Source organism: Haemaphysalis longicornis, unplaced genomic scaffold (assembly GCF_048455015.1).
Source record: "Haemaphysalis longicornis isolate Haplotype H1 unplaced genomic scaffold, Haemaphysalis longicornis Haplotype H1 scaffold_2, whole genome shotgun sequence".
Taxonomy (NCBI): Eukaryota; Metazoa; Arthropoda; class Arachnida; order Ixodida; family Ixodidae; genus Haemaphysalis; species Haemaphysalis longicornis.
Window position 1 is genome coordinate 109,610,810 of NW_027526295.1, and position 144,179 is coordinate 109,754,988.

At 48.7% G+C, this 144,179-nt stretch overlaps 4 protein-coding genes across 7 annotated transcripts in view; 1 reads left to right on the forward strand and 3 right to left on the reverse strand.

Moving 5' to 3' along the window:
* Nucleotides 1-45,380: 45,380 nt before the first annotated feature.
* LOC144169108 (uncharacterized) lies at nt 45,381-88,690 on the forward strand. 4 transcript variants are annotated; one of them, XM_077698128.1, is made up of 14 exons: nt 45,381-46,098; nt 52,556-52,709; nt 54,742-55,472; nt 57,588-57,861; nt 59,209-59,627; nt 66,039-66,388; nt 68,185-68,307; nt 69,350-69,436; nt 73,684-74,013; nt 76,397-76,639; nt 77,427-77,453; nt 79,291-79,389; nt 81,277-81,395; nt 84,289-88,690. In XM_077698128.1, the coding sequence occupies exons 1-13, from the start codon at nt 45,824-45,826 to the stop codon at nt 81,369-81,371; spliced, it is 3,207 nt and encodes a 1,068-aa protein (XP_077554254.1). In that variant the 5' UTR covers nt 45,381-45,823; the 3' UTR covers nt 81,372-81,395; nt 84,289-88,690. The 4 variants fall into 4 exon arrangements, with proteins under 4 accessions (XP_077554254.1, XP_077554255.1, XP_077554256.1 ...); XM_077698129.1 differs by lacking the exon at nt 79,291-79,389; XM_077698130.1 differs by lacking the exon at nt 68,185-68,307.
* Nucleotides 88,691-106,909: 18,219 nt separating this feature from the next.
* On the reverse strand, nt 106,910-109,376 carry LOC144168220 (uncharacterized). Its single transcript, XM_077697252.1, has 2 exons — nt 109,245-109,376; nt 106,910-107,437 (listed from the first exon to the last, which is right to left on the reverse strand). The coding sequence occupies exons 1-2, from the start codon at nt 109,374-109,376 to the stop codon at nt 106,910-106,912; spliced, it is 660 nt and encodes a 219-aa protein (XP_077553378.1).
* A 12,366-nt stretch (nt 109,377-121,742) lies between these two features.
* Nucleotides 121,743-141,531, reverse strand: LOC144169111 (insulin-like growth factor-binding protein-related protein 1). The gene is made up of 3 exons (XM_077698133.1): nt 140,944-141,531; nt 123,396-123,539; nt 121,743-122,763 (listed from the first exon to the last, which is right to left on the reverse strand). Exons 1-3 carry the CDS (start codon nt 141,377-141,379, stop codon nt 122,591-122,593), a joined length of 753 nt encoding a protein of 250 aa, XP_077554259.1. The 5' UTR covers nt 141,380-141,531; the 3' UTR covers nt 121,743-122,590.
* A 1,850-nt stretch (nt 141,532-143,381) lies between these two features.
* Nucleotides 143,382-144,179, reverse strand: part of LOC144169109 (uncharacterized) — a 1,889-nt gene continuing 1,091 nt past the window's right edge. The window contains exon 2 of the mRNA XM_077698132.1: nt 143,382-144,179. This exon is cut by the window's right edge and continues 699 nt beyond it. Within this exon, the coding sequence (XP_077554258.1) occupies nt 143,872-144,179 (308 nt within the window). The 3' untranslated portion in view covers nt 143,382-143,871.

A 144,179-nucleotide genomic window follows, 5' to 3' on the forward strand; every position in this document is an offset into this window, starting at 1 on the left:
CGTGAAACTCGAAATCACTTCATGTGCCACACGAAGTGCGAATCTGAAGAGAACCTAGCCAAGATCGACACAGGGTTCAACTAGCGTAAAAACGTTTCAGGATAATTTGTTCTAGTTCCGGTATTTGTAGCATGGAATAGACGCAGTTAGAGTGTAGTCCGCTCTCCATGCCTTTGCTGCAGTCCTTATGCTCAGAAGTACAGGTTTACAGGAGCATCCTATCCCTGGTTGTACCAGGCGAGACAGCAGGTGGGAAGAGGTGACGTGCACTAAGATGTCAACATGTAGTGCAACGAGCAGGTTTCTAAATCCCTACAAAGCACCTTTGAACGACATACTCGGCCCGAGATTTGAACTTGCTGCGCGAAGGCGCGTGTAATCCTGATTTCGTTGAAAAAAAAACATTTTTGTTTCGTCCCTCTTTTTCACATGTCCCGAAGTCTTGCTTACGGGGCTCTAGTGGGTTTCTGCTGTGTCCCCATAAGCATTCTTATTTATTGCCACCACTACCACTACTTGCGATCATCGGGTGTTGCGGACGCATGACCAAGAGTGTTATGCATCGTTCAGGAAAGCTACACAGTTTACGAAGCCTACATGGGAAACCTGCATTTTTCTGGAAAACTACATAGTTTACGAAACCTACATGGGAAACCTTCATTGTTCTGGAAACCTACCTAGCTTAGGAAACCTACATGAAAAACCTGTGTTGTTCTGGACACCTATAATACGGCAGTCAAAAGTGGCTCTTTGTCAATGTCACTTAGAACCTTACTCGCGCTCAGCTTCAGATGTTACAGGGACGCTGTCGACCGCCGCAGTGGAACTTGTAGGCTTGGCTGCAGCTCCGCCTAGGGTGGTTGGGGAGGGAAGCAGTTCGCTGCTCTTTCGCGGGGAGAGCGACGTGGGCGGTATTCTCTGCAAGAGAAGAAAGAAAGCATAATATTCATCATCATCATCATCACTATCATTCACCAATTGATCACTACTGCAGGACAATGAATACAAACCAGTCCTTTACATTGTCGCTCAAATCCATTCTTAGCCTCCGAGCTGATTTCCTACTTCTGCTGTTGTCTGTTCAGTGTTTGACGAAGGCATCTACCAAAGATTTCCACAACGCCTTGCGGGTGCTAGCTCCGCAGTTGATTCCTCCCATTAATATAGTTTCCAGAGGCGGCCTGCCTGGATCACGTTACCGGGAAATTAATGCGTTCCTTTCTTATAGGAACTGGGCGCCTGGACGGGTGGCGCAACCCCTCGGCGCTCCCCTCGTTACTGGAATGAGCCAGTGCATTACACGACGCCACCTCCCGTTTTTTTGGCGTGTGTGATTCGGTGCTTTGAAAGTTTTGGTAGTGTTGTGAGTGGATATGTGCGGTGAAATGAAGTCTAGAAAGATGTGCTGGGTTCTTAGATGGAAAAAAACTCCCACCTCCCCTCGCGGGAACCCCTGTGTAGATGCGACGCATAGGGGGTTCACGTTCCAGCGTTGGACAGTGGAGGAACGGCGGTGGAATAACGGTGAGGGGACGCGCCGGCGCCAGTGCGTCTGCCGCGGCTATGACGCAACACAATCCAACATAATCCACTTTAATCCAATCCATTCCAATCCAATCCAACCCAACCCAAGCCAAACCAATCCACTGGAATCCAATCCAATGCCCCTCGCGAGAGAGGGGCATCGGAGAGGAGAGAAGGTGAGCGGCGGAGAGCGCAGCTCGCGCGGCGAGGAGAATGGCGGAGGGGCGGACGGCGACGACAACGCCGACGACGCCGGATTCAGGGACAAGGCGAGTGAATGAGATGCAGTCGCATCTCATAACGGCTACGTAAACTTGCCGGACGCTCCTAAAGTTGGCTATGGGCTACAGACATGCGAGCTTTTTGCAGCGACCTACGCTTGGCTCCAACTGTTCTGAGTACAAATAAAACTACTATTATTAGATGCGACGCTCAGAGCATCTCTTGTCGGCGGCCCTGTCCTTCCTGCGTGCCTCCGTTGTTGTCCGCAGCCACTCTCCCGCTCTCCTCTCCGATAGCGAACACTCTAGGGGCATTGGATTGGATTCGATTGGCTTGGCTTGGCTTGACTTGGATTGGATTGGACTGGATTTGAATTGGATTGGATTATAATGGATTGTGTTGGATTGTGCTGCTTCATAGCCGCGGCCGACGCACTGGCGCTGGCGCGTGCCCAGGTGAGAGCGTGTGCGGCCCAGCGCACTCTCACTCCGCCAGTGGGCGGCGCTGCGCGCGGTGCTGCGCATGTGCAGTACTTTCTCTCTCTCTCCGCGGTCTCCTCTCCTTCGGGCGCGCTGCGCATATAACCGGTGTGTCGCTCTCCGGCGGCCTTTCGGTCGACGGTTGCTCTCCGCTTGCGCTTGAACCCCCCTCAGCGTCGCATCACACCAGGGTTCCCGCGAGGGGAAGTGGGCGTAATTTTTAGCATTCAATTCTTCTTAAATGCAATTACGACTACGAAAACCTATTTGACTATTTGAAGTTTCTAATTTGGGGAATGGGCTACATTAACATGAGCGCTTGTTGCAGCGCTCTAGGTGATCTGAGCTTATTATTATTAGTATTCATTCTACCACTTGAAACTATTTTCACTGCGTTTAGTGACTACGGATTCCACGTCAGCCTTCACGCTGTGATACCTCGATACGTGTGCTTTAAAGAGAAAGGCACTTAGGTACGAGAACGATTACTGTATGACCACGGAAACTTCGTGGCAGTTTATCCTTTCTTTCTGTAACCCTGAGCTTTGTGCCTTCGGTTTTTGTGGGCGACACTGTGACATCATGAGAACCTGAGAGCAGAAGCAGAACTCCCACTTTTGTAGTGGTCATTTTATCAAGAGCCAAAGTTGGTCAACCACCCAACAGCCCAAGCTACAAGCCATACCCCCCCTCTCCCCGTTTTACCACCTCCGTGGAATAAAGGCTGGCACCGACAGTTAAAAATGTGGCAGTTTGAACTGGAGCTTGTGGTTTTTTTATGCTTAACTATTCTGTATTGATTGCCTAAAAAATCGTGTAAGCCTCGTCAAGACACCAAGAACGCGCGAGTAGTTGCCTCAAATAAGGGTGCATCAGCCCGAGTCCTCGAGCACAGATGCATTTCCGACATGCTAGAAGCGGTTAGAATGTAGAGAGGGCTGCATTGAAGTGCAAAATTAAACAGCAGAATCATCCTGCCCCCTTTTAACGACGGCGATGGTTGATGCGAAGGTTTTTCGTGCGAAATCGAAGGGGAAATGATCAAACTCAATGAAGCTGCGATCAAAAGGCCAAACTGCATACTGGTCAAATTCAAAGCTCAACTAGTCAAAGTTTCAATCCAGAAGGCACCCAATGAAACCTAAAGGAGAAAGCTTTGCTGTAAACCATCATTATCGTTAGGCGGAAGAGTGCATGAGTGCATGAATGCAAGTGGCACCTTGTAAACCGACTGCAGCATTCACCTCTGAAACAGAGTACAGGTTTTCGGAACCCTCCTGTCTCTCGTCCTTCAGCCACGCACGAATTGGTTCTTGAAAAACCATTAACCAACTATCCAACAACCATTGCAATTTCTGTGAAGCAATGCATTTCCACGACAAGCCATAACTTTCTACTATCATGCGGTATTTATTCCGCAAACGATTCCTGCTGATTGTGGTTAGCACATTTATGTTAAATTAAACACGTTTATACCGTAGTTCATGAAGTTGCGGAAGCGTCGTCCATCACAATCTTAGAAATCTTAGAAGCCACCCCTAACTTTGTCTTTTGCTTGTGCAAGACGCCGTTTAGTCATCAACTGCCAAAGGTCAGCTCCGCAGTATTCCTGGATCGGCTGCACACACCGGCTTCCCAGGAGCATTTAGCTGCATTATATTCCTCGATAATGCATGCAGGCATGAAAAATTGCACGGAGGAATGGACTTTCACTTCCGTCTTGACTTCCAGCTTGACGCATTGAGCGTCATCTGCTATTTGTAGTTACTGAGTATAGGAGTAAATTCACACACATGGCATTCCTCCTAAAGGTGCCCTCCACTCTCAAGATTTAACGATCTGAAAAAAGTTCGTGTGGTCATGTACGCTTCCTAAGCCGCATCGCAGCAGAACGACAGAAAGCCACGCACAACAACGCTGCGCCGACCGCCACAGCCATTCCACTGACGAGCGGTTCGTCACGGGCGGCGCTGTTCGGTGAAGTGACGGTTGCGCCATACAACGGCCGCCCGGTCCCTATACCCATGTGACCGTATGGTCCCTATAAATATCTGTTACAGTTTCGCTCCGCGTTTAAAGTAGCAGTTCAGGCTTCTCCGCTTTTCGTTTAGATGAAGACCGGATGTCCACAACGACTTCGGAATGGCAAAGGCGTCGCGCTGCTGTATACAAGTTTTATCGCAGCTATGGCGATAGCATAATTTATGCTGGAGAGAAACACAAAGAAGCGTCTGTGTTCAGAAAACTTTCACGCACGACACTCAACCTCAAAGTCAGTGTATTGGTCTGCAGCCTTCCCATTTACGCTAAATATTGATTTGGAAAAAGCCAATTTGCCCTTTTCTGATTCCTGGCAATCACAGTCACGTGTTCGTTTACACTTAGTTTAGCTATTTTCGCAAATGAATTGCGCCAAACCTTGCACGTCTACGATTTCTCTGTGTCTCTATTTGTCATTCCTGAATCAATCTAAGCAGTTCACGTTCGGTCCAGGACTCCTTTGTGAAAGTAAATTTTACGGGACGAAAATAGAGAGTTGCTCTGGAGCAGTTATGGACAGTGCAGGTTGGGAAATTGATGAAATCGTTATCTTTAGTTGATGGTGCATTGTATTTCGTGAGAGGGAGAGTTTCTCTCGTCTCAAGGTACACTGAAGCATGCCCAGCAGAGCTGACAGAGCTGTGCTTGCCATTTTTTTTTTTTTAATTAGAAAGCTTGTTTATGTTGGGATCCGCAGTTGCTATGCTTAACCTCTCCGCTGGAAAAATCGCTGCCGGGAAGCGCACTTGGGCGCAAAAAATGTCATTTATTGCCTCCAATAGAAACTCGACTTCTTTCAGCACTACCCACACGTTCAGAGTAAAGATGCGTCGCTCAGGAGCGATACGGATCTTTTTTGAGCCGCTCTTTTTGAAGAGCGGGTGAGCCGTGGCTCAGTAAATGTAAGCGACGGTTCTTATGGAGGGAGGAAGCCCCTCCTCGCCCGCTCAGTGATCCGTGTCGAACGGGGCGAGCAACAGCAAACCTATGGTGCCAACCATGAAGGAAGAAAGCCAACTGCCCCAAGAGCCGAAGAGCCGGGTTAAGTGAGCCCGTTCTTTGTTGCAAATTGTGCGCCATCTATTACAATCGCGAGAAAGCAACTGCCCTTCTGTGCAAGGTGGGGCTAATTTTTTTAATTTCTCCGTCGCCTCCTGTCGTGTGAGCAGACAGTCCGAGTCAGGAGAGCCGGATCTCTTGAGCCGTTCTTTGGCTCTTCCACTCAGTTACTGAGCCGAAGAGCCGGATCTTCTAAGCCGCTATTTGAGAACGACGGTTGAGAGACTGCGGCGGCAGCGGTTCCCGGCTCACGGCGGTTTGTTGGCAAAGTGTCTACCCAAACAACGGCCGCCCAACGGCTCCCCGCGTGATCAGAAAATCGTGCTCAACCAGGTGGCTCTATCGTGTCACCACGTTCCGGTAGAGTTAGTAGAGGCGTAGCGGCGGACACAGCCGGGTTTTGTGTACAACTTTCGCGTCATCTATTATCAGTGCCAAAACGCGGAGCCGTCTTACTTGGAATAAACTGAGCAAGGTGTTGTTCATAAACCGCAACTTACATTTTATGCATTAAAATTAGATCCTTATACCGTGTTTTAGATAATCATTTTTTCTGGGGTCACAACTCTCTAGCAAAGAGCATGTTCGCGAGCTAATAAAGTTGACAAAACATTTACATTTCTTTCTTTATATATCGACCGAGAGAGATATACAAACACCGCCGACACATAAAAGCCTTTGTGATGACGTTGAAGACAATTCTTTCCTCTACAAATACACCGCATGCTGTGACAAAAGAAAGGTTCCCATAACAAGGAAATGATCCCGCCCCTGAATGAAGCAATAATTTAGATTATGCTTAGCACAGGTCAATGAACCGCTCAGCCGTTCAAATGAACCGGTTCACTTCAGTGAACCGACCCATTCTGAACTCCTCACTGAAGTGATCCGTTTTGCCCACCTCTAATCTGGCGCGATTAAAAATCCGACTGCAGCCAACAAGTTATGCACGCAGAAAGATCCTCACCTTCCCCGATTGATGACGCCGCCGGTTAGTGGTCCGCGTGCGGGGCTCTTGTTGCCCGGTAGCTTGTTCCGCCTTGTCCACCGTCGATGACGCCGCAGCCGAGCTCCTTGTGACAGGAATCGCACTGGGGCGGCGCCGAACCCGGCTGCTGCTGCGGTGACGAGCGGTGGACACCGATGGGTCCTCGTTTGGCAGGTCGGGGTGGGCATAGGCCGCGTCGAGGCGCGATTGTGTGGCAGGTGACGCCTGGGCAGCTTCACCGGGCACCCGAATGGAAAGCCGCCTGCCGCTTGACTGCCGTCTGCCTTTGGGCGTCGTAGGGTGTCCCTCGCTCTCCCGTGGCATCGTGGATGAAGGCAGCAGAAGCAGGAGAACAGGTACCCCTCAACACCGGCTGTAGGCGCAGTGCGAAGTAACAGCTTCGGCGTCCGTGTCCGCTGCTGGTTGGAGATTACGCTGCGCACGGGGCTAGAGGCACGTGGTGTGTCGCGGTAGAGCAAACTGGGCCGCCGATGCTAGAAAGCCAAGTCGGTAAGAACAGATGCGGAAGGCACCTCTCGGTTGAAGCAAGCCGTACGAGCGAGAAACAGAGGTTCGTCTTCTTCTTTCTTCACGAGCTGCCTCGTGCCTGGCACGCCCTTGTTCTTTTTGATGCGCGCCGTGTCCTGCTAGAAGCTGGAGGGGTATTGGCCATAAAAAGTTGCTTGGAAGATTTCCCATGTTGCTGTACTAAGCTCTCGGCCCGTTTTAAACATGAATGCGTCGACTGCCATGTTTTGACTGCTCGAGCACTGATGAGTGCCGCCTGAAGATTGATGACAAATGGGAAATTAATACTTCCTCCACCCTTTCCTTCATGATCTGTCACGCAGTACCACCCAGGGCGAGCTTGTTATGTCGGTAGTCAACCTGCGCTTCAATGATAGCGGCTGAACGGTGACAATAAGGATGGCTCCAGCTTCTAGCATTTCCCGTACCTCTTACAGGGACGGTACTTAGCAGCACAGGCGGCCCTTATATGTCTCTCTCTCCGCTTTCGTTTTTTGCCTCTTGGCGCTAATTGCATTGACTCGCATATTTCCTGCTACACCCTCTGTTGTTGTTCCATAGGCTATGAGACATACCCAATCAGGGGATCGGCGAAAACTGAGAGGTTGCAGAAGAAAAAAAGTGTTTCATCTAATTACGGGGCACTGTATAATAATATTTCACAATGTTGGAAGGTATTTTGGGTTTTAAATGAGGAAAGAAATTACTGAAAAATTTAAAGTTAGTGCTAATAATGCAGATTAAAATGAGAATGGGTTAGCTTTTTTAATAAAGCTCATGAGGGCAGAGCAAACATCCCGGCTGCTGAACCCTGTCATAAGTCCCAAATAAAAGTAATGCCGGCACTGTCAAGGCAAACCCACGGCTGCAAAGCGGCACTTCCAGGAGCTGGTATCTGAGTCTCGATATGTCGATATGATATTAGGTAATGGTCGACTGATTTCCCTTTGTTGCAGTAACTACACTGAGGTGTTGGAGCCAGACGGGACCTAGGAGGGTACAGGTGGGGGTACTCGAGAACAAAAACCAGTTAGTATAACCTCTACGTTGCGCGATGGGCACCACTCAGATATCCAGGAGAACTTAAGGTGGTAGAAATATCTCAAGGACAATAAAACTGTTTCATTTTTCCCTTGTATACTTAGAATCCTGATATATCTACAAGCAACCGTCATAAAAGACGTTGGCGGAACGACATCTGCGACCGGCCCACAGAGCGCTATTCTTGTGATAGAATCAGCGGCTTCATTTGAAGAGATATCCCTCATGTCCAGGTGCCTATAGAAGGTGAATTTCTATCAGATGAGGTGGAAGGAGCGGTTTAAACGAGCGTTTGAGAGGGGTGTATTTAGGAGCAGTAAGAGCTAAGCAGATTGAAAGCAAATCTGAAATTGTAAATAGGAACAAAATTGAGGCATCCAATTTATGTAGCGCCAAGGCGATTGCCAAAAATTCATCATTGACTATAGGGACAAAGTCTACCAGACGGACTTAAAAGGACCGATTGAGGGAGGGGAAAACTATACCTACTCCTGAATTCATCGCTATTAGATGCTCCTGTATAAATTACAGGTACTGGCTGCATGGAGGCCAAAAGCTCTTGTAGGAGGCCATCGAGTATACACGGATGCAAGTGTTGGGCATTTTTGGGGAAGATGTTGCGGAAGTTTACAGAGACGAAACTTCTCCTACTAAGGAGGGGATTCACCCTATTGATTTGAACACCTAACAGGGAGTTAAGACTGTATTAACGGACTTTGCGAGCAGTCTGACCTGGGCCGCTTGTGCGTAAAAAAAATTCCCCGCATTTCCCCGAGGGGAAGAATGTGAAAGTGCGAATGCACGAGCTGATTTTGCGCGGTTCGGTAATGTTCGCGAAAGAGAGATCACACACACACACACAACTACAAAGAAAGAAAGATGCATTTATTCACAGACACCTATTTGTGTTGTCGTTGTACTTGATTGCTAGAGCGGATCTCAGCTTTGAAATTTCGTGTCAGTACTCCTTTAAGCGGGTGCATTAGCCCTTCTCACGCCCGATTCCTGGCCAATCCCCCACGTGGGTATGTGCCATGTCAGCGGCCAGGCAGCGCGCGCCCATCTCCCCCCGTTGCTAAGGAAGACGAGGAGCGCGCGCACCCGCGGCTGTTGCTATGCGGACTACGGCGGCGGACGATTCAGGCTCGCTCAAGAAGTGCATTCGCACTTAAAACGCGCCTGCCTCAGCGATGAAAACAGACTGCAGCCTGTTAACTCCATAGGTCAGTCAAAGCAAAACGCCAACGCCCGCACAGCGGACGCAGCGGAAAAGCTCAACGACCCGATTGCGCTGATGGCGCAATCGGGTAGACGTCGGCTTCATTACGCGGGGACCCAGATGTGATTCCGACCACGGGAAGCACTTCTTTCTGGTTTCATCGACATCATTATCATCACTATCACCATGATGTGCACTCCTACCGTCTAAAGTTCGCTCTCCTTGAGTTCGTTGTTGTTACGACACCGCCATCAGTGGGACCAAGAAAGCGTTGCTTTAAAAGAAAAGAAACCGTTGCTAAAATCAAAAACGCAAATATAAGGACTTTTTTCACTTGTGTACATTATCGCACTTGCAACTGTATTCTGGAGGCGAAGTATGAATATGAACTATCGGCACTCTTATTTTAAATCCAGTAATAGCCCTAAAAAAGTTAACCACCCACTGCTCCTCTTTGTTGATGTACAGGCATATGTTTATGCAGATGATATTGCATTTTTCTTTTCTTCGCAGGATATCAATTCCCTGTTCCATTCTCTTTAGTCATATCTGAACGCCGTGGAAATAAGTGTGGACACTTTGAAATTTTCCTTAAATAATAAGTGTGCCATTCTCGTGTTCCCCCTTACAGACTCAATATCGATTAAAGTCAGAGCTCTTGCCTTTGGTGAAGCTTGAACGAGAAGCATTGCGCTGCTGCTTAGGACTGCCCGGTTACGTCCCGATTCGGGTGTTGTATTTAGAAGACAGAGTCCAAACGCTGAACTCCAGGATCAAATACCCAACAGTCAATGCATTCGCAAAGTTGCTTGAGTCCCCGCAGGCAAGACCACAGGCTGTTTCCTCAAGCATGGAATGTCGTTTTTTGGTTCCTATTATTCTAGTCTGCGGCGCACACAGGTCATTTTTGCCAATTCGTTGCTTACTGAATTAAACACCACCCTCATTTCAGTTCCCGCCTTGCAGTTACCATCCACAGTAGTAAGGATTTCGTTGGATAAACTTTCCCCGAAAAATTATGTTTCCCCTATTAACGTAATAATTAACATTCTCCTGGCTCACCAGTCTGAATACCCACCCCACGAGGTCATTGCAACAGACGCTTCGAAAAAAGATGAGGAGGTTGGGGTTGGTATTTTCTCTCCTGAATTGAATTGGCCTTTTTCATTGCGATTGCCTTATTTCATCCCCATTTTTTACGCAGAATTTCTTGCCCTTCTTCTTGCAATCCTGAAACTTGATTCGGCGCATTTTTTTGTGATGTTACTTACGGACTCCCTGTCAGTGTGCACTGCTCTCTCCTCAGAAACGTTAAATCGTATTCCTAAAACTTTTTATTCCCGCGTCCCCATTCACGTGAGAGAGATACGGCTTGTTTCGTTTCCAGGCCACTTCGGGTTAATCCTCAATGAAACTGCTGACATGTCACTAAAACAGCATTGGTGATACCGATTGTAGAGGTGCTTCCCCCGTTTGCTTGCGTGCTGCTGGCACGTTATCACCAATACCTGCTGACTCGGATGCCTCTGATGACGGGCTGTACACGTTTCCTTAACTTGACGATCTAAGGTTCCGCTGGAAAAGAGGTATCTGCCAAACTCGCTTGTGCGAAGTATCGCTGACTTCTTTTCGCTGTGGTGTGCCTCCACTTAATCAGTAGCTATCACGGGCAGATCTGACAACCGCCCCCTTGTGCCACTTTTGTCACGAATTTGAAACCTAACAACATTTCTTCCTTTTTTGCCGCTGATTTTCTAATCAGCGGACAAGGCTTCTGGAGGCTCCCTTGCGACGTCTTGGACGGCCATTGACTGTAACAGTGCTTTTGTCGTTTTGGGGAACTAAGCTGGGCCAATGCTACAGGGACGTGTGCAATGCCATCCACTTTTTCATTTCGGAGACAGCTCGTCTGCCGTGCTAAAATATTCCTATTAGGCTGACTTTTGCCTAGTATTTCTACTCTCCTTTTCGTTGTTTTCTCTTGTTTTTCTCTTTTTTTCTTGAATTATAATAAATTCTTTCTTCTGCTCCCTTATTTTGTCTCGTATTGTAATCAATGGAATCTCCCAAGTGGGTATGCGCCATTTTTTGGGCCACCATACCACCACCACGTCCGATAGAGGCCTCACGCATATGTCCTTTCCTCGGCTGGTGAAACGTGCGGAGAAGGCACCAAGCTCCAACGGGATCCTGAAATGAGGAATCCGACCACGTGCTCCCCCACCCCCTTTTTTTTGCAAAATAAAGTTTACTCTCTCTATCTCTCTCTCTCTCTCTGTCCTTGCCGACTCGACTTTCTGCCATCGACGGCCCCATCACATGCAGCTAGCTTTCAGCCCAGCGAAATTTCCAGCCAGCAGTGGACACGGGGCCCAAGCTCTCCCTCCAAACTGCTTTTACAGCAGGCGTAGAGCACCAGTCCTACTCCTGTTCCTGCTCCTTTCGTCCACGGTGCCACGGCAAAGCGAGGAAAACCCTGCGACGCCGAACGAGAGTAGGTAGTCCAGCGGCGAGCGGCTGTCCATCCGAGCTGCCCAGGCGCCCACATCATCTGCCACACAGTCGAGTCCCAACGCGACACCAACCTCCTTAACGAGGACCCAACGGCGCCCACAAGCCGTTAACGCTGCAGCAGCCGGGTTCGGCGCCGCGACAAGGTGGTTCCTCGCTCAAGGAGCATATCCGCGAAGTCACCGACGACAAATCCGGCGAGACATGCGACTGGGCAACAGGAGACCAGGACGCTGACCAATACCCATCCGAATCGTCCATCAGGGCAGGTTGGGATTTATTTATTTATTTATTTATTTATTTATTTATTTATTTATTTATTTATTTACTTATTTTGCAAGACTCGGACACGGGAGACTTGAAGGACGCGTTTAATCACGACGGAGCCTCGCCGAGAGGTCGTTGCAAAAAGCGATGGTGGCGAAGGCGCGAGGATGGAAGACGAAGAATATGGTGTGGTGCTCGCGTGCGCTACACTGATGATGAGTTCCTACGTGGGATTGACCATTCGAGTAACAGTTATAAAACAACGATGACGCCAGTGCCCACAATTTATTTATTTATTTATTGGTTTTTCATTTATTTACAGGTTACCGCTAGCTTGGATGCCAGGCTTTGAGCAGGTGTGGATGATACAAAAGGGAGAGAGAAAAAACGGGATAACATACTAGCATAAATGTACACTTATATGAGTACAACGCTTTCAGCGAAAAAATAAACTTCACAAGTATAATCGGTTAGGTAAGAAATACACAAGAAGAATATATCGCGCTGAATTCAACACGGCACGAATAAATGATAAGGCACCATTGGATTGGACATCAGCAGATGACAGGTCACATTTATGGCACGTACAGGGAAAAATGAATTCTGAAAAATGTTTGCTTTGCATAAAAATTCAGCGACTTTCATTGAACTTCGAACGAGTTCGGTTGCGAATGGCTGGCTGGATGTATTTTTTTTTTACTTGCTGTATAACTATAGACTTCATACGGACAAGTATGAAGTCTATAGTTATACAGCAAGTAAAAAAAATTAGTTGATCATGATAACGTCGTACCTCAAGGCTTTCCAAACCAGCACTGCGGAGAAGGCTCGTAGGAGACGTTATCCAGCAGTATGAATTACAAACAAATGGAGCGTTTTTTTTTTGTATGCCCTCAAGCTTATTGGTATAAAAATAAGTTGTCTGAGTCCCAGATGTATAAAGCATATTCTAATAGTGGTCTGATATAAGTTTTCCAAGCTAGCAGTTTGGTATTCTGGGACGCATTTGGGTAGCATTCTCCTTAAGTGGCTTTACCAAAAAATATCGATGCTAGTTATAAGAAAAGCGCCTAGGTTTAATCGAGCTGCGGGTAATGGCAAGGAGTGGCGAAGTGCGATTGACAAACGCTTGTCGGTGAGGTTTTGTTAATAAGCTGTGTTCCATACGATTCGCGCGGGGTTATAACGGCCAATGAAACATTTCAACGATTTAAAATATTTCAATGATTTGAAGCGCGTCAACACTAAGACAAACATTAGTGAAAATAGCAAACGTTGACCCCCAGCGTAATGAATATGTGTATGCATAACAGACGAGAAAAACGCATTAGTTGCTGATGACAGCCACTGCAAATTTAAAACGCTCGCTACAGCTAACCGTCTTGATGTTATATTTTACATGCGGTACGTAATTGCCTTGAGCCCCAAAGCTGTGACAATGCTGCAACTGCTGTGAAACTCGGATAACTCGGATGCATTTCCCGGTCCCGGTCGTCTAGCAACACTAACTTGAAGAGTTCATAGCCAAGCAACACCCAATTTGGTTTCGCCTATGCTGGAAAATATGGTCTGTTTCCCCATCCTGACACTGACACAGACGACCGCTGTCAGATACGATGTCTAGAGCACATAACATATGCAGCGACCACTAAGAATATAATTAGTTTGCGCTAATTTGTGCGGAAACAAATGAGTTGTCCACCCAGCTACAAGTCTCAACTAGGCGAAGAGTTTATTGTTCTTTACGAGAAAAAAACCATGGTAGTGATGCGCTACTTAGAATCGAACTGGGCGATATCCCCTGCCATTAGCAAAGCGCAAAGCGCCAATTGCGTTCACTCTGTCTTGCACGCCGTGCAAGACAGCATGAACGCAATTGGCGCTTTGCGCTTTGCTAACGGCAGGGGATATCGCTCAGTTCGATTCTACGTAGAGGCTTCGCGTCCGTGTGCAGTTTGAGTTCGTTATGTTACCGAGCAGCACTGTCTGTTCAAAATTTTGTGTGGTTCTCCGCAGTACTTTAGTTCAACTCCAGGAAAACAACCGCTAGAAGCAGTGGAATGGGACGCTTATTCACAGTGACAAGATGCACAATTTCTAATCCAAAGAAGTTAAGGTGACATCTACGTCTGGGTCTTAAGATGTAAGACGCGGTAGCGTTAATTCGACTCCCAGGGAGCGTTTTCGAACGCAGTTTCTGTATTTGCGATCTATCCTTCACAAGCAGTGAAGGTCAGCGAAAAGAAAACCACTATTAGCGACGGTTTTTATTCGCCGTGGGCCAGGAAATACGATGGCCCTGAGCGCTTCTGTTGCTTGAGATGTGAGCTTGAAAGGCCGCGGCTGCGGTGTGTTGGTCAGTTTGAGCAAGAAGGTATCCATGCCAGTGCTTCAAGGTGTTTATTATATTGTGTGTATGCCGGACCGAACCTGTTCACCTCTTGCGACGAGAGAGAGAGAGAGAGAGAGAGAGAGAGGGAGAGAAAGAAAGAAAGAGAGGGAGTGAAAATCTTTGCTGCAGAAGAAATAGTTGCAGTTCAGGAAAATGATTTTTAAGGTACGCTGCGCTTGCTGTAAACACAGAAACGGGCACGGGAAAAAACGTAGACTTTCACGAGAAGACGGCGCACTAACAAATGATTTATTCCGAAAAATACAAAAAGATATATAATATAGAAAACACAGAATGCAACACCGAATTCTGGATAAATGGGGAGGGCAAGTCAGAAGGGTGAAATATACAGATAAAAAGAGATACAAAGATAGCGGCGGTAGAAGCGGGTCCATGTGCAGTCGTTAGAAAGATGTTTCTAAAAACTTAATCTCACGCTGGGTGAGCGCAATCGAAGGGGTCCTCACGCATTCACCCTCACGTCCTGAAATCATTAAAAACGCTTCGTAAATTTCCCGGGACATTTTATCTCAAGCGCGAAACAAAATGTTGGTTTTGTCACTTGCACCTCGCACGGTGTGCCGCAATATTTCCCACTTTGCTGACTTGTTGGCAGGCATACATCTGTTCACGCAGTCTTTCGTTAATACATCGGCCTGATTGTCCGATATAGAAACGACCGCAAGACAAAGGTATCTTATATACAACACCCTGCGCGTAATTCACAAAGTTTCGCACGTGCCGAAGCTTGCATGTTGCCTTAGATGGTCCCGTTTCTTTTCTTAACTGCGAAGCCTTACAAAGGCCACCGAGCTTTAAATGTGCATAGAAAACAACTGGTACTTTATGCTCTCCCCCGAATCTTTTTAACCCATGGGAAACGCCGTGAACGTATTGCAGGACGGCAGGTCGAATGCGTGCTTTCACACACCTGCTACTTCTCCAATTTTTCTTTTGACAACAGTTCTCAGGGCTTTTTCTGCAACAGAAACTACCAACTCGTTTCGGTAACCACTTTGCTAAATCTAACAGAGTTGGGGGAAATCCCCAAGGTGGAGTAAGTTTAGTAAGTTTCTGCGAAGGATAGTTTGACATCCACCTGAATGATGTCAATCGGCTACAAAGGAAAGCTATACAGCTTCCTCAGACACTTCGCAGTTGAAGAAAAATTTGTCGGGGTGCAGGATTCGAACCCGGGACCCCCGCTTAACCGGAGCAGCCGCTCTACCAACTGAGCTAACCAGGAGGCTAGTCGTTTGTAACTTACTTCTTCTTGGGGATTGCCCCTAAATCTGTTCGATTAACACCTGTCCATTACTTCGAGTTGATCAATTCGCTCTCGCGCTACAAACGGATAGCCTCCTGGTTAGCTCAGTTGGTAGAGCGACTACTCCGGGTAAGCGGTGGTCCCGGCTTCGAATCCTGGACTAGGACGAGATTTTCTTCAACTGCGAAGTGTCTGAGGAAGCGTATACAGCTTTCCTTTGTAGCCGATTGGCTGCATTCAGGTGGATGTCAAACTTTCTTTCGCAGAAACTTACTCCACCTTGGGGATGTCCCCTAAATCTGTTCGATTAACACATAGGTGTCAGATGCTTGTGTTGGTTTATCATCCACAGAGTTTGCGAGTCTTCGGCATAAAAACCCTTTTGAAGCAAAGGGGAAAATCGGATTTCAAGGCGTAGGATGAGCAGGCGTTCTTAGTGGTTTTCTTTGAGGAGAGTGGGGTATTCGTGGTCGCATGGAGCATATGTGAGCTCGCGTGCCTCTGGGTCGGTGCCTCGTTCTCTTCCAGGCCCTTGTGTCTGGGTGTCCACGAGACGTTATTTTGCTGAATTGTGGAAGGGAGTTGTCCAGGTGTCCAGGAGACGTTAATTTGCTGAATTTAGGAAGGGAGTATCTTACCGAAGACTGCAGAAAACACTCGAATGCACGTTGAGAATCTGTAACGATGTTTACGCTTCTATTCGATTATTTTAATTGTTGGATTGCCAAGGGGATGTCTTCAACTTTCAGTTATTTGATCCTGTACCTAGAAGAGCCATGTACATAGGAGGCCTAAATTTTGAACTATAACAATTTCTGCGTCGCAGTGCTTTCGTCGATTCCGGAGTCGGTGTATAAAGTGGTCTCATAATTTTCGAACTTTCCTCAAATGAACTTGATCCTACCATATCGCCTGATTTGTTTTTGGATGCATGTTAATAATACAAGAGAGTTATTATGCGGTGTCCCTGGATTGGTGACATGTGTATCATGGCGTGCAGTCTTTTTTTTAGAAGATTAGCCTGTCTTTCATACGAAGCCGGTCCCTACTTTGTTTTCCCAGCTCTTCTCTTGGGGCTAGGAAAGTAATTTTTCTGATTTCTTCAAAAGCGTTATGAAGACGAAATTTGAGGGCCTATTTATCGACATCAACGTCACCATCCTATTTAGGCCGACTGCAGGAAGAAGGCCTCTCCCAATGACCTTCACTGCTCTTGTCCTGCGCTGCCCGACTCCATTCTTTGCCTCCGAATGTTGTTATTTCATCCCTCCATCGACTAAATGGCCTTCTCCTTCTAGATCCGTCGCCTGCTATCCATTCTGTTCCCGCCCTGTTCTGTCTATAGTCAATTTATATCATGGTGAAAATTTCGAGGTTGAGGACTGCTATATATGCTGTCCTGATGATGGCGTTTCTTTGATTTTCTTCGGTGCGGGTAATATCTAGCTCATGATCAGTGGCTCAGTGAGCCTCACTGTTTCTTCTTCACACGTGATCTTCTCTTGGTTAGGTATAGTGTGGCAATTGGTTACATGTTTTCTCTTTTTTCGTGAATATGAGTTCAGCTGTGCCGGTTGACTGTAGAGGCACCAGCATTCATACGTGAGTGTTCTCTGGGAGGACATCGTTACCTGTTGTACGATGATTTTTAATTTTGCCGCATGGTACCCTACGTCGTTTGCCAAACGGAGCTTGTAAAGGAGACGAAAGGACGAGAATATTTAACAGTAGCTTGAAAATTTATGTGATTAGACCATATATACTGGGTTTTCGTAGCTTATCCCTCCATCAAGTCCTTGGCTGACCCCTGTTGCATTACGCTTTGTACTCTGGGGAGGGGGGAATTGGGAGGGGGAACGGGATAAATTTGGTGGGAAAAGGGTGTAGTTAGCAAGCACTCGATAAACGTGGCTTGAGATCTTTGGGAGAGACCTTTGTCCTAGGGTGGGTACAAGCAGGCTGATGATGTTGATGATGGCTGGGTTTTATTTCACTTCGTTTCTGCTGGTGATCAGTGCTCCCCGGATTGCTGATAGGCTGGCGTTAATCTTTGGCCCCTGTTTTAGTTGTCTGACCCAATGTTGGTGCCGGAAACAAACGTGGGTGGCTCAGCGGGTAAGGCACTGCTCTGGTGAGCCCAGGGACGCGGGTTCAATTCCCGACCGCGGAAGCCGTTTTCCTGGTGAAGGCAGAAAACTTAAACACCCGCGTGTCGATATTTCGTCACACTTTAAATATCTCCAGGAAGTCGAAATTATTCCGCAGCCTTCCACTACGCCGTGCCCCGTATCCCTGGTGTAGCTTCGGCAAGTGAACTACCAAAAATCAGTATTTTTTTATCTCCTGGTGGAAAGACGCTTTGGTTTGATGGAGTCAATTGCGGGCACTGCTGGCGAACGTGTCTGCCGAGTATGCTATCACCGGCTGGGTGGTGAACGAGAGAGAGAGAGAGAGAGAGAGAGAGAGAGAGAGAGAGAGAGAGAGAGAGAGACTTTATTAAAACCAAAGGTGGTTCAAAGAACCCAACTATTGGTCGTCTTCAGCGATTGCTGAATTCAGCTCCAGTGTGTTTTTTATGTACTTCCCTAGAGCCAACTGTTCCTCAAAAGTGGAGGCAAGAGTCAGCCAGCTTGGGTCAATGGGATATGGTAGTTGCGTCGGTTTGTGTAAGTAAGGAATGCTGGGAATAGTGTAGGGACATTCCCATAGGATATGTTGCTGATTGGGATACCCGGCCATTACAGTGATTGCAGGCTGGTGGTTCTTGTGCCCTTCCTTTAGAGAAAAGATATCGTCTAGCTGGGGTGCATGTCGTGTTAGTCTGTGCTTGTCTCAATAATACTGATTGCTGCCTGTCTAGGTTAGGGTGAGGTGGAGGTAGTTCTCTTCTGTTAAGTTTAAGGTCTCTTAGTGTATTGTTCATAATGCCACGACAATTGGACGTCTCGAACTTGTGTGCGCAGGCGCAGCACCTGCTGAAAATCCGAGTCCTTTGTTTCTTTTCCGCCGCGGTATCATTGTCCTCCTTTCCACGCTTCAGTTGCCCCTTAGCCGTATTCCAGATTCAGGCCAGCCCTCAAGTCCTGCTGCCTCAGTCACAGCTTCCTGGTGGCAGCAGTGACGTATTTCTGTGGACGCTCGATGAGAGCACGGCTGATAGCGGACCGCTAGCGGCCACGGGCAAATCGAAAATGAGGCAATAACGCTACCACGTTAAAATCGGGAAATGGTAATAGTTTGCTGTTGAACTGCGTTCTATGTTCTCTTCAAAATTTCCTCCAACATGTGCAGTCGCATCCTCGTTTGTGAAAGCAAACTCAAATCCAACACTATTTTGGATCTTGGAACACTACGGCACGCCTCAGCGCCTACGTTGCGCTGAGGCGTATCAATCAATCAATCAATCAATCAATCAATCAACGATTTGGCATAGAACACGCAATTGTTATAAGGTAATTCTGATAACGAAGAGACAAAGGAAAACTTTACTGCGCAGACACACACTGCCACCAGTCTCTAGAACACACGCTTCCATCAAAACCTGTTCGGCTGATAAAAACCTGTTCAAAAACGCTCTTCACATGCACGGAAGTATAACTGGCAACTGTGAGACGTAATGCTTGAACAATTTGTATGATATCATTGTATATAAGAAAATTGGTAGAGTTGCACCCGCTAGTACTCATCTAAGATCACGTTAATTTCTTAATCGCAGTCTCTCCTGCGCTTATTATTCGTGTCTGTTCTTGTTGTCGGGTAATTAAATTGCGTTAGGCAGATGAAAAGTGACGTTTTCAATGCGGAGCATTTCTTAGGCTCGCCTGGTCCTGCGTCGTTGATAGCGGCGCCGTCCACACGCTCACTGCGCATGCGCAACTCTCCTCCTTACCCCCGCAGCTCCGCGATACTACACTATAAAAAAAAATAGTTAGCGGCGCCCGGTTTCGATCCCACGACTCTCTGGCCGGAACGGGAGGTACGCAGTGCTCTTCCCACTACGCTTCAAATCCGGGACAGGAGCAAGTGCTACGAACGCGCCTTATGTCCTTGACTCATTCAAACTACGTCAAGAAGCTACTGACACAACGAAGGCACGCGAAGCTGAACGTCAACGGAAACGAAGAACTGAAAACTTTAGAGGGGGATGCTGACTTTTCCGTGGAAAATCTGTGGCGGGAAGCGCCACGCGCCTTGCACCTCGACCAGCCCCGTCCGCAGCGCCTCTTATGCTGATTGTGGCAGGATGCCCCTAGGGATTGACCAACCAAAGAATCCATCACGAGATAGGTTCGCGTTCAGCGACCGTCGTCATCTTCCCGTAGGGGAACCGCCGAAGAAGAAGAACGAGAAGACAAAGCTGCGAAGAGGAGGGCCTGTACATTGCTCTCAGCCGGTGCACCTATGTCAACAACCTTTACCTCACCAAAGCTGACGAAGACTACCGATTCTACCACAGAGACAACATCGACAAGAACATGATGGACGAGTTTCGGCGCCTCGAGAACCACCGCCTACTCACCGTAACACAACAGCACTTGCGTGCCTTTGCCACTGGTGTGGACCCGGACGCGTAATTCCCTCTGGTGCTAGTAAAAACCAGATCACTCAACATAACGGCAACACAATGGAACCACACGGAACCGCCACGATGCTTCACATCCTCATCAGGGTTCCCCACGAGAAGATGGTGTAATTTTTTTTTATTCAGTAGTATCTGCTCTCAAGCATTTTGTTTTTCGTGCCTCCTTAACTATAGGCGACTCTATCACAAGCCACAGTGGCGAATGAACACTAAAGTGAGCAGTGCACTTGTTAAATTAGGCCAATGGATGACCATTACTCCAGCAGTTTATTGGGACAATTAAACAGCTATGTGAAAATGCAGCCACATTTGTGTAATCAAAAGAATAAAATTTTTGCTCTTCCTGTTGCATATAAGGTCGCGCATGTTTTGAAATTATTGGCGTTTATGTAAAACTGTATGGTGCCTAAATTTTTGGACGCTTGAGGCGTAATTATCTTACCTATCTATTTTTGGTGTCCAAAACTCGCTTTTTTAATGCTTAAAAATCCGACCTCTACTCACGATTGCTAAATTTCCCAGGTCTTAACCATTGCCACAAGCCGAAAAGGCCAAATAGCAGCGCTGTGAGCTTGCATGGTCGCAATCTTCCTGGTCGCCACCCTGCTTTCTCTGCATCATCTTCGGTCGCTGCCACACGGGGAAGATAAGTGACAGACCGAGGACTGCCAGCTCCCCAACCACCTCCTGCGGCAAGTCATCAGTACGAATTTTGACCCTTGCGAAGACTTCCACGCGTACGTGTGTTCCCGCCGGCTACCGTCCAACGAGTACCAACCAGGTGAAGTGGTTGATGGCCCAGCTGCTCTTTTCCTGGTTCGGTGGCATCAAAATTAGCCTTTATGAAGGAACAAAAAAGCTTCTGGCAGGGAGAAAGGCGTGCACTATGTACGACCGCTGCATGGACAGCGGCTCGCGGTACGGTTCCAACGTGCCCGCATTCCTCGACATGCTTCGTAAGATCGGACTGCGCTGTCCGGGTTAACCACTTCCTGAAATTATCGCTCTCGTCCTACTCATCAGTATGGACATCAACGGCATGGCGCTCGTTGGGTTCACTGCCAGAGTTACAAGAGGTTTATACTTGGAAAGGCGCATTTTGCGGATAGCCCCTGGTCCTCATACCGGTGCACTATATTGCCATAACCTTACCTTAAGGCAAGGGCACGCCTACGATCGCTATTGGGGGGCGTTTCAAACCGTCCTGTTCGGCAACACCCCGACTGCTAGGAGTAGTCTTGAGACTGAGGATGTGGCTGCCATAGAGGATGACATTGTAACACGGCTAGACGAAGTGCTCCACTTGACCCGCCTGATCGACTCCTTAACCACTGGTGGCCAGCAGGTCTCCTTTCTTATTGTTTTATTACAAAATCAGCGTACAAGGCAAGACAGGCCCCTGAGTCATTTTCATGGGTGCGGGTAGCTGAATATAGTTCTGTGCACCGAGGCTAGTGGTTCGACCAATTCTGACCAAATCATCCACCTCAATATCGCAAATGCGATTCTGCAATCAAAAGTTGGTAGTATCAAATTACCTGGCATTCAGGTTAGCAGCTGCAAAGCCCAACTGCCTGGATCAGTAACCTTCGGACAACTTGGCGCTCAACTTTGCACCTCATAACCCGTCTATCCTATAAATACGGCGGCTCACACTAGGAAGCTTTTCCTAAGCTTGCGCTTTCCGTTGCGCACGGCCGAATCTCTTACGGATTTCTCGTATATGCATTCCGTCCCTAGTATCTCAGTAAATTCGCCATATTGAACAGACACTTATTAACAGCACGTACAATAACTTTAACACGACGCACTATAGTTGATGACAGGGTAAGAGTGCAGCAGGAGCTCCGCCCACAAGCGTTGTGTGGCCGCTGCCTTACTCTCCGCGGTTAGAAAAAATAGTTCGTTATATTGTAGCTGTTTATAGCAATGATTACTAGTATGAGCAGCTGACAGTATAACCATGTGATTATTAAGTCGTTTATATATGTTTCATTGCCAAGAATGAATAATTTTCACAGGAAAAAGAAAAAACTCGTCCTGATTGAGAACTGGCTAAGGAGAAAAAAAATTACTCACTCAAACAAAGGTTGGTACAAACTATTCCTGGTGTATTTTGTGTTTAACTGAAGGCTATCTGTGATTGTTTCACTATTAGACATAATAAATATACATATAAACAACGCGCATTCCATTTTTTAGTCTGAATAGTTCGAATTTCGATCACTGCACGTCGCTTAGCCGTCGTCTGCGTTAAGGTCCCTGAAAGAACTAAGGTAGCGCCAACTGCTCCCTCCTTCTCCGCTGCCCTCCTCTTTTTTCTCTACCCTCACCCGCGGCGCCGCCGTCCCTTTAACTCCGCGGCGGGGCCGCCATATTTGTTGGCCACTTGAGAGCAGACGCCCTCGCTACGCTTCAGGGCGCTCGCTGCAGTTTGCTCTTGTTTTCGCGCCGAAATCGCTCTTTGGTAGCATTTATAGGATTTCTAGAGCCCCGTTTTACCAACACGCACTGAGTGATAGTGTTTTGTTTTATATTTTTGTCTACAAGGGGATATTTGCGGGGCGGATGCCGCTGGCGCATACGCACAGCGCGGTTTTTGTTTACGTGTGCGGCATTCTGTAACACCTCAGGATAGCTCGTGAATGCGAAAGGATCGAGCGTGGACATTTCAAACTGCTCTGTTACGGTAGTTCCGTTCTTGCATTCGCGTGACTGTGGTCGTGCAATCACTGCACAGAGGTCTTGCGCACGGTTCGCGGCACTAGTATACAGTGCGCTTCATTCGCAAATGCCGTAGTTCGAGCGCTGCGCTGGCGTCCTTGCACTCGCCTTTCTTGCGATAATTGTGTATCCTCAGCGGCGTTCACTCTGCGCCCGCTTTTACTAACGACCTACAGCCTACCTTAATTCCGCGCAGTTTAGAGTGCTTTGCCGTTTTTGTAGAAATGTTTCCTTCACCTTCATGTCGTTATAGGCTGCTGTGAGTAGACTAAAACATACACATGCTGTTGTGCGTGTGTGCACGTACAGCGACGTGAAAAGCCCCTGCTTCCCCGACTTCGCAGCCGGATACACTAAACTACACTCGCGGCCGTACGTTCATGTGCGAACCTAGTGAAAAACGCAGACTTGTAATTCTGGGAATACGCGCCAGAGAAGACTGCGATCAATCGATCGGGTAAACTGAAATTACAGATTTGTGGCCTCTTATTTCTCATACGAACCAGAGATCGAGTCCCTCTAGGTACAAATTATGTAACTAGTTACTGCAGTTAATTAGTCATGCAATACGTTTTTTTCACCGGGCGCGGTCGTTTACAGCCGTTATTAATGGAGGCGCCTGGACAGAATTGTTTTGTGCTGGGATATATTCTGGCAGATTTGTACATTGCACTAACACAGGGATACACCCGAAAGAAATTCGAAAGAGGACCAATGTCACGATGATTATCAAGAGAAAACAATAAATCACAAAAATGAATTGGTGCCAGCAAATAGATATTTTATTGGAACAAACGTCCGTAATGACGTCGTGCAGGTGGCTTGTGCTGCTGACGTGGCTTCCCGTGAGAAAAAATGTTGGGAGTGGCATTTGGGTTTAGTTTTTTTAACGCCAAGCTTCTCCAATATCCGTTGCTCAAATTGATCCGTGAAATAATCCTATTGAGAAGGGAAAAAAAATGTCGCCACCGAGTTTGAGATGCGCCACAAACACTCCGCAAATATAGGCAATAATGCATTGCAGAAGGGAGTTAGTGGCTGTTCTACCGTAGCATGGTCAAATTCGTGTTCGCGCATCTGCTTAGTGCCGCGTCCGCTCAACTCGCTACACTAAACCCGTTTAGCAAGCGCTTTGCTGGACAAAAATACGTCTGCTGAAAATAATATAGTCGCCCAGTGTGTTTTGGTTCAAATCGCAATGACTGGATACGCTGCGCCATTGACTACTAAGATGAAGTAAGCGCGCACACTGCAAATGTACGGCATCACGTGTAATGCAAACGTAAGTCGTAATTAACGTTCCTCTGTGCATACACGGAAGGAAGGGCGTACAGCCGTTACCGTGCGAATATGCATTTGAAGTGCTAATTCAGACATGCGCGAATTTAATAAAGCGATAACAGAAATTGCGCATCAAACGTACGTCAACGGCGCGGTCACTATATTAGCTGACCTTAAATTGTTTTACCTAGCCGCAATTTTTTTTTTCTCGCAACAGCCTCAATTTGCGCCGCACCGACCAAGCCCATATTACGCAGCAAATCACTCCGATGTCATAACAACGGGATTATAATACCACCCGGGTAGCTAACACACAAAACATGACTTCACGCCAAAAAGAGCGTACACGCACTCGGAACGCACACGATACATGGTCAGACGCAAGCTGCCGTCGGCCAAAACAAGCATGAATTCAGGTGAACAATTCTCGCGTCACGAAAACCTTACGACAACTGACTGAACATGCTACGCCGCTGATATTGATGCTGGAAGTTAAGCGCGCACATGACAAATACACGGCCTCTTATCCAAACCAAAGCTTACGACGGGACGAACTCGGCGCTGCGCGCAATGCGTATACCCAGAACAAAGCGTGGACGACGGTCGCGAAGGGAATACGCATTTCTTCGTAAGTGACCGCTCAAGCTCGCGCAGAATTTAACAGAGCAAGAACAAGCATTCAGAAACTTACCTCGCAAAATAGTGATGGTAGCGTCGGCCTGAAGTATGCCCGTTCAAATCTATGCAACCAAACTTTTCTCCTTTCTGCGTCGCGTTTCCCGGACGGAATAACGAAGTCTTGTGCCCTGCCTGACGATATTCGCGCTGCCTAAGGCACAACACATCGACACCGAGAAGCAACCTAAAACGACACCGGTGCGACATTTTTTCGAAATGAGCAGCTAATTCTTACTTTGCTATTAGCTGGCGCCTACGATAAAGCCGGTACTGAAGCACGGTGGCGACGGTGACTCGGAAGCCAGCAATGGCGTCGCAGCGGCGGCGTTGCGCAATGTCCCAGCCGGCGAGGCATCGGCGAGGCGACCCGGCGGCGGAGCAAAAAAAACAAAACCACGTGACTTTTCCCTTGGCCAATGGCGCGCGGAGTTCGCCGACGAAAAAGAAAATGGCAAAAAACGAAGTAAGAGAGGAGCGCGGGCGAGGGCGAAAGGCGGCGAGATCTAAAGATGGCGCTACCTTAGTAATTTTAGGGACCTTAGTCCATAGGCCGGCAAAACAGAAAGAACTCAATCAAACTCAATCACATTTTTTTTTATTTACGCTGTACTCAATCAAACTCAGACTCAAAAAGTTCGTCTGTTCCCAAAATCACTCGTACTCACTCATCAAATACTCATTTGTAATCGTACTCACTTGTACTCAAACTCATTTGTCCTCACGACTATTCGTACTCAATCTGTACTCATGAGTACAGATTCAGTACTCATGAGTACTCACTCTGTACTCATGAGTACTCAATGAGTACTACTACTCATGAGTACTACTCATGAGTACTACTCATTCTGCACTCGCGAATACTACTCATTCTGCACTCACGAGTACAATCATTCTGCACTCATGAGTACTACTCATTCTGCACTCATGAGTACTCAATCAGTACTCATGAGTACTCAATTTGTATTACTCACGAATACTCAACTTATCTGCACTGTTAGCTAGGTCGTAGCTCGAATGAAAGACTAAGTAGAAAAAATAAATTGTTTAATTGATTAGAAAAACACAGGTTACATATAAATCAGGACAGAGGAAGAAAACGTCTGCCGCGGTGCACTGTCGTTGGGCGACTTACTGTCCGAAGGCAAGTACAGTGTACATGTGAGAAAGCGAAACGGAACGTAAGCACTCGCGTTGCACCTGGCGTCTCGTCTTGTTCTCAGGCCGGGTCGGGCTCAGGGGAGCTCGGGGCTTGTCGGTGCGGCCGTGGCCGTAAACTGCGTTTTGCTGCGTGTCTTCGGGTGGCAGCTTTTGTCGTCCGTTTTCGTTTCCGGGCGCGCTGATACGTATCCTAACCGTGCTCTGAATCCGAAATGCGCCTGCCCCCAGACCATAGGTCGGCAAAACAGAAAGAACTCACTCAAACTCAATCACAATTTTTTTCATTCACGCTGTACTCAATCAAACTCAGACTCAAAAAGCTGGTCTGTTCACAAAATCACTCGTACTCACTCATCAAATACTCATTTGTAATCATACTCACTTGTACTCAAACTCATTTGTCCTCACGAGTATTCGTACTCAATCTGTACTCATGAGTACTCACCCAGTACTCATGAGTACTCAATCTGTACTCATGAGTACTACTCATTCTGCAATCATGAGTACTACTCATTCTGCAATCATGAGTACTACTCATTCTGCAATCACGAGTACTACTCATTCTGCAATCATGAGTACTACTCATTATGCACTCATAGTACTCAATCTGTACTCATGAGTACTTAATTTGTATTACTCGCGAATAATCAACTTATCTGCACTGTTAGCTAGGTCGTATCTCGAATGAAAGACTAAATAGAAAAAAATAAAATGTTTAATTGATTAGAAAAACACAGGATCGGGCTCAGGGGAGCTCGGGGCTTGTCGGTGCGGCCGTGGCCGTAAACTGCTGTTTTCTGCGTGTCTTCGGGTGGCAGCTTTTGTCGTCCGTTTTCGTTTCCAGGCGCGCTGATACTCTCCTAATCGTGCTCCAAATCAGAATTGTGCCTTCCCCCAGGCACAATGAAGCGTTTCTGTAGATTAACGTCCGTTCGTATCGAGATCACTGTCCGCTTATTCACAGATGCTCGATGCTGGCGTTTGTTTTTTGTTGTTCCGGATACTAGAAACTTCATTAGGAGGGTGTTCGTCTCATTGAGCTTCGGTGAATTTCAAATCTGCTTTCTTTTATTGTGTGTGTGCCATGGGATTCACTTCGTCAAACCTGAACTTGACAGTGTTTACGGCGTTGCGTTAGTCGCGCCGCTTCCGTCGGCGATTGTGTTCGTGTAACTCGTCGCGTGCTTGATGCATGTGGGGGCGTAGACGTCCGGTGGCGAGCTGCGCTGTGTAGGGATGGCATAGTTCGGCGTGTTGAGGACGTTGCTTGAATTGACGTGTGCGTTGCGTATGATGCGGGAGCCGATTGGCTTTTCGTTTAGTGTGCGGTAGCGGGGCGTTTTCGTAGGGTGGCATGGCTGATCGGTCAAAGTCATTGCGGCTCCGTGCTCGCAGTTGCCGTGGTTGTTTCGGAAGTGAAACCATTGTGGTGGGGAAGCGGGGGTAGTTCGTGCCGTCCGTTCGGTCCCACATTCCTTGGCGTCGCAAGCGTGACTTCATTGTTAGGGCATTCGATGCCTTCGTCTGGATCGGGTTCATTCGTTGTCGTTTTTGTTGTGTCCGTGTCGTCGCTCAAGCCCTCGTCTTTTGCCCGTTGTTTCGAGAATGCTATAATCGCTATCTCTCCCATACAAGCAGGCTCCGTTCGTCCCGAGTCCGCTTGCTCGCGGTTGCGTCCTCTTGTACGAAATAGTGTTTATCGTGTGAGTCTCGGTCGGAGCGCGGATGCCGGGGATCTTGTTCGTTCTGGCTCGGACATGCCGCATGCGCTGGCCGTGTCGTTGCTCGTCGACGGACCTACCTGCACGAGTGTGATGTCGTTCGTCCGCTGGACTCGGGCTCAAGCAGCGGGTGTCGGAGAGCTCGTACGTTCCGGTAGGGTTGAACCGCGTGCGCTGGGTCTTTTGTTGCTTGTGGCCACGTGATTTCTGAGGTTGTAACATTCGCTGGCCAAGTCGGGATAGCAGCAGCGCGAGCGGAGGATGTCGCGAATAGCAGTTTCTTCTGTGTGTGCTGGCTTGGTGGCGTTCCATGCGCTGTGCATTTCGTTCGCCGTGGTCAGCTCGACTGGTTCAAGTTGGATGTCGTTCGTCACCTCTGGTGCGTTTCGTGCGCTGTGCGCCTCGTTTTATCTAGGACACTCCCCTATAATTGGTGTGCGGTCGTTCGGCACGTATGGTGCATTTCGGGCGCCGTGCGTCTTGCTCGCTTGTCGGGGCCATATCTAAAAATCCGGATGCGATGTCGTTGGCTGCGTGGACCGGCGCCGGGACAGCACGAAAGAGGAACGGGCGAAAGAGGAACGGACGACACTGCAATACCTCGCGCTACTCAGCGCGAAGTTGCAAGTTTCACGGCGCAACCGCCACAAGTACTCCCTCCCTGATGTGTTTACGTCTTGGCTAACGCTTGCGTGTTCGCCGATCCACACGGCGGACCAAAACGATTATTTGGACCGCGGTCCGCGCATCCCGTGATAAGACGTCACCAGTTCGCGCGCCGCCGTTGGACCGCGCAGGACCGCGGCCTTCGCGGTCCAAATATTCGCCGAGGCTTTTCGGCCCGAAGTCTCGACGGCGGACCACGACATCATAACAGCGGCCGCGTCGCGTGGGCGGAGCCGCATCCAGTTGCGCCAATAGAGAATAGCGCGGGCAGCGCGGCTGTTTCGAAGCGCTCGAAGGAGCCTGTCAATCACCCGCGGTTGGATAAGCAACGGGCTAGGCTTACAATCGCGACGCATACTTCATTCGCGCTTTTTCTTGAGTCCTGACTCTTACTAGTGCGATGTTAGCTATGATTATCACTTTGTTTCACGCATGTGGACCTCAATTTAGGGAAGAGTTCGGTTCCAGCGAGCGGTGACGAGCCGTATGCAGCCCGGATCGCCCCGCCGTCGCCGCTCGTCGTGTCGCCTTCATGCGAACGACGGCGGCGGCTGCGTGAGCACGCCCGCCCGGCTTGCATGCGGGTGGCCGTTATTGTGGGGATGAAAGGTTTCGTGCAGGCTCGTGCTTTACAACATGTTGTCGAGGCCAAACGGCGCCTGTGTTCACCCTTCTGGCTTGTGAGTTCAGACGGTCGGCCATTCGCAGACCGCTCAGCCGGCCCGCCGTGTGGATGCGCTCTGCTTTGGATCGGACCGCGGCGGACCGTGACGTCTCATCACGTGACCGATTGGACGGCGGACTCGGTCCGTCGTGTGTCCGGGACGCAGGGAAAGGCGTCAGGGTGGCGCGTCGCTTCTTTCTTTCTTTCCAGGGATGCTATCACGGTGCCAGGAAAGGAGCTGAGGGCAACAGGCAATGGGATGCCTCTCATTGGTCGATGGCGTGGGTTAACCGAGGTCAGCAAAACAAACAAACAAAAAAGCGGATTTTTCGCCGCCTTGTGCCACCGGTTGCACACTCTTTCTTTGTACTTTCACGCTCGCGCTCCCGGTGCCGGCGCGCCAACGAGGCGGCTCAGCGAAGAGGGAAAAAAAAATCGCCCTTCAGATGCATTTCTGACTCCGTGCTCTGGTGTTTTTTTTTTCTTAGTTTCATGACGTACAGTTCCCGTAATAGCTCGAAAGCGCGGCAACGTTTAGTCGTTGTGTGCTCCATTGTACATATAAATAATGCACTGTCGACGCCCGTAGCGTCAGAAAGCGCACGGCTGTTAGCCAAGCTTGTATGGCTACGGTTCCGTGTATAATTCATGTCTGTAAATAAGAACTCCCGAGACTCCATGTGTCTTCGAAGCGCGCGGGGTTGTAGCCTGAGACTTTCACTTTCATATCACTTTCGTATTTATGTCTGGGTTCAAATATCCCTGTTTTATTTTTGTTGAACAAAGCTGATAAATAGGAAGCATGGTACCAGCTTTAGTAGCGAGGGAATATTTTGCCAATATGAAGCCCTCGATTAAGGATTCTTTTAACTTTTGGCCGAGCGGCTGAATCGCGGGGCAGTTGGCCAGTTGTAGAGAGGGCACATTATGTACATAAAGCTACTTAACGGTGACCCCAGTAGCTCCCATGTATACAGCGGGGCGTGATATTAAGTTGCAATAATAAATTATCTTTATGACAGACACAGACAGACAGACTGACAGGCCAACATTGTCCCGCTCAAGTGGCCAAAGAAAGGCTATCGTCTTTAAAACCAGCTGGAAAGAGACGCTGCCGCCACTGTTCCGCATTCAACGAACATTGCGCAACCGTACCCCTCGCAAGCGCCGCCAGCCCGCAATGTAACAGATAAACAGAAAGACGAAAACCGGCTACCGCGCGAAAAGCCAAAGAGGGAAGTCCCCCCGCGAGAAAGGGACAGGACAGGGGCGCTACGCGTCGTTGTGTCTATTTCCGTTAACAGCACGGTCAAAACCCCCACGGGTCTGACCTTAATCACTTATTTTTGTGTGCGTGTGTGTGCGGTTAACCAGAGCGCCCGACACAAATTTGCTGCACCTGGCGACACGGCGACGGTGGGCCCGATTCGCGCCTCGGTCAAACAGCTCGCGGCAGACGTGCCGCGACTTGGCGGCACACAGCGCCGCCGAGTCTACTCTCCTTTTCCCATCGAGACGGCCGCACCAAATCATGCCTGGGACGACCGGCCCGAAAAAGACATGCAGCAAGTAGACCCTGGAGACGGCGCCGCTGAGTAGCCTTCCCTTTCTTGTCGTGGCTCGGCTGACGCAATCCCTTCGCTTTCAAACTGCGGCAAGTGATAGTCCTGATTGGAAAGATTCGAACTGCACGCGGCTGCGGCGGAACCCCGGGGGATAAAACCAGCCCTGAAGCAGCGGCTGTGCAGGGGCATTTCATTGGAGGCACTGAGTTGAGAAGTGCTATCGCCTTTGTGCGAGCCATGTAACACTCTTGCTACCTTTGTATATAGTGTATATAAATGCAGCTTAAAATCGCTGTCGGCTCGACAACTTCATCGCTCTGCTCTGCGCCGCGTCGATGACGGACTGAGCAGGGCAACGTCGCAACAGTGGTGACTGAGCAGGAATGGCCCAGTCCAAACAGTGTGCGTGTGTGTTCGGGGGGGGGGGGGGGGGGAGGGGGGGCGTGGAGGGGGTATCGCTCGCAGTCGAGGGCCGCAGGGCACCCAGTTGCTGCCGGTGCTTGGCAGCCGTTCCAGCAGTGTTGAACTGCGCTGCCGTGCTTCGTGCACTCGAGAACAAAGTTTGCAGACGCGTTTTTTGGAGGCGTGATAGCTTGCACTGACGTCACTGTATTGCCGTGTTGGTTGGTTGGTTGCACCGTGGAAATCTGCAGCTCTTATCTCGAGCAGTGCGGATGAAGCTGGCAGCGATCGATCAAAAAAAGCGGTGGCGTCGTTATGTGCAATCCACATGTTTTACGAGATGTCCCAGCGTCTGGCGTTGGCGTTCATCACTTCAAAACGATTCCTTCACGAGGCCTCCCACAGTGCGAGCTTAAACTCGACAGTAGCTGCTAGCGAGGGGTGTGCGCCCGCCTGTAAACAGTAGTGAAGGGTAGGGGAATAACAACCACCGAAATTCATCATCATCGTCAGCGTCATCATTACACGGTGGCATAAACGAGAAGCGGCGAATGGGGTTGCCACTCGAAAGTAAAGCCATTCGAAAGCAAAACGCTCCTCCAGCGGCAAGATGCCAGAGCTCTGCGACAAAATATGTGAGGCTAAACAAGGCGTCTCACGCGTTCAACTGGATATTATGATGTCCGATTCACAACTCACAAACGTACTTAGGTGTACCCGGATATTTTATTTCCATTGCTGGGGCAAATTCCAGCGCCGCGGTTGCACGGTGGGGCTGTATGCTCACTTGTAAATGGCACTACACGAGACCATATTACTAGCGAACCTGAGCAAAATGTTTCAAAACGGGAACCTAATAAAACCATATGAGCGCACGTACATCAGCCAAATTGTCGCTTCAATACACACAGCGAAATGGTGCGGACAATTTCGGTGAGACAAACGTTACAAACCACGTAGTCGGTTTGACGCGAGTTACGTAAACTAACTGCGACTGTTGAAATGAGCGGTTCGGTTCACTAAACGACTACACAGCGCGACATGCGTCTACGGAAACTTCTGAAAACCGAAAAAGAGGGATTTCAGTACGCCTAATGCGTCCATTGTTAGCAGCCTCCACCACCTCTCCCCTAAAACAACTGGAAGGGAGCACGCGCAATGAAGCCGCCATGCGTTCACAGGCCGCGTCAACAAAAATAACTGCGGCAGTCAACAAGTGCCGTAGAAGAGCAACTGCGGCCGCGTTTCCCGCCGGGCCCTCACCCCCTCGTTTTTCCCTCTTCACCGTGACCCCTTTGCAAGCGACCGCCGCGAAACGCTTACAGCACCAAACATGGACCGGGAAAGGGGGGAGGTGCAGTTTTCGTTGTCTAATTTTGACATCCTTGACAGTTAAGCTGCACAGCGGCACTGCTAATGTTTGCGACTCGTACACGCGCGTCCAAACTCGAGCTCGTGATAAAACTTGCTTGCAGTACTGTACTCACGAGTGCACATAATCAAGAGTGCAAGCGGTCGCAAAACCAGTATTCATGAGTATTGTACTCATGAGTACTGTGTACTCATGAGTACTATGTACTCATGAGTACTGTGTATTCACGAATACTGTGTACTTATGTACTCATGAGTACTATGTACTCATGAGTACCTGTGTACTCATGAGTACTCATACTCATTAGTACTCAAACTCGTGAGTACTCATACTCATGAATGCTGTACTCATGAGTACTCATACTCATGAGTAGTGTACTCATGAGTACTGTACTCACGAGTAGTTGACTTACCCCTGTACTCACTCGTCATCATACTCACTTTTTTTTTCTGGGTGTGTACTCACTCATCATCGTACTCACTCGTGAGTTTGAGTACAAATGAGTACAAATGAGTGTACTCACGAGTGAGTACGCCGACCTATGCCTTAGTCTGCGTGGAGAAACATATTATAATGGTCGTCTTTATATTTGGTCGGGCTCGTCGCAGTGCGACTATTTCTTCACTTCGCGTGTGCACTCATTGTCAATAAATGTAGTCGGTACAATATCTTCCACAGCGATCATCACCGTTAATCAAGGCTCGTAAACGCAGGGTGAAAGAAAGGGGTGGTTCGTCGACGCAATGGCTGGATGCAGTGAACGGACTGTGTAAGCCCACGGTGAAAAGGAAACCAGCGGCAAAAATTCATCGGTGCCTTTGAGAAATCGGTGGCGATATCAACGGGCCACGTATTGTTCTATGCGACCGTTTCGAACGTAGTGACGCCCTGCAAACACCTATCGCGACGACGCACGCTAACGGTGGAGGTCGCGATGCCGCATAAGGTGTCCTGCCTTGCAAAATCAGCTGTAGGTGCGAGGAAACAAGCGGTATTTTATTCCACCTAAACGAGACGACAACGCCGTATGGCGCGAGCAGAGAATTGCGGGATGTGAAACATTAGAAGTTCAATCATTTCTACTTCACGAGACACGCGAGTGGCAAGACGCTCTACGAAAGTTGGTTAGATTGACAGTATACGGTGTCATGCTTTCAATCCAGGCGGCGATTTCCGAGGTGTTTACCGGCGATGTAATAAAACAGCTGCCGCCGTTTCTTTAGTGTCATATCACCGCCCCGCATTTTACTGTGGAGTGATAGGAAAGAGAACCCTGACTGGCGGCGAAAATTGATAGAAAATCACCCTTAAGCACAAGCAGCCGCCTAAAAAATTACTGTTGCGAGCATTTATCGAAAAAATGAATAGTGATCTACAAATGCATCTTTCCGAAGTTATACTTTCCAAGTTGTGCTACATTAAACTTTCATTGGCTTTACACTGATATGCAGCAGCCTACCATAAAGACAATTTTTATTGCTGATGATGCTTTTGAAATATCATGCATAATGAAAATATTTCGGTCAACATGTAGTTCCTTTGCAGCCATGTCAAGCTTTTGTGGAAGCATTTTCATTTCTGATAATCTTCCCGAAGCCAATAATCTTCCCCTAGGTGCACCAAACAGTGACGTCGAACCCTGACTGCCTCCCACGAAACTTGAACGAACGGCTATACAAGTGCATTCAATTCTTACTGCACCTATTTGGACAACTACATTCAACAGGCCCCAATAATATGAGTATGAACATGAGATCTAAGTGTCTTATTTAAAAATGTGCCGACATCTCCATGCAAGCATTTCCATTTTGTCCACTTCTGCCACCGATCAGAGCATTGAACTGGAAGAGGGAGAAAAAATTTTAATTCTCACTGCCTCTTGTCAAGGTGTCATGGGCTGCTGCAACAGCATTTTCTATTCTTACCACACTTTCCAGAAAGCAGCAGCAAAGTGGAACCCTGAAAGCCAGACATTGAATTCATTTTGATTTCCTGCGCCTGTGTTTTCAATGCCTGATGCAGCTCTAAAGCCAAAAGCAACATTGTGTGCGTGAGAAGCAGCGACTTCACAGCGTGAAGGTGTGGCGTGAATTCATTCTAACGTTCTACATCAGCATTTTCAACTCTCACCACAACTTCATGGCCAGAAGTTACAATGTGTGCGTGAGAGAAGCAGCAAATTCATAGACTGAAAGTGTGGCATGACTTTATGCTAACGTACTAATGTAAGTGTCTTCAACGCTCACCACAACTTCACGGCTAGAAGCTACAACGTGTGAGTGAGCAGCACTGACATCACAGCCGAATGGTCAGGTATAAACCCATGCCAACGTACTACATAAGCATATTGAAATTTCACAGCAACTTCATGGCCAGAAGCTACAATGTGTGCATAAAAAGCAGCGACATAACACACTGAAGGCCTGGCATAAACACGTACCAACGTATTTTATTAGCGCTTTCACTTCTTACCATAATTTTGTAGTCTGAAGCAACAGTTCAACCTTGCGAAGGAGTTACATAGTATCTTGAAGAAGCGACGTAAAACCATTGCGACCTGCTGAGCAAGTTTTTCCAATTTTTGCTGCGTCTGTTCAGCTGGAAGCAACATGGTGTGCTCAAAAAGCAGCGACATGACTCTCTGACGGCCTAAGTTAAACCATTTTGATATGCCGCATCGCTGTTTTCTCTTGCAGCTGTATAACCAGAAGAACAGTGCATGCTTGAAAAGTATGAACATAGCATTCTCAAGGGGTGACATAACCCATTTCTACCTGACACACGAACGAGTATTTGCAATTATTACTGCAGCTCTTCAACCTGAACCATCTTGAGTCACTGTTTGAATGCTCTCCAAGTCTTGTCACAGTTGCTGGAACAATAAAAGCATCTAAAAGTGGGAAGGGGTGTTGAATCTAATTAAAAGTATGTTCCATGAAAAGACGCTCAAACTTATCCTCCACTCTGTAAAACAACAACGGTATATCATGACAGAGACACTGGAAATCTGAATGTCTGCCAATACACTATGTAACCCCTTTGTTCAAACCTAAACTGCACAAGCACCAGAATGCAGTCATTAAACTGGAGCCATCACTACGACACAGCTGCAAGAGACATTTTTATTACTCATAAAGCCCATCACATAAACTTTGCATGAAGATAAATGGAAAATAAACTGTTGGTACATTCCTACGAAATGCATTCAGCTATTCCAAAACAACTTTAACAGCTCACGACACTTCTGAGAAATTCCACACTCCACACAAAGGGGCCTCAGTCCACGCATAGTCAGTTCTCTAATGCCAGTTTGCGTAGCGATGGGAACATACGCACCATAAGCTTAGCAGGTATAATAAAAAGCTAAGCGAATGTCTATTTTTGGCAATGTATAAACAAATACGGGGTCATATCGCGGGCCCACACACAGCGCGGTTCAAAATCCAGCAATCATACAGTTTCGATGTTTATTTACCCCTCTTATACCTTTCCAATGCTACTGACGATTGCGACCAACCGATGACATTCAAGAAACGAAACGCCACCACATTTGATTACCTCAACCATACTTGGACTCGTGCTTACTTTTGTATGTGCGATAATATAACTATTGGCATGAACAACGTCATAGGCACCCGTCTCTCCCAGAAAAGAAGGTTTATACTGATTTCCGTAAAGCTACGCAGTCTCGGATAATTGAGCACGATTGTTTAATTATTCCCAAGTTTCTGCAATAATACTTTAATCATACCTGTTTAGGCCAGGGAAAAAGGACACGCCGCTGCTCTGTTCGTACCCCGTCAAGCTAAACGAATGCGCGAATCAGTAAGGCAAGGTACCTTACATTGTAAGATTTGGCAATCGCCTTAATAACGTGTAAGGCTGTAGGAGCGGCTGTATCCCGCCAAAAATCACGCCACACACGTTTGCCCAATCCGCGGCGGGCCAGACGGACACCACGTAGGCCTGCGCTCGATATCGGGCGCAGCCTATACGATCACAGCAACAAATAAAAACGCTTGCAACTTGTCACCGCTACTGCCGCAGACGAAAGCAAATCGTATTATTTCCTCACAGACGTTGCGTTACACCGACACAATTTCCACAATCACACCAGCAACAGATGCAGCTGACTCACGGCACCATCAACTTCGCTATATGTTGTATGGCAAAATGAACCGCTTATTAATTACACTTATTCTTATTATTGGTCATAACAATTGAGCCTGTGTACAATATAGTATTTGGAGATGTGTGAAAGATCATGGGTGCATTGTGTGTGTGACCAGGCTGTCATCCATTTTGCCCACCTTTTCTCGGTTGCAATGCCGGATTTCAGCCTACCGAGTCGAGCAGTGCTTTCACATTTATAGGGCACCGCAATGGAACACCAGACATCAGGGCCTAAATTCTCTAAAATCATGGCTGTAATTTTTATGCAATGTGGCATTAATTTACACGTTTTCCTTGGTTAGGGAATTTTGTGGAGGAGCAGGAGAATGAGGGTGCATTGTTCTGCCTGTCATTTTAAGGTCGAGTAGACGTGCACAGTAGCAAGACGTACTGTGCGATTTCTACAATCTTCCACTTCTCTGCGAAACTCCCAACCAAGGAACACATGCATTTGTGCACCAATACCGCATCACTTCAAAATGACGACCATTATTTTAGAGAACCCGGTGTCAGTTCAGCCACAGTCAGAGGCAGATAGCTGCTTAACATAAATGCACCAATTGAAAGAATCTCTCCTATTACCCACTCAAAGACCAGAGGGCCCTGAACTCGGGCAACTGCAGCGTACGGTCAATCGAACTAAGATGGTCACTCGTTGCCCATAGCTTCTTCTCCCACACCAAATTCCTCTATTGCTTCAATAAAAGTTTAGAACACCCCGTCTGCATGTCTAATATTTGCCCCCTAGAAATATATAGCTGCCCTTTATCTCTAAAGTCCCAGCTAAAGTGATGGTCACCATGCTGCAATGAGAAACTGAAGCCTGTTCTGAGCAGCTGTGCGGTCCCTCCAGTTGTTTATAACGCACACCACACTTTTTCAGCATGCAAAGTTGAAAGGAAGGAATGCCCCAAGGACAAAATTCCACCTCTGCTGAAAAATCTCACCTCAAAGATATTTTTAAAACACTCAGTAGCTTCTTGTGAATGAATTAATTGAGGGTGCCGAATTAGCTGTTTTTCAAAAAACCAGCCACAACGATGGCCCTCGTGCCTTCGCTGAAGCAAACGTCGACAGGGACAGCATGCATATGAAGAAAATTCAACCATGGCTAAGAACAGCAGTCTAATGAATTTATATATATGCCTTACACAAGAAAACGAAAATCTGTAAAGGGGAAAAAAATTACGAGCGGCCATACCCAAAATGTTCAGCTAAACCACCTGAGCTGTCCAAGCAACAGGGTCAGAAACACCGATCTTTCACCTAAAATGTACAGGCATGCAGGGAACAATACGAGTATTTAACGGAAGAAAATGAGCAGGTCAACTAGTGGAAAAGCTCTGGCAAGTTGATCATTGCATACCTGCCAGATTTGCCAGGATGGCACTAGGGAGATCTTCCCGGGGGGCTGAGGAAGGCGGGGGGGGGGGGGGTAGTAGCAACAGAATGGGTACCTTTACACACATTTTTTTTATTTACTTACAAGATAGCAGGAAATGAACTGTTTCTTCGCCCAAACTACCAACAAGGTACACCACTTAAATGTTCGACGTTGCTAACGCCGCCCTTTTCAGAAAGTCCTGGAAATAGTACTGCAAGCGCAATACAAAACAGCAGGAACTGAACTGTTTTGGTATTTCGTCTAAACTAACAACAAGCTACACCACTGGAGACTTGCTAAACCTTCAGAACGGCCATGCTTGTGTGTAAATGAAAGTTGCGGCGGCGCTGCGTTTCTATAAACAGTAAACTAACAATGGGACGAACAGGTTCACTGTCTGCGCATGGCCGACTACGCTTTTTAAGCACTTCACTCATAACGATGCCAAATGGTGTCGGGTTGGATTGTCAGGTATACCTCCAGCGCATTGTGGCCATACTGGGAAAAGGATTAAGCCGAAAACAGGCGCGTTTTCGGGAGATTTTTGTTTCGGTCATACAATCGTACAAAACCATGAAAATTCGGGAGTCTCCCGGAAAATTCGGGAAACCTGTCAGGTATGTCTTTGTGTCGGTAGGTGGGAGGGGCAGAAAATCAAACACTTTCTAAAGGTACAGCAGGCATGCCCGCAAAATTTCTTAAGGATACGTCAGACATACCCAGCTTTCTCGCTCAAAATTCCGACCTCTCAGGAACCTAGCAAAACCACTTCACGAAAGTAATATTGGGCATAAAGTAAGTCAACGTGAAGATGAAAACAGTAAAATAATTTTCCAGGATTCTGAATATTTTTTGTGTAATTCGCTGTCAAATCTTACTCCCCATGCATTTCTTTGGGATAGTTTCCATGGCTTATAAACATAGTCGCACAATGTGCAAGACCCTGTGCACAAAGCAAGTTTTCACCACCAATATTAGCTGCGCAAAAAATTGAACATTTCGCTAAAAAACTACAAATTAATCACTGTTGAAAGGACTGCCATGAGCGGGAAAGCTGCACGCAAAATTTTTCAAAGGTAGTTTGAAGCACTACGTTGAATTCGGATGGATTCGAATCTTCACAAGTTTTCCTTTAGTGTGTGCATGCCCATGGATAGCGTTTTTTAATAGCTATACTTAATGCCCGCTTTACAATTCACGTAGTGCGAGCAGTCGGTCTTGATTTTTACAGAACTGGCCAAACCGCTATTGCTCACTGAAGCTAAGGCTGACGTAGCCGTCGCAAGAGTTACGTCCAATCATTTGTTTTTATTAATAACAGTGGCTCAGGCTAGCTAGTGAATGGAAGCGGTTTGGCCAGTTGGGTAAAATCATGGCAGACAGCCCTTGCTTTGTATTGTGAAATGGGCTTACGGTAGCAGCTTGGAGTTCCACCCGAATTAAGCCAGAGTTAGCCCAATCGTCAGTAATAACAATGATTAATAATTAACAGGGACTCTCGCTAGTCAGTAAGGAGACTCATTTTGGCAGTTTGAGTGAATATCAAGGAAAACTGCTGTTGCTTCATGTTGTGAAGTGGGAATGCGGTAGAGGTTTGGAGTTCCATTTGAACTGAGCTAGAGTTAGTCCAATCATTTTTACCGTTGAACCTCATTATAATGAACACTGATATAGCAAATTATCTATATAATGAACTAAATACAAACTTTGGTTGGTCACGCATCATTTCAGTGCCGAAAAGTGGAACTGCAAGAGCTGCACGCGATATCGGCTGTAATGAAGAAAAAACTCCCGCCGCGCAGACTGTAGAAGTAGAAAAGGCCCTTTTGTGCGTGGTCACTGCGGAAACCTTTATCCTGTTCGGTGCTATGAAAAGCCCCCATACAAAGATCACGTCCTTCAAATAAACAATAACGCAGGCCTGTTCTGTCAAATGATCTTTGACCTGTTGGAATTTCACGTTCTCATGATTGGGTCCATTTAGTTTGAAATGCCACAAGGATACAGCTAAGGATGAAGTCGTTTACAGTGAGTTCAAAGCCTAGAATAATGCGTTTTTGTGACTAGGATTTTTCCACTAGCCAGATTACCGATTCGTTAGAGCCAAGTTTTACCTCTACCATTACAATGCCTATCGGGTACAATACACTCATTTGCTGCCACGAAACTACTTTGTTATAATGAGGTTCGACTGTAATTATTAGTATTGAATAATAATTAGCAGTGATTATGTGTCAGCGCACCGAAAGGGCTTCGCCAGTTGAGTAAAAGCAAGAAAGACTGCTCCCACAATGAGTTGCGTTTCCCCTAGACAGAACATTACTGACAGCTGGCGTTCTGTCTGGACAGAACTGTATGGAAAGCATCGAACTGTACAAGATGATCACGTTGCATTAGAACAATCATGACCAGGCCGGTGTCTCAAGTGGCTTAAAGCTCCTGGATCAGCTCGCTAAGGTGGCAAACAATTAGTGGTTGATAATCGAAGAGGTAGAGCAGTCCAGTGTGCCAACACAAATTTAAAAAATTTGACAATACGTCCGCTGTATCGCTGAGCAATTTTGCGGGTACGTCTGAGTACCTTTAGATACAGCAAAAATTAAACGGAGTGATAATAGAGGACGCTAATCAGTGCAAACAGCATTCAGTGCTGTGCTTATGCGCATATTTGCCGATCAGACCACAGGTACAGTTTTGAGAGGACAGGGGAAGGGCGCTTGTCTAGGGTCCCATCCTGCAGAGCTATCAAAAAGTCTGTTTTCACGCAACAATCTACAGTTATAATACTGCCCTCTAATGAGAAATATACAGGGTGTTTCAGAGAACAGTTTATATGTTGCAACACCCTGCAACATACATCAAAGGGTTGCACCACACATGAACAAAAAAAGCTTTCAGCAAAACCACTCCCATTACCTTACACATTTTGCACTAATGTCACATTTCAGTAATATATGCTGCTGAACTAGATGGTGCATATCGCCTGATAAAAAACACGACACAAAAACGATAACATTTCAGATCACAACAACCATGATGAGATCACATTTCACATTAGTTAAGAAACGGGCCAGGCAACAGGACCACTAGGCACTTTTGAACGTGCCACGAGGATGAAGGCCAGACCAACGTTTATAACGTTGGGCCAGACATCAGTATGCTCGAAACGCTCGAAAGTGGCCATTTTAAGTTGTTTTTTTTACTTCCTTTTTTTTTTACTGTCTCACTTGCCTCCAATCCAATGCCAACGACGCATTTTTAGGAGGCGTTGACATAACTTGCGTAGGCAGCCGATTTGCCCACCGCGTCAAACTGGCACATGCGCGGAGAAAACGACACTCCCTGGGCACATAACACGAACGCACACTTGAGACCAAAACTCTATGCTTGAGACGACGCAAACCTTCGTGGGACAACAAACATCGGTACCGTTCGCCGTCGTCACAAATTCACCCGCCAAACTCAGACAGATCTCTGAGCACTGCTTGAATGTATCATAAGTAGCGTTGCAATACAGTCACAAAGGCGCCGATACAATTAACTAATACTTACACGTTGAGGGCCAACTACAAATAATTATTCTTTTCCTCTCTGTAGCACCTGTAGCAGCACAAACACGAGGCCTCCCACATTTCCACAGAGTCGTCAGCTGGTCGGCTGACTGAACAGTGAACTGGCTGGACGTGTATTCCTCCTCTCCCTTTCACTTGCGTGCGAACTAGAAATAAAAATTGTTGGCACGCGGCGTTGGAACTAAAAACAAAAATTGTTCCCACGCGGCGTGCCAACTAAACATAAAAATTGTTCCCACGGGGCGTGCGAATAGCGACACCCCGTTGCCCGCGCGGAAGTGCCTGCTCGCCGGCGGTGGCATCGGCGGTACGGCTTTGTCGGCAGCTGCTTTAGCGACGTTTTTTTGGGCCTGTTTTGGGGCAGCTTCGCGTCCATTGCGCGGAGCCTTCGCACGGCTTGATTAAGTTGTATGACAACACCTCCAGGGTAACCCGCACCCGACGGAATTAGGTGGCCGTACGGCAAACATACGTTAGGGATTGGTTTGCAAGGCGGGAAAACAAAATGTACAAACCACATACAGACATCTGGCAGCTAGAGAAACGCCACCTTTTTCACACTGCTTGCCACGAATGGGACTCAGTTTTCTAAATTGGTGATTACCGATTTGGTTGTGTTTTAAGAGGTACTACAAAAGGCGAATGTAGCGTGGCGATTATAAACGTTTCCTCAGCTTTCTTGCCATTGTCAAACTTACTAAACAAACTAGTTTAAATGGGTATAAATGGGAATCACTAAGTTCACATGCCGAATTGTTTCGATTTCTGCGCTTGTGTCGCGCGGTGGTGAAGCCCCAAGCTAGCACATCAGGATGGCTATAGGTACCGCTGTCTCACCCTTCGAAAGACGTTCCTCTCCGTTTTCTCTCACTTCCGACTCACGGCCAGCCCCCGGGGATTCCAGGTAACACCTGGCAGAATCTCTGGTTTCACTCTTCGTAGAGCCACGTGTGTGAATTCAAAAGACGTCACATGGACAATCTCGTGGGTGTCGTTTGAAGCTTTGCTTACCAAGCACCTTCACAGCGTGGATTGGAGCCATTTTTTTACTCCTGTGCGGTCGCCGCAGTCTTGGCCGATCTCCCTAAGGTGGTATGCTTGGCTTAATTGGCAAACGTACGCAGGGGACGGCTGGCCGGTCGCCGCAAGGCAGGCACACACGGGCGCTAGGAATTCTCTTTGTTTTTAAACTGCCGGGCGGCCGCCCAAATCTTGACCAATCTCTTTGAGTGGGCATGCTTGGCTTGACAAACGTGCGCTGGGGACGCTGGGCGGTCGTCGCGAGTCATGCACACATGAGCGCTAGGCATTTTCTTGGTTTTGTTAACTATTGGGCGGTCGCCGCGTGGCCCGTGATCACGTGCGTGCACTGGGCAATATCTTAGCATTTTCAACTGCATGCGGGACCGGGGAGACTTGTCCGTTTTCAAACGGGTCGCTGAGGTGAGGGAGCTTGGAAACATAGGCACCGGCTGAGGCCCACCGCTGAGACTCCAACCCCTTGGCTGCTGGGCCTCCCGCAAGGGGCCGAGCAGAATAAAAGTTTTTTTTTCTCTCTCTCTCTCCTCCATGGACTCGCGTAGGGATCCGGGCAAAGTCTGGAGGGTCTTCCGGACCCTGCCTGCAGTCACCAACCGGCGCCCTCTGCTGGCCTCCGCCATTTCCTTGAACATTCGCGAGGAGGCCTTGGCAGAGCGGCTAGCCGACAGTTCACCCCGGCTCCACCTACCGCTGCGGCCCAGCTGCACGTGTTGCCGGTGGCCCCCCAGGGCCCTCAAGTGGTGGCCATTTGCAGTGGCGACATCACACTCCGGGAGCTTCAGGCCGCCCTGGATCGATGCCCCAAGCGGCGGAGCACCACTGTCATTGACGCGGTGACGTACCAGATGCTTCGAAACCTGTACGTCACCCAGCTGTAGCCGCTTCTGCAACTTGTGAACTGGGTGTGGAGGGAGGCAGCCTTCCACCTACTTGGAGAGTGGCACTTGTCAGGCCGATGCTGAACGTCGGTAAGCCGCCCACAGCGGGGAAGCTAATGGAGAACACGATCCTGGCCCGCCTCCAGTGGGTTGCTGATTGTTGGGGCGTCTTCAAGGAGCAGCAAAGTGGCTTCACGCGCCACCGCTGCACTGCTGACTCCCTGGAAGATGAGGTGTCTATGCTGGAGCAGGCCCGCCATGACAGGCGCCTTGCTCCTGCTGGACATGACATCGGCCTTCGACTCCGTCCCCCCACGGCCATCGTGGAGGCCCTGGACATCATGAGCGTTTTGGGGATCCAACCTCCGGAGTTACGTGAGGGCGTTCCTGACTAACCGTACCCTACGAGTCAAAGTGGGCCGAGCAACCAGCAGCCCACGAGACGTCAGCTCTGGGGTTCCCCAGGGGAGTATGCTCAGCTCATTCCTCTTCAACCTTGTCCTGGCTCCACTCCAGGACTACATCCCAGCTGGGCTTGCATTCCTAGTGGGGGTGGCAATCTATGGCCCAGTTCTTTTATCTTCCCTGCACTCTTAATGAATCACCACCACCACCACCACCACCACCACACTATGCATTGGAAACGCAAAAGTTATAAAATACCCGCCGCGGTGGCTCAGTGGCTAAGGCGTTGCGCTGCTGAGCACGGGGTCGCGGGTTCGATTCCCGGCCGCGGCGGCCGCTTTTCTGATGGAGGCGAAAAGCAAAAACGCCCGTGTGTACGAGATTTCGGCGCACGTTAAAGATCCCCAGGTGGTCAAAATTAATCCGGAGCCCTCCACTACGGCGCGCCTCATCGCCTGCGTTGCGTCGGCGCATTAAACCCTACAATCAATCAATCAAAAGTTATAAAATGGTACGGGTCTTCCGCGTGACATTTGAGTGTGATGGCACGTCAGTATAGAACTGGTGCACACCAGCGGCACAGAACTGACACTAGGGAATATGTGGCGTGTGCCAGTGTGGTTGCTGAGAGACATAACGTGGCCTTGTGGTAGTGTATCCATATTACAAGTAGCCATGAGACGTCCTTCCCGCAGCAGCTCTCTCAGCCATGGAGCTGATCTCAATGGCGGGATCTGGAAAGCAACCAGCGTCAACCACTGCCCGGGTGACTGAGGAGGAGTACATAGAGGTGGCAAATCAAGGTTATGGGTGCATTCAAACGCGATATGCCTAGTGTTTCTGGCTGTACACAGAATTCGCACTAGGCTTCATGTCGATTTGCTAACGTCACGTGCACCATACCAGTAGACGTGCACCAAACCAGTAGACGTAGTGAGTAAACGTGAATTTCAAGCTTTTTTTATTTTTAAAAGCAGAGTCGAAGCTTAAGAAAATAATTAGAAAATGAATAACTGCAGCATAAAACAAGTAGAGCCCGACGAAAGGAGGAAAATCTTCATGAGGAAACGTTATTCCGCAATACCGTTAGGATCAGAGTTACTCAATATAGACAGTTGCGAAACTCCGCTTCAGAATCCGGGCGGCGCTAGCCCCCCCACTCCGTGGAAGCTGAGGGGCAAGTCGACGCGCGCGGCACCTAGGAGATAAAAACAGAACTTAGCTAAACTATTATTATTCAAAATTCTTCTGTAAAATAAAGATTGCTTTTTAAATTAAAGCACAATAATTACGTAAAATTTACTTGTGTTTTTTGCGGCTTTTCTTTTTATGACTTACGGCAGCCGCCGCAAGCACTTGAGTACTGCTTCAACGTCCTGCCGACAGACGACAGGCTAGTCAACTTGCCCCGTGCTTGCCCCGGCGCAGGGGGGGCAACCGAAGACCGGCTTTCGATACATGGGGCCTATGGGGAGTTTCGCAACTGTCTATATCCAGTAACTCTGGTTAGGATGACGCCATTATTTCTGGAACGTTTTCGTCCCCTGACGGGATCGTGCAACGCAATCTGGCAACATTGGAAATGGCGGTGCGCGTCTCACGATTTCTTCCGCCGCTTTTTGCCGCAATTTCGCGGATTGACTGAGGTTTTTGAGACCCGGGCGCCCAGCGTTTCTCTAAACAATGCTCAGGCACGGCTGCTATCCACAGAATCTCACCCAGCAGAATACTGTGTGTTAAATACAAGCATGGCGCCGGTGTTCAACGTGTAGAAAGGAGGCGGTTGTGTCTGCGTATCGATGCTTCGTGCCAGCTACGTCCGTGCTCTTTTGGTAACGAAGATTTACCGAGCTGGCCCTGTGATGACTGCGAATTGAAAACATACTACGTGTGTCCAAGCTTCGTCGATTCGTGCAGGTTGCTACATCGTTCAACGGGTAAGGCCGTGCTTGTGTGATCACGCGGACCTGTGCGATTGTGTACACGTCCGGCGTTGGCCGCGCAGCAATCCGAGCGCACGATGCGTGAGCTGAAGGTGGGCGACACGTTCGACTCGTTCGCCGAGTGGAAGAGCGCGCTGGACGAGTTCTGCAAGGCGACAGACCAGGGCTTCAAGGTGTACACCTCCAAGTCGGTCAAGAGCTACAACAAGAAGCTCGAGCAGAGCCGGCTCAAGTGCAAGACCAAGATGCCGCCCTTCGAGGGGGTGGACGAAAAGTGGCAGTTCACCCACGTCCACTACTGCTGCGTCCTGTCGAGGGGCAAGAGCAAGCCGCGAGAGGACCACAATGGGAAGTGAGTACGCACGTCTGTTTTTTTAATTACCTCCGCGGAACAGTTCTTGGGCAGTAGGAAACTGCTCTCGCAATGGAAATTATGCGATGGAGCAACTCCAGGGCAGTTCTGAGCAGTCCAGAACGACAAATAAAAGGTCTCTTTTATTTCCTGCTCAGAGCAGCTCTGAGCACCTCCAACCACCAGCCCAAAACTGCGCCCGCCGTAGACGTTCTATGGCGGGCAGATTCATCCTGGCAGAAGGCAAATAAAAATACGGAGCTGCTTGGAGCTGCTGAGAACTGCTTTGGGCAGACAAAAAAAAAGAGTGAAACCATGAATGGTTGCGCAAAGCGCGCGTAATTTGCGCCCTTCATCGGTCCTCCTGTACCGTTCATCCGCCGCCATTCTTTACATTGCGCTCGCGATGTTTACATTCATAGGCCGGGGCCGGCCTACGAAAGTAATCGTCGTGCAAATGGGTAAAGTGGTCGTCTAGTGCATTTGACGGGTTATCTTTGCTTTTGTCCAGACCTGGTTGTGACATAAAACTGTGCATATTTCAGGTCATAGCGTATTTCGTCCTACCCACATCTGGCGTGATGTCACATCGTATGCGCTGGGGCACGCGTGGGGCAGTGGCATGGGGTTTTTCAGGAAGTGCTGATGCTGGCATCATTACACCCCTGTCACGTAGCATATTTAGCAAAATTCAAAAACAAGCTCACTCACATGTAAGCGATTTTTGTGAGTGACTCGACAAGTGTTGTTCGTTAGTTTACAGCGGACTTGTAGTTCACTTGACGGAAACCTCTCGTTGCCTGCGCTACATAGTAATAACACTGCCAACAGGCTCCTCCACCTCTGTCACTTGCTTCTGGGTTGCTGCTGCCCACCATGCAGTGTGGGTGAAAGATCATTGCTTTCACCCACACTACTCGTGCACTGTGAAGTATTGACGTTTACTTATCATGTCATTCACAAACATCGCTTCATGTGGTTACCTCTCAATAGACATTTGCCTTTAAAGGCCAACTGCACTCCAATTCTCTCCAACGTAAAAATGATGCCGTTTAATAGTACACGTAAAAAACCTCAGGCCATCTCCACTTAACATGAATCCTGGTGAGGGGCGAAGCATGCAGCATAGCATGCTTTGGCGTTCTTGCCAACGGAGAAGAAACCGTTAGGGGCTTTTGCTGTAAAAGTCTCATGTCTTTGAAGCATGAGGGATGAACGAGTGTCCCGGTGTTTTTTTTAAAGCAAAGCTTTTTACCTCTACCCTCCAAGGGTTCTTTCGCGACCGTTGGTGTCACCAGAAAACTCCAGCGAACAAATAAAAGAATTTACTGGCACCGCCGGGAATCGAACCTGGATCTAATAGCCTAACAACGCGAGAGCCCGTTGTCTTACCGATTCAGCTACGAGCCCACGCGAACACGGGAAGACAAATGGTGTACTCACCAAGCACATCTACGGGTTTACCCCCTGCCTTCTCGCTGAATGCCACGTGAAAGCGTCACGTGGCCACTCACGCCCGTCTAGCGGCCCTGTGCGCACCTTGCTTATGTGTTAAGAGTTTCAAAAATTAAAGGAAGCTCACACCCATGCATGGCATCTCACTTCTAGTACGCCAATGTGCTAAAGCCTGTGGCCTCCAGTAATCACGTAAGAAATCAGTTCCTTGTCGCCCGCCCTCACGCCAAATCAAGGAATACATTCAAATACTCCTTGATAGCCAGGCCATCACTCCAAGCCCCAGCATCAAGATCCTGGGCCTAAATCTCGAGGCTAACACCAAGAGTGACGTCTCCTTGCAGCGCCTCAAAAACAGCATTAATCAAATCATACACATGATCTGGCGAGTTGCCACCAAGAAGCGAGGCCTAAAGGAATCCGGTACCTTTCGATTAATTGAAGCTTTTGCCCTCTCGAGAGTCACTTACGTCAACCCCTTGTCCTCGTCTCGACAAGGAAGACATAGAGATGCTTTATACAATGATTAGAAATGTAGTCGAGCAGGCCATTGGTCTTCTCATGAGTGCGTCCACACAGAGGCTGCTTAGCACGGGGCTCCACAACACGGTGGAAGAGCTGGCAGAGGGCCATCTTTCTAACCACAAGCTCCGACGGAGCAGAACTGCGGCGGGTCGCCGCATCCTTCACCAGATTGGCTGGGCAGCACAGAATGTCACTCTGCTTGATGTACTCCCAGACTCTTGGAGGCAAGAAATAAAGATGCTCTCTTTGCTTAGAAATATGAACCCCTCACACGACAAGGGTCGCCTACAAGCCCTGGCTCAAGCACTCAACACCACCCTCGGTGGGGATCATGCAGTTATCTACACAGACACCTCGAGAGTTGTCTACGCAAACATCGAGGGCAGCAATACGCCATCATCGTGGCTACCTCCAGAACCAACCTCCTTGCGTGTACCTCGCTTAGGACCCAAGAAATGACGGCAGCAGAAGAGGCAGCCATCACCTTGGCTCTCACTCAACCAGGGGTTTGGAGGGTAATCACCGATTCCCAGCAAGCCTACTGGAATTACCAGTCGGGTTGGGTGTATTGACCTGCAATGCGCGTGCTAAAAACACACTCCCCAAACGGTTCCATTCGGCTCATCTGGACACCCCCTCACGCTTCAATGAAGGGCGACAATACGCCCACCCAACAAGCCTGCGCGTTTACCTCCCGTGCTATGGAGCTGCACGAGGACAGTCACCTGCTTGTCACGTTCAGGGAGATAACCCAGCATTATCGCCTTCTGAGACAGACCGTACCTTCGCCGTACCCTGACCTTTCCAGAGAACAACAAACTACCCTACGGCTCATACAATTTGGGCTCCTTCCCACAGCCTACGCGTCTTCACTTAATGTATCCGAATCGCTACGACGCTGAATGTAAATTTTGCTCAGAATTAGAAACACTCCGACCCGTAATCGGGGTGTGCGACTTTAGCCGTGAGCACCCTCCTCTCTTTCCGTCAACTACCCAACAAGGGCAATAGGAGATGCTGCTGTCCAGGCCCTCTCTACCTACCCCGTTTCAGCGGGTGGACAGAACACAGGCCGCGCGGACTGCATATGGGCCCCACAGAAGAAGGAATCACTCCCTAGGGCTGCACTCTGGGCCGTTCAGAAATCTGAACAGAAGTATTTCTTCCTCCTCCTCCTTCTTCTCTGCCGCAAATCTCATCGCCTCCGTCCGCGGCGCAGAGACGGAGAAGTCAGATCGTCTAACACCGGGTTGGAGCTTACTTTTATTTTATAAAAAAAGTTTCCACTCTTGTGCTACACCAATACAACTCAACCAAACACCGTTCATGCATTATGCATTGATTTAACCTTACCAAGGATATGTCTTTCAAGTAATAAATGGTGTGGTTAAGTGCATTACACTTCTCTCTGGTTCTACTGTTTGTAGAGCGATGTGAGTGAATTTAAATGACGTCGCATGGGTAATCGTTATGGGTGCCGTTTACAGCTTTGCTTTCCAACCACATTCACAGGGTGGATTGGCGCGATTTTTTTAGTACGTGTTACGAAGCGTTGAAGGGCGAGGCGTAAATGAATGTCCCAGTGTTTTCTTAGTATGCGTTACATTCTAGCGCGAGGCATAAACGAGTGTCTTGGTGTTCTAGTACCGTGGATAAATAGACAAAGGTTACGACGGCGACATGAGACCGACAGCCCGAGCCCCTCAGGGGCTTCGCCCCTAAAAGAGTGTTAACTGCAAAACACTTCGTTTCGAACAGGAATGCAGGCAATGCAAACAGCTCAGGAAGAATGGCGTTTTCGGAACCGAAATTGAAAGAAACGACGGCCATTACTGGTGGCTGGACGTGACGTAGGTGATGGAACGGAAGCGGACGTGCCCGTGACGATGGCCACTCGCAGCAGCCTCCAAATGCACGTGGTAGCGTCGCGTTTCGCACTGTTAGTATAGAATTCTTCGACTAACATTTTGCGAAGGCTGATATAGTTAGGCGCAATTCCGACCTTGTGGAGCTATCAACAGAGAGCACATAGACTGTCGGCAATTATTTTTGGCCTTACATTACCCTCCGGAGTAACAATCCTTGTCATTGCGAGTAAGAAAGCAGGCTATTTGCTTGTATGATATCGAAAATCAGCTTTGGTTAGCCGGTGCCTTGGCTACCAGCCCCTTCTTTTTTTTTTTTTTTACGGGAATGAACCACACAAGGGCGGTGATCAATGATAAACTGTTTTGGCTGTGCATTTACAGGCAGATAGCTCTGTGAATATTTGTTCAGTAACTTTCACCGTGCTGCACATCGATGATTGAATTGTAAAATTGGTTTGCAACCGTGTGGTAGCTTCCAGAGCTAGATGAGGCACTGTAATGCGAAAAAGTTACCTATCTACTGCAGTTTGGCACTTTCACTGGGGACGTGTGCAGTTGATAACATTTTCATTTCAAGTAAACTAAATTTAACACTCTAAAAAAGTGAGTACACTATTTCTTTTTAATTTCAAGTAAACTAAATATAACACTCTAAAAAGTGAGTCCTTTATTTCTCGATGAAAGCAATAGTGTAATTTATCATTTAGCAGAGGTGCAGTTTTGTTAGCTTTTGCACTTTGCAAAGGTGATGGCCAATCTTTATGTGGATATATCTGTTAACATAAGCTGGGCTGGTCTTAGTTCACTTAATGAGTGAGGGGAAAGTAGCATAAATGTTTTTACCAGCATGTAAAGCAACTCAAAAGTTAGGTCGTCCAACTTATGAAAGTGTCGAAGGGGTGGAGGTGGTGTCGGGCCTGCCCAGATACAGCAAAATATTATTGCTCGCTGCAGTGCAAGTTGTCAAGGATTCATAAAAAAAAATTTGTGGCAGTTGCAATAGGAATGATACATAAACAGGCAAGTGTGCCTTTTGCGCTATTTTTATGAGTAAAAATATCATTTTAAGTAAAAAAAATTTTGCTAACTCCAGAACCAACTCAAGTGCGTGCATAGTTTGTTGGCTTCTGTAAAAATTGCGGGTATTGCTACCAATACGGTAAGCTTTAGAACATGTGATGCTGACGGCCGGTACAGTGCAGCGGTGTAGCAGACGAATCTCCAGCAAACGAATCCCTGCCCGTGCCAGTCGCCAAAAAAGTGTGAGCTTCACAGGACAAATTTCTCTTGTCTGTCACAGGCCATTCGGAACTTGTTTCGGCCACTCTCCGCCAGGCCCAAACGTCGTCTGCTGGGAGCTACTTTGAATGCTTGCAGTTATTGTACTAAGTTGGTATCAGGTTTAGAACTTGGCTGTAATGATTTTTACAGCATAAACAACTTATTCGGATCAGATTTGGGCAAAGAAAAATTTGAGTGCTGTTGGCCTTTAATGTCATAGGTTTGGCTCTATACGAGAATACCAAACTACATTCGATGCGAACGGCATTCGGTGGGGTTCTTTGATTTGCAGTTTCGGACTTTCCTTGGATAGTCCACAGGTAGTCCAAGGATTCTCCACGCCATATGAATATCTAGGGAAACCGAATGTCAAATTACTTCTCGAATAGGCCACGGTGAGGCCGAGACTATAAATCCAGTGATGCCCCAGTGATCAAATGAGTTCAAGAACTCATTTGCATTATCTTCCGAACTGAATGAGCAGCCTGGATAAGAAAGTTTAACAATACATTGAGAAGCGGCGCGTCTGAAAACTACCAGTAAATCTGTTCTTGCTTTTTTTTTTCTTGTGTGTTGTTTTTATGCAGGAAATTATGAGAGCACGGAAGCTATTGTAATTAGGTGTAAATGCGACAGCATTTCTTGTCGCTAAATGTGCGGCTCAATTTAGTGTTGTGGTGAAACGTTGCTCGGTTTAGTGCTGCTGTTTTAAGTTTCCTTATATAATGTTACTGCACGAGCAGTATTAAAAAATTGGTCGCAGCAGCGGCAGCTGCGAAAGAAATTGTATGGCACCATTTACTGCGTTTGGATGATTCGCGACATGATTTTTGTGCACCGGTGCACAGGTGTGCACTGAATTCAGTGATTGTAACAACAACAAAAAAAGAACGGAGTTAATATGGAATTATTTTTGTGTTTTCAACGAGACAAACAAACCTTGCTGATGTTGCTTTTGCTGTCTCGTTTGAGTACGAAAGGTGGTGAGGTCCCAGGGATATCGCGGTGATTTTTGTTTTACGATATGGCCAGGCACACCACTACCTGCACACCACTTTTTACCTGCACTCTACCCACGATGTACCCGTGAAGTCTGACACAATATTAAGTCCACTGGGAATGACATTGTTTCTAACAACTAAGGCACGATAACTTTTAACAGGTCCACCGATCCGGACACATCGAGTGTGACAGAAAATGTGAAAAAAGACATTGCATCTGAAACGTGGACAAAAAGAAGAGTGGACACACACGAGTGCTTCATTGCTGGTCCTGGACACAGGTGATGTTCATGTGCCTCACGTGCCACCTGACGTTGTTGCACGCAGGGTGTACAAGAAGTGCCCCGCTGGGGTGAGCATCAAGTACAACAAGCAGCAGGACAAGCTGGTGCTGATCAAGATGAATCTGGAGCACAACCACGAGGACCCCACCGAGGCACCCGACACCAACGCCGCCGACAGCACCAACGACCTCTCACAGGTGTGTGGAACGTGTGGCGGACGCCTGCTGTCCCTGAAGCACACGATGTGTCTGACCCTAAGCGATCTGGGTCTTACGGAGAAGTGAAATGTCAGAAGAGCGCTCAACTCTTTCCTTTCCTGCTGCGCTGTTAGCGACATCATCACAAGTACCACTTTTCCCAAATTTATGGTTAAATCTCTAGATTATGGTTAAAATGTACGTCAGGTGAGTTGTACAGACTTGGCTTGCCCTAGTGCCCATAACTGTGCCGGTGGGTGAGTCATGGTTCCGGATAGCAGTCGTCCAAAAAAGGGTGAACGTTTTTCATGGCTCGAACTATACTTAAAGGGTCCATACCAACAAAACACGTGTGGTTCATTCAAAAGATTGTCTCGATAGAATCATACTGACGCCACTTTTAATGTAAACTTTGCTCAAATAAGCTACCTAATTAGGAAGAAAGGGAATGACCATGCGACCCGCCAGTTCATTTCCCACAACAGAACCTGTGATGTCATATGCGACAGCTCTGCGATTGGCTGAGGCCAGCGAAAGGAAACGCAACTTAGCAGTGCTTATAAGCTTGCCGATCTAGTTATTTGCCGCTTACTTTTCGGACAAATTCTTTTTATAGCGATAAAAACGGTGGGGTAAACAGTGGGAGTTACGAAAGCAAACATAAAGGTACCTGTGCATACTGCTGTTGGTACTGCACGTACTGTGCTGTTTTAGCTGCACAGCACTGCGGCGCTTTGGGGTTGTCTCAGACGACACTGGTCGATTGGCGTAAGCGTCTTACGGGACCATATTTGTCGAGCGAGCACCATGTTTCATGAAACGATTATTTCCTACCTTAACTAAAACAAGCCAGGTGCAAATGCGATCAAAAACAAAGGCACAAAACTGCCACCCGCGGCATGGTGGTGCCATCTAGTGTCAGGTTCGGGACAATAATAATAAGAGAACGAAAAACTTTTGACGAGACTACGTTCTATTGCTCCAAACCACCCAAAATGAACACAACAGAAACAGATACAGTGATGAGAGAATAACAAAAGATGAGCGTGGCTAACTATTGGCAAAACGCTACAGTCCAAACAAAAGTAGAGAAACTACATGGTTTGTAACCGAAAATGGTCCACCGCACCTCACTTCCCGGTAGCACAGTCAGGGTGTGACTTCTCGTGGCTGGAGGTAGGACAACGCGCTCCGAGCTCCCATCGCTGAAGAGCCGACGCAGCTCTCTTGGAACGTCGCTGCCGATGTCCGACGAGACAACTGGCTTGCGGGAGAGGGCGTCAGGCGTTTCGTTGTGCAGGACCTCTTGGACGTGGCCCGGGTCAGGGCGCCCGGCCGCCAGCGTTCCGGTCTCGCTGCACTCTCTTCACCATCTTACTTGTAGAGGAGATGTCTTGGATTTTGTGCTGGTGGAGGACTTCTTGGGGCACGGCACGGGTCCGGTCGCCCGACCGCGGCGCATCCCGGTCTCGCTCCACTCTTCTCACTCTCTGGGTGTCCTTTTTCCACTTCTTCTCCCGCCAGCTGCTGTCGCTGGCCGCTTCCCATTGGCTGGTCGCCGGCGCAAGCTCGTGCCGTGGTCGCGAGCCTTCGGCGCCGTAGCCGGTGTCGATGACCTTCGCGCCGCGTGCCTTGCGTCTTCTTTGTTGTTGTCTTCTTTAGGCGTTTCTTGTGTTGTTGGTCTTACCTGTCATACGATTCCTTCGCATGACACTAGGTTGACTAACGGTAAACAAGGCTCCCCACCACATATGACATCATTGCAGACGTCCCAAAAACATGATTTGGCAGGAGAATCGGAATTTTAACATAAATTTATTAATTTCTCAGTGAAAAGAGCATCATTTGCTTCTGGAGAAGCGCTGGGGGCACCACAAAGCACAAAATCTTTCAAATAAAACAAACTTGTATTTCATCTACATGGTCCCTTCAACATGCATCCTCCTTTTAGCGTGGCTCAGGTCATCCGGTAAAATAAAGGGGAGGACACCTGAAAGGCCACCGTTTGCTTCCATCTTCCTTTCCCTTCCAGGAAGGCCTGACGGCTCTGCAAGACACGAGCCTGACCGAGCTGGACGCGGACGGGGAGCCGGCCGACATCGACATGGAGCCCGACGGCGGGCTCGAGCCGGGGGGCTCGAGCACGAGCGGCGAGGACAGCGAGGAGGACGAGGACGGCATGGACCCGCTGCACGCGGGCGTGGGCGAGGAGTTCCGGGCGCTGAGCGTGCGCCACGCGCGGCAGCTGCAGCTGACCCTGGGCGGCAGCGGGGGCAGCAACGGGGGCGGGGCCACGGACAGCTCGCTGCGCGAGGCCTCAGAGATCGCCTCGCTGCTGCGCGAGCTGGAGAAGCTGGAGGAGGCGGACGCGGACGCGGCCGTCTCGGTCATCGTGGGCGCCGGGGACGCGGTGACGGCGGTGTTCTTCCAGACGGGGGCCATGCGGCGCTCGCTGCGCCAGTTCCCCGAGCTGCTGCTGTTCGACAGCGGCTACGCGTTTGCGGCCATGGCGGGCCGCTTCTCGCTGGCCTCGTGGAGCGGCCACGACGCGGCGGGGCTGGGCTGCCCGTTCGCCTTTGCGCTGGTGACGCGGCCCGTGCGCCTGGTGGTGGGCCTGCTGATGAGCGTGTTCACCCAGGCCAACCCGGTGGCGTCGCAGGTGCGCCTGCTGCTGCTGGGCAAGGAGCAGCTGAAGCTGCAGGGGCTGCGCAACTTCTTCGACCAGGCCAGCACCACCCTGCTCTGCCACTACCACGTCATCCGGTCAGTGGGGGGGGCCGGGGACCGATTAAACGAGAGCCGCCTTCATAACAGAGCATAACGAAGCTGCGGTCACTGACCAAGTCAATTGAAAATAGTTGGCGTTTCGGATCCCATACGGAATCCTTGATCGCAGTGAGGTGAGGCAAGACGGCGTCGCGGTTTTCGTGCTTTCAAAATGTGACGTAACAATGGAGTGTAGATACTGGGCATGTTGCCCTCTGTCCTGTTGATGGCATCTGTTGATGTTGATCTGTTGTATCTGTTGATGGTAGCTGTTGTGCTGTTGATGTTGCCCTTTGTCCTGTTGGTGATTTTTTTCGATTGACGTGCTCAGTGATCGCAACTTTGTTACGAACTGACCACCTGGCCAGACGGGCTTCGTCGAACCCTCGACTAAGACCCGCCTCGTGTAATCGTTTTCCCACACATTCCTTATAGAGAGAAATGGTACTATGGGATGTTGTGCTTCGTTTGATAATAGACTATGGCAGTGCAAGTCCAGGCTTACTCATCCAAGAGGGTTGACCAGGCCCGTTTTGGCGCTTCCCCGTTATTGGGGAGGAAAAAGTGATGGCCAAAGGTTTAGTTTGTCCGAGGCTAAAACCATGAAAGGCACTTTAAAAGCACTTTCCCCTTGCACTCTAGCCACATTAAACCAGTTGTATTGGGGTAAGCCGGCTGGTGCCACAACGAAGGAAAATAAGTGCATTTTTGGCGGCAATTGAACACACTCAAATTGTGGTACATCCTGGCCCTAATTCATTTCAACACATTACAGAGAGTATATTTTGTGTGCACATTTGTTGGGGCACTTCTCGCTTTCAACGAGGCGTATTTTTATGTCTGTAAGTTCATTGAAGGGAGGTTCTGTTACATGTTCGAACTTCCGAATCCTCAGAAATACGTATTTGAAGTTTCCGAACAGTGCTGCCTGATTCAAGACAGAATCGAATACAGTTGTGCCTCCATGTAACAAGTTGTACAGTGGAACCCCGCCTATAGTATTTTCAGTGGACGAGAGGAAAAAAATGTAACAGCCACGAAAATGCAGCAGTTAGGAACCATAGAAAAATGAAAAAAAAAAAAAACAGTCTAGTTACAACTTAAAATTCTTCATTTATATATTATTTCATTTCGAGCCGTTAAAGAAATAGAGGATAGAAGCTTGCAGTTCACTCTAGAAGTGCGAGCCTGCTTAGCTTTTGGGTCAAAAAGCGTGGCATTCCCTTCTATCTCATCCCGCTTCAAGAGGACACTATTTTGTGCTGAGGGTGGTAGTTCGGGGTATTTAGCAATGTCGAGCGCTGGCTGCTCGTGTGCTGCTCTCAGAACGTTGAGCGCTTTTCCCCAAGGAAAAGTGTTTTCCGCTGTCGCAGCATCATCAGGAAATCACAAAAAATATAGCGCTCAGAGGGATTCGCGACCACTAGGGAGTGAGGCTAAAGTGTTTGTGATAAGCTTTCTCAGAAAACGATGGATGTTATGAGCATCTCCTTTATAATGGGGTGTACACCGATTAGCAACCAAGCTCTTCCTTTCCTAAAATGGGCATCTAGTGACAGCTCCTACCTACTCCTACTCTCATGTGGTTCCATGTAGCCAGCCCTGCTGTCAAGCCAATAGCGGTCGGCACTTGTTACTCCTGCTGTGTTCGGGTGCCAGATAGTGACGTATCGGGTGGGGAAGCATTTCCGGGATTGTCTGAGTACAATGTAGGAGCCAGGAAAACACAGCACTGGGGAACTTTATAGTGGGGTTCTGCTGTACTCGGAGCCAAAAATATTGCAAGATCATGCATTCCGTGAAACGAATGCTGCAATTTTGCTGTACAGTACAGTGTAATTAACCGCCCATTACAGAAATTCTGTTGTATGAGACCTTAGAAGAACTGCAGGTACTTAAAAAAACTGCAGATACTTCAATTTGTACCTCCTTCGTGCTAACTGAAGAGAAAAGGGGAGGCACCGCACGCTGCACTCGAAAACCGAGGGGACGAGTGCTGCACTGCCTGAATGAGTTCAGGGGGCGGAGTCGAGTCGAAGACTCCTGCAGCCTGTTCTTGCCGGGTTCCTTGCCCGCACCAACGGCTTCCTTCCCCCTACGCACCCACCACAGCTCCCTGCTGGGTAAGATGGACCAGGTGAAGATGCCCGCGCCGGAGCAGGCCCGCGTGTGCCGCACCCTGCGGGCCATGCTGGCGTGCCTGCACGAGCGCACCTACCTGGACAACCTGCGGAGGCTGGAGATGGGCGACACCCACTTTGCCCGGCACTTCCGCCGCGTCTGGCACCAGCAGCGGGACCTGTGGGCGGGATTCCGCCGGGGGGGCCTCGTGCCCTGGTGCGCGGGGGTCAACGACCGCGTAGAGGCCCTCGTCCAGTTCCAGCAGGTACGCCTTGGTCCTCTTCCTTGTCAGAAGGTCTGGCCGCGTGATGCTTGGTGCAACAAAGATTTCAACACCGTGTGGCCCCAGCACTGCTTCTTGAGTTTTGGTGCAAGGTTGAAGGAACCGTAAGAAGGAAATTAAACCTGTCAGAGTCCATGTTAGCGCATGGGTCAACAGGAGAAGCGCAGCATTATGTGAAAAACTTGAAGACACGTGAAGGAGTGGTCATGCCATGGCGGTAGCTGTCCAAGTTATTCCATGCGACAAAGTACAGGTCACCTATGCTGGTAGGCTAGGTGGAAACAATCGCAGGCGAAATAGAATGCTTGTCCCGCACAACAGGTGCTTATGGTACCGTGGTTGAACCCTGCTGCATACAATGAATCACTGCCTGAACAGAATACCAGACTGGCTAGCTAATTCTGCTAAGTCTGTTCTCTGTGTCCCAGGATAGGATGGCAATGGCCAGTTGTGGCCCTGACTTTGTGGAGGGGGCTGATGGACACGGCAGCGATGAGCCAGGAGTGTTACTGTAGTCAGACAAGTACATCGGCACGCCCTTTTCCTTGTCACACGGAGTGAGCCTGCCCACTTGACCTTGTGTGTTCATTTTAATTTTAACCCTTGCGTTGTCAAAATCACGCGCTGCACTACACCGATGTGTTCGAGAATGAGGGTGGTATCACCGGCAGAGCGCAAACTTTGGTGCCCCCGATGTGCTGTTTCAATGGCAACTTGTGAGCAATGTTATCGGTACTGTGAAGGAGGAGAGGAGGCAGTGCGCTGCAGCATGCCGGAATGCGGCTGCTTCACTCGGGGCTCTTGTCCAGCTTGGCTGCCAGCAGATACACTTCTCTCCTGGCCGGGTCCTGACGCGATGTCTACGCTCTGTATGTGCTGTGTAGTTCAAACTACAGACGTACACTACACTTTGTAGAAGCGGTTGGTTGACCCTTTACGAGAGCGTTTATGGAAGAATGCGTGGGCTATGCAACAAAGGCGTGCGGCTGAAATGTATGAGCAAAGGAAACACTAGTCAAAAATGCCATCATACAGGTTCAGCTCAAACCTTCAATCGCTGTCTGCCTCTGCAGTAAGAGAGAGTGCAGAAGGGGCAAAGATGGGGGAGGGGAGAACTAATGCTAACACATCACTTCGTTGAACTTCTGCTGATTGTCCTCAAAGTTTATTCGTCACGGCTTCTGGCGGTCTCCTGTAGACACACCCCTGCACTTCTGTGATGAGGGTGCTAAAGGGGCCAGTGCACTGTTGCCATAGTCATCGGATTGTTCTGTCCCTTTGTCCGCACCCCCCCTAGTACAGTGCCCTGACCGTCCCCTCCTTCCGCAGGCGGTGTGCAGCCAGTCGCGCAGCCTGTGCGAGGCGGTGTGCAACCTGGCGTACGGGGCACACGGGGTGCTGGCCCAGACGACCACGGAGGCCATGCTGGACGAGATCCGCGAGTACCACGTGCAGCTGGTGGACTACGAGGCCCGCCTGATCGCCGCCTGCTGCGACTACGCTGCCGTCCACCTGCTCGTCCAGATCCGGCTGTCGCGCTCGCACAAGTTCTCCGTGCTGGCCTCAGGCTCCCGCCTGGTGGTGAACTCCATCGCAGGCAAGGGCACCCTGCCCGCCCAGGGGAACTCGTTCGCCTGCGACTGCGCCTTCCGCCAGACGTACCGGCTGCCCTGTGCCCACGCCTTTGTTGTGGCCCACGCACGCAACGTCGAGATCCCGCTCGAGGAGGTGGCCCAGCGCTGGCGCAGGTGGGTGCTGGTGTCCAGCCTTCCTTCCCTTGGTGTTGCTGTCCACAGCTTGTGCATGTGTTGTGGCGGTACGGTGGGTGTAAGTTATAGGGAATATGGGTGTAACGGTGGGTACAGTTCATGTAGGTGGGTACACGTACAGGTACAGTGAAACCCTTAAGTAGGGGTTACAGGGAATACGTGTGGTACTGTGGGTACAGTTCATTCATCCAGGTGGGTACAGTAGATTCATGTGGTGCGGTGAATACAGGTGGTACAGGTACAGGTACAGTGAAACCCCCATGACCCAAGGCAATGTCATGTGGAAAATTGTTTGTCCACCATGGGTAGTAGTAAATGCTAATGTTGTGTACTTCGGTTAAGGGGGGACGCGGCTTTCAACTTTAGAAAAATGACCAAAACATCGTTTTTTTTTTAAAGCCACATATTCGGCTTCTATGTTTCCTATTTTGTGCGTCTGCAAAGTTCTTCCGCTGAAAAGCATCGCAAAATGACATTAAAAAATAGTTTTGCCAGGCGCGGTGACAAACTATCAGTGCAAAAGGTGAAAAAACGGCAATTTTCGAAGCGCTGTATATCCGGAACGGTGCCACCGGGCGCGGCCATTTTGATATCGTTAGATCGGCCGAGCATTCGTTTTTCCGGTTCCGTTCGTCTCTTTTATCTTCGTTCATTCACAAATGCACGAACGGCACAAAATAAACGACGCACAAACGAAGCTAGAAATAGATTCTGAAGCGCTGTACGTCCTCCGGTTGGGGCGCGCTAAAACAACCTTCCTGATTGGGTGTCGCGGCGCAATGCAAGATGGCCGCCGCCTGAGTTGCGTAGCGTGGGCAGTTTGAGTTCATTTTTGCTGCTTCGCTCGGCCAAGTTTCTGTTCGGTCTGTGGTATTCAACACGGACATTATCGCGATGGGAAGGTCTGAGACATCGCCTGAGATCACGAGCCAGATTACGGGAAGTTGTGTGGCTCGAAAGGCGGAGGTCATCGAACGCTTCGTGGTGTGCGTGAATCTACCGTCGCCAGACCCCGGAGGGTGATGCGGTATGCGCGCTTGCGATAGCGGTTTGTGAAGTGAACTTTTAGTCGTATTTGCGATGTTTACACGCTTAGTTATTGCTATGTTTTGATTGTGGGCTCGCTAGCCTTGGGAAAGAAATGGTCGACGCGTCAAACGCTGCGGCGCGCACGGCATAGCCGACGCGCATTGGAGCATCACATGTCTGCGCAACCGGTTACTATTGAATGCTAGTAGTTGTAATTAATGCCTGCGACGTTAGATTTAATCTTAAAAGCGACCTGACAAGCCATATCAGGGATAATCAAAGTACGATATGTCGCGGTAAGCGTGCGCTGCGATGCGCGTGAGCCATATCGCCTTTCTTGTGCAACGTTTCCAGTGCACTTCTAATAATCATGCAAACAGGTTTGAGTTAGGAATATAGGAATAAAAATATGTTCTCTGCGTTAAAAATTTACCTTACTGTCGCAGTATTTCACAGAGATTTTTTTAGGGAAATTATTGATGCTAATGCATTAATCTATGGCTTAGGGCATACTGACTGTGCTGCGAGAAATATTGGATGCCTTGAACGTCAAAAGTAGTGAAAAAAAACCCCTTCCATCAAAGTTGGAGTTATGCACAATATTATACCAAGCTTCAAAGTAGCTCATTTGCGTCCTTGCGATATGCAAACTTTTGGCACTGAACACCTTCATGTATGAGTACTAAGTTGCTGCGCCAGGCAAAGTAATAAAACATAAAAGAAGCCAAAAATTTTCAAATTTAAGTAAAAAAAAATGCTTCACTTGTTGCCATGGGGACAACACTGCAAAGGGAAGTTGTCCAGTGCGATACAGCCAACCAGCTAACCTACTTTGCATTGAAAGCCCATTGAAAGCCATCTCCCCCTCCGTTTGGTCTGCTAACTGGGCTATGTACTGTTCATAGAGGTGCTGAAATTGATGTTTTGTGGAAAGGGAAAGGCTGTAAAAGCACTCCAATTTCAAGGCAAGGCCTTCCAGAAGCCCCATGTTCAAAAGGACATGAAAGGCTACAACCGTGACGACTTTTGATAAGTGAAACCTTTGTTGCAACTTCGGAAGCCGTTTTCTCAAAGCAGTTTTTTTTGCCACCTGTGTTGCTTGTTCCAGGGATATCTTCGTGACCGCTGGGTCTATTTTGATTCCGTTTCTTGCATTACATTCCTTGATGAACAGTTGAGGTCGTGACACTCTTGGTTTTCCAGATTTGTTTTTTTTTTTTTTTTTTGATTTTTTTATTCAAATAGTCGTTCACAGTCGACATGCCTGTTGCACATTAACCTCTAAAAAAATGAGAACTAAAAAACATTGGGTTGTAAAAAAAATTCTAAAACTGTCACGACCTTGTCCATTCATTTGGGAATGCAAAGCACTTCGTACAAGCTTTCTATCATGTTTTATAAGTCGCTCAAGCTCGGTACAAGCAGAACAGAAAGAAAATTTAATAAATAAAAAAGTTATCCAAAATTTATCTTGAAATTTTTATGGTGTTATCACAAAAGCATTTACAGTTGCTGTGGCAATTTTCATCAAAATCCACAAAGACATAAAAAAGTTGATTTTGAAAGCCACGTCCCCCCTTAAATGACAGCATGAAATGTTTAGCCTTTTTTGGGTTATGCCAAAGTGATCATAGCTGATGACTAGTAAGTGTGCAACTGCCTGAATTGCTGTGTGGTCAAATGTGAGAGCTGAGACCGGTGATTAATAGTGGGTGTGTACCTCAAACTGGTCGAAGATTGAAGTCGTGTCGATGTCACAATGCTGCTTTGCAAAGTGGTCAGGTTATGTATGTTACAAATGGGCAATTAATACTTCGGGCTTTGCAGAGATGCACTTTTGGTTGCAGTTGGTTGACAAGGCCTATGAGCTCTTTGTAAGCTTGCACCCACGTTTTGTACTAGAAGAAAGGAGGGCATTGTGTGGAAAAAGATTTTCATCACTCTATGAAAGTGCATACCGTCTCTATGACATGGCGTGTTGATGTGTCTAATGTTTAGCGGCCATTACTGGAAAGGCCACTAAAAAGTGATTTGAAGTTAATTTGTGCAATGTGGTTGGGCAGAAGAAGATAATTTTATGTCATCATCATCATCAGCCTGTCTACGCTCACTGCAAGGCCTCTCCCATAGATCTCCAATTATCCCAATCCTATGCTAACTACAACCGGTTTATCTCTGCAAACCTCCTGATCTCATCTGCCCACCTAACTTTCTGCCGCCCCCTGCCACGCTTGCCTTCTCTTGGGATCCACTCTGTTACCCTTAATGACCAACTTTTATCTTGCCTTCGCATTACATTCCCTGCCCACATCCATTTCTTCTTAATTTCTACTAGGGTAATATGTCCTTAACATGTGTTTGTTCTCTGACCCACTCCGCTCTCTTCTTGTCCCTTAACTCTTTTGTGACCACGGAGTAAATTGATCAATTTTTAGGGGTCCAAGAAAACACTTTTTTCTGCTGAAAGAATTGGATAGACACTAATTAAAGAAACACAAAATGCAGAATATTTAATGGCCTTTCCAACAACACCACTTTCTTAAATGTTTTTATATATCATCGCTGTGAAAAAAATATCAAAATCAAAATTGTTGTCAAGTTGTCGAAAAAATTTGATAAAAAAGGAGTTGTGTATATCAAACCACCGGTAGTAGAAAAAAATTAGAATATACATTTTGTAGGGGAATGTTTCAAAAACACGCCCTAGAAAAAATGTCAACTTGCCCGGAACAGTTTGTCAGATATAAAAAATTGTTAGCACGCGCAGTGGTCATGTCATGCGGTGAAGCCCAACCTCCAATTCAAAATGTGCATTTTTGGATGGTTTCCTGGAATAAATCTGGCGGTTTGACATTATCAGAGGCATCAATTTGCCCCACATAAAGTAAAAGCGTTTTGTCAATGACTGACTTTGCATTTACAGCGAGCACAATATTTGGAACGCCGTGGTTGATGCTTGTTGACGTTCACGGTCAGTTATCTCTCAAAACATAAAGTTGAGCTTTATTATCATCTTCTTACTCGCAATTGTAGCCTTGCTTGCAAAAATGAGGTACGATGCGCTAGAATCGTGCCCTGCAAACTTTGGCCAAGTAGCAGTTGCGCGATAAAAATGATCAGCGCAACGAGCCTCCTCCATTGTAGCGCCACCTAACATTTTTCAAATGAAACAGTACAAACTTATCCGAAACCTCGTCTGAATAGACAGTTCAACTAAGCAGCAACATTAGACACCCGGATATACCCTCATATGGAAACGAAACTGGAAGGCGAACAGCTGGCAGTGTAAGGCCGGTTTGAAGCGCTGTCCTTGGCGGAACAGATATCTGGCAACTGGGTGTGATCTTTTGACTTGTATCTGAAGTTCTTATTGCAGAAATCGGGTTACGGTGGGGGAAAATCAGGAGCGGTGTGCTTTGTTTGAGGATCAGTCGCGGATGCTCAAGGCACCATGACAGGTAGCCTTCAAGTTGGGTAACTGCGTAGTAGCGCTAAATATGAATTTCGCAATGCAGAAACGAAACCGAAACTGTTGTAAACTGTTTGCGAATGGTCCTGGGATAAGTAGAACTACCACAGAACTTAGAACAACGTGCGCAAAGGCCTGCCTAAAATCATAAAGTAGCTTTGCAAACAGGCACTGCTTGACATTTTAAGCCGATTTCTGGGCTTATTACTGTCAGAGTGCGAACCTGACGATTGAAAATCGTTTGCTGGTTCACCATTCATTCCCTGATAGCAAAAAACAAACGCTGGTGCAGAGTAATACGAGTGACACGCATTCTTCGTTGGTAGCAGTGATGCGCGATGACCACGCCCCTTTACCACACCCAGGTGATTCAAACACGTGTCAAAAATCACATTTCCGTTGCAAAAATGAAAACAAAACTGATTTTGAAAGGCCATTTTCTGATCTAACTCCAAACAGCTTTACTTGTTTGAGCAACGCGTGGAACGCTATGAAAAGGCGCTTGCAATGTATTGATCAAATTGAACGATTTTGAATAGGCGCGGTAGCGAAAGAGTTAATGTTACGCCTGTCATCTTCCGTTCCATTGATCGCTGATTCGTCCTCAGTTTAAGTTGAAAGTACTTTGTAAGTACTATTCGGTGATTTTTATCTAGCATTTAACAAAACAGAAAGATAATTGTGCAGCTGCACAAACTAAACAATGCCATTTGACTCAAAACACCCAAAACGAAACATCAATACCCTGCAGGTAGAAAGAATCCTGTGCATCACATCCTTGACTTTTTCTTTATTTCTCTTTTTTATGATTGGCAGGTGTCATATTATTGGAGCAACAATGTTTTTGTCAAAGTTGTTTGTCAAGCCCAAAAAAGGCAGAGCCTGGAGAGAGAAGGTTAGCAGGTGGGATGGAGTATGACTTGTCACTGGTTGGCTGACAGGAAAGACAGGAGGTTAGTGCGTGAAGGTGGGGAAGATGACAAGCAAAGGTGACAGCAGGTCGACTGATGGTTGGGGAGGAGAGAAAGGAGGTGTACGACATTGATCACTTAACTCTTGTAATGGGAAGCCCTAGAAGAGCCAAGGCTTTCTCAACTGGCTGTCAGCTGTGTATCCCAATCATTGCCATGAGAGAACACTTGACATACACAGTGCAATTGCCTAGCAATTTTCTGTACATTATTTGGTCTCCTTTATTCTCCTGTGCAAAGCTGTTCAGAAGAGTTTATGGGAAGTCCGAAACGGCCCCTGCAACAGGAATTCTATGATCAGATAAAACATGGAGCTGCCCTGGCGCAGTTCTGATTGGTCCAAAATGGGAAATAAAAGACGCCTCTTGTTTTAAGTGCAGAGCACTTTAGGGTCATGCCTTATCGTCGTAGCTCGCTCACTGGACCCAAATAGAGCCACACGGCGTTCTGTCGTCGCGGCGTAACCCAGAGGCTTTGAAAGCCAAGCAGTTTATATAGTCATGAGCATTCGAAACTCGTGGACCGCTGGCGCTTGTCATACATCTCCCCGTTGTTTAGCCCGAAGAAAGATGCAGTAACATTTGAGGCAAAATATACTTAATTAACTGGCAGCCCCCCGCGTTCATTTAGTTAGGAACGCTCGCTGAGTTGGTTTTTTAAGCGAAAAAAGTGGCAGTGCAACGCCGGCACGTGGGGGAGGAAAAGCAAGCACAAAAAGAACAGGACTCCCACTACTGCAGTTTCAGGCAGGGGGTGCGCGAGCACTGCGGAGGAAGGAAATTTGAATTGCATCGGGTGGTAGCAGTGAGTGGATAATGACGCTACAGCCCATTATGGTGAATAACTTTCCCTGCACTTCCGTCAGCTTTGACATTGAGTGGAACGGCTTTAATTCTCATCTTTCTATCACGCCGTTGCCAGGTGTGGCCCGTTCCCGATCGACCTGACGGCGGGTGGCGGTGTCGCCGCGGGTGCTGGAGGGGCGGGTGCAGAAGAGGCGGGTGCAGCCGAGGGCCAGCGGGAGTACCAGGAGCGGCTGTCGCGGGTGCGGGATGTGTCGGAGGCCCTGTGCCAGGTGGCCGCCCACAGCGCCCCCGAGGGCTGGCAGCACATGCAGGCCGTGCTCACGCAGCTGTACCGCACCTGGGCGAGGGACCCCTCCGCCCGCGTCACCCTCGCCCTCCAGGATGGCACCCCGCTGCCCACCAGCCCCCCACCCACGGCACCCACGCCCACCACCTTGGCCAACACCGCCCACGGAGGGGGAGCAGGTGAGGAGGGGCAGGAAGCATTGCCCGGCTGTGATTTTAACTGGCGTAGTCTTCTTCAAAAAGACAACAGGTGGACCATCCTTTTGACGAAGTAGCTACCAATGGAAAAACAACAACAACGTAGTTGACAATTGGAGGGATGGACTGAGAAAACTTTGGGGCAGAGAATGTACTTGGGAAGCTTGGAATAGAAGTGCGTGGAAGTCGTTGAGAGAGGCCTTCGTCCAGCAGTAGACACCAGCAAGTGCGTAGTGATGGTAGCGGCGATTGTCCTGTTGCCAGAACAGTCGCACTTCTCTGGTCATCTTTTTTCATGTGTGAAGCGCGGTTCTTAACACGCAAGTATTCATGTTCCATGCAAGGTGTAAGCGTCTGATAGCAGTGCTGTGGTTTTCCAGTAAGATGGCTTAGTGAAGGGGCTGTTGATGGAAAGCAAAGCTGGCAGTGGCAGCCTTGTTCTGGTCAGGGAGGGAGCAGTTGTAGATGGAAATCCTTCTCTCTTTTTTTTTCCCAAGGACCACACCAAGGACAGCACAACTTCCTAAAGTACATCATCACACCATTGTCTTTCAGACCCAAAGTAAACCTTTTTCCGGCATCTGAAAGGTTGTGCCATTACACTGCTACATCAACCAAAACTGCATTACAGTGATACTCATGTGCCGCCCTCCCCCTGTATAACTTTTCTGGTTTAAGTAAATTAGAACACTGAATTTTTTGGTGACCTTGTCATATCAGTTGTGCATGTGGGAAAGCATATAAATTTTCAACACTTTCTTTTTGTTTCTTTCAGTTTAAAACAACGTTCTAGTACCTCACTCGATATTTGAATTGTTTTGGCTACCGTGCAAAACAACTTTACTTGATTTGAGCTCAAATATCACCATTTGTTGGCCAATGCATTTCCCATCCACCTGTCTACCCAGGTACTTCGCCTGGTCACTTATGTGTAAACTGGATAGCGCACCGCCCTTCTGCAATTGTGCAAGCATCCAGTTTTGCTATTGTCAAACAGGAACATTATTAAAGACCAACTGCTAAAGTTAACCTCTGCACAAAATTTCACGGCAAAAAGGGCACCAGTTTGGCCCCACCAGCAGAACCTTGCATTCTGCAGTGCTGGGCTAAGTTTTGCTGAAACCTCAGGAGCCCTAGAGTTGGCTGAGGAACTTGTGTAAATATCTAAAGCCACAAATAGGGAAATTCTCTTTTGTAGGGCCTTGGGTATGTATCAAAATCCATTGCCAGAAAGTTGGCCCAGCAAATAAATGTAGTGATTAGCGATCAATCAACACATGCAAAGGCTTAACATGGTCGAATTACTTGGAGCGCATCCCAAAAATGAGTGTGCGAAAATTGCAAAAGGACACAAGAAGCAACTCTGAAGCTAAACGGCTTTGAAAAAGAAGACATACAGTTTGTTTTTGTCCTTTTAACTTTGGGATAGAATAAAAGCTTTCATAAGTCATGGCTTAAACTGAGGACTGCTGCTAGTACCTCTGAAAATCACTGTGACAACTGAGCTAAGCGGGGAGATGACTTCAAGTCCTGTGAAAGCTCATCGATCAACCTCTTCGAATGACAGTCAGGAGCAAGCCGTTCATGAGGAAAGAACCTTCAATGTGGGGCAAGAGCGGAGGCGATACTTGTTCCAACCACAGGGCAGCACGCCTCTCTTGGGGCGGACTTTATTGCGTGTGATCTTCGCGTAAGGTTGCTGGCGAGTTGGCCCAGTATGATGCGCCACATCCATCCGTCCCTTCCCCCTCCCTCCGATCTCGTTTGCCTGGGGGCAGCGATGGCATGCGGCGGGGCCAAGGGAGGGCAGCAGCAGGCGATGCTGCCCAAGGAAGAGCTGCTCGATGCCATGGACGAGTTCGATCTCGCCAACAAGGACACCAGCAACATGGCCTCCTCCGGTGAGGCATGCACGGCACACTCCCACCCCCGCTGCCTCCCTCCGTGTCTTGTACAAAGGAATGTCGAATGTGTGCGGCCCTTCCCCCTAGACGCAGCACATGGAAAACCAGGAATGTTTTGTGATCCTAAACAGGTGCTCTGAACATGATGCATTGCTCCTTTCACCTGGAATGTAATGGGTGGCTGTTACCTGCAATGGCAGAGATTCATTTGGTCTTGGTCGTCAAAGGATTATTGTCACCCACGAGGGAATGGAGTTTCATTCCGTGGCAGAGCGACTCGAGTGCCGCTCCAGTTGGTCTTGGTGAGCTGCTTCGTGCACTGTGTGAGCTGTCACCCTTGAAGCATTCGTTGGATTAGTTGGAGACAGCATGCGAGAGCTGACGTAATGTCGTGAGGGCGTTTACCGCTCTTCTGTTATACAACGGTGTTATTTGGAGGCAGCACTCGAGAGCCGATGTAATGTCACGGGGTCATTTAGCACTCTTTTGTTATACAATGGTGCGTTCACATGTTGTGACCGTTGTCATTAATGGAACCGAGTGCTTGAATTAAGCTCAAAAGTGCACACGCAGATTACTTGCGAAAAACTCGCGTCCCTCACTGAGGGAATTGCTCATTGCGAAGGCGACAAGAAAGTAGCGGGGGGATGGAAGTACTTCGATTGAATCAAAGGAAAGGCGGGAAAGTGTTTTATGCAAGTCTTCAACCACTGCCACTCAAAACAAAGAGTGCTGCATTTTCCCCAGCACTATTGCACTGCGTCAAATTGACGGAAATGTAAAGAATTCGGAAAACAGGCTCACACCATACTGTATGTCACAAGTCCGGAACACCTGCCTCGTCTTTCTGACAATTCTGGATTCAGGAGGTGCATTCCTTCACTTTTCCTGCGAACTCGTTCCCATCGAAAACCTCCGAAGTTGCTGCGTACTTTCTTCGTCGTGTGAAGAATGCGGCTGCTGTTTTCATCCCTGTACGGGATGGGCAGGGCTGATGGCTTATCCCTTCCCCCCCTCCCCCCGCTGTTCCCCGTCCTAGGCCTAGAAGACAACCACCACGGTGCCATGCTGTCGGATGACGACGCTGACATGCCCCGAGACAGCGTCAAGAGCAACGTGTTTGCCGGTACGTTGCCTGGGGGTGCACACGCTCAAAGACAAAAGACCCATGACTTGGAAAGATTTGCGTGAACCAGTCAATCAACATCACATCGAGGCTGAGAAGGGAATTAGTTCTTCACCTGATTAGTCGACTGGCCTCCGAGTGTGCCGATTGAAATGGCACTTGTTATTGAAACAGCAAGCTTGTAAACCTAGACCAGTTGCCTCCAATTAGATGCATATAGGCCTTTCATGTTGCATGAAGGAACATACAAAACCCGCAAGGTTCTAATTTCTTTAGCAGGCCTGTTTCTCTGGTATCCTTTCTTTCTCTTCTGATACAATAGTGAGAACTTTGCCAGACATTAGCGTAAGTACAAAACAATAAAGGATGCCAATCTCCGATCAGCTGAACATTATAAGATCTCAGAATCACAACCATTTAATAGGCACGTCTTAAGAGGCCGTGACGATCCTCCTACAGGCCACTAACAGGAAAAGGAGGAAGAATAGAGATGTGATGGCAAAAGGATGATGAAAAACACAATATTTATCGATTTGATGATGCACTGACATAATGAACACAGCCCCCAGATTCGGCCAGAAAAATGTGCTGGCAAATATGCTTCACACACTAATTGCCTTTTACGTTTTGAAGCAGCTGCTACTTTTAAAGAGATCCTGCAGCACTTACCACCGAGTATCCGGAATGTATTTTGGAGTAAAGTCTACTGTACCAGCAATCCCCTCTTGCAAGAATGACAAATCCATTATCACCAGAGCTACACGAGGATAAAAATAACGCATGATTCTTCTTTTGTCAACGTCTGACTACGCGACAAAGGCTGTGCACTCTTTCGCGGAGAAGGGGGCAGCTCTTGATGTTCTCTTCGGCAGCCTTTGACATATCACAGGCTGGAAAGTTTTCGCTTTTCCTCTGCAATGTAGGGTAGCCTATCTCCAGTGTGCTTTGGGATTGAGCAGGCGCTGGTGCCTGTAGATGTTTTTGAAGCAGTAGACGCTTGGTTTCAAGTGGTCTGGTTGAAAGTGAAGTGTTGAGTTCGTCACTGCAACTCTGCATACTCTCAAAACAAAACAAAAAAAAAACTTCAAAACTGACCATACAGGTACAGGCATAGAAGGAGTTAGTGCACAGCGCCGACGATAGTGTATCGTCACTGGAAACGCGAGAAATAAATGATGACATCGACCAGCAACAGCCAGTAGGACAGCCACCACGTACAGTAATCCCTCGTTATAACGAAGTCAGCAGAACGGCAAAAAATTCTGTTATAAGCGACCACTCAATAAAACTAAAGTAGTTGAGCTTTTATTGCGCTGCGAGGAATCAAAACACAATGTATTCAGTGAAGCAAAGCTTTATTCAGGTGCAAGAAAGGCAGTGAGCTTTGGATGTTTCATGTTCTTGCCGGGCGCGAGCAATCCCCGCTCCAATTTGACCAAGCAGTGACTGGCGTCCGAACGCCTCGCAGACTGCAGAGCGAATGGGGAGGGGAAGGCAGTGACCACTTTTATAGGGGGGGGGGGCATCATGGAACGCTACGAGAGTTTCACGCAGGAAAGCGCCGCAAATTCCGCTGTTCAAATCTGAGGGTGTGTTTGTTGAGCTCAAAAAACAATTAACTGGCAGCTCATTGTTGGTACATAGCGCGATTATGAAAACTGACCGGTTTCGCACTAAGGGATTTGCATGATTACTGGGCTTTCTTTTCTTTTTTTTCTTTTTTTTTTTAAGGTGTGCAGCTGTGAAATTTGCAAAACAAGAGTTTTTGGGTGCCCCGCATCTCGACGACACTTCTAATTCTACGCTTAAAGTGTCAGTGTTCGTGCACTGTCGCGTCCACGCCGTTGACCAATGTATAGGAGCAAATTTCAGTCACCCTACCACGCATTTGTACCATTCGTCTAAAGTCGGATGGTGCAAATTGAGCGTGACCGGCTTGAGAAAATCGCCGAGGAAACACGAGCTTGTTAACCCGCCATATTGACCCCCTGACTCGCCGCTGGGTCACCACCACTCGGCGACGCCTCCGCTTGCCACTTCGCCCTAAGCGGGTCCAGCTCTTCGTGCGCTTTGAGTAATGCGGCCTAAAATGCATGCGTTTGGGTTGGGACCAGAAAAAATTTCAAATAAACCGATATTTCGAATAAAGTGATTTCGTTGTAACGAGGGATTACTGTATTAAAGTGATGTATAATGAGGAAAATTGAAGAGAGCGCGGTTGGTTTTTCTGCAACTTTCACGGATGTTTGAGAGTTTACCTTTTCACCTGCGTGTGTAATATTTGGCTGAGGTACTCCCGGCAGCGTGATCCAAATGTCACGCAGTGTAATTTGCACTGCTCAAAGAGTGCTACAGGGTCCATTTAAAACTTAAAAGCCTTTGCCGCCAGCTCTGTTCAGCTCAGTTCTTGGTATGATATTGCCTTCAGCGGGTCGCACTAACTGGCAATAGTGGCTAAGGCTTTGCTGTATCAAGCATGAAGTGGCTTTGTTGATTCACAGCTGTGATGGCTGTATATTGTTTTCTATGGAGCTGTTTTTTACTCACTTTTTTTTTTGCATGGAGACAAAAAAATACTCTAGTGCACACAAAATTTCATTGCTCGTCAAATGTGCCCTTGTGGTTTAAAATTATTTATATCCATACTGTGGCATGCCCCACGCAGCTTCAACACTAAAAAAAACCTGCAATTCGAACAATTTTGGGAATATATTGATGCAACATTGCTTGTCCTGTGAATGTTGACAATGAGCGTTTGGCACAGATTACAGTACTGCGCATGTGTGAAAACTGCAGACGCAGTGAAAAAGATCTCCACTTCTGGGTTTTGTGTGTGCAAAGTATTTTCTTAATTTTCAAGAGTGAGTGAAAAGTTTGAGGGCCATTGATGCTGGGATGTTACATTTTATTATTCTACAATATTTTCGTTAAGCCCTGCAATATTGACGAGTGGTACAATTGTTATTTTCAGAAACAAGGTGAATGTTATTTTATTTAAAAGATATTAAATAATAAATTTTTTACTTTGCTAAGGTTCTCCTTTGTAATAAGAAAGAATGTAAATCGATGAAATTACCGTAGTCACGAAAATATTGAGCTGCGGCAGCTCATACTTCGGTGCAGTACACAGCCATGTTGGACAGGGTTTGATAAGGTTATGTTTTTCAACTGAGCAGAAAAAAATCGCACCAGGAGCTATGTAATGGAGCCCAAACATGTGCAAGAGTAGAAGGCATGACCTTGATTTCGAGGGGAGGAATGAATGAATGTAGCTACGAAAATCCATTGACATTTTGTAGAAGAGTATGTTTACCATACTAAATATGGCACTGGTGGGTAGTGCAGAACTATGAAGGAAAAATAACTGCTTCTGCTGTGTGGAAATTCAAAAGTAAGGTCGCCCGAGGTAGCATTGATGGGAATGGTGGAATGCTTGCAGCCGTTGGGGATGGCTGGCGTGCAATGGGAGTGAAGACTGCCTAAAAAAAATAGTGCACATGAATTTCCGGGCTGATGATGGTCACCTTCACTGGAGCATCATTTGGCCACAGAATGAAAACAGTTCAGTGGGCTAATCATAAGGGGTAGTGATGGCTATCCCAGAAATCAGTGATGGTCACGAAAGATTCTAGTCAAGGTAGCATTAACCGCATCCCTGTAAGGAGGAAAGAGCTTACAAGGGAATTCCTTGTTACCACCCATTCTATATACTCTATGCCGTGACACCAGTGAAGTGTGCAGGGTGAAGGGGCAGGGCGTATCAGACTATGGCGGTGTAGATGACAGACGAACAGACAGAAACACCTCGGCACAGCTAGTGAAAGAAACACTACTGCATAATTTAAGAAAGCAGTGTGAAACAAGCAAAAAATAGTCATGTTTGGCCGTAACTGAAACAAGCAGAAAATAGTCTTGTTTGGCCGTAACTGAAACAAGCAGAAAATAGTCATGTTTGGCCGTAACTGAAACAAGCAGAAAATAGTCATTTTTGGCCGTAATTGAAACAAGCAGAAGATAGTCATGCTTGGCCGTAACTGAAACAAGCAGGAAATAGTCATTTTTGGCCGTAATTGAAACAAGCAGAGGATAGTCATGCTTGGTCGTAACTGAAACAAGCAGGAAATAGTCATTTTTGGCCGTAACTGAAACAAGCAGAAGATAGTCGTGTTTGGCCGTAACTTGGTCCCTGTTCGTTGACATCAAGCGAGCGTTGAGAAAGGAGTTCATCACAGCCTTTTGCTACCCAGGCACCCAGCTGGAGAAGTCCGAGCCACCCTGCTCCCCCGGTGGACTGCTGGGGGATGCGCATCACCACCACCACGTTCACCACCACCACGTCCACCACCACCATGTCCACCACCAAGCCGGGGAGGGCGGGGACAGCGTGGCGTCGTCCACCCTGGAAGGCATCAAGATGCCGGACGATGCCGTCTTCGGCTTCTCGGGGGGCATCTTCAAGGATGACGCCCAGGGGGAGGAGGACGCCCACCAGGGAGGGGACGACAGCAGCAGCAACCCCCACCACCAGCACTGCGTCTCCACAGGGGCCGGCACGGCGTCCACCACCAGTGCACCCGGTGAGGGCAGAGCAGCAGTTTTTATTTTTAACAGTGGATCTTTTATAGGTCGATTGATTTCGTCCGTCTGCTGTAGGTCGTGCGTCACACAGGGGTAGGAGAAGGTTCCCAGACCTGCTGCCGGCCTCACAGGAATCGGTTGCTAGAACCACCAATAGAGGGCACAGTGGTCTTGCAGGGGAGGGGGAGGGAAAGGAGCCTCCCACCACTGACATGTAGCTTGCGATTCCTTGGCATGGACCTTAGAATTTGTGTGGCAATGGCACTGCCTTTCTCGGCTGAGCGCCCGTTGATGTTTGAAGAGAACCACATCTTCGCTGTTCAGCAGATTTCACACTGGGTGGAACTGGTTTTATTTTTTTTATTTTTTATTCATATTCTCAACCCTCGCTGGAGGGTCATAACAAGGGGGCAGTGCAATAGCGAAAACAGACAGAAAACAGACAAATAGGAAATCACAAAGCAATGCACTCAACAAAACAGAATTGGCAGTAGTTAACCATGACTACAATAATCAACTTTGCCATGGAAAGTTCGCACATCGGTGCTACTAACAGTGTGGTGCTGTGAACGATTACATTGTTCTATAGCATCCAGAATAAATGACAACCGAAAAACATCAACGCAAGCCTTGAAAGGTTTAATGGGTGCTTGATAATTCAGTCTCTCGCTACGCTTACCTGGAAGGTGCATGCACACATCCTTAGAAACTTGTAATCATCGTCACTTGTTTGTGCAGTTCTGAAAAGTGGCGATAAGGCGGCCAGTTTCAGGAATATAAATGAAAGAATAAAAAATTTTGGCTGCATATTTGCATTCTTGGCTGCAAGTGTTGTCGAAAGGCTGTAGACTTCTGCTGCCCCTGCTACATAAGTGCCTCACCTTTTCCCCTCGCATTGCCTATACTCCTGCCATCCACTCTTGTTATTTTTATGTCGATTGTGATGGAAGGTTGTTCTAGGTTGTTCCAGGTTGTTCAATTCAATTCACTTTGCTTATGTTCACACAGGTGGCGCATCATTTGTTGGGACAGTGCATGTATTTTTCTTTACATTACGTTTTGTTCTGATTATAACAGCATGAGGTCAAGCTCTTTGTTTGCTTCTATCTCGCTGCCCTATGCCATTTTAAGCCATTTTAATGGGTAGTTTTATGTTATTTGCTATCCTAAAAACCTATGTAACATGAATTCCTAGTTAAAGACACCGGTAGTTTCGTTAGGATACTTTTTCCTCAAATATGCTTGAGGCTTCCTTTGTGGTGAATGACGTGGGCGTGTGCAAGCCGTGGCAGCAGTTTTAGTAGTTGGAGTGGTCTTGCCTACATGTGCTTCCTGTCGAAGCAATTTTTAGATGCGACGCCCAGAGCATCTCTTGTTGGCGGCCCTGTCCTTCCTGCGTGCGTCCGTTGTTGTCCGCGTGCGTCCGTTGTCCGCAGCCACTCTCTCGCGAGCGGCATTGGATTGGATTCGATTGGATTAAAGTGGATTGTGTTGGATTGTGTTGTGTCATAGCCGCGGCACTCTCTCTCTCCGCGGTCTCCTCTCCTTCGGGTGTGCTCCGCATATAACCGGTGTGCCGCGCATATAACCGGTGTGCCGCTCTCCGGCGGCCTTTAGGTCGACGGTTGCTCTCCGCTTGCGCTTGAACCCCCTCAGCGTCACATCACACCAGGGTTCACGCGAGGGGAGGTGGGCGTAATTTTTTGGCCAGTAGTCAAATCAAGTGACAGACAGAGAGACAAAATTTTTTACATTCACATAGCCCAAGAAAGGCTATTGTTTTTATAGAAATTCATTCTGTTGCATTGTGCCTGATCACTTTTATTGGGATCATATCGCTGCTGAAATGATACCTTTAACCTTGACGCATTGTAGTACATTGTAACTTTTGTGTAAAGTTATCTTTTTGCGCGTTCGTATGCTGGGCTGAATTCTCAGTTTCAACTTGTTTTCTCTTCGCTTCTTTTTTTTTTACTGTTTTGATGATCATGAGTATTTTTTTTTAGTGCCTACGGTGATGTTAGTGTACATGTCTTAGTGTTGCCTATAGCCGCACATCACCTCCTTTTTTTTGCTCGTTCATTTTGCGTTGTTTCTTTTTTTTGGGGGTGGGAATCGGCTTGAATAAAAATGAACACAAAGGAAGAGGGAAATGCACGACACACTGCTGTCATGTATGTAGTCACAGTCGTGTGGCACCCCCTTCATTCGTGTTCATTTTTATTCAAGCCAATTGCCATCGAAAGTGTTGCCCCCTCCGAAGGTGCTTCCCCCTCCTGCCAAGGACCTTGTAAACAAATAAGTGAAACTTTGGAGGAGAGCTGTGGGTACTAAGCTGTGGGAACGCGTGCCCCCCTCGCTTCCCCCGTGTGCGTCGTGCAGTGTGCGAGGAGGCCAAGCTGTCGGAGGAAGTGTACCGGCTGCACTCGGGCGACCTGTCGTGCTTCACGGCCAGCATCGGAGGGGGCACCGCCGAGGGGGGCCACCAGGCCGGGGGAGAGGAGCAGCTGGGGGACCTGTTCGGCTACGGCTCCGACTTTGGCCCCCCGGGCCGGGGCCTGCAGGCCGAGGAAGGGCGCGACAGCCCCGTGCTGCTCAGCATCAAGGACGACGAGCTCAGCGACGGTACGCCTAGGGGGGGCAGCCTCTTCGCTTTCTGTGCCAGCTGTCACTGTCGGAGGCAGGCTGCAGTGATATCTACTGCACTTAGTAGAGTGCAGAAGTTTGTATTGCAGAAGGACGCGGCAAGTGTATACACATTGAGACCCTGTAGCTAGATAACAACTGAATGGTCACTCCAGCAACTACCAAATTTATTCAATTATGAGGCAGTCACGATTATAAGAGTAAAAAAAATCGCCACATATATATATATATATATATATATATAGTATTGCCACGGCTGGTAATGAGTGTGAACTTCGCTTCTGTAACTAAACAATTCTACTAGTAGTTTTGTTTATACCGTGACAATATATACACAGCTTAGAATATAAGGCGGGGTATGACTGAGACTACGGATTTTGGAAAAAAAAAACTCGCATTATATTCAAATAAATACGGTATTTTAAAACCAAGTGCCGTGTATGTCTTGTTGAGCATGTGCCAGTACAAAGCACATTATCCAATTCAATGTCAGGTATTTAAGGCCCACAATGCTAAGCCTTCAATGCTGCTACAATATTTTTTGCACTCTGTCTGTTTAAGTTTCGTTATTTCGTTTTCTTTTTTTTTCTTTTTTTTTTTTTTGTCGCATCAATCTCTAGCATGCATTACAAAAATGCACGTGTTCCTGTAAAGTTTGTCTAAAGCAAGAATATGTACAACATGCCTCAGTTCACTTTAGTGCCACCAGTGCTATTCCCACGGTGTTCAATTCTAAGTGCTTCCCTCTTCTTTGTTCAAACTTCAGGTTCCAAAGAAGTGGCACGCATCAAATGTAAGTTCGTTTCTTTTTCTGTGAATACACATCATTACATCAGAGCTTACTGTTTGTTTTAATGCCCTCAGAGCAGGAAAAGAGGATACCTTAAGCATTCTCCTATATAGGCGTTCGCCCAAGACAACTGTTACATCTCCCGAGAGTCACTCCAGGAAAGGAAAATGAACAAAAACGATGCGAACAAAAAAGAGGAGGTCACGTTCACCCTAGGTTGACATGTGCCAAGCATCATTGTGTTGTGTGCTTAGCGGTGTCATCTCTGTGCTTCTGCCAATGTTACACGGCATGAATCTTGTACACTTGTCCGGGGCGGCGTTTTCGGGAAGTCTGCCACAAGCTTGTGCAGCAAGTGTTCGAGTCCTACTCTCTCGACTCTTTCCTGATCTCTCCTCTGCTACTGTGCTTGCAAGTGGATGGGTCTCGGTCCCTTCTTCTTTCTCTTGCACCTGAAAGAACGGCACCCTGCGCAACCCTGGTTCTCTATCTTCTTTCTTCGGTACATCGCATTCCACACCCTGAAAAAAAAAAAATTAACTAATACCGGGCTTATTTATTGCCAAAGAAAAAGCACCAAGAAATGTATTCATAAATTTACACGACTTCCCTAAACCTGTGACGATGTGGTTACTGAACGGCAATGTGTGTGCGGGGAGCCATGTTATTGTGCAATGCTATGGTACCTGTGCTTCTGGCATTTCGTACATTTTGCACTTGCATTATTCAGTGTTAATCCAGTGCATAAGAGCAGGAACTTGGTACAGATTGTTGATAAAAACTTGGGGTTTAGCAAGTGCGTGCACTTGGAGACTTTAATGTCGCAAGTGGCTACAGCTGAAAGAGTCATTTTTAAAGCGAACCTTTCTATGTCTCACTAATGGAGTGTGATGCCGTCGCAAAATTCTTTGCAGGAAATCCAGCTTTACGCAATAAGGTTGCGCAAAACGTTAATGATGATAAGCAAAGGCAGGCCAAGTGCCTCAGAAGAAAAAAAAAAAACGCTTCCCATGGTCAGAATCGAGCCTGGGTCCCTCTCGTAAAGAAGCCAATCCGATTGCACCATTGACTTCGGACTTTGACTTTGACTCTGGTGGCGTAGGAGAAAGCTTCACGTTCTAACTATCTTCCTCTTAACAAAAGGGGGTTTTGAATTTAATTTAAAGTAATTTTATTGCATTACACCCCTGAGAAAACTGCTGAGAACCATCTTGTCATCATGTTTACAGTACACCAGTGCCTTTGCAAGCTTAGTGCACTGGGCATGACGGGAAAAGTTGCTGTATCAAGAGCAAATTCTTTAGTGATGTAGAAGGGTGAGTGGAGGATTCACATGGAGTGTCAGGCACAGGGAACCATGGTCGCAAAATATGGAGGCCTAAGCCCTGCCTTCTAAATAAGTGTTATTACAATTGCTGAGTACGTCGTAGCTAGTTTAGTACTGTGGCGTCCTGGAATGGATGTGGTAAATGTTATCCTGATCAGTGGGCGAATCGAAGGCACGAAAAACGTCTGAAGCACAGTGGGAAAGAAGCTCAGGTTGCTGTTGCAAAAAAGAAGAAAGCTCACCTCAAAAGCATTTCAAGATAGGCCTCTTGGGGTGCAGACAGCACCGTTTAGCGATAACCCTTCCAAACACGAGTTTGGGGCGACAGCCTAAACATCATAAGATGCTTGAGTTCAAGGGGGGAGCGTGTATGCTGGTAAAGTAGCCCCTACACTTGTAACCCCAACCCATCGATGACCCGGCAGCCAGCCTACGATGCGGGGATGCAGGGGTCAAAGTTCACCTGTGGGGTCGGAAGGAAGGCAGGGGCTGACGTGCTCTGCCCTTGCCCAGGGGACAATGAGGAGAGCTACAAGCTGCTGGACAGCATCATGGAGGCGGACGCCTCGGAGAAGCTCGACTGCGTGCCCGACGACATGATGGGGGCCGCCGGTGGGTTGCTGCTGCTGCTTCACACTAGTTGTTTGCTCCCCACCCCCACCACCACGCCCTTTCCTTATGGGGGCGTCGTTCTCGCTGCTAGACCAATGAAACCTATCCTGCTTCTCTTGTGTGCAAAGCTGCGGTTGACAATCCCTAGTGCTTAGGTGTGCTCAAAAAGAAAGAAAAAAAAAATATACCGAAGAATGAGCTATGCCAGAAATTTCGAGCTGTGGGCCTAGAGCTGATTGTACGTGACCTGTATTGAAGATACTTGGTACGACGTCAACATGGCAGCGAGCACAAACAGTACAGAAAAGTTGAAACGGCGCGAGATCACTTTGAAAGCCTAATTTGATAGCTGTTCCTCAGTGGAGGATGCGCACGCCACAAGTTGGCAACCTTGCTGAAGCTGGACGTGTACACCCAATGAACCAACCTCTAATTCTCTCACTCGGGGTCTCGGCCTTCCCTAAGGATTACAGGGGTTGTAGGAGGCTGCAAAGATGGGCGAGAAACCAGTGGAGGCGATCTCTTCTTTTCCTTTCCTTCTCTCTTTTCTCGTCTCCAACACCTCCTGTGTTGCCGCGTCTCTGTGTTGTGCTCGTGGAAAGCTGCCACCACCGCCAGCTGGGCCAGGTTGCACGGTCTTGCATGCTGTGGCCAAGCAGCAGTCTAGACCAAACGTAGCGTCTCTGTTCTTCCAGCTTGTGGCTGAACATTGCTTAGGTCGTCTTAGCTGCACTTCACAGGCAGCATGTGGCTTGTTGCAGGTCTGAGTGCACTGCACGGCTTTCTGGCCAAGCTTAACACTGTTTGTCACTTTGGCATTGTAGTCAATCAAGCTTGGGGTGAATTTGGAACACGTTTCGTGCCTGAAAACCCTGTTGGGTCGCTCTGAGGTGCTACATCTGTAGCTATGGATGCAGCTAGCAAGTCAACTCCAGGCTTGTGTATGCACGAACTGAGACACCCTGAGACAGCTTGCCTAAGGAGTTGCTAAAAAAGAACGTAAGAAATGCTGCACCTTACTTCTGACAGGTCTTTGCTGACTTGGAGAGAAAATGTTTACTGCCGAAGCAACCATTGAACATTGACTAGATGTCCTACACACGTTCATTCAGGCTGTATAGTGAACATATGTAGGACATTAGTTTAAGAGCTAATGGATGTCCCATGCACATGTAGCGCCTTCGTACATCCAGAGTACTATAATTCGCAGGTGTATATTGGGATGTGGCGCATTATGTTCATGCAAGAATGCACCTTACGCTGTCACACAGTAATTTGTAAACAGCAAAGATTATTTTAAAAGGCATCATCTCTGGCAACTGTATCAATGGAGGAATGATCACCATACTTACAGGCAACAGAAAACGTAAAGATAAAGGAAAGGGAAAAGTTCATATCACCGCAATGCCGTTGCTCTAATTGTAGGCTAAGAAACACGGAGAATTGCGGAGCCAGTCCTTCAGGCTCGGACCACGAGTCTTGCTGTTTATCTCAAATTCTGGGAGTGAGTGTCACAGTCACAAGCACTAAACTGTTAGATCAAGACCGCCATGTAGGTGTTCTCTGCGACCTCGGCACAATGCATACCATGTTATCACTGGGCAGGGCAGTGTTGGCTGAATCGGGGCTAGAAGCGGGCCCTTTGAGAAAGTTGTGTCTGCAGACCACCGTCATATCAAGACATCTCCTTGGCGCAATGATATGACTTGGCAGTGGCAGGGTTGCATGTCTAAATGCCTTTGCTGGGCATGCTTGTGTTGACTGCCCACATCTACATCCATTCATTGTAAGCACATAGGAGGGGTTCCGCAAGGGTGCGCCCTGTGCCCGCCACTGTTGTACTATTATAATCGGGACCGTACCACAATGCATCGATGGACTGCGCAGACCCAACAGCGCAGCAGCTGCAGGCGAGCATGGAGAGTGCGGCGCGCAGCCTCCTTGAGGACATCAAGGCCAGCTCCGAGGGGCAGCCCCAATGACCCTAGGCCAGAGGACACCTCCAGGTGAGGGGAGGAAAGTTGCCTCTTTCCTTTTGGGCGCACCTAGGCTTGTTGAAGCAGCGTGTTGCAGCATGCCGGATGAGTAGAGTGGTGATGGACGAGGTGATGGAGGATGATGGACGCTGGTATCCTTGTACCCCTTTTATGGCACCATGCCTAGTAACGCACTCTTTCAGCAAGGTTTTTATTCCTGTTACGTCAACCAGAGGCCTTTAACACTGTCATAGCCCTTCGGGGAGTAGATTGCCATGTGAAACTAAGAGTTCCCTGTAACCACTTAGTTGGCAAGAATGTAGCCCATTTTGTTTGTAGTGGACCTCGAGGTCCTCCGGCTGCCAAGTCGTCGAGAGAGAACGGAGAGCGCATGTCAAATGATAATGAGGGCTTTAATCGAACTGGGTCGCAAGGAGCGCGAGCGCCTCCCATCGCTCGTTCCGTGCTGGTGGAGATGATGATGATCAGCGTCGTCTGTTATGTAGGAACAGGAAGAAGTTCCTACAGGGCGGGATCTTTCAATTGCCTACCCTCAGCTGTTGTAATGAGCATCCTGAATACAGTTAAACCTCGTTATAACGAGACGGGCTATAACGAAATAATGGATATAACGAGCAAATCGTAATTCCCCTTGAAAGTCCCCATAGAAACCAATGTATTTAAAACCTCGTTTTAACGAGGTAAAATTTCCCCGTTACGGGATATAACGAACAAATTTCGTTGAGAAATCAAATTTTGAGTTAATTTTACAACAGTGCGCAACGCGGATTTGAGACAGTGCGTGACGCGGCAACTGTATTAGCAGTTCAAAACTCCCGCCACGCGCGCGAAGCTGGCTGGCGCGCCATGCGGACGCTGCGCCCGCGAAGCCCCCACCCTCCTCTCGCTGCGCACGGCTTGCAGACAATGGGGCCCTTCGATTTACAGTGTCGGGCTCACCGCGGGCTCCCCGAGAAGCAGTCCGACGTTCCATTTTCCCACGTATCCCTAGGGCTTCGGGGAATCCGCGGACTATCCGCGGTGAGCCCGAGAACCCCAATGCACACGGCGCGCGCGGTTGCGCAACACCACCTAGACTCCTTCCTCTCCCCCCCACCCCCTCCTCCTCCCCTGTTCGTATCGCCGACGTCGCTGCGTAGTTGTGTGTGCGTGGGTTTTGGCCGTCTTCAGCCTTATCTTATATCGTACTGCCGGCGTGATTCCAACAACGCGAGTGCGACAGGCGGGGAGCGAAAGCGGAAGACTATCACGCTTGAACAGAAGACGGCAAAAGCCGTCGCATCGGGCGCGAAGGAAGGTAAGGTGCACTCCGTGGTAAGGTGGCAAGAGACTTTGACGTGTGGACGAGTACGCTGTCTACCATCGTGAGCAACCGAGAGTCCATCGTCAGCGCTGTTGCACATGGCTTGAAAAGAAGCGCTAAGGACGGCGTCGGAGGCACTAGATGCGGTGGACGCGCTGCGTCGCTACTTCGGCGCGCACGAGGGCGGCGAAGATGGCGTGAACGTAGCGGCCGCAGCTGAGGGAGCCATCGCTCGCTTTAGGAATTACCATGGATGGGAATTACGGACTTCTTCGTAGCCAAGTCTGTTTGAAATACGAGTTTTGAACTGCAATAAAGTAGGTTCGTGACTTTTCCTTTTTACCTCCGGAATGTGTTTATTTTACTGACTATCGCCGTGCAGCAAGATGCTATTTCGCCCGCTTTTTGTTTTAGGTAACTACAATGCACAATATTTGCAGTAAATGTCGGCTACGGCTATAACGAAATATTGGCTATAACGAGCAAATCGCGGCGCCCCTTCAATTTCGTTATAACGAGGTTTAACTGTAGTTAGCTGGCTTCACCCTGTGCTCAAACATTATGGTTATTCCTTAACAAGCACCTCTTTGTTAGTTATGTTACCAAAATTGAGGTTGTGGCTTTAGTTGAGCCTGGGTGTTGTGTGGGAGTAAAATTTTTCTTCTGTTTTTCAGGTCCTTTTGAAAGCTCTCATTTTGTAATGGTGTGGGGGGTGAATTTTTATGAAGCAACTTTGGCTCTCCTTTGGGATTGTCCTCAATTGACCTTTAATGACCCTTTCCCTTTTCACCCTTTTTTTGTCTTGATATTAACACTGGTGTGTTTAACATGTGACGGAACAAATTTTAAAAAAAAAAGGAATCTGCTAGTTTTCTGTGGTTTTTTTTTTATTATTATTTATTTTCTTTTTTCACATTTTTTCTTGTTTGCTTTTGCAGAAGAACGGCAACCTTCCCTCCCCAATAAATTTGCAGTTTCAGTTTAGCTGTGTTCCCTTCTTTGAACACGGGCCTCAGCTCGTATGAGCAAGATGGGCCAGGCGTTGTTTTAAAGCGCGACAACTCCCAAATGTGAACGGCTTCTGGCCAGCGGAAAGAATTAGTTTGCATTTCACTCTGCAAAAGAACGTCCTTTCTGATCCAAGCAAAATACTCAGCCCGGACACACTCTCGCCGGCTATTTCAGTAATCACACATTTGTCTTGTGCACGGCCACGGTGGCCGCTTTTCTGATGGAGGCGAAAAGCAGAAACGCCGAGATTTCAGTGCGCGCTAAAGATCCCCGGGTGGTCAAAATTAATCCGCAGCCCTCCACTATGGCACGCCTCACCGCCTGTGTAGTGTTGAAGTTGTAGGATGCAGGAGGATGCAATCAATTGTTCGTCTTATGGGATGCAGGAGGGGAGTAGCAGCTTCATAGCCACACCTGCACCCAACGTCTCCCTCTCTCTTGAAGTGCATAGATTCGCATTGCGATTGTTGCATGCCCACAGCAGATGCATTAATCTCATGCTGAATTTGCCATACTGTTATTTCTCAGTGTGTGTGGACCCCGCTTACAGACTCTCTCTCTCTCTCTCTCTCATCTGCCACCTTTCAGCTGGGTCACGACGACTCCCGCATGTGCTGCTGCTGCCAGGACTGCCTGGCCTCAGCTGCAGCTTGCTTGCTGTCCGACCACAACCTGCCGCTGGAAGCCTGACGGAGCGCTCGTGTTCGTGCATTCACTCGTGCAATGTTCACGCCAAGAGAAAAGGAACTGCAACGTGTCTGCTTTGGTTGTCGGTAACCAGACTGATACTCAAAGCACTTTTCGAAGCTGTGTGCTTTTTCCTTTTTTCTTTTTTTGTTCTGTCAGTCACTTAGTAGTAAGCAGCCATCTCATTGTGCTGAAGTCATTCCAGGCAAGGGTCTGCTAAGAGGGTGCACGCCGGATTGGCAGCTTGGTTGCAGTTTTCTTGGAATGGTCTTTTTTCCTTTGTGTTGTTTTGGAGTGGGCTCATGACTTGCGTGAATGTGCCGTGTTCTCACCGCATGAAGGCATCGTGCAGCAACTGGCTTTCCAACCTAGCTTATGCCCTTTCAAGCAGCCAAGAAGGTTGCACATTATCATGACTCTGTGCACTACCCTCTGCGAAGCGACTGGGTTCTAGAGTGCTTCGTGACTTGAGTGGCAGTGTGGTGCTTATCTCTCGGTGTAGTGAGCTACTGGGGCTTTGTTGTGGACATTTCATTGCATTATTTTGCTATTGAGGTGGCTGGTCCAGCTGAAAGGCATGGCGGTTGGACGTCAATATTTCAGGAGTGCTGAGATTTGTATTTCTCCAGGTGGCAGCAACGGGAAACCGAAATGGCACAACTCAGATGGTAGAATTTTGCTTGGAAGTTGGGATTTCCTGTGCACTAAACCTCGTTGTCCTTCGATGTTTTGTATTATTTTGTTTTTATATGATTGCATTTTTTTTTTAGCTCGTTTGTTCAAGCATACCAAAGTTGTATTCGGAAGCTTTGTGGATATTTTCTGTGGAACTCATCTCTTTCCATTTTACTTTGCCTCTTCGTTGTTTTTGTTCTGCAAAAAAAAAAAGGACTGAGTGAAGTGAAGAAGGAAGCATGCTCCTAAACAAGTTACGGACTCGGTGCCTCAGCTGATGTATTTTTAGCATGAATTGCGCTAACTGGACAAACAGAGGAAGGAAGACTGTTTGTCCATTTAGCGCAATTTTCGCAATTCATAATGCACCAACTAGCCCAACAGCACATTTTACTGAATTATTTTTTAGCATGCCCCGACTTTCCACCGGAAACAGATTCTGTGCTGACAAGAAGTATGCTGAATTGCTTTTACTTGTCACTGTATACGTATAAACTAATCCATTCAGTATCTAACGCAAATGCCTGGACTTTTTAGGCACGTGAAGTGGCATGTTTATTTTTAATAAGTGTGGTAAATTCCTTCAAAGTTGTTTCATCGTGTTTACACTTGGCAGTCAGGGAATCGGCAGACTGTATCGCATTACCCCTCCTGCCATAGGTGTATACTGAACATGAAATGCAATCTGCATACCGCAAATGTTAGACTGAAGTGGTATTAACGCACTCAACTCTCAGAGTACACGATATCCAGTCCTGAAAATGATAATCGTCTCTAAATGGTCAATGCCATGTGGTCTAAATCTGACTGGTTCTGTGGAAAGTTACAAGGCGAGCCAGGTGTTGTCATGTTTTAAAATGGTTATTCTCATAGTTAAGGGAAACAGGTTTCCTAATTGTGGTTGTGTGCAACAAAAACTGCCAGCCCCCCCCTCTTACTATTATTGCCCATTGTTGGTTCTTGTACAACTCTTTGCTACCTGGTAAACTTAGTTCTGTAGTGTTGCCATATTACAGGCTAGCACAGAACTCGTGTAAACAGTAATGTGTGCTGCGAGAAAGTGTTAGCAACTTTGCATTTGTGTTGGCATTTGTGATGGTCTGCTTTGCGTGAAACCCTGTGCACCAGTTTTACTTTACCCGACACTGGGCTAGTGGTCGTTGCTTAAGTGGAATGTTGTACACAGGGGCTCTGTTGCGTGTACACACACACGTGCACTATAATAGAATTTGAGAGTATTTGCCATTATCTTGGGCACCCAATTTTCCATCGTGGAGACTTCTTTTGGATCCAGGCAGCTTTCTGAAAACTTTGAACTGGCATTTTGAGGAATTCACACTTTTTTTGTGTGTGTAATAAATATTTGCAGGGAAGTAGTTGTGATAGATGGAAGATTCACCCAGCACCTTTTGGCTAACGCGTCCTTTATACTTTCTTAATTTGATTTGTTTCGCTTATGTAGTTTTAACTCTCGCCCACAACCTGTCGTAATAGAAATTCAAGCCCGAATGTTTGACAGCATTGGGATGCAAGCACCAATCACTCAAAGGCAATCTTGGGTCCGTTGTCGGAACATGCGTGCAACTGTGTTTTTGTGGCAGACAAACTTCTCTTGCAGCATATTCGTGGTGCACAAAAAAATGCTGGCATTATTCCAAAGAAACTTGTGATAAATTTGTAGTGCAAAATACATTTTTTCGTTAGTGTAAAGTTTCAATAAAACGCCCACCCAAATTTCAGAGATATCAAGTGAGAAATACGGAATGGGCGATCTTTCAGTTCACGCGCGAAAAACTACAAAAAGTGGCCGCACCGCCAACAAAAACTGCAGAGATATCAACAAAAATACGAGATGGGTGAACTTTAAGCTCAAGTGCGGAAGGGACAAATAAATGACCGCATCAACACATGAATAGATGATTTGCGTTAATTTTGTTCACTCATCGGCGCTAAAGCCATCGATTTTTGAGGTCTTTTTTTTTTCACCCGAAAGGGGGTTGGGCGATGTATGTTTCAGGGTGGGTGTTGGCTCGGAACTTTACGGTAATTATTTGATTTGCTTTGGACAGGCAAGCATTCCAAGTGCATTGCTCGGTTTTTCAATGTTCCCAAACTTTCATTATGCTATATCAATTGTGTGCCAGATGATTTCGTCGAAACAGATGTAATGTTGCATTAGACATGCTGGAATATTGTATCTGCAGCTACGATGACTGCTGCATAACTTCAAAAGTCATCTTCTTCACTTAATTCCCCTTTGTGCTGCTAACAAGGCACAAAATTGCTGCTGCGCATATATCTAAAGTCAGTCCCTGATTACTCTGTAAAATCATTCGGCAGAGCTGCAGAGCACACATTTTACTCTATCTAATTTGAGGATGGCAGTGGTTAAAATGCCCCACAACATTTCTGTGAGGGCTCTCTCCAAGCCAGTTTATTTATTTTTGCGTTTTGCGCAAAGCTATTTTTGTACGTGTGTTCCACACACAAGACGTTACTATCTCAAGAACATTGTGCTCATTCTTTAATGGCATCCTACACTGCTCATTGCAAGTGCATAACTGCTGTACATAGTGTAAATAGACGTAGACATGGTGTGCATGCATTTTAACACCCTTTTCATGTGTTGTGTACACATTTAAGGCTCCGGATGGACATTGTGCTATTGTCACCGAAATTCCACATCAAGGTTTTTGCTGTGTGGAGAGTGTGCTTGCATGTTCTATGTGTAGGAGTTGAGGAAACTCCTTCATTGATTCTAAACGCACTATTCACACATCCACATTCGCACTATTCACACACTAGACACACTATTCATTCAGCAGTGTGTCACGTGTTCTTTCATGCCAGTCAGTCACGTTATCGTGTCGCTGTGGTTCAGTTTCAACATGAAGGTACCTGTAAAGATAAAGAGTGCCATTGTCTTGTATGTCCCTTGTGCATGTTTTGTACATATTAGTGTTCACCTTCTAGATAGCAGTTCTGTTTGTAGTTCAGTTGAGCGCGTTGCTGTAGCCCTAACCCTGGATTTTGTAGCTTGTCAAAGAGGTGTAGTGTGTGGCACACGTTTGACCATTCTCTGTAGCGTTTCACTGGTCATAGTGAGTGTTAGACGTGCGCACTACACATTGTGATTTGCAAGTGTGCTGTGTTGTTCTCCCCTGAGTGCGAACACTTGTGAAGGAAGAAGGAAAGTTTGGGTACCAGTCATTGTGAAGTGGACGAAGGAAAGAGAAAGCCCATTGCAGGTGAAACCTGTAAATTTTTTTTTTTTTTTTTTTTTGCGTGTTTGCGTGCAAAAGTGTGTACTTGTAGCCTATCAGTCACCTCATGTATAATTTTGCAAATTGTGAGAATGAGATAACAGTGTGTCGGCAAGCAAACTGATAAAGAAACTGCCAAGCAGAGACTTTGTTTAATCAGTGCTGCTGCTGTTTTGCCTCAACACCGTCTCAAGCCACCGTGGAATTTCATGTTGCATTGTGACATTTTGATTGTGTCATACCATCCACTTCTTGATCTTAAATTTTCTTGATGTCTTTTTTTTTTGTTATTCCTAATGGATGTCATGTGTAAATTTGTTTTTTGACAGTGACCGTGTGGTTGTAAATATATGTCAACAAAATGAGCCACCCTTTCTCCTGGTCGTTGGTTTACTGTTGGTAAACACGTCTGGTCTACGCCGTTTACAAGAGGTATTCAGAACATTGGATTGGGAACAGGTGGGCATAAGGGCTAATGGAGAATACCTCAGTAACCTCACATTTGCTGATGACGTTGCCTTGCCAAGTAGCTCGGGAGACGAATTGCACAGCATGTTTACCACACTGGACAAGCAGAGTAGAACCATGGGTATGAAAATTATATGCAGAAAATCTGTTCATACCAGGCGTGATATCTTATCAGAGGTCAACTAGAAAAATTCTCATGGTGTATGAAACCGTCATGCACATTGCAAAACCCCAGCAGTCTAAATTAATTCGTCGCCTTGTCTATTCAAGGTGACGGTAGTGGCGACACCGCGGACCCCGAGCCCATGTGGGTTGGACCCACCCACGCCCTTGGCTGTGCGTGGCTTTGCCGTGTCCGGGGAAAAGGGCATCCTGGTGGTTGAGCCAAAGCCAGGGTTGTTTTGGACCTTTATGGCCCCCTGGCAGAGGCAACACACCACTTCGGCCCCCGCTTCCCGTAGACGGTGCCCCCAGTCTGACCCGACCTGGGGGAAATCAGCCAGTCGCCTTTTCCTGTCCTCCTCTCCATTCTTTTGCTTTCCTATTGTCCTTCCTAACCCTGTCCTGTCATCTTCTCTTTTCTTCATTTCTCCGTTTTCCCCAGGCGGCGAGGGTTAACCCTGTGCGAAGGCTTCAACCTAGATCCCGAGCATAGGGTTATAGTGGCAACGTACAGTTAGCGTGCGCTGCAAAGCCACGTTCCCTTGTTGGGCTCCGTGGTGGGTGACTGGCCTTGCCACCGAATTCATTCCATAGTTTATGGCTTCCTTCTCCATTCCATCCAAACGAACTGATCGGCCTCCGAAACGAGGCCGCACCGAAGAAATTTTCAAACCGATTTCTAACCTCGCCTTCAACAACCCTGACAACTTCCCACGCTTCCTAGTGATGCAGTCAGCTGATAAAGAAACTCCCGTTACCAGCAAATCTGTATTTTTGGTTGCAAAATTTATTGAAGGTTTGATAGGAAAAAACTATGAAGCGAAAAAGCTCAGTTCTGGAGACCTGATGATCGAAGTCAAGAGTAGAGAGCAGTCCAACACTCTTTTGAAGCAAACCAAGCTAGCCGACCTTGAGATCACAGTAACTCCCCACCGTACCCTTAACAGCTGCCAGGGTGTCATCTCCGAATCAGAACTGATCAACGAAACAGACTTTGACCTGCTCGAAGGTTTGCGCGAGCAGGGGGTAACCGCTGTGCGACGCATCACCATTAGACGGGACGGAAACGAAATTAAGACGAAGCACATAATACTGACCTTTGATCGATGCACTTTGCCAGAGTACGTAAACGCAGGGTTTCTGCGCTGTAAGACCAGAGTATACATACCAAACCCGCGACGTTGTTTCATCTGCCAGAGGTATGGGCACGGCAGCAATTCGTGCCGAGGAAAACAAACGTGTGCAAAGTGCTCTGAGCAGGACCATTATGCTGACGACTGCAAAAGCACACAACTAAAGTGCAGCAACTGTGGAGGACCCCATGGAGCATACTCTCGCTCTTGCCAGGAGTTTAAGAAAGAAAAAGAAATCATCAACCTAAAAGTGACGCAAAATCTTTCATTTCCAGAAGCCCGTAAGCGTTATGCTCTGCTTCCTTCAGGGAGCTACGCCAGCGCTGCCCGCCGAGGGGTGGGGCGGCGTCTGGTTTCTGCGGCCACTCAGTACAGTGAAACTGACTTAGTGGCGCACACACCCCTCGAGGTGCTGCCCCTGGCAGGCCAAACAACTCGTGCATCGCCAGCAGTGCCCGCAGGCGTTGTACCTGACCAGAATTGCTCTGGGAGTGGCGTTGCTGTCGCTCCTCGACAGACCCCGACCGCCGAAACTGCGGTGGCAATGGATGTGGGTACAGGAGGCGCCTCTTCTGCAGCCATGTCCAACACATCAAAAAAGGTGGTGGCTGAATCTTCTGCCATCCCATCAAACGCGTTGCGGGATGGGCGCCGTAAAACCTCCCTCCCGTCAATGCCCCAAAACCCGGACGAGGACATGGATGTCACGCCATCCCGGCCTGCATCGCAGTCATCTAAAGACCAGCGCGGTAGTTTTGGCCGCGGCAAAAAATCACAAGCTCCCCGAGTCATTGGCCCTGATTCGGGCTCAGTGACATAGGGATCTCCATCTAAACAAAACGTATGCTCAGCACCTTTCTTCTAACCTTTTATGGCAGTTCAAAGCATTATCCAATGGAACTGTAGGGGATTAATTAGAAACCTCGATGATGTCTACGAAATCCTTAATAAGTACCATCCAAATATCCTATGTCTACAAGAAACACACTTAAAACCTACACAAACCAACTTTCTAAAACAATACTCGGTATTCAGGAGAGACAGGGACTGCTACACTCACTCCTCTGGTGGTGTAGCGATTGTCTTGCAAAAGTCTGTCCCCTGCTCACCTCTTCAGTTGCTCACTGCCCTCGAAGCTGTGGCAGTCCGAGCAATCCTCTTTAATAGGTTAATAACAGTTTGTTCTTTATACGTTCCCCCGGATTACCGTCTATCGAGCTCAGAATTCGAGTCCCTCATAGATGAGCTCCCGGAACCCTTCTTATTGGTAGGCGACTTTAATGCTCACAGTGAACTCTGGGGGTCTCAACGGACAGATGCCCGGGGCCGCTTGCTAGAAAAGTTTTTATTTTCTTCCGGAGCTTGTCTACTCAATAAAAAACAGCCGACATACTACAACACTACACACAACACATACTCACACATAGACCTGGCGATCGGCTCTTCTGTCCTCTTTCCATCTGTTGAATGGGGAGTTGACAATAATCCTTATGGGAGCGACCACTTCCCAGTCATCCTGAAAAGCATTGACAAAATCCCTAACAGCTTCAACTCCTATAAAAGGTTTAGGGAATCTGCTGCAGATTGGCTGAAATTTAAACAACTATCTCAGCTTTCATACACATCTTTAAGCCATTTGGGCATTGATGAAGCCTGTGAACTGATTACGGCCCATATACTTCATGCCGCTGAGTGCTCAATTCCACAAACATCTGGTGCCACACCTAACGCTAGGAGGCCGTGGTGGAATGACGAGTGTCGGCATGCACGGAAGGCGCAAAATAAGGCATGGGGTGTCCTCCGCAGGTATCCCACTTCTGAAAACCTAATTTCCTTCAAACGCGCGAAAGCACAAGGAAGGCGCATTCGCCAGCAAGCCAAAAGGGAGAGCTGGCGCTCTTTTGTGACTTCTATCAATTCATACACAGATACAGGCAAGGTATGGAATAGAATTAAAAAGCTTAATGGACATAAAACACACAGCCTACCTTTGGTTAGCAGTGCGGGCGACACCCTGGAGGACCAGGCCAACGCACTTGCAAAACACTTTCAATATATTTCGAGTTCTACTCACTACACGAATACTTTTTTACGACACAAATCATCCATGGAGAAAAAACCGATTAGAGATAACAGAACATCCGATGAACCATACAACTCGGATTTTTCTTCAACAGAGCTTTTGGTTGCCCTAGGAACATGTAAGGCTTCAGCACCGGGGGCAGATAGGATATCCTATGCAATGATACAACATCTGCACACAGAAACTCTCCAAACACTTTTGCACTTTTTCAATAAAATTTGGGCGGCAGGATACTTTCCGAGAGCTTGGAGAGAAGCTGTTGTAGTTGCCGTACTGAAAGAAGGGAAAGATGCCTCACTACCTGCCAGTTACCGACCAATAGCTTTAACAAGTTGCTTGGGAAAGCTTTTTGAAAAAATGGTAAATAAGAGGCTAATGTATTTTCTTGAATATAACGGCATCCTGGACAGTTGTCAGGCGGGTTTTCGATCAGGTCGAAGCACAACTGACCAGCTGGTAGCCTTCGAGTCATATGTCAAAGATGCTTTCATCCACAAACAGCACTGTCTTTCTGTTTTCTTTGACATAGAAAAAGCATATGACACAACTTGGCGCCACGGCACACTGCTTGATCTCAAGGCTTTCGGTGTGTCTGGGCGTATGTTAAACACTATTGAAAGTTATTTGTCACAGCGAATGTTTAGGGTAAGAATAGGGACAGTTGTATCCAGAACGTACATACAAGAAAATGGTGTTCCCCAAGGTGGAGTATTAAGCTGTACTCTATTTGTAGTTAAAATGAATTCGCTTGGAAAATCCTTGCCACCCACAATCTCCTACTCACTGTATGTTGATGATGTTCATATTAGCTTTAGGTCTTCCAACCTGTCCATCTGTGAAAGGCAAATACAGTTAGGTGTAAACAGGCTCCGGAAATGGACAGAGGAAAATGGTTTTAAACTGAATCCTCAGAAAAGTACATGTGTTTTATTCACAAGACAGCGTGGAATCCATCCGGAACCTGACATTACGCTGAACGGAGAACGGATTCCCGTCAAAAAAGAACACAAGTTTTTAGGTGTTATACTTGACGAAAAGCTAACATTCATACGGCACATAAAAACACTCAAACAGAAATGCCTAAACACCATAAACATTTTAAAATTTTTGTCGCATCAGTCTTACGGTGCTGATAAAGATTGCCTTTTACGCCTCTTTATCAGTTTAGTTAGGTCCCGTATAGACTACGGAAGCGTAACATACGGGTCTGCATCTAAAACTGCCCTAAAAATGTTGGACCCAGTGCTACATTTGGGCCTTCGCCTTGCCTCGGGAGCCTTCAGGACAAGTCCAATTCAAAGTCTCTATGTAGAATGTGACCACTGGTGCCTAGAGCACCAGCGTGCTTATACAGCACTGCTCTATGCTACTAGGACAATGTCTGTGAAGAATCACCCGTGCAGTTCATTTCTGAATGACGTCTCATCTGCCCATTTGTATTTAGCGCGCCCTTCGATCCTTGCCCCTTTATCCTTACGTGTCAAAGGCCTTGCAGAGGAAATAGGGGTGTCTTTCGATGAGGGCATGAAGACTTCCATTGCCGACGAAGTCCCGCCTTGGGAAATGTCAACGATTCGTTGTGACACATCCTTTAAACGCATTGATAAGCGCCGCGCACCTCGTGAGCTGATCTCCCAGCATTTTTTACAACTACAACACACATATCCATACACCTCATTTTACACAGATGCCTCGAAGTGTGCTTCCGCTGTGTCGTGTGCTGCACATGGCCCGGATTTCGCCAGCACGAGGACCTTGAACAAAAATACCAGTATCTTTACAGCAGAAGCTTATGGTATTTTAATCACAGTAGAGCACATTACACAGAACAAAATACAAGAATCAGTTATCTACACAGACTCCTTAAGTGTCGTTACGGCACTAGGTTCCTTTAAACCTACAAAAAATGTTGTCCTCAATCACCTTTTTAAAGCTCTCGTGACTGCTCATAAATTACAACTAAAAATACTTGTTTGCTGGATCCCTGGACACAGTGGCATTCTAGGCAATGAAATTGCCGACCAGAACGCCACTTTGGCGGCCCTCCATAGTGGTGTTGACGTCGCGGAAATCCCTTACCTCGTTCTGAAGCCAGTGATCCGAAGGGGAATCCGTAAACGCTGGCAGGACACGTGAAACACACGCACAGAAAACAAGCTCCACTCAATAAAACCCCACCTAGGAAGATACACAACAGAAAAACAAAACAGATTCATTGAAGTATCGATTTGCAGACTACGCATCGGCCACACTTACGCTACGCACGCATATCTTTTAAATGGCACACCCCCACCGGTTTGTGATAAGTGTGGGGACCGGCTCTCCGTCCTCCATGTGTTAATTGAGTGCGCATCCTGCAATGAGGCCAGAAAACGGCATTTCCCTAAAATCTATACTTTCAACATTCCGCTACACCCGTCACTGTTCTTAGGAGATGAACCTATGTTCACAAACAAGTCCCTTTTAAGTTATCTTGCAGATGTCAAGTTTTTAAAGCTAATTTCGTACAGTGCGTGACCTCAGAGCCTACAAGCATTGAGCAAAGTCTTCATGTTTTCATTGTTCGCATGAGGGGCCCGCTGGCGTAGCGTGCTTTTCGGCTCGAGCTACAGTCGCGTTCCATTCACAATCCCTTTCATCCGCCATTATGAACATCTCCATCTTTTAGTCTACGGGCCCTCTACACCCATATATACAGTATTTTAGGATATATCATACTCATTTCATACATATTTTAAGCTCAAACCTGACTATTGACGGACCACTTAACATAGTTTTGGCGCTCTTTGGTCCTAGTTACCCTTGCGCCAATAAACACAAACATACATACATACATAAATTAATTCGTAGCTTTCTAATTTTGTAGAAACTTGCCCGGAGGTTAAGCAGGACGATGGTGATTGAAGTTCTCGAAGATGGTGGCCGAACTGACAAACTCAAGACATTGGTGATATGAACAAGGGAAGTCATAAGTTTATGTACAACTGTTTACATTAAAATAACTGGGTACGTGAAGAATAAAACAAAATGTCAAACTGCAGGTAGGCTCAAGCTCAAAGTACATATAGACAGATCACTTGAGCACCTCAAACTCCGAGTGTACATAAACCACTTGAGCGGCATTAACTGGGGCTGTGTTCCCGCCGCAGGATATGTCTAGTTGTTGCCCGATGCACAGCTGTACCCCCGATGCAATCCTCAATCTGTCTCACTTAGGGGGCTCATGTATCCCAACCTAGCTTTGACTGTCAAGACCCTACATCTCGCCGGGAACCGCCTAGCTCATATATGGTAAGATTAGAATGCTCTTTTTTAGCAAAGATTGGCCTTGTAAAACCTTGGCATTTCTCTTTCAGGTACGCCCTTTGAGTTTCCGTACGTGTAGGGAAGGGCCCATAGTCATGCAGACAGCTGTCACTCAACTATCAGGCAGCACCGCTAATCTGCCAAAAGCCGGTACGTTATCCACGCAGACGAGCAAACACACAGCAGTTAGAAGGTGTGCACCGACTTTGAAGACACTGACTTTGAAGAAGTGGGGGCAATTTGCGAATATCAGGCATTCCCGTGGTCTGAGCACCACAGTGGATTATTGTGGCAAAAGTCTCGGGTATACCATGGGGTGCTATAGTGATAGTAGGTCATTACATTGGCGAAGACATCCCAGAATCGAGCTCCGTCGCCTCCATCACGTAATGGTAGTGTGGTGAACCAGCGCCGAGCAGGAGAGCTGCCTCGTTCTGAACGATGAAGAGCCAAAAGATAAAATTGTTTAATGCATGGCGAAAAGAGAGCAGAGATGATGCAGGAGCGGCACCCTGGCGTGTTTTCAGCATGACAACAGGCAGAGCAACGCTCTCAACAAGAGCCCCGGGCGAGCTGACTAGCGTTTATAACCAGAAGGCCGAACCGTCAAAAAGGAGTTTTCGCACGGCGCCGAAAAGCATAACTACACGAAAAACACCCTGCACGGGTCCCGTGATAGCCGGCGTACGCTGTGCTGGAGGAGAGAGGGCGGGACAGAAGTACGGTCGTTGAATGCGGAGACAAGCTCGAACACGCCGCCGCAGGAACTGTTCGTTCCAGATTTTAGCTTCGGCAACAGCCGCCGCCAGTCCCCGACATGTCCAATCTCGGAATGCGCTGGCTAAATTTGTATATCGCGCCCACAGGGTAGCGGCGCGCTGAATCGTATCGTATCCTTTGTTCTTTCCTCCCCACGCATTTTCCCCGAACTCGAAGGGAGCCGCAAAGGGGCGCTGCAGCCGCTTCCCGCCTAAGGCGCCTGTAATACAGGGGCCTTATTCCCGTCTAAGTCCCCTTTCCCGTCCAGACAGATCGGCATCTCAAGACGCAGTGGCAAATTTGGGACGCCTATTGTACATAGGCACGGGTTGAAGGGAAACAACCATCACGAGTGGCCCTACAACGGCCATTATTGCAGCCTCTACATCTTACAGCTAGGCCGTTGCAGTGGCAATCTCGAAATGGATTGGGACGCTGGCTGGATAGCGGATCGTGGACGGGATACTAAAAGGCAGCGGGAATCAGTGCTTTTTATGGAAACTGGTTTACCTCTCGCTTGGCCGCTCACAGGACGAGCCGCAATACACAAAAGCAGCTGGTGATCACAAACCTGAGTGGCTAACTAATGCACACTTGTGAGCAACAGCGCATATGAAATTGACGTGTGGTGATTGGGATGGCGTGCGTTGTTTTCTGAGGTCCGCAGCAACTTTTTATACCACCAGTAGGTTCCACACGAGCAGGCCTGTAACGTCCCAGCGTAAGTGAGAAATAGCGATGTGCAGAAAACATTGACAGCATGGATTTCACTACGTTTTTTGGTCAGAAATAACGGATGAATTCATTTCCCGCGGAAAGGGAAATGGGACCAGTTTCGGATGTGCGATTCTAGCACAAGCCGTGTTTGTGCGCACATTCTGCCTTCAGCAATGCCTTCGCACTTTGTGCTGATGAGCGAACAGCTAGCAGACAGATTTTACCGTGTCAACTGTAATTAGAGAGTTTCCAGTCATTGCCTGCCTGCGTGCAAAAGAAAAGAAAGTAAAGCTCTAAGGGTACGCACTTCGAGTCGCGAATTAAAGCATTAATTCCGATTGAACACCGCCAAAGGTTCTGCGCCGCGCAAGCCATCCTGGCTTGCAGTTGCTGGTAGGCGGGAGGAGAAAACGCCGTAGGGTGAAAATGAACACCCTGCGGGCTAAAATCAAGGTGTTTTAATCAGACACACAGCTTTCTTCGTGGCTCTATGCACGCCCAATCGGACCTATTCTGTTCGATTTATTTCTTGAGGAACGCGCTGTGGAACACGGCGCAGCCATTTAGCATGGCAGGTAGCGTACGCTACGCTAGCGCGTCCGGTACCGCGGGACCCGAATGCTCTTGCGGGCACGGCGCGGGGGGCCACCCGTCCCCGAAAATAATGCGCCCGATGCGTTCCTGGCCAGGCTGCTGAGCACGAGATCGCGGGTTCGATTCTCGGCCGCGGCGGCCGCTTTTCTGATGGAGGCGAAAAGCAAAAATGCCCGTGTGTACGAGATTTAATTCGGCGCACGCTAAAGATTCCCAGGTGGTCAAAATTAATCCGGAGCCCCCCACTACGGCGCGCCTCATCGCCTGCGTTGCGTCGGCGCGTTAAACCCTACAATCAAGCGTTCCGGAACAGCTGGAACGTCGCTGGAACAGCTGGAGAACATCGACTGCGCGCGCGCATGCGCAGTCGGCACCCTCCGCATCCCCGCGGTCACTCGGAACGTGACCATCTCTTTGGTTACCCGGTTAGAGCGAACGGTAATATGCCCCGCGATTAGTTCGATATATCCAATAATTCGATATAGCCAAACCCGTCTATAACGAATTTTTTGTTACGAGTTCGCAATAGGCGGGACCCCCCCCCCCCCCTGCTATTCCCACATAACGAAACGAACACATAAAATATGCTATTACCCTACGCAAAACAATCCATTTGTTGCATGCGTAAAGCTACTTTCCGCCTTAACTGCCTACTTCGCAAACAAGGGGTGATTTTTGTTTTCTCTTTGGTTTTGGCGGCACCAACTAACACCGCATTCTCTACACGAGACATCGTTTGCACCAGTTTAAGTCCGTGTCCTTTAATATCGAAGCAATATTGGCGGAGAACATCGACTGGCAAAAACGCTTCATAAAGCGTCTGACGGCTTTAGTTGTGACATCCTCAGTCTCTTCTGTGCTTTCAGCAGCACCAGCTGCCATGACATCGGCGACGGTGTGTGCGCTCGAGGGGCTCACAGTGATGGCAACGCCGTCGTCAACACTCACGAAATCCTCAGAGGACACTCCTTTCGGCCCAGCATCGGGAACGTTGGCGAGCCCTTCGTACAGTTCCCCGATTGTGCCGTCTTGGTCCGGACTCACTGGCTGGATGGGCTACGTCGTGAATCCCGTGCATCGGAAACAGTTATGGAATGTATCGTGCGTCACGTCGGTCCATGCGAGTCTCAACATCTTAGTCGTGGCCAATCAGCACCTCAATCGCCGCTCCGAGACCGCGCATTTTCGTCGCAATTGTAAGGCGCGCCGAGTTCTATGTAGGGGTGTGCGAATATTCGAAACTTCGAATATTCGATTCGAATTTTTTGGTATCCGATTCGATTCGAATGACCCTTTTATGGTTCGAAATATTCGAACCACCCAAAACTAAAAAAAATAAATAAATTCAGAGCGTGTCTCAGCAGCAAAGTGGCGAAGCATATATACGGCGAACGGTACGTGCTTTCGCAGACTGTATCGGTGTTGTTGTTTTCTGCTCGCGAAAATGCTCTGCGCCCGCCAAACGCGCGCTGACACCGCCGGGAAACACCCCGCTGCGCGCGGCGCGGCCGGCGGCGTCAACATGGCGTCGGCTCCAGCCGCTAAGTGGCGCGGGCGCTCGAGCGACCGTTTCTAACCGCTCTTTAAAATACGGCTCAAGGGAGACACGAAGTTGCTTGTGCGGTAAAGGAGCTGATAATGCATGCGAAAACGGTACTATAAAACATCATCCGCGCCCCTAGAAAGCGCCCGTAAAATATTTGCCGGCGTGCTAAGCCTAACCATCATCTCCGGCGGAGCCAAGCCGGCTGTCTCGATCTCAACACAAGTAGTCAGGCTCCTCCATTCTGCCGCGCGCGTCGTGCGTCATTTTCTGACCGAGGTAGGCGCTACCGCGGGCGCGAAATCGTCGATGCGGGTGTGAAAATACAGCGCTCGGAGAGCCGAGGCGAGCGAATCGCGTGCAAAAACACACCATGCGGTTCACGCTTGACTGTTGCGGCGTGTAGCGAGCTTGGGCACAGCGAGTGAGGAGACGAGCGCGAAGCTTTACGTGCTCCAGAAAGGACTGCTTTGCGACATGGGGGTTAAAAAAAGCAGAAAAAATCACGAATTTCTTCACGCGAAAGTAAGAGAAGAAATAAACGAAAACTTTTTTCAGCGCTCAATTTTTTGGTCTGTGTTGGTTCATACGAATTTCGGATGATACGAATATTTTTCGCGGTCCCGCAAGATTAGTATCATCGAGATTTTACTGTATCATCGCGCGGCAATGTGCACGGGCTCGGGCATGCCAGCCACTAGTGTCTCAAGTGAGCGGCTACTTTCGGTCACTTTCGGTATCTGGTGGAGTCGTGACGAGCTGGAGGTTGTCACTGCTCCCCGAACATGTGGAGCAGTTAACCTTTCTCCATGTTAACATTTAAATGAGTGCAGACCTTAATCTGTTGAGTGCAATGGCATTGTGTAATTTCTAATTTTACTTTGTATGATTTGTTGTTCAATAAAGTTGCAGTTTTTGTGTCTCTAGATGGTGAAAACTTTAATTTTACAAAAAACAATAAGTATTCGTATTCGAAAAATATTCGATTCGATTCGAACTTTGTTTTTATTATTCGAATTCGCTTCGAAATTTAAAAAATTGATATTCGCACACCCTAAATATCCGATGTGAACTTCATTATAAGGAATATGCTTCGCATGCATTTTCGTAACAGATTTTCTTTTGTTTGATATATAGCGTAATTCGATCTATCCGGGTTCTTTATAATCAAGATAGCCATCTGGCGCACTTTTCCCAAGCAGTGGCGGCATACGGCCATTATGTTCACCCCAACGAACCCGGCCATTACCGCCACGAACGTTCCTCGTATCGGGCACATATGGCACTGTCCCTCATGCGAAAGGCCGATTTGTCGATACAGCATATCCCTTCATATGTTAACTTTTGAATTGAGAGAACCGCGTTAATACTCTCGGGGAGAAATCTGAGGCACATCACTAGGCGCCTCGAGGCAGTGCCGGGCAGTCCCGAACACACGTACTCCACCCATCCCCTGACACCCCACCACATTGGAGGCGTCGCACCACAGTCCCACCAATATCCCGAGAAATGTCCAGCGCAAAAGCTCCTTGCGACAAGTACCGCACGGGTGCCACCTTCTCCACCCACAGCGCACGCACCGCATCCGCGTCGACCACGCCACCAAGAACTTTTCCTTCGCCCACCGCGGCCGAGACTCAAGCAATAGCGGAAGCCTTCCTACAAGAATAACGCAATTACGGTGCGGATAAACTGCCAGGGCGCGCTCCGTGATTTTGCCAACAACATGCTACCCACACACATTCATGGACACCAACACTCCCGACTTAATGTACTTCTGGAATGAATCCGCGGACACCAGTGAACGAAAAGGCTCATGCCGTTGCTCGCGAAACATTCTGCCCTAGCCAGAATATGTACAGTATTACGAATCCGGGGAAAAGCGCGCTAACCATCGCAAAAAAAAAAAAAATGCAGGCGCCAGAAACTGAAAGACTCCGCCACTCCCGCCACCGTCTTCCTCCGTACCCTCACCGCACCTCACGCAACATCAATTAGGCTACGTATACACACATGTAAAAGTATACGGATGCATCCGTCAAGCCCTAGCTAACTATCCATCGTGCGACCTCGACCTGCCTAATAACCGCTCAGGTACTCCGGTGGTGTATTATTCGTTGTAGAACATATGCTTCCGAATGTACACGATTATGTTCTGTAATATAGACGCACATGCGTTTATGTAAGTCTGACAGGATGCCGTGTTTCTAAGTTTCCTTGCTAGGTATAACTGAAGTAAGCCTTTTAATTTATGCGTTAATTTTGTGCACTGTACCTAGAGCCCCTTGATAGGCGTTTAGCTAAATGTAATGCAGATGTGAAATACTAAACATCCAAAATACATCCGCGGTTGTAATCAATATCCGATGTGACGTACGGAAGTGTTACAACCGGACATCCCATGGACGTGCCTGGTACTGCGTATGTACGCTATAGCCGGAATGGGCGTACGCCGGGCGCTCGGCGGACGTCCTGTGGTTGCTCGGGAAAGTGGCTCGGGCAGACAAGGAAAGCAAAAAAAAAAAAAAAAAAAATCTCTTCACAGTGTCACCACAGTTCGCAGTGTCAGTACACTGTTCAGACACCCGCCATTTCACTCTCACCCCCAACTCCTCACAGACTTAAAGCCGAAAGCCTTCCCCTAGCACATTCGCCTCACTCGGTGCATGTGCCACCCCACTCCAAAGGCTACAAACACTCTTACCCCCACTGTAGCCTTCTCCACGAAATCTACACATTTTTCGTCTATTTAAATCTCCGAAATACCACATTGGTATAAATTCGTCCAGTTAGCACAGGACCGGTATAATTGGAGATCCATGGGAGAGGCCTTTCCCCTGCAGTGGGCGTAGACGGGCTGATGATGCTGATGATGAATACCACATGACCAATGCCATCTGCCCATCCCTTGCCACAGTATCCGAGAATGCTAGCAATTTTTTATCAACCATCCCCAACCATATATCTACGAGGCGTCGGTGGACCAGTTGACCACCTCGGACCTTGCGCCGCAACACGTAGTAGTCGCTAGAGCTACTAAAGCCCTGACAAGCATGCCAGGACCAGAGAATCCCGGCCTAAGGGGGCCGCACCACAATAATGGCGCCCTGGCCATCCAGCGCGAAACGTTCATCGGAGTAAAATGTTTCTTCTCTTTTTGCCTTCCCGCCAAGCATTTTACGGCGCTGGTACCAGAATCAAAATGTTATATTTGCTAGTTTTCTACAAATAAAATTCCTTATGACTGGCAAATTTATCGCTCCAGGGATGAAGAAGACGAAATTTATTTTTGATGAATTAAAACAGTTGTACTAGTAGTTCAGTTCAGTTCAATCGTAAGTTTTGCAAGTGATTCAGTGCGTCGATTTGTGAGAAATGTAGGAAGAGGTCCCATAGCTTGTCACTGTGGGAGGACCACTTGTCAAAAAATATTTAAGAATATAGTTAAAAATTAGCAGTCGGAATAAACAAGCACAAATAATAGTGTTGCGTACAAATCAATTGGTGTTGAACAGAAAATGTACAGAATGTGATGATAAACGTCCGCTAATGACCTTTAGACAGGTATTGGCAGTGGTGGTTTTTTCAGAACAAAAACCACAACTGCACATTCGTAATCGAAACTATAAAAGAAAAAAGTTGTATTGCTGCAATACACAATACCTCCCCCATACTCTCGGAAGTGATCACAGCATCGTTCACCTCACCATTTCGGGCATAACCAAGACCCAACTATAGGCGTCGCCCGCCTCACAGATTGGAAAGCCTTCCGGGATACTCTAGAAGCTACCCCACCCGCCAATTCGGACCTCCATGAATGGACGACCACCATTGAACGTGCTCTTCAAAAACACACCAAATGAATCCCGCTCACGACCGAGTACCCCGCTGTAGATCCGCGCCTCGATCACCTTTGGACAGCCAGGCACAGCCTGGTAACACGCTGGAAACGTAACAAAACAAACCGGCGCCTGAAATTACGCATAGCTCGCCTCACAAAGCAAGCGGTAGACTACACCCAACAACTAGGTCAGCAGAATTGGCTCCAATTTTGCGCCCAGTTACAAGGAGCGCTTAGTACGCGCAAAACCTGGCACCTACTTAGATCCCTAATGGGTACCCGAGAGAAGAAGACCACCAATCAACATAACATTCGCCGACTCATGCATGCCTTTCCAGGAGATGATCAAGGCCTCCTCAACACCTTACAACAAAGGTACGAACTTTCTCCACAGACTCCTCTGCCTTCTTATTCAGACTATACTGGTGACCCTAACGCGACGCTGGACACGCATTTCACCTACGAAGAACTCGAGGCAGCGATCCGCAACCTCACGCGCAACACAGCCCCAGGTCATGACAAAATCACGAATCGTTTAATACGCAACCTTCCTCCTGCCACCTCGACCAGCTCCTGAATCTTATCAATGATCATTGGACACAAGGGACGCTTCCGCCTGCCTGGGAACACGCTGACATCTCACTGATCCCCAAAACTGGCAAACCAATCGAGATTTTTTTTTTATTGCGCCATTTTGCCACAGGGCATAGATAACAGGAAAACAATAGACAAAACAGAACAGGGGAACGACAAAGAAGGAAAGCAAAAAAAAAGGAAAGAAAGAAAGACACACAGTGTGAGGCGGGCGCACTACAGGAAACTATAGAGTCCAGTTTCGGAAATAAATTCCAACAGTTTCTTGTAAAGTGGGCCGTGCGCCCACCGATGAATATCTGGAGGTCGCCCTGGGCGATGTCCTGTGGGCCCCATGTGTCGAGCTCGGGTTGATTGAAGCCCTGGACACGTCCCTAGCAAATGTTCCAATGTCGCTTCAGCAACAGGGGCAGGGCAGTAGGGGCAGGTCGGGGAAGGATCTGCAAGACTAGAAGTCCACGTTGCTCGCACAGCAGGCGTCAGTGCGACGCCCAGGCGGATTCTTCGAAGCACGACCTCTTCACGACGGGTTAAGCCGCCAGGAAGGTCAGACCCACGCGGAGGGAGAAGGGCACGCGTGGAGCGCCGAAGAATATCTTTCTTGATGAGTAGGGTGTCTTCCAGTGAGAGCTGTAGAAACGGGAGTGGGTACACCACTTGCTGCGGGTGAGCGGCTGAGTCGGCGAGGGCGTGCGTGGTCGTGCTCCGGCGGGTCCAGAGGACGCGAACAGGGCACGGGAATGATTGGAGTATCTGGTGCACCTCGCATGTAATGCCCAGTGTACTGTTGACGCGCCGGAGCTCTCGAGCAGCCTGAGTGGAATCGGTGTATAACACCAAGCGCGGTACCAACCTGCGTCCTATCTCCCTTACTTCATGCCTCGGGAAACTGCTTGAACACATGGTTTAAAATCGCCTTACGGCGTACATAGAAGATAACAACCTTTTCCCCACGACGATGTACGGCTTTCGGCCTCACCTATCTACTCAAGACGTCCTCCTGCAGCTCAAGGAAGACCTTCTCAATAACCTTCCGAAGCATCACAAACACTGTATCCTCGCTCTCGACATCAAGAGCGCGTTCGATAACGTTTCCCACGACGCCTTACTAAACAGCCTGGCCACTCTCCATGTTGAGACACGACTATACAACTATGTGAGAGCCTTCCTTACCAACCGCACCGCTACAGTGGGGATCTCCAATTTACGCACACCCTCCTTCCCAGCGCTTCCCCGAGGAACACCACAAGGCTCCGTCATTTCTCCTTCGATCTGCCTCCGCTACTGCCTCCGCTACTGCCTCCGATCTGCCTCCGCTACTGCCTCCGCTATCTGCCTCCGCTACTGGACACCGTCCCATCCCTCCACCATGCCCTATATGCCGACGACCTTACGATATAGACCAACTCAGGTTCCATGGGCGAACAACAAGAATTGCTTCAACGAGCCATCGACATCAGTGTCGATCACTGTAGACATCACTGTCTTGCCCGACCGCTTCCGAGCTCCTTCGTGTTTCCGCGTGTAGTCCATCTGTGTGCTGCAGTGTCTATTGCGGCTTTGTACATTATCTAGCTAAGATATATGTTGTGTGTGCGTGTGCGAGAGCGCAGTAGTCCAGTCTCGTGACTCTATGCGGTCCGGCCCAACATTCATTACAATCACTACCATACATCTCTCTAAATGTGGTCTGACCTGCTCCCCGGAAAAATCCGCACTGCTAACCCTTCAGCAGAGAACTCGGGGACGACACACGGCGCCGACGCCGGACCCGGCTCTTACTATAGAGACTCGCCCCGTTCCTGTAGTAACCCATTTCAGGGTACTCGGACCCACAATCCCACGAGATGGCTCCGGCTCGCACACCACCCTCGCACTTCAACGCACAGTTACTCAATTGGCACCCACCAACGTACTTCTCAAAGAAGCTGAAACTGCCCGTCTGGTTCAAGCTTTCCTCGTCTGTCGCCTTACATACGGAGCTCCTTACCTGCCCCTCAAACCAGCAGAGCACAAGAAACTTGACATTTTAATTAGGCAAGCATACAAAACTCGGCCTCCCCACTAACACCTCTACTGACTTGTTTTTACGCTTGGGAATACATAATACTTGGATAGAGCCTCACCGCCTGGCACGTCTTCCCCCCCTACTACGCGCTCGCATTAAAGTCGCCCCGCTACCCCGGAACATGCACCCAGTCATTCACGATGGTCGTCGCACCGCGCGAACCAACTACATCCGCACCCACTACCAGCATCTGCCGGACACGCTTTACGTCGGTGCATACCCATACCCCAACCGATCGACTTACGCCGTCGCGACTGTAGATAGTCAAAAACGTACCGTCGCCACTGCCTCCACGCGAGCCTCAACACAAACTGAAGCGGAAGAGATAGCCATTGCGCTGCCCCTTACCTCCACTCGTCGCGAGTACGTGACAGTAATCACGGACTCACAGGAAGCCTGCCGACACCTTCAAAAAGGTCTACTCCCTCGCACTGTTACGCATCATCGAACACTCCACTTACCTTTCCGAGGAGAGCCACATTTTATGGACCCCTGGCCATTGTGGGTTGGCCGGCAATGAAGCGGCGCACGACGCGGCCCGAGAAGTGGTACACCGGGCCATTGCCCCCGACCCCCCTCCTACCACCCTGGATGCCCACCCCCTACTCACCTACAATGACATACTCACACACTACAAGCTCTCTCGTCGCACCTTCCCTCCACCTCACCCGTCTCTAACAAAAGCCCATGAAATCACTCTCCGCCAACTTCAAACCCGGACCTTCCCTCACAATACACTTTGGCATTTGATTTTCCCCGCCTCTCTCACCGCAGTACAAGTTTTGCCCCGAAAGGGGTACACTGTATACCACATCGTATGGGAATGCTCCCACACACCCGACCTCCCTGCCAATCCCCACCCCTCCCCTTCACAGTGGGCGGCGCAGCTGTCCAGCTCTGAACCCGGCTCCCAGCTTAACCTGGTGAGACGGGCCCGGACCGCCAGCCAGAGCCAGGGACTCCTGGACTAAGGAGTCTCCCCACTGGTCTGCCTCCACACATGGAGTCGGATTGGGCCTCAATAAAAGTTTATTCCTCCTCCTTGCTGCAAAGCAAACCCTGGCGACAGCATACAGAATATGTATGCATGATGCAAACAAGGTGATGATAATCCTATTTTACGCAATAAATGTAGAGTAGGAATAATTCAAGCAAAGTGCTTGTGCTGAGAAAAAATGCTAAAACAACATGGCAACGCCAAAGCAGAGGCGACAACTGTTTTATTCGTTTTCTCTGCGCGGTAAAAATGCACCCCAGTCAAGACGAAAAGAGCAACCAATGTCCCAAAACTCTGCTTCGTTGAACATTGCTGCGCCTCAGTCTGCCGTAGAGTCCCTTTCAATCTTGTAGACTTTCGTGAAAGCCACGGCCAAGGATTCCAAGGTTACGCTGCGCCTATCCGGCTGGCCATCGACGGTGGCCATTGCTTCCCACTCCATGGTAATTGCTCTATTCATCAAGCAAATTTCGATGAAGGCATCGTACTTGATGAGGCCCGCCTCGCCGAAACGTCCCAGCTTCGAAACGATCGCGTCCGACAACTTCAGGGCGGCCACCGCTTGCTCGATGGAGACCACTCCCTCTTGGCTTCGAATTCCATCAAACACTGCTCTCCACTTGGTGAAGTCCTCGTGGATCTTCCTGAACTCCTCCAGGTTGATACGATCATCGTGGTCGTTGTCGTAGACGGTAAAAAAGTGCCCCCATGTTTTCCTTTCCAGCGATGGGAATCCGAGCTTTGCGAACGCCTCCTGCAGTTCGTCCACGGTGAGTTTTTTGTCACCGTCGGCGTCCACGGCGTCAAAAACTTGGATGAGACGCGTCTTCAAGTCCGCAGCCATGTTCTAGAATGTAGAGATGCACACAGGACACACGCCGAAGCAGACTGAACCCGCACAGGTACTCAGACTGCGTCTCAGAATGTAAACTGGAAGCGCTCGATACTTCTGGCAGCGGAGATGATGGCGATTGTGACGTCATCGGGATGTGTGGGAGGGTAGAGTGCGTGCCGCTTTTTCATTGGACCGGAGGAGACATGTGACTGTTCGGACAATATATCGGGCCATCACACCAGTGTTGTCTGACAGCCATGATGATGTTTCTAGGCGGATGGCGCGTACCCAATCAGGGGATCGGCAAGTCATCAGGGCAAGAGAGGAGGAGGAGGGGAAGAAAAAAAAAACATTTATTGGAGCCGATAATTAAGAAAAGAAAAGGGGTGGCGTCTTCTCATTTTCAGCGGTAGCCCGCGCTTTCTTGAATCACGGTTGGAGGGGACAGAAAAAAAATTCTAACAGGGGTGCTGCTTATAGTAACTTTAACGCTCCGTGGGGAGGATTTTGAAATCAATATGTACAGAGGGGAAAATTCCTCGGGCACTTAATTAAGTCTGGTTAAGTGGTTTGAACGTAAAAGATCGGCGATCGGGTTTGCATGTCTTTCTTCTTTTTCTTCGTTTTTTTGACGCGCGTTTCTCCTATAAAGGCGGGAAGGCTGCCCTTGGCGCTGCAGCTGCCACTTAGTCGAAGCTCCCCTCCGCGTTCGCCCGTTCTGCGCACGTGCCGCCACGTGCACCTGTCATATCGTACGCATCAGAGGCGGAATCTCGTTCCATTCTGGCAGGATGTTGGGATAGCCAGGGCCGTACCCAGAAATTTTTTTCGGCAGGGGTTATGACTTTTGGGAAGGGGGTAGTTTTGCTGAAAGCAACAGTAAGTATTGTTTACGTGCTGCCTGGAAAAGATTTCGGGAGGGGTTTGAACCCCCAAACCCCCCCTCTGGGTACGGCCCTGGCGCTGTGGTCAGCGCACCCAACTGCCGCCAACTTGACAAGCCGCGATAGTAGTGATAGGTCGGCGTGTGACCGGCGCGTCGGCAGAGGCAGTTGGTGAGTAGAGGCAGTCGGCGTCTCTCTGGCAATGTCGGCAGCGTTGGCGGCTCCCTCCACGCGCGCCCTCCATCCTCTCGTTCTCTTCTTTTCTGCCGCTCGCTTTGTTGATGGATCAACGCATAAATTGCGCCGACACGTCTCGTCTATTGCGTATGAAATAAAAATACAAGGATAGGGTTATTTTTTGTGTCTTGTGCTTGCCGGACATGGTTCGGTGGGTTTGCCATAACTTGCGAGTGCTGGTGTGCTTGTCAAAGGTTTCGCAGTATTCAAACCACCTCGAACGGGCAAGCTGCTTGGCATATCGGCGAGCCTGAGCAGTTTTGTTGCGCACTCGGAGGAGATCCCCGTATTGCCGGCCGTTGGCCAGGTAGATTTTGTGAAGGCTCTCCCGTGTGGTCCATAGGTTCAGTAAGTGCTTATCCGGGGTAGGAGCTGACTCGTCTACCATCAGATGTCGTGTGGCCTCCTGTGCTGATCTAAGGAGCCGTCGGGTCACCGGGACCCTCTTGTCGTGTTCTGCCACTGCTTTCCGGAACGCATCCCAATCTATTGCTTTGGATCGGCGAGGGCGGCCTGTGCAGCCACCCACAGACAGCTCCAGCCAGAGCGGGTAGTGGTCTGAGCCCATTGGGTCCGCCCCGCGTCTCCATTCCGTCACTAGGCCCTTGTCTGCCCAGGTGAGGTCTGGGGGTGGTGTCGTCCACTCGGGTGCTGCAGCGTGTCGGGTAATCTGTATCATTGGCCAGTATTAAGCGTGCCGTCTCGGTTGCTTGCTTGATCTGCAGGCCCCTGGCATCTATTTTCTGGTAACCCCACTCCTGGTGTTGCGCATTAAAGTCGCCTGCTATGAGAATGTAGTCCTTTGGGTAGTGCTGCCGGAGGTCTGCCATCCATTACGCAAGCCACGCCTGGAACAACTGGGTTCAGGCCGTCCGTAGTACGAGACCATGAGGAGTCTGCGTTTGCCAAGAGTGCAGCGGACAGCCACTACTTCCTGCACTGAGCTGCAGTAGGCCGACGTGTCGATCTGTGCCTGCGGGATGTCACGCCGTACGAAAACTGCGGCCTGAGCTTCGATAACCATGTTTTGCTGCCCCCTGTTATTCCTGGCGTGCTCAATGGTAGGCTGAAAGTGCCCATTGTAGCCGGCACTCAACATACAAATGGCCTTAGACCTGACGCCAGAAGAATTCGAGGTGGCCGCCGCTGAGGCATTCTTTCCACAACCGGCCATCCCAGCAGACCCACGCACCTATGAACCAAGTAAACCAGCCAGTGACCTGGGAGCTGAGGCACCATTCACTCTGCAAGAGCTGACCCTGGCCCTGGATGCTGCCAACGTGCGCAGTGCTCCAGGCGGGGATGGTATCACTTGGCGAATGCTCCTCAACCTTGACGAACCAGAGAAGCTCCTGCTGCTGGACGAGCTGAACGAGATTTGGCGAACTGGGCGCATCCCAGCAGAATGGAAACATTCGATTATCTACCCCATCCCAAAGTCAGGGAAAAAACCCAACAGCATCAAGAATCTCCGACCTATAGCTTTAACGTCAACGCTATGCAAGCTCCTCGAGCGCATGCTGCTGACTCGGCTCACATACCACCTCGAAGAGGAGAACCCAGCTTTTTTCGATCCAGCCCAGACTGGCTTCCGACCAGGGCTGTGCACTCAAGACAGCCTTCTGCTACTGCGCCAGTTCGTGGGAGGGGGCCGTCGGGGTCGCCTTAAGGTTCCTGGCATCCTCCTGGCAGTAGACTTGCAGAAGGCCTTTGACACGGTGGCGCACACAGCGATACTGAAGGCTCTCGATGGGGCTGGAGTTGTCACACGAATCATGAACTTTGTGCGATCATTCCTGGTGGCCCGAACGTTTGAGATCAAATCTGGATCGGGCCACCCAAGGACATTCTCAAATACCAGAGGAGTGCCGCAGGGTGCCATCTTGTCTCCAGTCCTCTTTAACATCGTGATGCGAGGACTGGCTGTAGAGCTACGGAAAATTCCGCACCTGGGCTTGACATTCTACGCAGATGACATCACGCTGTGGGTGGACCCCAAGGGCACGAACTTGAACACAGCAGATGTACAGGGAATCATGCAGCAAGCCTTGGACACCATCGACAACTACCTCCCTTCCACTGGCATGCAGCCGTCACCGGAAAAGACTAACCTCCTCCTGGTAGGTGGCTACGACTCTGAGCGAGCGAGGATAAGCCTTACACTGGCCGGCAAGACCATCACCCGACCAGCGGAGCGGTGGGTGAGGATCCTTGGGGTTCCCCTCAGTGAGGTTGGTGGACCAAAGGAATGGATCCGTCAGCTTAAAGGGGCACTGACACAAAAATTTTGCATTTCGTTTTTTTTTTTTTGTTGCGATAAGTAGGTAGTGACCTACTTATAACCTGTAGAAACCTCATTTGCTTCAGCGTGCGACGGTTGTTTAATTAGAGGCATTTTCAATGCGGCCAGTCGCAGTTTCGGTTTCAGCGAGTGCCGCGAAACGATGAATTTTGTGGATTTTGTGTGAACAAAGCTGACCACGTGACCGTCGGAGGGATATCACAGAGCAGAGCCGCCGTAGCACTGTCGAATCCGCATCGACGGAATGCCCCCACGTACTGATCTCGTGAGGCGCATAATTAAAGAGCGACCGTGGATGTGACGCAGGCGCTGCGAGTGAAAATGCTACCGCGGCTAAAGAACGACGCGCGACGCTCGAGACGGTGGGTGGCAAGACGCGCGCTGAGAGCAGCCGGCCGGTCTGCCTACAGGTCCGCCTACAGATCTGTTCGGCTTAGCACTGCGGCGGATATTCGAGTGCCGCTCTCGTAAGCGGTGCAGATGACAATTTTTAATGCAACCCGCCATCGCATCATTAACTCCTTTCTCATGTAAGCCACCATGGTCGGGACTTGGGGACAATTTCGTGCAGCGGTAACAAGCTATCACTCGAGCTACCTGCGCCGGCCTGGGCCACTTCGCGGCCGTGGCCGCCGCCTGCACAGCGACCGTACGGCTAGCTCAGTGGGCTTTTCGTGCCTCCGGCGCGTTTTCGCATCCAATGGTAATAAACAGTAATAGAAACAGAGTGCCTGGAATCGCTGTAGAACTTTGGTCGCGGCCAGCTGCCCGATGAGCTGACGAAATCACGGCGCCTCCGCCGCCAACGATCGGGTCGTTCGTTCTCGAGAGCAGAAGCTCCGCCCTCCGGCCCTCCGATTGGAGCGGTGAGCCGGGCGAGCTGGCGCAAAACGCCGGCAGTGCGGAAGCGGCAAACACAAACTCGTGACGTGTTTAGATGTTGTTTATTTATACAATCTCCTCGGGATGTCGATTGCGCGTGGTCCTCTGCTGGCTGCTCGGTTGCGTTTCGCACACTTTAAAATTGATTTTAAATATGTTCTAGGCTGTATTCGCCGCTGATATTTTGCAGATGATGTATATGTGTTCCCACCAATCTATCTCCGAAGTTATCTCGCCTTCAAAATTTTGTGTCAGTGCCCCTTTAAGCCAGCGTGGCGCCGACACCTCCACCTGATCCACCGCATAGGCAACCACTTTGGCGGTGCCGGCACACGCACCATCAGGACATTATGCCTGGCAACCCTCACCTCTAAGGCATGCTACGGAGCAGCTTGCTTCACATTAAACCAAACCCACTACGCACAACTGGAGGTCCTCCATCTCGAATGTCTCCGCGCAATAACTGGCCTGCCGCGTCACACGAGGACTGAAGAACTCTACAGGTACTCCGGCCTCCCTCCCCTCAAAGCCTTTATCGAGGCACACAATGAAGTCCATGAACTACGAAGGCAAAACACAACTGCGGGTAGAGGACTCCTCACCCTCACAAAAGAACTACCCCCCGATGCACCCAAACTGCCACGCCTGCTGGAGCCTTGGCTCGATGTGCTCCTCAAGCTTCCCAAACCACTCTCCAAAAAGTGCCATCAGCAGGATCATGAAGCGGAGCGTAGAGCAGCAGCTGCCTGTACTGACAGAACCCGTAACTCTGTGTTCACGGCAGCCACCTGGGACCCCATCACGCACAGAGCCAGGCTAGCTGTGATCTCCCCAATCGGCACATGCAGACAGATCCACGTGCATGAGCACCGACCCAGCCCAGACCAGATTTCACTGTCCGCCATCCTGTGTGCAATGGACGGGGTTTGTGGGGAGGCCCGTCGAGGACTGAGGCAGACAGGGGAGATTGTGGTGATCTACACAGACAGTAGAGAGGCCATAAAAATCCTTGGCCGCACCCCCAGGACTGGCACGCTTGCTCACAGGATCAAAATGGCAAGCACAGTGCTGTACCAGCAATATGGAGTGGAGGTGAGGGTGGACTGGGTACCAGGTCACGCCGGTGGCATTGGCGATGGAGCCGCACAGGCGTTGGCGAGCGAGCTAATGGACGACCGCTCCGCCCTGGTGACCCAGACTATGCCCGCACCAGACGACCCCGACCCAAGAGCCAAAATTCTGCCAGCCAAGAGGGAGCGAAGGCGTGCCCATTGGCAGCACATCCCCACCAACCACCACCCACTGCCCCGAGGACTGTCACGGGGGGCTCAGGTCCACATCCACAAGACACGTGCGGGGGCCGCACTAAGAGCAGACGTGCTCGCCAAATGGCGGGCCCACCACCGATGCAGGCCCGGGGCTACCGACGGCGGCAGCGACGACGGCGACCACGAACAGGGCCCCATAGTGAGCTGCTCCACATGCACCATGGAAGTGTGCCCAACAGTGACCCACATGATGTGGGAGTGTCCTGGCTACCAGGACCTCCGTGCCCAGTACCTGCCACCGCACATCAGCACTCTGCATCAATGGACCACCCCCAACAACAACAGCCGCGACACCCTGCTCTCCCTCTGGGCGTTCGCTCACGAGGCAGGCATCGATTGCCGCATGTGATTGCAAATGTATACCATGTACACGCACGTGTGCATGCACTTCTTTCTCTTCTTTCTTTGTTTCTGTCTTTTCTCTGACACCCTTCTTCCCCCCCCTATTAGGCCAAAGAGCCATTCCACAATAAAGACTTTTCATTCATTCATTCAAGGATAGGGTAACTTAAAAGAAATTTACCATTGATACCATTTAGTAATACCAGAGTCCTTCAATGCTAAAGCATTGAAGGACTGGTAATACCTAGGTGTTTTTTGCCCGCTCTTTACTTTGGCATTCCTTGATTCATATGAATTTTATCCTCGCTTATGTGCTTTCCCTATCGCTGCGAATATGTGAGCCGTATATATTACATCATGCTATAGTATTTTTGTTTTGAGTTGTATTTCCCTTATGTAATACCCCTTTCTGGGGACCTTAATGGTGTTTTAAAGGGACTCTGCAACACTTCCGATAAACGCTTTCACTCTTTCCTTCGCGTCTGTCAGAATTGTCAAAGATATATAGTTATCAACAGCACCGAGAGAGCGAGAGAGAGAGAGAGAGAGAGAGAGAGAGAGAGAGAGAGAGAGAGAGAGAGAGAAAGCACTTTTATTGAGGTTTATGTAGCTCAGGGGCGATTGTGGCCGCTGAGTGGTACCGGGCGGCGACATTGGCAGCCCTGGTGACCAAGGAGGTTTGTAGCTCTAGGTCTGAGCTCCTCAGAGCCTCCTCCCACTGCTCATCACAGGAAATTAGGGGAAAGGGATCTTTAGGACACCCCCAGAAGATGCCCGGAAGGGTGGCGAGGGTGCCACATGCAGGGCATTCTGGGGAAGGGTACAATGAAGGGAGGATTCGGTGGAGTATAGCGGGATTAAAGAACGTGTTTGCCTGGAGGAGACGCCACGTGTGTTCTTCGGATTAGTAAGGTTGGCGTGAGCCGGGAGGAGGGGCACCTACGCCGGGCCAGGCGGTAATTGATGGTTATGTCTTTGTACGTAAGGAGTCTATCTCTGGCGGATCTGGCCCCGTGATAGGGCTCGAGGCTTGCCCCGGCTCGCACTGTGAGCCCTCGAACTGTATTGTGGGCAGCCTCATTACCAGCGAAGCCAGCGTGCGCCAGAGTCCACACAATTTCTACCGGGGAGTCGGGTGGGTGGGATCGGAGAATTTAGGATGCCTGGGGCAATTTTGAATGGCCGCTTTGGAATCGGAGATTATTATCGAGGGGGTCGGCCTTTGGGAGAGGGTAAAGCTATTGCCGTCTCTTCCGCCGTGGCGGGATGGGGAGTATTTAATGTTAGAAAGTGGAGAGGGGGATTATCAAGGTCGCTAATAACTGTAATGGCGAATGCGGCGCGGTGCCTGTATCCTGCAGCATCCACATAGACCACATCTGATCGAGCGGGGAGTCGTTTTTGGAAAGCACGGGCTCTCGGTTTCCTGCGGTTCGCGTGGTATATGGAATGCATGTTGCGGGGTATTGGTTTAAGATAATCTTTGCATAAGTTTCAGAAGGGACAGGAATTTTAGCCTCAAGGCAGTCAATATGACCTATACCTATACGCCTGAGATATGGGTTTCAGTGGAAGTTTTAGACAAACGGACAGCCTGATTGGTAAAGTGGGCTAGCTTCAATATGCTCGTCTGTCGTATTGTGCACAGCAATGCCTTCGAATCTGGCAGTGGGCGTGTTAAAGGAGTACTGACACGAAATTTCAAAGCTGAGATAACTATGTAAATTTCTTCCTTTTCGTCAGGAGATATCTCCCAGCAAGTTTAAACAGCAACCGTTCGGCGTAACATATTTTAAATCCATTTTAATCTTTGCCCGCACGAGAAAGCCCAGAGCGGGCCGATATATGACATCATCTGATACTTGCTCCAAACTGCCGACGTCGGGGCTCCCGTGACGAAGCCGACGCAATGGCTGTGGTTGGCACGCGCTGCTCTGACGTGTGTACACGTCAGGGTTTTGGGACTGACGTCATGCTGCCCGTGCGCGTGGGGTCAATGAAGACACGGCCTGTCTGGGCACGCGTGTCCAGAGCGGTAGTGGTACGGCAAGAACGGTGACGTCACGTGATACCTCCTGTCATGCATCCGCTCGGCGTTCGTTTTATCGAAACCGAAACTGACACGAAAAAACGACGCCGTAAATGAACTTTTACGCTGCGCTCGACCGTCTAATGTGTCATTCTATGATTAGTGGGCTCGTAGGCACGCACAGCAAGGAAAAAAACGTAACACGAAAATTTCGTGTCTGTACTCCTTTAAGGGGGAGGTAAAGGGCAGATTTGTATTCCCTTCGGATGAGCCGATTAACCTTATCTTATTCAGTGGCAGTCGGGTTCAGATAGGGCAGGGAGTACGTGATCGTACCGATAAAAGCTTGGATCAGCCGGATCCTTTCCTCCGCCTGGAGACCTCTGCGCCCAGTTCGCGAAGCCGGTTGCCACCGGCTCTAGCGCGTGATGACGCGATCCGCTTTGGGAGAGTTGTGAAAGGCTGCGGACAAAATGATCCGGGCCTGCTGGCAAGTTCGGAAATCCATGTGAGGTGCCAGAGGGGCCGCCAGCTCTGCTGTTTGCCCAACCTTGCACCGCTGGTACAAACTGCGCCATTTTTTGTTCTGCTTGTGCAAAAACGCCTTGCGGCAAAACCAAGTTTATCGAAAATGCTCAGCAGAAAACGGCAATAGCTGTATGTGTCTTCCTTATGGATGACCGCCGTCAACGCTCAAAAGAGTCAAATTTTACTCATAGCTTCCAACTAAATTCTGTCACCTCTATGCTGTGCGCTAAGACGCTTTGCTGGTCATCCACCTTCACAGAGTTAAATGGCTCACGTTTTTTTAAGCGAAGCTTTTTACCTCCAGCCCCAAAAGGTTCTGTCGCGACTGTTGGGGTCAACAGAAAACTGCGTGGAACAAATAAAAGAAGTTACTGGCACCACCAGGAATCGAACCTGGGACGAATATAGAAACGGAGCAAGAGCTCGCTATCTCACCGATTGAGCTATGACTCCACGCAGAGACGAGGGAGACAGACGGTGCACTCACCGAGCACATCTGCGGGTTTACCCTCTGCGTTCTCGCTGAATTCCACGTGATAGCATGACGCGACCTCGCGCCGCTTTGCGCTCCGCCAACGGCACGTGTAGCGGCCGTGTGCGCGCCCTGCGCATGCGCTAGGAGTTATAAAAAAAAAAGGAGGCTCACACCAACGCACGGCATCGCACTTCCCCTCCGCCTCTGCCGCCGATCTCGTTGCGTCCATCGGCGGCGGCAGAGACGGAGGAAAAGTGTGATCGTATAATACCAGGTTTGAGCTTCTTTAATTTTATAAATCAGTTTCCACTCATGTGCTTCACCAATGCAACTCAACCAACCCCGCTCATGAATCATGCATTGCTTTAAACTCCGAAAAAGTATATCTCTTTGAAGTATAGGGTGTGGTTAAGTTTTTTTTTTTTTTTTTAATCGCGATAGTATGCCCTTTGGCATAAGGTCCTATAGAAGTTGACACCAGTTTCCCGGAGGAAGTCCAGAAGTGCATTTCACTTGTCTGTGTTTTCGCCCTGCGTAGAGTCATCGTGTATGAATTCAAGTGATGTCGCATGGGTAATCGCTGTGGGTGTCGTTTACAGCTTCGCTTTCAAACCACCTTCACACTGTGGATTGGCGCGCATTTCTTCAAAATTGCTTTTTTCAATTTCGTCGGCGAGACCTCACCTGCAGCTACATCTGCTCAATTCCGGTACACATGTGATTAAATTTGCGAATGTGCTGTTGTAACTGGCTTCTGCGCTTCTGCTTGCGATATCCAAGAATTGCATCGGCGATTGCAAGCGAGTCATGAACGTACTGGAAAGCTGACTAGCGCTGCGCGTTCATCTTAATGTCGGTAAATGCGCTGTCCTGGTATTTCTTCTCTCGGAGCCTACTACGATTCATCTGCATTTATCCAAGAATCATCCTTCATATCACGAAGAATTAGTATTTAGCCACCGTTTATCGCGCAAAAAAAACGCTTTTCTGTCTCTCAACAAGTACATTGCATCGAAGGCGTAACGCGCATATATATATATATATATATATATATATATATATATATATATATATATATATATATATATATATATATATATATATATATATATATATATATATATATATATATATATATATATACACCCTGTAACTGCAATTTCGGATTCACCGAGATAGCAAATGTGCATCCTGTTCTAATTTTCTGCTCCTTTCTCTTTCCCGCAGTGGTGCGTACAAAACAGCTCCTTTATTTGTGGAGGTCGGCGGTAACCAGTGAAGACGACCAAAGTAAAGCGATGAGAGAGACGCACACACGGTGTAGCCCAGTCCAAAGACCTGACGCTTCTTCATTTCGAGCACGTCAGCAGACTTCAAGGCTCCGATGAATTTTTAACCTGGCTCTTGGGAACGTATAGCGCCAATATCCAGTTTGTTTCTGCCTGTTCCTCTGTCACGTGTACGGCACTTCGCACTTTCGGATCCAAGCTTGTACACCTCATCTGTTGTGTGAGAGGGGTTCTTTTCAATGATTGCTGATCAGTGTCAAACACGTGGTTTCAACCTCTTGTCGCATTCGTTCGCTTTCATCGAGGGCGATTATTCAGCTCAACTCCTGCAGTCTAATGAGCATTCCAACTTCGCTTCAGCTCTTTGTTTCAGCCACTGCAGTCACCAATTTAGTGAAGCACGAAAATGCGAAGTCTTGTTCTCAAGACTTCGTTATAGAATTCCTATGTTACATTTTTACCTGCACATAACTGATGTTCCTCCCTCCAGCCAATGCCCCGTTAAATGCGGTGAAGGACCACTTGATAACTTTCTTTATTTCTTCCACAAGTTACCTATACTACGACGTGATACTTACGTAGAACCACTATCTATCGATTCCGCTTTTCAATTTGAACTTCTGCGGTGCTTTCTTTCGGGGCTACAGGGTTGGTGTTTTGCCGCAGAGATATAATGCCCACCGCCCACAACCTCGTTACGACGCCCGTTTGGTTTTACAGCTACGCCCTCGCGTTAGCGCGAACAGTTCTATTTTCATGCTCGACTACTTTCACTAGCGTCTAAAAAACTAGCGCACCTAGTGTAGCACCAGTGCGCTCTCGCAGAAAACCCGGTAATCCTTCTGCGTGCTATGGGGCGCTGCATGCCCGCTGCGTTTGCGCATAGTAAACATGCCAAAACGTCTATGCCAAAATGTACCAAAACCGCCCACACCATCTTCTTTACCTGGTCAGTGAAAGTGAAGTAGTTTCATGGTTTATTAAACTAAACAGCAATAAGTCTCCTGATGCGTCAGGTATACAAGTTACACCAGTTAAATATGTTAGTGATATTATAGCGAACTGCTTACTTCATATTTTTAATATGTGCCTTTCAACCGGAGTGTTTCCACGTAAATTGCTGCGTGTAAAAGTCGCTGTTATTTCCTAGATAGGTGACAAAAACGTTTTCTCCAATTACTGTCCTATTTCTTTCTTGCCGGCGTTTTCAAAAGGGTTAGAAAAAATAATACTTAAATGACTCACACCTTTTGTTGACCGATACAATATTTTAAACCCCGTCCGATATGGTTTCCAGAGAAATAAATCAACAGAGCTTGCCCTTCCAACAACAAAAAAAAAGAGTACATTATCGAAAACTTTGAAAATCACAATGTACTTTTAGGTGTGTTTCTAGACTTCCCGAAGGCTTTCGATAGCCCCAGTCATCACATTCTTCTCAAGCGGCAAAAAAAAAATGTTCCTGCATTTTTGCAGCCGCCCCTTTCCATAGGGGCGATTTCCCTGCCACAGGCGGTTGCGAGTTGAGCGTCCACCGTGGCTGTGGAAGGCACCATGTGCATTCGTGTGCCTTAGTGGCGCCGGGCACCTACCGGTAAAATAGGTACAAGCGACTCCCCGGCCTGGCGCTAGGCCCTTGTGTGGGACTACAACGCTTGGGAAGTTCACCCAGCCTGCACGGGAAATCGCCCTTATGGAAAAGGGCGGCTGCAAAAACGCAGGAACTTTTTTTGTGTGTGTGTTAGAGGCAACGCCCACTCCTTAGTATTTTCGACGACACCACTCACAATTTGTAGAAATAAGCGGATACCCATCTTCTTTAAGACAGGCTGATTTAGGCGTACCTCAAGGGATCATCCTAGGCCCTTTTTATTTCTTTCATACACCAATGACATCGTTCCCATTGGCGAGACTGTTAAGTTCATCATCTACGCTGATGACACGAGCATTTTTTTCTTTGGTTGTTTCGCTGTTGATTTAGCAAATCATGCCAACATCACCCTAGATTTAATTCAGAAATGGTCCTTACAAAACCACCTGAAATTAAATGTTAGCAAAACGAAGGCATTGTTGTTTCGGCCCCGTCAAAAAGAGTCTCGCACGTGCCCACTATTTATCAATGGCACATCGGTTGAATACGTTCAGTCATTCAAAACTCTGGGCATCTATTTTTCTGCAAACATGTCATGGGATTCACACATTGGCTTCTTGGTAGTGAATTGAACCTGGACAACGACCCCTTTATGTGAATTTGTGAATGTCTGAGGTGTTTTGCCTTCCCCTGCACCCTTAATTTCCCCCCCCCACCCCACCCAGGGCGTTTGTGCGCCCTTTCTATTAATAAAGTTTTTACTACTACTAGTGGACCGGTTGTTATCATTGGTAGCGTCCGAGCAATGTAACCCGGGAGCGTATTCCGCCGCGCCCAGAACAGCCGGAGAGGGCAGGGGTACGTGTCTAGTTTGGGTGAGGGTGTCTTAGAATGGCCCCGATACCATCTCTCCAGACTAGGGCTCAGCTGAAGACGCTTGACTAACTGGTTGAACAACGCCGCTCAGCCCATACGCATAAACGCACTTTTGTTGCGGAAGCAGTGACCTTAACTAGTGACATGGGTTGTTCCCCATCTGCTTCACCAGATCTTCCTGTAACCAGGCTGCCATGGCTGTATCACCAGGTTACCGACAATTGACCACAGGCTCGACTTTGCACCCGATCGATTGGAAAAGCAGGTGCGAGAGGAACACTACTGACGGCTGAGACTAACGTCACTAAATAAGTTACGCTTAAGAGTACCGCCACTTCGTGCACCCGGGAGCGTATGAGGGCCATTTTGTTTCTGGCTGCCATCTCTCCCAACGAAACCGCAGAGTGTGACCGGCCGCTCTAGCGTCCGCGCAGCAGAGAGAGAGAGAGAGAGAGAGAGAGAGAGAGAGAGAGAGAGAGAGAGAGAGAGAGAGAGAGAGAGAGCGGGGGCACCCAGAAACAAAATGGCTGCGCCCATAAGTAAACAAATATCCCGTGGTGCCGTCCGACCAATGAAAATCCTGGCGGCACATAATAATAATGAGAAACGAATGCCGACACTCTAAAAGCCTTTATTTAGTGACGCTAGCTGAGACCCAGTACGAGGCGGTAGAGGCCAGGCCTTCGTGGACGACGCTTAGCGCGAATAGCTTTGCATTTAGTGGGACATTTTTTGTCCGTGATTGCATGGTCAGCTGTATTCAACCATCCGTCTTTTAAACAAAAAACGCAAGAAAACCTCGGGTTTTTAATTCTAAAATTTGGTTATTCGTGTGCTAATTGCACGCTACCATTCAAGGGATACGATCAAATGGAAGTACAATGTAATGCTCAGTACAGTACAGTGTACAGGCGGCCTCCAGCTTAGGCTGGAGGTCGCCAATCGCACCGACAAGTTTCTGTGACGTCATACACAAGTTTTCAGAAAGGGGCTGCGGAGGCGCCACTGCCTCATCTGTTCTCCTTAATACCTCCAATATTTGTTCGAAGTCTGCTACAAAGCTGGTGTCGTTGTTATCGAGACCGAGCAGTCTTTTTAATGAATCAAACTTGTATTTTGTCTTCACTGAAGAGGCTAGTCCCAGTAGCGGCACGGTTGTTAGTTTAGGATGCCCACAGGCACATTCAACTCTATGAGTGTAGCATTGCACTTATCGATAAGAAATCGATAAGTGTAAGCATTTTCTCCCTTTCCAATCCACACTAAGCGGCTAGCTCCCTGGGCCGTAAGGCCTCACGGACGAAACCAAACTCTTCTGAATTATGCAGCAACAAATGCACACAAACGGCGGTGGCGCCATTTTTTGACGATTTATGAACTGCTTCCCGAAACTTACATTACATCTACGATTTCAAATTGCCTCTGACAGCGGGAAAACACAGGTGCGTTTAAACACACCTTGTGCAGTCATCCGGCATTCTGCTGCTTGATCTCGTGCACTGATATCATTTTGGAAGAACGCTTCCAAGGGCGAGTCGCTGTTGAAACACTCGATTGGTTTTTAACAATTTTTATTCAAAAGACAATAATATGGCAGCAACAAGTTGAAAATAAATGCGGTACAAGGGAGACGAATAAGAAGCCCAAAGAAGCTTCGGACCGCGCAGCGCTACAAGGTCATCGTCGGTCAATGCGAGCCGCTCCATCGACGCACAGAGCGTGCAGGATGCAGCGTGTAAAGCTTATCCCGACTAGACTTAGCTATCCGGGTCGGGATGGCAGTGAGCATTGTTCAGCCAGTGGTAAGTACGCGACTAGAAGATCAGCTGCAAGCGCCCGCAGTCGTCGCTGGGGGCCGGTAATAAATGCAACGTCGAGACAGGGACGTCAGTTAAAATTGTACGTGACCGTCCAAGATTTGGTCGAGTGCTCTCTCTGGTCCGTTCCTTGTACTCCTCCGTCGATGTTCAATGGCAGTATCGTGGCTTTTGCACAAACATATATACACTCTCAACACTGCGTCACCAAGAACCGTAAACAGCCTTTGATCGCTGATATTTCAAGCAGCATCATTCGCTCCCTATATGTTAAGAATGGTCAGTCTATTCTGAGCTGAGCATTTTTTTTTTTTTTGCAATGGGATCGAAGGACGTGTTGTATGAACAGATAACTCGTAAAAATTAAGCGGCGCCACTCTGTGTCATGCTTTGTCTTTGAATTAACGAAGCAAACCAACAAAAAAGAGAAAAAACATCGAACAATAAGAACAAGCACAACATTTACACACGCAGGACGAACAACTGTAAGTGTACAACGGTTGATCGTGCGAGCGCTCTGCTACGCAGGCCCTATAACAACAAGGAAGGAATCAACAACAGAGGGCGCGGGAGGAGGCAGCGCTCTCAGGGCAGCACGTTGAGCTTGGCGGCTGCGGACACCTCGCCGTTCTCGTTGGAGCCGATGCACCAGTAGGTGGCCGTGTCCTCGGGGCGCAGGTCGAGCAGCTGCAGCCAGCTGGTCACCTCGAAGCTGTCCGGGCCGCCGCGGCTCTGCACGCTGATGCGGGAGTTGTCCGCTGCGCAGAGAGTGCAGAGAGTCAAGGGCGTCAGCCACTCATCGACTGCGACGCATTTTTCAAAACCACTTAGGTACTGACAAAGTGTGCGTCGAGACGTGTTTATAGGTGCGTTCTGCACTTCCATCACATGGCTCTCCCAGAAGTTCACAACAGAACACATTTGGGACGCCGTTGTCCGCATTTGTGAGGGCATTTAGATGTCACTAACGCTTGGCTTGAAACCGAGGAATCGCATGGTAAAGCTGCCTCCATGTAATAATATCTATCACAACCTGAGTAAACTGAGTTCCAGAACCAATGGATTAGAGCCATTCAGGTCATGCACGTACATGCTGGTTCTTACGTGGTATTATATAGGCTATCCTTGAGTCCACAGGTAACGAGCTAAAGGCGGAAGTCCAAAACAAGTTACAAGAGGTCCGTCTGGTAGGACAAACGGTTGTCTGCAGTCTCCTTGTGATTTATACTCTAGCCTTGCTCCAGCGGATCAGGGATAGCAGTGCAGGGATTGATGCAGGGAACGGTCCAACAACACCAGTCACTTGCTTGTAGAATGCGTGCAACAACAACGGCGGCCCAGGGAAATGAGGCCGTGGTCCACGGGAGAGACGAATGGTACATATACTCACTGGGCAGCGCCTTGAGCGGTCCGTCCCCGCGGTCCACTCGCCACTCAACGGTGGGCACCGGGAAGCCGGTCACCTCGCACGTCATGGCGGCGCGGCCACCCGTGCGGTTGCGTGTGTTCTCGGGTGCGGTCACCACGCGGGGCGCTGCACAGGGGGATAAAAAGAGGGGGGTTAGCAAACGGCATCGACAGGGGGCACTTATGGCCCTCCCCTTACCCGGCGTTATTCCTAAAGAGCGAGTCATCCAACCTGCTTCAAACACCTCCTTCTCACTCACCAATGAGCCAAACTCGTGGCCTGGGACTCTCTGTATGCAACCTCAAGAGTTTCTGACCATTCGTACTCGCTTGGCCCTCGTGGCACCGTCGACTAGTCACTGATTCTGCCACCTCTCACCCCATTCCTCACAAAGGTCGACACGCGCGCACCGATCGAACTGCCACCCTCAGCAAGACCAAGATATTGAAAATGTGTACGCTGACGCCAGCATCGCTCCGTCAGTGATCGGTACGGCATGGACCTCCCATCACCTCCCAGCCATCCATGCCTCTACACGCTCCGCGTGGACCATGACGCGGCCCCATACATCAACTGCGAGGATGACGCAGATAAGCTCATAAGGGGGCAGGGGGGCTAAATGGGGGCGGACATCTTGCAGAGTGGGCACATTAATACGCTAGACTCGAGGATTCTTCCGCGGAGGCATTTCCCACTCCCAACCCCTGAATCTGACGTTGGTTCGAAGGCACCAAGAAAGCAATACAACCTTCTTCTGTTTAAAAGGACTAGCAAGGACTGAGGCTTGGGCATGTTGGTTCATGACTAAAAGGAGGGGAACTGCGCAAATTTGACAGACACGAGAAGAAGGAGACGACACGCACAGCGCTGACTTACAACCAGTCCGTCCCCGCAGAGGTTGTAAGTCAGCGCTGTGCGTGCCGTCTCCTTCTTCTCGTGTCTGTCAAATTTGCGCTGTTCCCCTCCTTTTAAAAGGACTAGCCTTTGGTAACTCACTCATCCCCTTTTCCAGCCACGACAGACGTTTTTTAACCTTAAAAACGCAAGAAATATTGAAAAGCTTCCAAATTTCCCGCTACACGACGCCAGCAGTGATGCAGTAGAGGGAAACAGGAAAAACCGTGTTGACTCCACGGTACCATTCAAGTGGTACGATTAAACAAAACTACTGGAGCCTCATTTCAATCACACTGCTTATGTTGCTTGGTGGTGGCGGCTTTGGGTCTGCGGCACACAATCAATCGCACAAACAAGATTAGGCGACGGCATAGAGACCTCGCCAGAAAATGGCCGGGGAATCGCCACTGCTTCATCTGCTTTCCTAAATGTCTTGAATATTTGTTTGAAGTTTGCAATAAAATTTGCACCATTCTCATCGGGACAAAGCAGTCCTTTTAACGAATAAAACATGTATTCTGTCTAGGTGGCCTTTCCTATCTCATTATATCGAAGTCTCTCAGGTCGTGCATCTGCAGTGGCTATCAATCATGCATGGATTGTTCAGCCGCAGTTGTTAGAGTCCAACTGCCGTCATGGATCATTTTCACAGTGTCCACGCACTTCGAAGGATAGCCCATATCTCGATTTTGTTTCCTGGTGTGCGGATGCTACGCGTGAACGGCACGTACCCCGTTTCTGCAGGGACCGAGAACATCAAAATGGCACGTAATCCGAGATTTCGTTTATTGAAGGGTAACGGGGAGCAGATGAACGAATACGCATAAAAAACGAGCAAATCTTTTACCTGATATACAGAATGTATGAATAGTGCCCGCCTATATGAATCTGTTAAATAAAAAAAACTTGATGTATGTCCGCAATGCTCTTTTCTAATATATAAGATTTGTTAGGCTGTCCGGAATGAACCGTCCTGGGCGGCACGGCTCATCTTGGAACAGCTGTGAATCAGCTCGCCGAGTCACGAAATGGCGTTAAAAGAAAACTATCCTCGTCTCGGTAATATTTTCGAACAAAAGCGCTTCGTGGATTTCCTTCAATATGCGTGTGGATTGCATATACGTGTCCTCCTCAGGCTGCATAATTCTGATGGGAATTGTTACTATACAGCCAGCAAAAGGACTGTGCGCATCTTTCGTTCGCACATCAGCTGTAATACGTTTAGGATCACTTTACTACGTGCCCTCTTCAAGGGCCACGTTAACACCTGGTCTATTTTATTTGCCTTTCGAGAGCAGTTTCGGGCAGTTCTTGAGCAGCAAAAGAAAACCTATGGACAAATAAAACAAGCGGCTCGGGTGCCCTGGAGCAGTCCCGAGCAGTGCAAAATGGCAAGTGAACGAGGCATTCTAATGGGCACTAACTTCGTGGAGTGGGCGCAAAGATTGTGCGCATACACATTACCACGTGCAATGGTATTTGCGTCAAGGATAAATGAATCAAGAGCTTGAATCGTAAGTTATTTACAAGTGGCCAAGCAACGCAGCCAGCCTTGAAATTGTTTACAGTTTATCTGAGTGATACTCCGGCACTAAACTGCACAGTAAACGAAGCATGAAACGAAATGCATCAGTCCTGTAATGGTCACCAGCTTCCTCCAGAAAAGTAAAGTGGGCGACAAGCGGCATCATTTCTCGCCTTGTTGCCATTGGCCCAGCTGCGACCCGGAAAAGAAAGCTTCTTGCCTGCCCAGAGCCATCGACGGCATTCAACGCTCCAACGAGGGAGGCGGCATTTCCTAATTGACAAAGCCGCCAGCGAGGAAGGGCGAACGTGTCACCATGGGATGCTTTATCGCGTTAATTCTTGCACTCGGTGCCCTTGGCCACGAAGGCCTGCGCCGCTCCTTGACGTAACCCGATCGGACCCACTCGCTCCCCTATCGCGGCGGCAGGCCACCAGAGACGCCCGTCCCAGTCCCAGCTGCAGCAGCCGCCCGCGCAGCCCGTCTCGCCGCTGCAGCCACATGGGCCTCGTCACGGAGCCCCTCAGACGCAGCGGCGGACCGGAACTCCTCCCTGCGACTTCGCCCACTCCGCATCCCGCGCAAGCTCCCGCTACTTCGGTGCAGCGGCTCAAGAGGGGCCGAGCCTGTGTTCGCACACGCGAGCTCCGCGGAATAAAGCGGCACTGTTGCATGCCCAGCTCTTTAAACCCGACCGGAACACCCTACGGGCAACGAAATGAACCGGCATAGCGTCGCACGACTCAAACCCTACACTCATTTCGGATGAGAGGATGGTGTAGTGAACCATGGTTCAGATCTGATCGAATAATCCAACAGGCAAACCGTGAAAGACGAGAAAGACAGTGTCACTCTTCACTCACGTGATTCCCGAATCCTCTTGAGGAGAGAGAATGCCGCGTCACCTAGTACCCACTCGTGTGAGGAGCAGTGAAGAAATCAGGAGGCGTATATTTTTTTAAAGCGAAAGCTTTCACTAATGCATTTCCCCATAGATCGGTTGCTCGACCGAGAAGCTCTGATACGATCTCCGCACACACGGCGCGTGCGTGAAACCGGGCTTCCATTGTGTCAAAACGGTTACTTGAAAATCGCGAAAAAGGAACGGTTCTAGGTAAGACAATGCACGCATCGACCATGGAGAAGGAGTGCAAAAGTACGCCTTTATTGCACAAACCGCGTATCGGTATACATTTAGATCGATCGTAGATGCGTTTACTTAGTGCGCGAGAATCGTCGCACGGGTTCGTTGTCCGTTTGCGATTTGGGTCTTTGAAGGTTTGGCGATCGATTGGACGCGCTTTCACAGAAGGTTGAACGCACTTTCAGTTTTCTCGCTCTTCTCAACTTTGTTTAGGAAGGGATAATTTTTGTTTTATCTCCCTAAGTCGGTTTATATTACATCTAAACTGACGGCGACGACGGACACAACAGAGTCTGGCTAAGATACTTTTCCCAGTTGCACTGTTAAATTAAAAAAAAAACTGTGGTTGATTTCTCTGTCGTAGGAATCGGTAAAACACGGAAGTGAAAGCGCAAGCGAAACCGATAACACGAAAGCGAAATCTGCAGCTGAGCATGGTTTGCGGGTCGGCGGCTGCCTTGTGGGTGTGCTTGGCGAGCGATGTCCTGCTGGCGGGTCGCTTCGGCAAAGGTGTACCGGCGTCATTCCCGTGACGGATATGACGTCAGTAAAATCTCGGTGTATCCCGGAATAAAACACTTTCGTGTTAAAGTATAAACCCCGAAAACGAACAACCCGAAGTATGACGTACTCTACTAAAGGTGTATCCCGGCATAAAACCCTTTCGTGTTAAAGTATAAAACCCTAAAACCAGCAGCCCGAAGTATAACGTGCTCTTTAGTACTAAAGGTTGCTTCCCCGCACGAAGACCCTGTGTGCTGGGGTGCACCCTTTACAGGCCGCTTGCTTAATTATACTGGCGTCATTCCCGTGACGGATATGACGTCAGTGAAATATTGGTGTATATCCAGGAATAAAACACTTACGTGTTAAAAAATTGAATAGGCGGTGTAGACCGTGTATGTGTGGGAATGCGAAAACATAGCATTTCATTTCAAGCCATGCGGTCCGCCTCGACTACTGGTGCATCTTTCATGATTATGTTATCGTGTCTGTTGCTACAATATCTTCCCCGTGAGATGTACATATGCCTTCACGTCGCAAGGGCTTCGCGTCGCACGGGGTGCGCTGGTGTCAGCTAGTTGTGGTTTGTAGCTGCAGCGAGCGCACGGCTCTTTGCTCGCAGCACGGCATTTTCGCCTTCTTTTGCATCTTCTTCATAGGCGTACTTCCATGGGCGACCACGTTTCACAGACGGCTGTGAAGTAGACACTTCAGAGCCCATCGCCGTACATAGACACACAGAAACGTGTCAAGTGGCGTCATTGTGTCCTCTTATTGACATCGCCAAAATACTTTTCCCATTGCGTCGTTCGTTTTATGGGTGAAGCACGTTAGGACCTCGCTTTGTCCGGGGCTTGGCGTTCGTGTACACAGTGTTGCGCATGCGGGAGGAGCATTGAATTGGATTGGATTGGATTGGATTAAATTGAATTGTATCGGATTGGATTGCAATAGAATTGTATGCTGTACACACGCATCGTCACTCATTTACATGCGCGAGTGGGCAGTGCCACGGGTGATTTACGGTAAGAACGATCCCCAGTGCTTCGCCCACTCATCATGATTCACTTCGTGGAGATGCGTGAATCTTTCCTCTGCCGTGTTTTCTCCTTCTTCGCCCTTGTTAGTCCTTGAATACGCTGTTGGCCCAAACGTTCCTCGATACTTCTGTAATTAGTATGCTCAAATCACTCCCGTGAGTACATGTCTCTATAATGTAGGTGTCTAATCCGAAGACCGCGACGCAGTCGCTATAGGTCCAGCTTTACTTAACTAGAGCCAAGGCTCGTCTAAGGTATAGGGGATGCGTGCTCGACTGGCATTAACTAGACTTGTGGTGCGAAGCCAAGACCCAAGTTTGTTCAGTTGTGTTTGGTTAACCCTTATTGTCTTTGCGCCGCTGGCCATTTTTGGGACCATTCCTCGGTCACGCAGTGTGGCGGATGTTTGCGTAAGGGGGAGTGTAATGCTACCGTATTGAAAAATTACGACAGCTTGATCATGCTGTCAAGAACCAGGAAGACCAGAATTCGTTGATTTATGGTGCGTACTGCGGGCCGATTACCGTTTTGTTCAGCCGACGCGCGGGGGATGTTCAACATCTGCACCAATCTAAAGTTTCTGAGGTTTTATGCGACCCCCCGCCTCTGCCATCACGATAAAACCCGTTTACATTTAGGCGCAGGCGGAGGCTTATGTGTTGACCTACTAAAGTATACACACTTTCTTAGACGTTTCGTGTAAAAAAAAAAAAACCAATCAAAGTAGGCAGCTTACAGCTTAATGGTCGACGGGCTTCAGCTTCTGTGGTCAGGAAGAGTATCGTCAGTTGACACAACGTCTTCGCTTACAAATCCCAGTGGGCACGCCTGCCCGAATCTTCGAAAGGCTTAGTCCCATATTACAAGCCCTTTTTTGTGTAGTTCATTTATGCCTTGCATGGATGCGGTGTGAAGTGAGACCTGCGGGACGTCATTTTATTCCGTCAGCATGTTCGTTTCCTGCTACACTGACGTGCAACGGGATCCGCTGGAAGCTTCACATTTATGCGTGAGACGCTTGAAAAAATGTAAAGATCACTAACATGGCTTTTCCGCAGGTGTTGCACCTGCGGCAAAGCCATTTCCGCAGGCGCAACATTTTGCCCTCATTTCCAGTCTACCTAACGTGGAAACGCCACATTAATTTAACCCTGGCTGCTGCTAATCGCTGCTAATTTAACCCTGCTTCTAATCGCACCCCCGGATCACTTAATGGACCCCAAAGCAAGCTCCACCCCTCGTAGTTAAAAAATCAGGACATCCATCACTACCGTTCTGACATTCTCCCAAAATTGAATATGCGGTGACCATTTTGGATTATCAAGCGTACTTGGCTTAAAATGTATAATAACTGCAGAACCGCGCTGCTTGTTTGATTTATTATGATTATTTCACATGCCCCAGAGATACAACAATAAACAATCGTGCCAATTTGAAACCTTGGAGTCTTCGCGGCAAACATTCACGCATGTCGCAATTTCACAAGCTCTTCCGCCACTCATCAATCAGCGAGTATTTTTGTTTCAGCCCCCGCCGCTTACCTTTCCAGGCCGTGACATTCCCAACAAATGGAAACGCATTCTAGCTTGGTTATCCTCATACACTCAATCCTACATACCACGCACAATACTCGACTGGGAGGAGTATTGTGCGTGGTATGATTGAAACTTACCATCACACGTAGCCACAGAAATAACGTACCCAAACTTTAGGACTAATACACTGACTTTCCTATTCTTTTTTTTTTGCCATTTATGGCGCACTGTACTTCGTTTTTTTGTATGCGTTTTTATGTACAAGTGCCCCAAAAAGTACACGGAGCAGGGCTTCGTGAAATTAGAATAATTTCTATTTTATGCTGCTGCCAACACATATAGAATAGGTGCGACCCGATTTTATATCAGAATGGCGTTCTCGAAAATTCACTTAGAAGTTGCTGGGTAATATGACGCAGAAATCCCCTCAAAATCTCCAGCACGTGCTCCGTTTACTTTTTGGGGGCACCTGTTCGTTATTGTTACCAGTCCCTCCTTTTCGTGGTACCATAGATGTTATGATGAGCTGCATTGTTATAATCAACGAATAAATGAATAAATAAATCATCTATGCTTTTCCTCTCCTATAAATAATATACGTCATCTGTGCAAAGACACTACGGTTACATGCTTTAAATTTTAAAGCAGTATGGCTTCCCCTGGCAATACTTATCAAAGACTTATTTAGTGCTACATCGTGTTTGCGTCTCCTTCTTCGCCTTCTTTCTTCGTCCTTTGGCACTCCTCACTCTGCATTCTTCGCCTCCCTTGCTTCGGCCCCGTCGACGTATTTGCGTGGTACGTCTACCGCGATTACCTGCTGCAGGAACTGGCGGTACATCCGACGTAGAAGCACCTTCCATCCCGAGACACGGCGCGAATTCCTTCGGCAGGCAGCCAGACTAGTTGGCGACACCTCACGCCACTACTTCGCCGGCGGCGTGTTTCCAAACGCTGCGCTGCATAGCACTCCCACGTGACATGTGTGATGTCTCAGCCACGACTAAGTATAGTTGGTCGTGGTCTCTGCACGCGCTATCCTATATATATATATAACTGCATGCGTTTCGTCTTCCCGTTACTCCTTGTAGATCGGCGGGGACAAACCGTTAGTCCGCATTTGCGCACACGGCACATACTCTGCCACAGATACTCCCCTTGAAGATGAACGCTCGCCCGCGAAGACTAACGGCTGCATTTTAGTCCCTACTTTAGTCCTTTTTGCCTAAGAGTGTATTGAGCTCCTGCTAAAAGGAGCCCGCCATTTGAGCGAAACTTTGCCTGTTAAGACGTGGCTGCTCAACCGGACCATTTTTGTGTCTTCTGTGAACAGTCGCCTAGCTGTGCGATGTACCGAAAAGTATTGAGCACTGCTTCATAAATTGTGAGGATGCCATACTCTTTTGGGATGTCCTCTAAAAAACTCTTAAGGAGGGCTTTGAATTGACTCCGCATGGTATACGGTATCTCGTATCACCCGCAGACGGTGATGTGCCATATGATTGTTTTTTTTTAATTGCTGTGCATAGTTTACGGAAAACGCGAATGCTGGATAGGCACGCTGAGCCTAGTTTATTCCAGAGCCCACTTCTGCCATATAACAACTAATCTTAAAGACTTCTATGACCAAAATTATTCTCGCCCTAATTGGTATCCCCTCCTTATTAGTTGCTCAATGTTGCCCCCGTTCTAAACTAAGTGTACATGATATTGTGTTTAGTTTTGTTTTTCAGCTTGCAATCAACTCATTTGTATGTATACATAGTTGTAAATATGTGTTGTAAATATCGTTTCCTACATTGACATGTAGTGCAATAAATACCATGTGGAAAACGAAAAAAAAAAAAAGCTCTGTGGCCTCGAGGTAGAGTTCTGAGCACTGGCCCGAACGGTTCTACTTTTAATTTTTTTTTACTGCAAAATATCTTTCTAAACTCAATTCCACGTGTTCTTTTTGTTGATAATGGTGATTTGGTATGTTTTAGGTCGCTTTAGGTTCGGAGCGCAGTCTATTACCACGTTTAATTAACGTTCTTCATCGCGCGAAGACGCATGTCACATGGGGCGCTGTGCAGCGAAGCGTTTGCAAATTCGCTCCCCAGCATCGGCGTTCTCCGTGGCTAAGGTGCACCTGTTCTCTTCACGTACCGTCACCCGCACGTCCTCCCCATTGGCTGCGCCGTCACGTGCGCAATGACGCATGCACTGTAGATTGACACATCTTATATCAGGCAGTACAGTGGATCGGCCGCGGCTTCAGAGTGGTGTGCTTCTCTCGCACTAAGTTAGGCGGTCCAATTTCGATTCTCACGCTGACCAAAATTCACCAGAATTTCTTCTAAAACCATTTATTTAATTTGGATAGAGGAACTTCCCTTAGAAATATGATGTCAATCCGATCTTTTCTGAAGAGTTGCCGTTCGTTCGCTGTGGACGGTCAAAAACGACACCTAATTTTTCGACTCATGGGGCATATAATACTGTGGCATGAATAAATGAACCGTACAGCTGGCTAATACGACTAACCCTTTCCAGCGAAGTTGTAGCAATGGAACGACGTCACATTGTAAGTGCTGAGCGCTGCACGGTTATCCTGTTAATGAGGCCGCGAATTCACAACCGAAGATATAATCACAAAACATATGCGGAGTGCGTTGACAGTTCCGACGAGTTGTTGGACTCGAACACCAAGCGTGATGACAGTACTTATTCCGCTGCCTCAGGCAGCACGCCTGCGGTTGCGCGTCGGTGGCCTGCTGCTGCCGCCAACTTCGAGCGCGCTGCACGCAACTGTCCACAGCGTGCGCGTCGTGCCGCGTGGCGAGGACCGAGAATAGCTGGCGCCGTGCCGAGACCAGCGCCGACTACGATCGTTGTTCCCAGCCCCCACTGTTTAGACAGCGGGCGAAGTTTGTTCCGTGGAGCGAACGGGGTGCTGCTCCGCCAGACATGGCCGATCCCGTCTGCAGAGGCCCAGCGGCCGTTTCCGCGATGTGCAGACACCGATGGGCTAAATCGGGAGGCCAGCGAGGAATTGGCTGCAGGAGTTCAAGGTGCTGCCGCTGCCCATCGAAACCTGAAGGGCAGGGGGGCCACAAACTGTCCCTACCCGCAAGTGACCACTGACAGGGTGTCTGCAGGCATCAAGGGGAATATGTCTCCAGGAAACAAGTCTTCTCCTACGCGGTTCCACCTTACGAGGAAATGGCCAAAGATTGAGTAATACTAAGCGGTGTAGGCTCAGTAATTGTCGGTTTCCCAGGCTATAGTCTTCATCGGGACTATACTGTCCAGGCTTGAAGCATTTCCCAAGATGAGTCAGCCAAACGTCGGTCCTTGTCTACAGTCGTGACGCCAGGAAAAGCCGTAAAACTTGCAACAGCTAGCCAAAATGTCCAAATAAATTTGAAAACATGTGTAATAATTTTGGCCGAGAATGCCCCGAAATGCAGAAGAAAATATTCTGATGAATTGAACGGCTTAAAGTAGCAGACAGTTGGTAGAGATCTGGTTTTCGCCACGAGTGCATTCAGTAACCCAGAAAACATTCCGCACAACAGGCAGAGATAAATGAAGCGAAAAAAGAAATACATACCAAAAATGTAGATTTTTGCCCACGCAACATTCTTTCCAAATATTTCTTTCTATGCACGAGATCTTTATAGACTCAACCATAGGAAATCGCAATGTGCTAGGACAACTGGCCCCTAACGTGGATGGCTCATCACTTATGATGAAAGGAGGTTAACACGACAACGGAACTCTTTGACATGCCCATAGACATATGACATGCTCTAGTACCTGCCCATTTATTCATCTGTTCCTATCGACCAAAACCTGTAAAGGATATAAATCATAGCACCCAAAACTCGCTACACTTTGAACACTTATCTGTACCAGACACATACACAGACCCACCGCCCCCCCCCCCCCCCTCTCCAGAAGTTACTCACGCTGCCCTATCCACGTCGAAGAAGTAGATTCCCTCACGACGAAACTGGTGGCGGTCTGGTTCCCCCTCACTTTCCTCGCATGCAATTCACCTTTGACAAGACCCAACACCAAACACGGCCTAAAAAGGTAATGCACATACCATTCAGACCCTATGCAACCCGGAGTAATCGAACCTCAAGAGTCGCAACGTACGCTGTGTGATCGATAGGGGACACGACGGACCACGGCATTCCCGTACGTACTGAATGGACACTCGGCTTTGAGGGATAACCCCGGCAGTGGTGAAGTACATCGTACATTTCTTCCAGAACCGACCTCCAATGCGCCATTCGCCATCAGGAGATAACGTGCACGACGGAACCATCGAACGTAACATTCGCAAGAACAGACGAAAACAACAAGTCAAAAGACCTGACATAACACGTTGATCCTCCTATTTCAGCCGCTACCCCACGCAGGCTCCAAGTCTCGCTGCCGACACAACTGTGACTGCGTACATTCGTCAGTGGTAGTACACATACAGGTCCCATATGGGTCTGGTGCGACCCCAGTATAACCGCCGTACCGGACCCGTTTGCGACTGTACATGTCCTGTCTTCATACCGGTTCTGTTACGAAGTACGAACCCACACAATCCCCTTGTGGGTACAGTGTACGAGCCTGTTTACCCTCTACGTCCGTCCTACGTGCCGGTTATACACCCGTTCGATTTGACACAGTATTGAAGACTCTCCCGTCGACGGTCGGTCGAGTTTCGCGCGCCCATATAGCCCATATTTCCTTGCTCTCTAGTGTCACATCTGGTGGCTCACAAGCCCCACGTACGACCTTCGGAGCCGCAGACTCGATGATTGCCGCCGAGAAGGGGTTTGGCGAGGTGTCAGCACCGCAACCCGGCCCGGGGTCCGATTGCCTCACCGTCCGTCTTTACTCGGATCTCCGGTCGCCGTGCCCTTTCTTCTATACTTTCAGTGTGGCGGCGTTGTCGACGTTTCAGTGTCCCTTGGGGTCACCGGAGGTTCCGCGGAGTCCAAAACAGAATAAGCCCGCGTGACTATACCTTATCGGTGAAGGCGCCGATGCAGCCAAGAGAGCGCACATGGTGTAATACGAGCCGTGCATGAGGCAAGTGTTCTTCCGCCGTTCTCGGGAAAAGTACACCCCAGGAGACGGCGTTGCACCATATTGAGACGCTAGCTTAGCCCAGATAAACACGGTGCATTTCGTTTACGCGAGGAAAAAAAAACGCTGATACAGCGGCTCTTCTCTGTGAAGTGTGCGTATCGTTTTCGGCTCAGGAATGGAGCCAAAAAATGAAAGCAGATCCCGAGGGCGCAAATTAGCCACCGCGACCGTTGCTGAGAGATATCTATGTCCTCGAAGATAGTCAAATCATATCATATGCGAGAGACGAAGTAGAAAGGACGGAAATTTTCCTCCTGTCACGTGTACGACGACGCCTACAAGCTGCGGCCGAGTGCACGGACCATTGGGTCACTCCCGTTTCTTGATAATAGTAATCAAGATAACGTTTTTCGTTCTATGGCTGTCAGAGTTGGCCGGGAAACGTCGATTTTAAACAAGGAGCTGGGTAGCCTGGAATGTTTTTAGGAATTATGATTCAGGCGCACTAACAGAACTGAACATGTTCCTTGAAGAAATGTTTTTAAACTTGTCTACATATATACGCCTCCACTTTACCCATCAATACCTTAGCCGTTACCAATTAACGCACACTTCATCGGTCATTACCAATCGCTTCGTTAATGTCTCCAAGACCCATCTACAGGTAATAAGAAAAAAATCATGAGCCATTCCACTCTGTGAATGTGGGTGACCAGCGAAGCATCAGTGCACGACATAGAGATATGGATAAAGAAAACTTTATTTAGAATCAAAGACCGTTCAAACTACCCGAAAACAGGTGGTCTTCACTGAATGCTTAACTCTGCTCTAGTGCGTTTTTGATGTACCGCACTAGAGCTAGCTGTTCCTCAAAAGTGGAGGCGAGTGTCAGCCGGGTGGGGTCAATGGGATATGACAGTTGCGTTGGTGTGCGTAAGTCAGGAATGCTTGGAGCATTGTAAGGACATTCCCTTAGGACGTGTTGCTGATTGGGATATCAACCACAGTGTTTGAATGCTGGTGGTTTTTCTGTCTTTTCTTTAGAGAAAAGATGTCGTCTAGCTGGGGTGCGCCTAGTGTTAGTCTGCGCTTGTCTCAGTAATACTGATTGGTGCCTGTCTAGGTCATGGTGAGGCGGAAGTTATTCATTTCTCTTCAGTTTGAGGTCTCTTAGTGTATTGTTAGTGATATGTTCGGTGCCCGGATTCCTAACCTCACGGGCGAGCGTGTCTGCTCCAACGTTGCCAAACATCTCCGCGTATAAGTGACGCGGAGTTTAGGTGACAGGTATAAGCAAATTTTATTCGTCTTGAACATCGACGGCGGTCTACCGTAACAAAGACACACACATACACGCACACACTTTTGACTCCATGATCTTGAAAATGGCGCCTATTGATAACTAACCCACCCAAGGTGCATATCGAATATGTTCGATGTCCAAATTCTGTAACGAACGGCGTGCGACTTTCGTGGTGACTGGGTAACACACGCGTCAGCACATCCGCTGGAATGCAACTCTTTTGATTGAGCTAACTGGCTAGGAAGTATATATGCTTAAATGCAAATTACTAACAAACGTGCTTTGTTTAGTGCGCTCCTTGAATTGCGCCAAGCCTCGCTCCTTTTTCACAAAGTGGAAGGAGGAGGAGGATTGATTGATTGATTGATTGATTGATTGATTGATTGATTGATTGATTGATTGATTGATTGATTGATTGATTGATTGATTGATTGATTGATTGATTGATTGATTGATTGAACAACTTTTTATTTGCCCAGATTTGTCGCTTAGCCGTCGGTCAGGAGTCCCTCCAGAAGTCCCTGGGCGCTCGCTGCCTGGCGGAAACTGAACTTTTTTATTCCAAACATCGTTCGAGTAATTGTGAAGTTTTGGCCGCATTTTGGCCCCTTCTTTTACGAACGCGTAGCTATTGGCTTCCAGAGGTTTCCAAGACAGCCAGGCTGAAATGCTTAATGCGAGGCTTCGAGGATGCGACATACGCATATACAGAGCCAAGCCCGCGCCAAGGTTGCGTTGAGCTCCATCTCAAACTCGGGGTTTCGTGCTTTAAATGCGGCAACGTGCATCACAGTTTCGGAGTTCTAACCATGGAGTTGGAATGATTGCGGCATCACTCGACTTTTAGGGACCCGAACGAAATGAAAATGGAATTAGTGGTGATCGGACTTTGTCACTTTTGTTTTTCTGGGGACAGGGGTATTATTCTATCAAATTCATAGTGGTATTCATGATTACATTATTTTAATATTTCAAACTGTTCAAAGCTCCGTATTCCTTAACTTCGAAGGGCAGCCGGTATGGCGAACTGGGAGCGTCTTCCGAAGCATAGACTCCGTTGTAATTAGTGCACCAAGCGTCATTTACATTACATTTACATTACCCGAACTAAACGGATGAAAATATGATTTGAAACAACTGTGAATAACTACACGGCAGTCTCGTGTATTTTGTTCACGAGAATCGCCGGTACTGTTTTGTTACAGCCCCATATATATTGCGACTCACGTCGGTCCCACAAAAATGATTAAAATATAAAGACTGTAGCGCAAGACTACTCTCTACGAACTGTCTGAACTTTCTTGTCTATAGTGTCCTACCACTGGGCACACTACTCCATGCTCTGTCCGTACCTTTCCCCTTCTTTTTCTATTTTCCTCTTTTTCCTCATTGTTCCCCTTTCCCCCGTGCAGGATAGCATACTCCGTAGCATGGTTAACATTCCTGCCTTTCCTTTACTTTTTTTCTCTCTTTAAAGCCAATATAATACCGTCGTCGGCACGAATGGCTTTGTTAAATGCAGAGCATTTCAGTAACTCACGATGTCACCCGCGTTGACGTCCGTCGTAGTCCGCACCATCGTTGTCCGCACCCCTCCCCCTACACCATATAAAAAAAATACTATCCGGCGCCTGGTTTCGATCCCTCGACTCTGCAGGCGGAACGCAATGTACATCGTGCTCTACCCACTGCGCCACAAAGCCGACACAGAATGGGAGGCTATGAACGCGCCTTATATCCTTGACTCATTCGAACTACGTCAAGAAGCTGCTGATACAACGCATTCACTACCACCAACTCCCCAAACACTAAACGTTAACGCAATACACCCACCCCCTATGCGACGCCTTTACTCGAGTCCCCCTCGTGGGGAGATGGGCCAAATTTCTTATTCCGGCTTTACTTTCTTCTAGATGCCTTGTGGATAGAATTTATTGTAGCCGTACAGCAGAGTGTGTTTGGGAAGGATTGCTAACGGTGCCTGTCAATAAGCCCGCGGGTGCTGCAACGAAATGGGCCGTGTCTCTTCCATGGCTTCACAGGTAAGGAGAGGTGGTTGAGCTAGCATTTCAGCGGATTTTTGAACTCCCTTTTCAGGCGATATTGGTCTCAGTAACTCTAAACGAACCCTTGGCTGTAAGCAACCCATTTTTGGCGCAGCCCTTTGTCGACCGTCTCTGGGCTGAGCTGCGTCGCCGTCGTCGTGACCGAGCTAACGATGGGAAGACCAACGAGTGAAAGAAAGCAAAGGCGGAGAGTGTCGCCAAATTGGGAGGGGAGGGCGGTTCGCCGTGGCGGCGCGAGCCAGCGCGAGCCGAAAGTATGCGGTGAAGGAGGGGAGGGGGCAGTATGCTGTGCCCGCACGAGGCGATCGACGGCGCGACGTTGGGCGAAAACGTGAGGCGGGCGTGCGCGTGACTATGATGTGTGTTCGCTTAAGACGCAGTTCGCGGTCTCTTTCTGAGGAGCACTTCGCGCCGTCGACGCAGAGGCTCACCATCGCTGCCGTCGAGAGAACCCAGGAGTGAGTGCTGCCTCGGCGCACTGCTGCTGCGCCCGAACATCGCATCAGGGAGTATCGTAATCGCCAGCCAATTTTTTTTTTGCTTAAGCACTAGTGGGAACACAGGTGCCCACACTTCTCTCTGTTTCTTTTCTCATCTATTGGCTGACTTCATCACGAATTCATTTTATCTCTTTCACTCCACTCCCATACCGCAGATTAGGTTCTGGGCGTTAGCATAGGCCGGCGAAATACCTTACATTTAAATGCCTCTGTCCCTGTCTATCTCCAGTGTGTTCCCAGCCGATTCTCACCTAAAGAATGGTCCTTTCTCCAGCACGGGTCCTCGTAAAGGCAGACCCGAAGAACTAAAAAATGGCAGTCAGGCAGGCCCCCCGAAAGTCTCGTTGTCTGAAAACTTTTGCACAAAATATTCCCGTTCTTCAGTTCATCCCGCATCCACCCGCCACCCGTTCCTTTCACATGAATGCCACAGTAGTAGGTGCCCATTCCCGTGACTAACCTGCTTTGGTCGAAGCGCCAATTTTCTTTTTTTTTTTGTTAACTTCCTTACTGATGGCCATGTGCTCGCAGCGTGGTCAGCCTTAAACGCCTCGCCTTTTTTCCTTTGTAAGTTTTTTTTTATGTGCCCGAAAGAACTCGCCACGAGCAGTAGAATGGCGGACGGGGAGTCCGCACATGCGCAGATCGCTACTGGAAAAAGGTCTATTGAACTGGAACCAGCGACAGCCGATACAACTCGTTCCTTTTTGCTGCTGATGCGATTTGCTGAGTTTGTGCGCCCAGTGTCAGCAATGGAACAGTCCACCCCGCGTTCCACACAGAAGACGCCACCTTCACAATTGGAGGTTATAGTGAAACTCTTGTTAAAATGGTCACTCGTTTGCCGACAGGCACAAACCAGGAGGGGTGGCCGCGTAACAGGCCGTCTGACAAACTTTTTCGGGCGTTTCGGAAAGCTTTTTTTATTCTGCCTATCGCGAACTTCATTACGGTCCATCAGTATTCAAGCGGTTTAGCACAGACAAAGCGTGATAAAACGCCATCCCCAAGCATATGTACGGGAGTGTGGAACCAACCATGAAAAAGTGCGACGTGTCCGCCCAGGACGTCTTATCACTGTTCACTTCGGGACGAGGACGTCACTCGTGGAGCTTCCAACAGCTCTATTGTGCGGAATTCATTTGACATCCGCGATTTCTCCTACTTCCCCCTTCTGTTGAGTTCCCTGATCGTCCCTCTTTTGTCTCCCCCCCCCCCCTTTCTGTGTAGCCACTTTCTTACTAGGTCTCCTTCCTTGGGTCCTCAGCATCGCATGTCTATAGAAAACCTCCATGTAGCTATTTTAACGTCCCAATTAATTCGAGCTGCAGATATGTTTCATTAGGAATCGTAAAGGATATCTTGACTTATACATTCCCCAACCGGTTTGTACCCTGATCTATGACATCTGTTGACCACGAGCGCCGCACATATTCTCTCCATATAGTTCTTTGAGCTGACCCAAGTTTCCTATCAACATGGTTAGTGAGATACCATGGCAATGTCCTGCAATGGACCCGTAAGGTAGCACCAGTACTGTACATTGGCTGCATATCATTCTTTTGTTGAAGGTGCTTTTTCAGCGCCCATTATATCCCGCTTTAATTATACGCTTGATTTTCATCTTGTGGTTAGGCTCAGCAGACAACTTGGCCGACATAATTGCGACCATCCCCTTATTGTAACATTGCTAAGGGCCGTTTAGCACCACAGCCGTTTCGAAGGCCGTCGAACGCTTTGTCTAATGTCTAATGGCGCATTGTACGCGTATGTGGCATTTGTAAAAAGTAGTCAACCGTCGATGGAAAGTTTCCGTCTAGCAAAGCTACGGCATCTTTCAAACGACTGAGCGGCTCCGTTCAGAGCTGCGTATGGCCGGAACTCTTTGCCCGAAATTACTCCCCACATTCGCGGGATCCGGCCGCCAGTTAGCTCACCCGAGTAGCAGGGTCCCCTGGAGGCGGCCTCGAGTCCATTGCGGAGCCGGTAGCGCTGCTCTGTGAGCTGGCACACGTTGTCGTACGTGACGCCGTCCGAGCCGCACACGGGCTCGGGCCTGGTGCAGGCGCACAGGGCCTCGGCTGGGTCTCCGGGGGCCAGGTCGCGCCTCAGGCGGCACTCGAGGTCCTCTCCGCAGGGCCCGTCCTCGCGGCTGCCCTTGACGGACGGGTGGTAGCAGCGCTGGCCCTCCCTCTGGCCGCACACCATGCAGCAGCCGCACGAATCGCGCACCATGCCCGCCAGGCACTGCCCGCTCGGCGTCTCGCAGCGGTCCAGCTCGCAGGGCCCGCAGCTGCTGCTGCCGCCGACGGCCCACTCGAGGTGGCACAGGGCGAACACGGCCACGGGCAGCAGAACGGCCAGCAGCCTCATTGTGGCAGTGGTGGATGGACGGCCCGCTCCTTCCGAGTGACTGCTAGGATGGCGGAGTCGTGAGTGTCGTGCGAGGTTTGCGAGACTCCGGGGTCGCTTCCGAGGCGAGATGACGTGGAGATGCGCGGTTCTCGATTTGGGACGTTTTGTGTTAGGCGGGCGGGGCAGAAGAGGGGAGGAGGCGCAGTGGAGAGGAGGAGAAGCGCGCGAGCGATGTCGTCTGCTATTTACCAGATGGCGCGTGAATCGAACACCGAAACCGAAACCAACTTGTACGAAATCGCGTTGAGACTTTGAGGTCTTTTATTGCAGAGCGATGTCAGTAACAAGTTTGCCCTCGGTGTTTGAGTCAGGAGAGCACTGTTTATGGTCTCTTTAATGGCTCTGTGTAAGACAGTGCAGCCACGGTCAATCACTGAAACTGTTAACGGCCATCCACGATAGATGGGGCGAGAATAGCGCGGGTTTTTTTGTTATTTGTTGTTCTTAATTCTTTATTTGTACTCCCGGCCCTCCGTTCCATGTTTACTTTTCCTCGCTCCCCGTCATCTATTTTCTTCTTTCTTGCCACTGTTATTTTGCTCGTTGCATTGGCCGGAACTCTTCCGCCACGAGCCCACGCGTCGCAGAGGCGCAGGAGCGCAGAGTCGTCTGCGGAGAAACAGAAGCACAATAGCGCTCTTCGCAAGGACGATTTGCAGAACCAGAGCAAACGCTGGAGGCTCGTTTTTGCGGGCTGTGGGGCGCGGAAATGTATAAACGGCAGGCAGGACTTTGAGCAGAGGTTTAGGTGACGACAGGCGCGTAGAAGGAGAAAGCCGCACGCCCATATCGCGTCGCACCATCGCTCCTAGAAAAAAAAAAAATACATATAAGAAAGGAAGACGGAAGGAAAGACGGAGAGCTTGGCTGGCACTGCGCCCAACCGTCTCGTCTCGTCGGCTGGGCTGGTGCGTGGGTTGCGCGGGGCTTCTTCTCGGGTCCTATCTCCAGCATGTGCGGCGGCCTCGCACTGCCGACGCCTCCATCAAAAACAAAACAAAACAAAAAAAACCTCCAACAAATGTGACTTGCAGCCACTAAATTCTGCCACCCCTACTGCGCTATGGGGTCGTAGGCAAGAGTCGCTCTCCACACGCGGTAAAGTTAGATCCGTATACTCACATATGGTTAGTCCAGCTGGTTACAATGAGTGCCGGACAGCATGCTTAGTTAAACGCAGCGAAAAGCGGTTGCCCGGGCTGCCCAATTGGGGATGTATTTTCAGCACTGTACAATTCGTAACGATGCAGCATTACTAAACTAATTTTTGCTTTATCGCTTTTCTTTAACGTGCGTTACTAGGAATGGAAGTAGATGCAAACATGCACCGGTAATCTTGCTCCCTAGATTTATTTTTAATGCATCGAACTCTTCTGACGAGTGTATACATTCGGTAGCAACCCTTCCTATGTGGATTAAAGCGCGCGGACACAATGAACCGAATAAAATTCAGTTTGCGTAACAGGTCACCAGCGTCGAATTTTTACTGCTCAAGCGTAACCAGCAAAACAATCTTGTAACGACGAAAAATCGCCTGTTCAATTTTTAAACACTTTCGTTACCCTAGAACACTAATAACAAAACGCACAAGCTACAATAAGAAATACGCAACGTTGCCGCGCAGACGACATCCGCCTGCTACAAGAGCCCCTGGCGCCCTCCCTCGAGCAGCAGAAAAACCTCAGCCGGCCTGCGCACTGTTTGTCTTCGCGTAGGGGCTTCGAGGCCGTCTGCTAATAGCGTACGCCTCGTCGCCAGCGGCGCTTCGAATGAAAAACAGCGGAAGAATGCGAACGATAAGCAGGCAGCATCAGCTGATGCCTCCGAACGTGAACAAACTGCCGACCAGCGCGGCGTAGCCTTGGCAGAGAGGGAGCGCAACGCAGCAGCTGCTTGCACGAGCCGCTCTTCACGCACAGACAACAGGGCGCGGCTTCGCAACCAAATCGTGCACGAGCGAGGCGGTGCGGAGTCTCTTTATTTATACCGACAGGAGCCACCCAACTCGTTGTGGCCTCGGCCTTGCACAAATCTCAGGGGTGAACACAACAAACACAGGGCGTTCGGAACAACGCCGATAAAAACGCTGCGGGAGGGTCCAACAAAATGGGAAGCGCTCAGACTAGCTGAGCGGGTGATGCATGGCCAGGGTGTGGTGGTGGTGGTGGTGGTATCAGAAATGTGGTCGTGCGCTGTGAGCGGGCCCGGGGGGAGGGGGTAGGGGTGCACACTGTACACAAACAAATGCGAAGAAGCTGGGAGGAGAAAACATCAGCACGCTGCTTGCGTGGGGGGCTACCACGTTGATCGATCCGACGGGTTCACTGATAGACCACTGGTCGCGAACGCAAGCACCTAGGAGGGCAGCGAAACGGCGCGCTGCTGCCCACACCAGTACGCCGTCCTTCGGTAGTGCACACAATTCCTACTAGTACAAGAGTTGCGGGAAGCTAGGTGGCCGGCAGCGCGGCGGCGGCGGCGACCTGCGCTGCCCGGGCCTCGGCGACGCGGTCCCTGACACTGACGCAGTCGCAGTCCCGCATGTAGAAGCGCAGCGGCTTGGCCGCCGACTCGCGGCCCGAGCCCTCGATGCCGACGCGGCGCGACACCACGATCTCCTCGGGCGGCACGTCCCCTTCGCCGTCGGCGCGCTCGAGCCACAGTGCGTGGCTGTCGGGCAGGAACTCTTTGTTGAGCGCCTCCTTGGTGATGTTCATGGCGAGGCACAGCTTGGACGGGCCGTTGCAGAGCTCGAACA

Bases quoted from the DNA above. Each gene is read 5' to 3' on its own strand.
- LOC144169108 (XM_077698128.1), top strand. From the start codon at position 45,824: ATGCGTGAGCTGAAGGTGGGCGACACGTTCGACTCGTTCGCCGAGTGG. The intron at 57,862-59,208 runs GTACGCCTTGGT...CTCCTTCCGCAG, and splicing joins CCCTCGTCCAGTTCCAGCAG to GCGGTGTGCAGCCAGTCGCG. The intron at 79,390-81,276 runs GTGGGTTGCTGC...TGGACTGCGCAG, and splicing joins CGACATGATGGGGGCCGCCG to ACCCAACAGCGCAGCAGCTG.
- LOC144168220 (XM_077697252.1), bottom strand. From the start codon at position 109,376: ATGGCAGACCTCCGGCAGCACTACCCAAAGGACTACATTCTCATAGCA. The intron at 107,438-109,244 runs GCACGCTTAATA...TCTACATTCTAG, and splicing joins TCAAGCAAGCAACCGAGACG to AACATGGCTGCGGACTTGAA.
- LOC144169111 (XM_077698133.1), bottom strand. From the start codon at position 141,379: ATGAGGCTGCTGGCCGTTCTGCTGCCCGTGGCCGTGTTCGCCCTGTGC. The intron at 123,540-140,943 runs GTGAGCTAACTG...CCCCCTGTGCAG, and splicing joins CAGGGGACCCTGCTACTCGG to CGCCCCGCGTGGTGACCGCA. The intron at 122,764-123,395 runs GTGAGTATATGT...CTCTCTGCGCAG, and splicing joins ACCGCTCAAGGCGCTGCCCA to CGGACAACTCCCGCATCAGC.